Genomic DNA, 144,179 nt, shown 5'->3' with positions numbered 1-144,179 from the left:
AGTATTAACTATTGACATGAGTGTTGAGAATATTGTGAGATGAGAATAGGCATATGCAAATGAATTCCAGAAAAATGGCAAAAAAGAAAAGGAAATAACAAACTTGAAGTACAAATCATTAAGTTTTAAACCCAGTAGAACTTTCAAACATAATAAAATTTCTTGAAATACACTGAACTGGAATGTTCTGTAAAAGGAATTTTCTTTTTTTAACTTTTCACCTTCAAAAGTTCACATGCATTTAGCGGTGGTTTAATGAATGTATTTATGTACTATTACTCATAAAAGTTTTTGCTGTTATTTTACATGTTCTCTAAGAGATTTCAAACCAAAGTGACAAGTGACATGCTTGCATGTTGTAGCAGTATGACAGACCGTACAAGATTGTGTTCAATTGGTGACATCCTCAAGTGACACGCGTTGCATGTCACTTGTCATCTCAGTGTGAAATTTCCCTAAAAGCTGGTGCATTCACTACATTTTCATTCCTTGTAATGCAATTTTATTGAAAATAGAACTCTTCATATCAAACACAGTGTATTTCTCACATTCTGTTAGTATAACATCATGTACATTTTCTGAAATATTTCATGCTGGAAATATCTTGCCATCAATTAATACAGGACAGGAAAATAATTAAAGTAACTACATTTAGATGGCTTATCCCAAATTATGATAAGCTTTACAATTACCACACACACATGAGTGTACTGAAGTTGCCTTCCAATTTCTTGCACCACCCCTCCCCCCAAACATATTTACATTAATATTCTGTAAATATCCTCCCATTTTAAAAAAAAACAAAAACATGATGCACATTAATGTCCAAAAGTCAGTCTTGGAAGTAGTACAACATATATGAGGCAACTGGATCAGACAATACTATAGATTTCAAAAGGCAAGATTAGTTGAAGAGTCTATTATTGCCTGTTTTCCCAGGCACTATGTTTGACGAGGCATTAGATGCATTAACAAGGGAAATTTTTGTAGGTATATATCAACATTCACAATTTACTGGAAAATAATTTACTATGGATGCCCACAATTCCTTAACCAATTATATGGTGACAACCCTGATTTTCTAAATGTATCATATTCCTTCAAATGCACAATGATAGATCAATTTAATGAAATTTATTATGAGATAGAGAGAGGTCAAACAGTAATTTGTTGAAAATTTGGGATATTTAATATTCCCTTGAACAAAGTTACAATTTGCTGATTTTAGAAATTTTTCGTAAAACTTTGTATTCACCATAAATAGTGATTAAATTATCACAATTTTGAAGTTGAAAATGCCAATCATATTTCAAGACGTTTAAAATACTTCAATCTCAGTATTTCAATTAGTAAATTCTGGAGCAACCATTACAGATTCCTACAGATGCAGTAATGATACCTCTGCACTTTCCAATTGAGAGTTGTGCACTATGCAATAGCCCTTCTTTGTTCAACAAAATCAAAATTAATCAATTCGTTACTTTTTGGACCAGTACAGGTTTTCAGAATTTGCATACCCCATAGTGTCTTCCAGTATCAGTACTAACATTCAAATGAATGTTTCTTTCTGATAATACCAGTTTTGACCCTGGCAAATTCCCACATTAATAAATATAAACTGTGTAGATATAAATATGAATATTTCCTGCTTATTCAATCATGAGCAAATATTTTTCAGCTCTTAAACTTGTAAAAGTTATGGCAATTGCCTAAGATCGCACCTAATTACCAGGTGCCTTCCAAACACCCAATAATAACTTACGTATACTAGGGGCAAAATTTCTGAAACCTCAAAAAATATGTGAACTACAAGCTTCCCCGTGACATAAATTAGTGACACTACTGCCAGGGTTTCAAATGTGGTGGTGGATCAACAGCTTAGTTTCCTATGTAGCATCAAAGTTATTTGTTATTTTTCAGTCAGGAACAAATTTCCATTGTTATGGAACCATTTAAAAATGCTCCCTATAATTTATGTATCTTTTAGCAAATAATCGATGCAAATCAAAGCAATAAATGCCAAACAATTGGAATTTTCTCATGACTGCACATTAGCCTGGTCCAAAAATTCCCAAAATGTGAGAATTTAGCAAGTCACCCCCCAGTTGGGTGCCAATGGACCTAAAAACACCCAACTCAAAATTTGGGATACAAGCAACATCTTCCGGCCATGCCCCACGTGTTTTTATTTATCCCATAAAGATAACATGCCTAGAATGTAGACATCATCGCCAAACCTGCTCTATGACCCTCAAAGGGTGTGACTGCTTTGTCGCTCTGATACTAAACTTTATGTGGGATGTTTTTAGGACAATTGGCACCCAACTTGCTTTCATATTATATATATATATAATATATTATAAAAAAAAGGATTTTTTGCAAATTTTGGACCAGACTATTGTACATATTGTGAAGTTATAAATTAATTTAATTATCACGGAAATGAACCCAGAGTAGGAAATATTAAATCAACAGTAGTCATATGGTTTAACATGGTTTATAAATAGAGTACCAAAGGGACTGCAGAGGACCTAAATAATTACTGCTGTAAGCAGTATGCAAATTCCCGTACCCATGGTTCACAGACAAGTTATAAAACCACATGTAAACTTTACACACTTTTAGGTATAAAATGTGATTGGCATTTTCGATGTTACAAATTATTCAAATGAGAAAAAAATGTTTTAAACATTTGCATCTACATTGATTCATACTTGAATGCACCTTAAAGATTATATATGTAACAGTCTTGATTTTGCTTATTTTCTTTACATGAAGTACACAACACAAAAGTTCAGTTTTCTATGCAAAATTATGTAATAAAATCCCCTTATTCATATGAAATATCAGTTACTACCCACAGAATAAAACTTTGCAAAATGAACAATTTCACCTTCAAGATCCAGACATTATGCTCTGTAGAGGTCCAACATACATTAATGTAAATAATATATTTGCAATACTAATGATTTCTTGAGTCATAAAAATGAAACATTAATAATCTATACAAGATTTTCTAACAGTAACCAAACTACAACTAAATATGTTGTTCTATCTTACACAGCAAGTGAAAACTACAAACATTTCTTTTTCTTTTTTACCCATTCAATATGAACAAATGATCTCCAGCAATTTATAAGTTTTGCCATCAAATCGTTCTCATTTGATTTTCCTCATGTCCTTGAAAAAATCACTTGTGCAAAAACAAAAAAGAAAAAATCAAGTTTAAATGTACTCCAAATTTTACTGGCCTTCACTTACAATTCAACATGAGCAAATTTCCAGTTCAGTAAATACTAAGGGGGAAAACTGCATTTTTTAATGCTTAATGAGATACAGCATTTCATCACTATACATGATCACTATCATACGCACTTCGTATGCATACACACAAAAACACACATTCACATAATAAATACATTGCGGTTATTGACATTGTGCCTGTTAGTCAAATCTCAACCTTCCCCAAGCATCCTCACCCTTATAATGCTGTAATGAAATAATTTTCCCCCTTGCTTTAAAGAAGTCTTGATATTAATTATACATCTGAAAGCAAATCAACTATGCATCACATTGTGCACAATAAAAATTCTCAAGATGCACAACACTAAAACACAAATAAAAATTCAGCATTATATACTCCTGAATAGTATTAGCAACACCTGCAAACAAATGAATGCAAACAACCTTATAGCACTGCGCACATGCACTCTACATCATTCAACCAGCCATGCTATCTCCTCCATTTATACACCACGACTAGTATAATTGTCCTAAAGCCCACACAACCAAAGAACCAACTTCGAATTCTATTTTTGACTTTTGCTTCCAGATGCAGAAAAGGTTTCATGAATCCTTGAACCAATCAGGTTTGACCAGTTGCCATGGGGACGAGAAATTCATGTGGTATACTGCATTGCCATACTTATGCCTCAGGGCAACAGTTCGGGTCCAAGGTACCGTTAGGTCTAATGGCCCTAGGAGCAACAATTAGGGTCCAAGGTACCATTAGGTCTAATGGCCCTTGGAGCAAGAGTTTGGGTTCACAGTAAGGTCTAATGGCTCTCGAAGCAACAGTTCGAGTCCAAGGTACAGTTAGGTCTAATGGCCCTCAGAGCAACAATTAGGGTCCAAGGTACTGTTAGGTCTAATAGCCACCGCTGGTTACTTTGGTTTGGTTTGATATCATTTGAGATAAGTCCACTTTATGCACAGAAGGCTAATTGGGACTGGACCTACAGATTAAAGTGGAATCCGAACCACTATATGTCTCCACCAGGTATCGAACCTGGAACGCCTTGATTACAAGGTGACAACATTACCACTACACCATCGGGGAGGCCCCACTGATCGTTAGGAAATGAATGGGTCTTCCATTCTCTGCCTCCCCCTCCTGAACTGTGACATAAGGGCACATGTTGAGAGTAGAAGGTGTCATTGACGACTGGACTAAAATCAGACATGTGGCAGACAGCTTATTGCACCTGGGAGATGCCCACATCCGGACACAAAATGTCTGGGTTTGATCTTTGGTCGTGCGGGCTTTAGTTATGGTTAATGATCACCAAGACATCATATTCATCTAAATTTCTCAGACAAATTAACTACAATTTTCTCACCAGCTGATGTAAATTCCACCTGAATGTCAATCTAAATTAACATGAAATAAAATTCTGCTTATGCAATTTGCTGAGAAAACGGAACTTTGTTCATACTCAAAGTCTAAAGTTTGAAGATGTTATTGTCCAGTCATAAAATTATACCATATGAAAGTTACAATATAAAATGTGTTTTGTTTATTTTTTTACTTTATTGCCTTGAAATTTATATTATTTTAATAAATATTAAACAAGCAATGCATTATTTTCTTCTGCTCCACTAAGTATCTGAAATAATATGATGGAATAAAGTACCCATTTATCATCAAACTAGTTATTTTGAAGATTTATTAAATTTGGTGGCCACTGCCACCATCCTCTCGGTAACTTGTACTGTTGCTTGGAGGCTTATGGTGTATTGTTTTGACACATACAGATGGGTACACTGTTGTAACCTGCTCTGCTGCTCCTGGGCACCAACTGTTGTGTACCTGTCTGCTGTTTATGTTTATTCATGTGCAAAGTGCATAATGCATCTTGGATTTTTGTGTATCAGTGTGTGAGCTATGTGCCTGATGCATAATTTTCTGATACTGTGGTTATTGTATTTGATATGTTTGGCAAGTATTTTTTTTTCGTCTGTCAGGTACTGCTGAATTATTTTGTTAGAGACACCTGATGTGGCTTGCGTTCACACAATGCATTGCACACACATGGGTTATGAAAGAGAGGGGGGAGGGGGTATCATTTGTGTTTGCCAAGTGTGTGTGCTGTGAGCTGTGTGCATGTCGAAAGGCTGAAGGACTTTGGTTAGGTGGGTGGATGCCATGTGATGATAGGGGAAGGAAAACCATTTATTTTTTGTTGCTGCATGCTGGTTGCAGTTGGCTCGGATGTCTGACTTGCATTTTGTGTTTGATGCAACATATGAATAGTTTGTGCTCAAAGCAAGAAGTGAATGCTCTTCAGAGAAAGTTTAGCCACAAATTTGCATTTTGATTGGGATAATCTGAGCTGACTAGACTACCTTAAACATCAACATTCTAAAACTTTACCATGGGACAGATCTGTTGCCGATTTATGAGCCTATTTAGTTAATTCTTGCACCCTGAAATGCAATTAATCTGATAAAAGGTACACAATTTTTTCATGCCCTGAGAGGCATTTGTTTTGGCAAGTCATACATTAACACATTAGTAATTTTCCATCATGTCCACTTTATGCACAGATAGTTGAATAGGGACTGAACTTACAGTTTTAAGTGGGATCCGAACCACTATGTGGCTCCACAGGGTATCAAATCCAAGACTCCTTGATTACAAGGCATATGGTTATCTCAAGAAATTAATTACCTGAAAATCAAGTAATAGCACAAGAAGTTCCCTACAGGATGGTGACAGGGGCCGCCAAATTAATAGAACTTAAAGTGAGTACTTTATTCCAGCATGTTAATTTGCTACTGTTTTCTTCATTCTCTGAAACATGAGTGACCCTGAAATTCATAAGTTACAGCTACAGATTTTCCTTGAGGCATTTCAGAATAAATGTGGAGTTTGTTCAAAACATCTAAATTTTAATGTGAGTTTTCCACTTTTGAATATTCTACACAATCACTGGTGGTAAATGCTGACTTATGTATGAGGTCTCAATCCACATTAGTAAATTGAGGACTTTTTGTGAATGTAGTTTTGTTCATTGCATTCCCAACATTCAAGCTCAAAAAATCACATCACTAAAAAAATATAGTCCTTCTGTACATTCAGAATGCTTCGATTTACTCTTAATGGGTTCAAATCATGTGCATATCCACAAAGGTATAACAACCCTATGATGGCCCAAAAAATGGTATTTATTAGCTTTCATTCCATTTTAATGCAAACATTTTTTTTAAACATCTTACAAATTTTCCCTAAAATAAGTCATTAAAATGAGACTACAATTAAAATATTCACTATTTTTACTATTTACAAGCTATCTTGTAACTACCAGGCACAAGAATTGTAAAAATCTACATCATGGAAACATAATTTAAACGATTCGATAAGTGACTTCTGATAAGCTTTTTTTTCCTTTTTCTTTTTTTTTCATTTACAACACAGTAGAGTTGATATGAAGTACAAAATATATACTCAGAGGTAATTTAAAAAAAATAAAATTAATTATCATTGTTAAAGCATATAAATGTTCCCCAATGAATCACATGAAATAGACAGAAATGTTATAATAGATATCACTTTTGGAACTAACTTAATTGACCTAATAAAAATTAATTTGTTTCGTGCTTCTAATTATATAAATAAGTTCCACTAGATATACTACAAATTTGCAACACAGATATTTGACAGCAAAATATTTATTGCTACAGAAATAATGTAATAGTTCCCCTAAATGCATATGATATATTAAGTAGAGGTGCTTTGAAATCTTAAAGCTGTTATCTTGCATAAGTTGTGAATGATTTGAGATAAGTCTATTGAACAAAGTACATTTGTGAAAAGATAAACCATGTTTTGCATAAAGTGAGCTGATTATCCAAAATAAAAATATGTAAAAATCTGAATAAATACTTAATCTGTCAAAATCTTTCACACATCAAGAACATTAGTTAATATGATGATACAAAATCTACTGGCATCATAATTTTGTTATGATGCCGGTTACTCTAATACTGACAATATTGGCAGTATCTTTTGTCACTTAATATTTTGTATTGTCTGGTGTACGAATATTATTTCCAAAATCTTCAAGTAGAGAAGTTTCTTATGAAATGACAATTTCTATAAATCAATAAAATAGTTTCATCCTTTGCTGTCAAAAAATAATGTTTCTTTTTTAATATGCAACTGCAATATTGCAGAAGGAACACCATTTTTTTCTCTATAGTTTTCTGAAAAATTGAAAATTCAAATCTGTGTGTGTAAAAAAACATTTATGCCTTTAATTTCAACTAAGAATGACTGTTATGAATGAAATGATCCTTAATATTTTTATGGCCTCCCCGATGACTTAGTGGTAACATTGTCACATTGTAATCTAGGGGTCCCGGGTTCAATACATGGTGGAAGCCTGTTGCACAATGGTTCAAATCCCACTTTATACTGCAGATCCAGTCCCAATTAGCACTTATTAGCCCAGCCCAAAGCCTGCAGTTTAGATCACATGGTCATGTTGTGGGACTTGAAAATAATAATTTCAATAATTAGAGACCAGATGTTAGGCAAAATGCCTATACTTATTGTTACAGATATCATAAAAATGACTTAATATAAACTCATGTCAGGGTATCAGGGTTTCGTACATGAAAGTTTATTTTGCTTTTTTTCATGTATAATGCCCATAAATGCCTGATTTTCAAACTTAACTTTGCATTGCATGAAAAAAAATGAAATTCACAGTAGCCAATATAATCTGAATGTGTTCTTTCACTCTGTATCACAAAAATCTTCATATTTCCTTTATGAATCCATCCAACTCAAAACTTCTTTCTGAAAGGACGTGTTTTTCCAAATTTGTGGCTTCTATTGTACACGATCAGGTGCCAACTCAAGTTAAAGCAAATGGCATCTTCAATAACCCCATCCCTTCCTTAAGCTGTAAATCACTTCCCATCATTCAACTTTTAACATGTGTGGATGTAGTATTGTAGTTAGTCTTGAAGGGACATCATTGGCCACTTGTTAGTTCTTTCTTCCTTCACTGCAGACTGATGTTCTCTGCAAGTGGTGCAAATGGCATGTTTCACCATGCCAAAAGAACCAGCAGGATTAAAAACCAAACTGAGTAATTTTGTGAAAGAATTCAGTGATGCATTTTTGACTGATGGATCAATCTTGTTCTGCAAAGTGTGTGAAACGTCAGTGAAGTGCACAAAAAAGTATAATATGTTGCAGCATGTACAAACCTAAATCTGCTCTTAGATCATGATTCAAAGATGTATTTCACTTGGTAGCAAGTTTTTAGTGTGCATTTTCTAGATTTTTAGTGCCTTTTTTGCCTGCCTATTTTGAATGTTTTTAGTGCCTATCATCTGGTCTCTAATAATAATAATAATAATAATAGGTACCTGTTGTATTTTATGTATTGTTAATGATACAATAAATATTGTGGCAAAATTCCAAACTTATTAGGAACATGCATTTGTTTCTAAATGGAGATTTCAAGCAACAATGGTTCATTATCCAGTTTAAGATTTATATGAAAATTGTTTAAAAGATATACTCAAATGGACAAGGGATGCATGTTGTTAATATTGGCACTTAGTGTCACTATCTTTTGAGCAAAGATTGTTCTTAATTTCTGAATCAGGATTTTACCAATATCTTGTAGTATTAAGAAGATTCTGTAACATACCACTTTATCTATACAATTTATTTCTAAATGTAGTCACATATCTAACATTTGATTCAACAATGCAGAAAGATTGTAAATTAATTTCCATATCTATAACTTGGTTCGATACCCACTGGTTTGGATACAACTTTAAACTGTAGGTCCAGTCCCAATTAGACTATCTGTGCATAAAGTGGACTTGAAGACAAAATCTCAGTAATAATAAAAAAAATATTTAAAAAACACAAATGTAGGTAGTTTTGGATGATGATCAACATTATGCATAGATGCTAAGTTTAGGTTTGTTCAATGAAAGTTACGTAGTTAATATCCTCAACAAACAAGGAAAGGCTGTCCCTTGGGCCCATTCTTCATAATCATCTACAACTGCACAATATCATCACCTTGCAGAATATGCCTGAGGGCCGGCACAATGTCATTAGTCCACTTTGCGACCTTTCTTTGTTAAGAAATGAATACTTTGATAAGGCAACAATTTTGACTACAAATCTGTCAGGGAGGCCAGAATCTGGATGTAATGAATTCAATTAAAATAAAATTACATAAACTTACTAATAAGAGTGGAACCATGAATTAATATTTCTCGATTTTACACTGTTCCCATGTTTTACACTTTACCACCATGTTTCCAACAAAACAACATGTTATTGAATTTTCTGGATTTTAAATTCCCATGTAGCTTATTAGCTACAATCTCCTTAAATATGCAAAATCAAGGTTCCCCTATAGCATATTTAAATGCAGAATTATGGCTGTTGAGTGGTAAATAAGCAAAAGTAATAAACATACATATCAACAATTATACAAAATCAAGAAATTACAGGCAACTTAACAAAATAAACACTAAATAAACTATGTTACTATTTTAACCAATACCGATCAAGTATCAATATAAAACTGACTGATACTGATATTCTACCAATCGAATATAAAAAGTTTATTCACATCCTTAATTATGCATGTAATCAGGTGACTACATTGCATTTTGCCTTGGAAAGAGGAACTGGTTTTGTAAAGTTCTAAATATGCAGAGGTTGATAATACCTGTACACACATAAAAAAAACAATAACAAAATGGAAGAATTACGCACTTAATTACAGGCTATTTATATATAGGTCAGTAAAATTATCAGTAATGTTACTGATATACCTAAATCAGCCAATAACATATCAATTAATCTGTTCTTCCCTCCATCCCTAATTTACATATAAAACACACAATTTTAACCAAGTCACAAAATATATGTTTATCGTTTATGCACGGTAAATTAGAACTTTCATCAGACACTATATCCAAGAGGGAAAGACATACAGAAAAATAAAATTGCCATGTAGAAGGTGGACGGGTAGATACAAACATGAACATTTCACTCCAGCACATTATTACTGTTGTTACACTGTTTTCTATAAATAATAAAATAAAAGTATGAATCATGCTAAGTACAGACTTAAGAAAAATACCACCTCATATAATAATTAAAAAGTTTCAAAAAAATCAATTCAAGATAAAATTTGTTGTGTTCTGCCATTAGCATTTCATTCATCTGCCATACAGTGTTCCACATATACACACATACAAGATAAAAATGTTTATTGGTAACTAGAATACTTGGCACACACATGCAGACAGTGAACACATTGTCAACAACCAACCTGTTTCATCAAACATGTTACATTTAGTCAGTTCATAACTGTACATGACTAAAAAATTCAATTTTCACAAAAAAAATGAACAGTGGACCCTAACAGTACATACAAATTCAATTACATTTTTCTCTTTAAAAAATGGTGTCAATTTGAACCAATAAAGTCAATCTATTTGTTCACTCCCTTTTTTTCATTTATTTACAGATTCATGAGCACTGGATCGTTTTACGAAGAATCCTCTGTGCTGCTTTAATCAAAGGTGTCAGTGTCTCTAAATTCATACATTTATCTAAGAAAGGATGGCACAAAAGTTCATCTGCTGAAGCTCTCTTGTCAACGTCCACCTGAAGGCATTTATCCAGAAAATCCTAAAAATCAAATCAAAAAAATGAATTCTAATGAAAAAGAAAAAATTAAAAACATTAACCTGACATGCACTGAGGAGTAGTGAGCCTAGCAGTGATAGATCAACCCATCTCACAGTTCTAATTATTTTCAAATTGCAATATTTATTGTCTTCTCGAAGCCACAGTTCATATGCAACACTTCTTGTTTGCGTGGTTCTCATCCCTCAAAAGGGTATCCATCACGGAAAACCAAGTCCTGAAATCTTTGCATTGATTTTAGAGCGAGTTATTGCATATTTTTACTGCCTCCACAGTGGTGTGTTGTCAGGGGGGAACGTGGCCCTTTCCAAATGACCTATGACAAATGCCTCAGCAGACAGGCTGGAAGGAGCAATTCTAGCAGCCTTTTAGACTGCCTGACCAGTTTCAGGTAAAGGATGTAGCAAAACGGGAAGAGGAAGATGTCTGTCTCTACTCCCCCAGCCCCTCGCCTCCAACCTGCCAGTCACTGCAATGATTGGAAGCTCATGGTTTCAGGTACCGCAGTTTCAGGTACCGAAGTCTATCACCTATAGAGACTGATGGAGGATTGGTTCCCCAATTCTCTTTTATTTTGACGAAGAAACTCAGGGGGAGAAATCCAATATTTACACGACAAATTTTACACATTATATTTACGTATAATAGCATGTGGTTTCAAGTTTTATTATTTATGAAATGAGAAAGTAAGTATTTTTTGTGTAGATAAATTACTGGAAACAGTTCATTTTTCTGCAGCAAGGAAGATAATTATAATAATGTGTAAAAAAAAAACTCTCTTGATTTTAGTAGTTTCATCTCTAGATACACTAATCTCTTGCCTGTAAGTACAAGAGCTGATCAATAAATTTTGATAAGCCTTACCATCTGAAACATGTATATATGTGGTGCTGGGAGCAGCATCTGAAGTGGAAAATGTTAGCTGGGGGATGTTTATTGAGCCTTCAGGTTGGCTGGGGGTTGCTCCTGTAGCTTAACTGAGGGGCAGGGGGGGATGCTTTGAGAAAATTTTTCTAGCTGGGGAATACCATCCCCCCTCACTTCATGCACTGGGTGCAGGATGGTGTATTGTACTTTTTCTGTAGTGAAATAAAGAAATAATATTCCAGTGAAAAAACTGTACAAGGGCCAAATCACACAAAACTTCTTATCAATTTTTTCGCAGTGCTAATTTACATTTTCGTTTCACATCACTTGTCTGGTTTATGAACTTTAATTGCAATGTGACAATAAAAATGAGTAACGAACTCATGGTACTGATGAGAGACAGTTATAAACATTCATATTGTACTTGGAATTTGAACTCAACACCTTTCTTCCATGTGCTAATTGTTTTCAAAGAGGGCTTTCTTAAAATTCCTTGCTTATGCAGTTAGTTTGTATCCCTATTGTGAAATTCAGTGGTGGAAACCTGTCAAAGAGTTAAAATTACTGACTCAACTAAAAAAATCCTGACTAAATTACTGGCCAATTTCATTACAGCCTAACAATAAATCACCATTTTAAATGAAAAATTTGGAATTTTATTAAAACATATTGTACACATGGAGCCACCTGCAGTGGTCAGTCAGTATGACGTATGCCTTCCATACAAGACCCAGGTTAGGTTCCTGAGATTGGTTTCAAGTGGGAATTCATCAAGCAATGTCCCTGATTGGAGCAGCTCTGGGGTTCACCAAGCCTCCAATAAATTGTTACCTGGGGCATAAAGGCAGCTGGAGCAATGTGCTGATTGCATCACATGGCTGTGATTGTGAATGTGTGGAGCCCTACCTGCACATCCCTCCCCATGTTCCTTCAAAGAATGTTGTAATGTACAGGGGATCGTTGTACCTTTTTATATTATATATAAATATATTATACAAGAGGCATTTCATGTCAAAGTGCCCTTATTCTCAATTTTTAAAATTAAATGCTGTAACTTTATCCTATCTTGCGAGTGAACAATCTAGACTTGTCACTTGGATACAAATTCAAGTATTATACATAATTAAGTTAGAAGGTATTTTACATATTGTTTGTTTATTTTAACTTTTTGATTTACTAATGTTTTCTATTGTGTCCCACCTGTGACACCAAAAAACAATTAATTTCTCCTTTAACTGTTACATTTCCCCCTCACCTCCACTAGAATATTCAAAGGTCAATTACCTTCTCTCTTTGTCTTAAAGGGGTGTAAGGGGTAATCCTTCCACATAGGACACCCAATTGTCAACCTCACTTCCACTTAGTACACTCTGGACTGCATTTTGCAGACGAACGAGGCTCTGGCGACTGGCATTATGGCCAGTATAATTCTGTGTGTGTTGTCCTGTTTTTTGTCCTTGTGTGTGCTGAGTGCCCTTTTACAGCCTCAGCTTTCAACGGAAGTCAGAATATTTTAAGATTTTAGTTATGCAATGTTAGAGTTGTTATTTGTAATGATAAGGGGCTGGATCCCATATAATGTGATGGGTGCAAAATAGCATAAGTGCTGACGCACCCAAACATTTTAAAATCAAATCAAATCTTTGTCTCAAAGAAATTTATTTTCCATCATTTGACAATATACAGAAATTAAAATAAATTTCATATTAAGTAAAGAGGCAGTGTTTCATCTGTCCTACCAGTGACACAAAATTGTTTTTTCTGTCCCACAAACTTATTCACTTGTAGCTATAAATCTGGGAAAGTATTTTAAGGGTAGTTATGTTTAATCAAAAGTGTTAAATATCATATGTCGTTGCACAGAAACTGTAAGAAAAATGTTGCTTAACTATTAGTAGAATAGTTACTTTAATATCGTGTGTCCGACCAGTGACAATGGAATGTCACATAAATATACGTATATATTATATAATAATATAAATAAAATTAAATTAAAGAGAAGCTGGTTTGAGATAACAATGTAAGTAATAGGAAATCAGCTACAAAATAAAATAATCACAGTTACCTGTAAATTTGGAGACAATTTAGCCCAATGAGGTATTTCTGGTCTACCCTTGGCAGCTATCAAATATAAGGCACGCAAAGGTGTTTCTTTCAAATATGGAGGCTCACCTTCTATCATTTCTATAGCCATGATTCCTAGAGACCATATATCAACTTTCTTACCATACTGCTTTCTAGTTACAACCTACAAGATTTAAGCAAATATGTTACAACATATAATGGATAGCCTAAACTACAAATTGTAAGAGAGACCAAAACAATGGAATTTTCAGTTACATTCATGTATTCTTTATATGTGGTGAACAGTAATGAACAACAGAATACTTCATATAGATAACTATGGAATGTAAACTTTGTAAACAAGAAAAAGTTGGTATCTAAGAAGTTTTACACAAAACACAGATTTTGCACATCATACTAACAAACTACCCATGCAATTTCACCTTCCTATTTTCCTTTCAACATCATGCACTTTTTGCTAATGATTCTTCCAGTTGTATGCGGTTTCTACACATAACAGTGCCAAAGCTTTCAATGTTATTGTAAATCGTTGTTTAAAAAATGGACCTGAGATCTTAGTAAACAAATAGAAGCATGCAATAATGCCATTCTTCAAATTGCATGTTAATGATCATATGATGGTTTTGCAAATCTCAATCATGGTAAAAACTTTTTCAGAAATTTGACAGCATTAAATGAAATGTTAAGCTATGTTCACAGAATTGGCTTTGATTTCTATCTACTTCAAGAAGCGGGTAAGTTCCATTTCGTTTGTGTGGTGGTAGCAAATCTAGTGCAACAATGAAGGTGCAGAATCAAAATAGGTGGTGTATACTTTGAGGTGGACAATTGCACATATTAAAATTAAATGTAGCAGAAAGTTTGTGGTGGTGGTGTTATAAGTCCAAGCAGAAAATTTGTGTGTGTATATTTGAGCTATACAGAAATCAAGTAGAAGAGTACACTAATTAAGGTGTACAGCCGTGGAAGAAAATACTTTCCCCCATAAGACTATTGGTATTAAGGCTCTAAGGGGGAAGTGCTTTTTTCATTACTGTACATCTAAGCACACCATAATTAAATAGGATAGTAAGTCTAAATGTTAATTTGAAACAGGGATTATCAGTTTTTACTTAGGTCTTCTCATCTAGTAGCAGAAAAGCGAAGTAAAACAAACCAAATAAATAAATATCATATTACAAGATCACTTAAGTGCAATAATACATATCAATGTTGTACTATTTATATCAATTAGGGACTGCTGTAATATTGTAATATTGCTACTTATAACCTTTATTCTGTAGCAAAATTGCAAATTCAGCATTTTTAAGTCAAATTCCACTAAATTAAGAAATAACAGACCTCCTGGAGATGATGAGGTAATCACAGAAATGGTAAAATACTCAGTATGTGAAGTAAAAGAAGAAGAAGAAGTTCGGAGATAATTGGTTCAACATGGAACAATTAAGCAGGTGGGGGAGTGCTTATCCAACTTACACTAACTGGGGGATAGCATCTCCCCACATTGAGCTCTGAATTTAAGTCAAAATATGGGAAGAAAAAATGCTGAAAAGCTGGAAAATTGTAATATAGTGTCCAATATACAAAAATTGTGACAAACTGGAATGTTCTTTCTATATAAAGGAATAACACTATTAAATTTTGTTCACTATTGTCCACAGTGGTAAATTAAATATATATTTTTTTTTATTTCAATATCTGTAGACCACATAATGAGAATGAATGGAGATAAGATGAGAGATGCAGAAACAAAACAATGAAGCAATGTCCAGGAATTGAACAGTAATAAAGCCAAGACCATAGCTTGCCTTTACTGGGAATCAAATCTAGGACTCCTGTTTAATATCATACTATGGTAATCACTCTGCCATGAAGGTTGGTAAAATGTATTATATCATCAAGTGAAGATCATTCATACAATTACATACCTCTGGAGCCATCCAGTATGGTGTTCCAACCATTGTCTGTCGTTTCTCATCTCCAATTATGTTTGCACAGAAACCAAAATCTGTAACTTTCACAGTACCATCCATTCCAAGGAGGACATTGTCAGATTTTATATCACGGTGTATAATACCCTGAAATATAAGTAAATGTGTGAAGAGGGTAATATGCAGAATGAAATTAGCAAGTCATGTTCTTTCAAAACTATTACACACCATCATTATAATCAACAATATCAAACATCAAGGGGTCCCAGGTTCGATACCAAGTGGAGGCACAAGTGGTTCAGATCCCACTTTAAACTGTAGGTCTAGTCCCAATTAGCCTTCCTGTGCATGAAGTGGACTTAAAACCAAAACTCAAACAATATCAAACTTTGATTTGACTTCCATATGTTGGGCAATTTAGCATTAAATAATCTTTGAAACTTTGAGAATGAAATACCAGCATTTGTAAGTCATGGATATGATTAATTTTGAAGATAATATTTGCCAAAACTTATGTTGTAGAAGTTCTTGTGCTCATAAATTGCAGCTGTTTGAAGCCAACATATGCATACACAAAAGGTTCAACAACCACATAAAGGAAGGTAAGTGCGGAAATACCACGGCAATCAACTATAACTTGCCTAACCTACTTTAAATGCAAATCCTTGTATTCAAATTCCTTCTAGATTAAGAATTTTAGTTGATCCATACTGACAAGAATATATGTTATGGTGCACTGCTGTTCACATAAAGTGGCACAATTTATAGGGTTGAACAGTTGAAATATGTGCCATGCCACTATGTATGAAACTAAACCATTGAATATGATATTCCCTAAGACAATATAAGAAGCAATGAATTAAATTTTAACAAAAATTAAGCTTCAACCAGAGTTTGAACATTCTGGGCTAATGTCAAATGCATCTATTGTACATCCCAATTCCTAGTAAGAATTATTGTATTGTTTTGTAACATTTAACACTAGTTATGCAAAACTTTATGAATAACATGGACATCTTCCAATCGCCGTTGTAAAAACTTGTGCGTACCTACCTTACCATGAAGAAAACTGACAGCCTTTAGGACTTCTCTACAAACTGCTGCTATTTGTCCTTCTTTCATTACAGTTTCTGTCACAACATCTGTCAATGGACCACCATCCAACAATTCCATTACCACCTGTGAAAGGAGAATATATATATATATACTATACAATTCTAAAAAGTAACTACAATTAAAAGCATTTTTCCATACTTTAGTGAATGAGCTATGGTGGTCTAGTCAGTAGGGCATATTACTGCCACGCCAGAGACCCAGCTTCAAATCACAGGGTGGGTGATTTAAGGTTGGAATTTTTCCAGCCTTGTCCCTGCATAAAGTGGCTCTGGGGCTCGGCTCACCCAGCCTCAAATCGATGGGTACCTGTGGGGTAAAGGTAGCCAGAGCATGGTGATGATCACATCACCTCCAAAATGGCCAAGATCAAGAATGTGTGGGGTGCTACCGCCACGTGGCCTACATGTGTTTTCATGGCACGGTGCAATAAGCACGGGGAACTTTACCTTTTACCTTATTTTAGTGCAGATATGTTCTTGTTTCTTACCTCAATTTAAGAAATTGTTTCCAAAGTGTTATATATATCTCCAATTTCAAAATTTTTTGAAGTGACTATGTCATCACACTACTATGACACTTCTTTAAGTTTTCATCATTTTGTTTATTTTGAAAATGGTGTAAATCTCAATGGAAATGGGTTGAGAAAATGGACTTTATTACCAAAGTGATGCATCTCCATGTTGTATTTTATTTTGAAACTGTTATATTTTCATGGCACTGACAATGAAGTCCTTTTCTTACTTGATTGCTAGACTTACTCATCCATTCAGCAGTGATTGCTATTTGTCTGTTGATCACACACTGAAGAGTTGAAAATCATATGTTGATTGATTGATTTGGTGTGTTTTAAGTCCACTTTATGCACAGTAAGGCTAATCAGGACTGGACCTACAGTTTAAAGTGGGATCCGAACCACTATGTGCCTCCACCGGGTATCGAACCCGGGACCCCTTGATTACAAGGCAACGACGCTACCACTGCCCCATCAGGGATGCCCGAAAAGCATATGTGAAAGACTGAACTGCTTATTCTTTGGGTTCAAATTACACTTGTTTGTACATTAACACATTCTCCCACATCTGTCTTCAGTGGGATACAGAATGTCTTATGGAAAATACTGTATTCGACTTTAGTCATATAAGGATGTATGCAGGCTAAGTCAGATAAAATATAGCACTATGCCATTGTGGTGATGTAGTTACTCTTCCAAAACCCCTCTTGAGACCTCAATATCATTAACCATGACATCCATCTGTTACCCGAGCCTTCTGCCACCCAAACAAGCTCCAACCAAGCATCCACCATTTTGGTTTGAGGCAAAGGGAAGGAAACAACTCTTCCAAAATTTTTACCTATCAAAAGTGAGACCACACCACAAGAAGATTGGTCCTGGATTCATTCTGGAAAAAGTGATGCAAGATATCATACTCTCAAAAGCTACTAATGTGTGTACACAAGCTTTTGTAGTTTTGAAATATATCATTCTCTTAAAAGCTATTAGGATGCTACTTGAATGTGTGTACAGAATTTTTATCTTCCCATATGTTGTAGTTTATATAATATTCTTTTGTGTTAAATCCTGCAAAAAAAAAAGTTGTGCAACCCTTTAACTACAATAGGCAGCATTTAACTTCTCTACTGCAAGTGAATGTGTTAATTATCATAACATCATTTGTAGCATTTAGTACAACTTGACACTTTTTGCCATGTACAGGGTGACAATTAATGAACTATATGAAATAAAATGGAAATTAGTGACAAACCACGTAGTACACAAACTGTATTGCACATGTAAACAGCACTACAGACATTCGGATTTAGGTTCGATATGTCTGCCATCTCTGGCGATGATGTGGGGCAGACGAACAGCAAAATTCTGCATAACCCGCTGAAGTGTCGAAACATTGATGACCTCCTGAATGGCAGTTTTCAGCTCAGCAATGGTTTTGGGGTTATTTCTGTACACCTTGTCCTTAACATAGCCCCCTTCCAGTAGCCTCTGGGTACCCCAGAGCCAGAATGTGGTCACTTGCAAATGGCCAACATCAACATGTTGCGTGCACATACGCATACGAATTCCCATCATGCCCTGTGGCCAGCCACGCAGTTTGGACGTCATCACGTGAACCGTTCAGAAATTATGACGGTTTTATTTCATATAGTTCATTAATTGTCACCCTGTATTATAAGTTTGACGATCCATTGTCTTTATTAAAACAGAGCCCTATTGATGAAAAGATTCTCTCAAGCTATCAACCAGGTGAGTTGTAGAAAGGATCCCAACCTTTCAAGAGCTAACATCTCTATTATCTTCAGAGTAAATGTTGGTATAAACCCTGAAGATGAGAGTAATCATTCATCACCAGGAAAGTTTCAAGACTTACTTCAGAGCCCTTTTTGCTCCAAAGTGGATTAATTCCACTATTATGATTGCAATTTCTATGATTCTATTGCTCCAATTTTAGTTATGAAATTTATATTTTGAGTAAGAAGTGTAAATTTTGAATCAAATTTGAAATTATATTTACCATCATAACAAGGAAATGCAGTTTTAAATACCACTTTTGAACCTAAAATGTGCCAAGTTTTGTACTGAAATTCTTATCTCTATTTCACTATAAATGTCTCTCTCTACTTATAATCAGGGGTCCCGGGTTCGAATCCCGGGATAGGTGTTTGTGAGTGTCCATTCATCAATTTCATCATACCATTACTCATCCCCATCTTCGTAATTAGCCAAAAGTGGCACAAAAGCGAAGTAAAATAAACAAAATCAATCAATCTACTTATAATCATGTGATGCAGAGATAGCATAAGTCCCAACTGGCCCAGGAGTCTTAGAAGAATATGTCCTCCCCATCATCAAGAAGTTAAGAAGCTGCCCAATATTCCTTTACAATGTTGGATCAACACCATGAATTTGGGTACCCAAATGGAGACAAAACTCCAAATATCTCACACAAACCATACGAGAAATATCAATTAATGGCGTAACTTCTCCAAACATGTACTACCTCAGAATTATGTAACAATTATCTTATCCATACATACCCAGAGATGATCGTGAACTAAATATGCATCCAGGAAGTTGACAAGATTGTCATGATTGAAATCCTTCATTACTTTAATTTCATTTAGGATCAACTCCTTCCTAGGCTGTTTAGAGAGATCTATATCCTTGATTGCAACCTTCTTGTGTGATTCACCATCTGTTGCTATGAATACTGTTCCAGATGCCCTGAAATGTAGGAGGTGTTTAGCTAAAAATAAGATATAGTACGTGAAATTGCACATAGTACACAATCTCTAATATTAAATCTGCAAAACAAGACCACCACATAATGATTGACCTGTGCCTTCATACCTGACTGTTCATGTTGTTTGGATGTGTGTTTTAAGTTCATTTTATGGACAGTAAGGCTAATCGAGACTGGACCTACAGTTTAAAGTGGAATCCGAACCACTATGTGCATCCACAGAGTATCGAACCCAGGACCCCTTGATCACAAGGCAATCACACTACCATTGCACCATCGGGGAGGCCAAGACTGTTCATGTGACCATGCAAATGTATTATACAGTGAAATCCTGATATTACATTCCCACATAATACATTTTCCCGCTTAATATGTTCATCCAGTCAGGCCCCGGCAAAAGGTCATATTAAATATTAGGATGTTCGGTTCACCTCGATCTTACGTTCGCTCTAACTCCCGTTTTTCACTTTATACGTTTTCCGAGCCATGACAATATCTTGAAAATTTGGCAGAAACCTGTTTTGTTGACCGCGACTTCTCCCTGCTTTTTCTTGCTTTGCAGCTGTTTCATTCACCATGCAACCTTGAACTTCCAGATGTTAGGCTTTCATGCGAGGGGAGGGAGGAGAGGAGCGATTAGGCATGGTCTTTGGAAGGCTGGGGAGGGGGGAGGTGGGGTACAACTTGCATTTTTCGCACCTTCCTTCAAAGACAGAAAGGGACAACTGCACTTCTTGTAGTCCCTGTGAAGAATAAATGGGCCAATCCTTCTGCCTCAGGATCAGACAATAAGCGCACTTTTGCCAAACTGATTCTCCCTAAATGCTGCCTTCCCTAGAGATTGGACACGTGTGTGACTGTGGTGTCTTTGTTTGCCCTTCCCCTTCACCAAAACGAAAGTGGAAAATTGACAACGGGACTCGTTGCCCACTCATTTACGGAATCCTTCCTAGTTGACGGGAAGGAAAAAAGAGGGGAGGGGGCTTGTTTGATATTTGTATTTTTCCCCCTTTCTTCTTGTTTGCAGCATTGGAAATAGAAAATAAGGATTTGCCATACCTGATAACAACTGCACTTTCTCTTCAATGGAAAGTCGTTTTGATTCCTAAGGAAATACGATTGGATCTAGTTTGATTATTTTTAATATGAGGTTTTTCACGAATGCTATATAATTTGGTTATCAGAATGAAGCTGAAAACTCACAAGCTAAAGTGTTTTTTTTTTCTATGAGCGATATTTTACTTACAGACATAAAAATATTCTTGTCAAATCAATTGTGTGGGGGAGGGGCGGGGGGCGAAGTTTGGATAAATGTATTATTCTACGTGAGGCGGAGAATGTTTCTCTATGCATATTACGTGACGGGGCCAGGAAAAATGAGTGAATAAACTAGGGGTGTGGCAATCTTTTCTGAGAGCAGCTAAATTTAGTGCGCATCTAAATGCCATTAAAATGCGGGTGATCTAAGCTACCACATAAAGCGGCTCTGGAGCTCACCCAGCCTAAAATAAATTTGTACCTGGGGGCAACCTTGGTGGGTAAAGGCTGCTCAAGCATGGTGCTGATCACATCACCTCCAAATTGGCATAGATCGAAGAGTGTGTGGGGTAAAGGCAGCCGGAGCATGGTGCTGATCACATGATCTCCCACATCCCCTTTATATGCATCACGGCATGGTGCCAAGTGCATGGGGAACTGTACCTTCCCCTTTTCTCATTTGAAGGGGGGGTTGCTTTCTCATGCTCCCTATGGTATCATCACTAGTCTTTACTGAAAAGTGCCAAGTATTTCTGCCCCGATTTTCTTGCTCATGTGGAAGTGACATCTTAACCAATTAACATAAAGGCAAAAAGTGATCTCCCATTTCCCTTTCTCTGACGTCTAAAATTACACAATTGCTCTTGAACCTGAATACCCACATTCAACGAACATAGTGTACTGCAAGTAAAAAAAAAAAAGGAAAAAAAAAATGCCCATCTTCCCATCACATGATCTCATTAATCTGCCACTGTGCACAACTATGCAGTAATTAAACGATTGAGCCGGTTTCTCATTCTTTAATGCCCTGCGTCGGAAATTTTGCTCCTATCTCTGAATGAGCACACTTCTGATAAGACAGCATTGTCGCTGCTCTACCACCTGTTTTCGTCTCTCCCTTCCCCTCCCTACCATTGCAAACTGGTCAGAGGGGTGTCTATGAGCAGCGGGCAGCTGGCAACCGGTGCCAATGTTTCGTCTCCTGGCTCCAGAGCTGAGACTCATAAAGGAAGAAAAATGGCAATGTTTTGAATCTCGCCTCAGAAGGGTGTTTTGCTTTGACGATTAGGAAACACGAGCAGCAGACACAATGCGAGAGTTCAAAAAAAAAAACTATCATTTTTTTTTCGTCTTGTTCTGCCTTCTGATAAACGCCTTGAAAACACAGAGCAGTGCAGGAAGGAAATGCACATGATGCTAAGAATAATAATCACCATTTGCTTTGGAACCATTCACGTGCTGAAAATAAATCACGCAATATTAAAAAAGTTGTAGAGAAGACAAACAAAAAAAACCAAACAAGTTATTTATGGGGAAACTATTGGTGGAAGGGGTGTTTGCCCTCCACAAGACTTCTAAATCCAATAATAAATTGTTAATTAATATGGATGTAAATAACACTCGGTGGCGTGCCCAAGGTGGGGGAGATGATGGGGGTCATACCCCCCTTTTGGCGAGTATTTCTGAAAAAAAGAAAGGGTTAACGTCATAGGCAGGAAAAGATGGCAAAGTGAGGGCTGACTACTATTAAAAGTATAAGTAACCCCATCCCCCCCTTTCAAAACTCATGCGCGCGTCACTGATAATTTCTTGACTTCTAAAAATGCGTAAGTTTGACAAAGCTTGTTTTGTTCACTTCATGCTGTTGGGCTGATCGGGACTGGATACATATGCAGTTCAAAGTGGAATATGAACCATTCTGCATGTCTTCAGGACACTTTGATTGCAGTATATAAAAATGCTTGACGTCCAGCTATAAATGATCACCAACCCCTCTAATTACCCAGGACTTCAAAAACTAGCAAATAATTACCCGTTTACAGAGTAAATGGATATCCTACACAATCAAACGAACCTAATAGACGGCAGTTAGAAGCAGTCATCCACTGTCCCTACCCTACGAAAGTGGGTCCCGTTAATCAGTCATTGACTTTCACAGTAGGTCTTGCTTTTTTCCTTGGAAATTCATAATCATACTTCTATCCCATTGTTAAACAATTTTTGATATAATATACCCCTAAAAAGTCGATTGCGTAGTCATTTCTTACGGACACTTGAGTTTCACCCCTCCCTTATACTTTCCCACTTTTAACGTTTCCCGCATTTTAGGTTTTTTATTTACGGACCCCTGAAAAATGTAAAATCGGGGTTTCACTGTACTTTGTGGGAATTGTTGGCATGTCCTTCTTTTCAGATCTTTGTACATATAGTGGCACATACAAGGTGGTATCAAAAAGTTTCAAGACTAGTTCTGTAACACGCCTTCAGATGGCAGCGCAAGGCTGCACACACAGGCACAGGGAGCACCAACCTTCACAAGTCAGTGTGCCAAGAGACATCGTCCTGTGTACATCGCGAGCTGTGCAGCTGGTGCTCTTCTGACCACGTGCGTTACCACGTCTGCGATTTCATCACGGACAGCAAGTTAGAACAACGAGCGAACGGGAAATTCTGTGTGAAACTGGGCAAATCCGCCACTGAGACGCTTGACATGATTCGGCAAATGTACGGCGATGCTGCAGTGAGTCATGCAAGGTATTTTGAGTGGCACGTGCACTTCAAGAGTGGAAGAACATCACTGGAAGACGACGAGAGATCAGGGCGACCTTCAACAAGCACAACACCCAAAAATGTCGAAACCATTCGGCAACTTGGGCATGAGGACCATCGGAGAACAATCCACAACATCGCTGTCATTGTCACTGTGTCATACAGAACAGTGCAGGATATCCTCATATGTGATTTGAACATGCGCCGTGTTGCTGCCAAGTTCGTCCCCAGGCTGGAGACCCAGGAGCAGAAGAAACACTGCCTCCAAGTCTACCAAGAACTCCATCAGCATGCCATCTTCCAGTGATGTTCTTCCACTCTTGAAGCGAGCATGTCTGTGACGGATTTGCCCAGTTTCACACAGAATTTCACGTTTTCTCTGTTCTAACTTGCTGTACATGATGAAATCGCAGACGTGGTAACGCATGTGGTCAGAAGAGCACCAGCTGCACAGCTCACAATGTACACAGGACGATATCTCTTGGCACACTGACTTATGAAGGTTGGTGCTCCCTGTGCCTGTGCGTGCAGCCTTGCGCTGCCATCTGTTGGCATGTTACAGAACTAGTCCCATCTGTTGGCATGTTACAGAACTAGTCTCGAAACTTTTTGATACGTCCTCGTATTAATATCTATGAATATTTGTTAGTAAGCATGTGCAAATGTACAGGAATCACTCATGCTTGGGCAGCTGCATAGCTCAAAATAAGTCCGCAATGGAACAGTAGCCAATTCAGACAAATTGCATCAGTAGAAGTGTTCATCTGAACAGGATATGAGACATGAGATATGAGACACATCAGGATGCCAACTTGTAAACTTCTGGTTCTGTTCAATGATATTGGTTCTCCACTGTTTGAACCATCTCATTATGCTCTGTCACTCTGACAGAAGTTAATGGCAACCTTCACAAAACTGTTAGTGCCAACTGCATCTCCTGACTGGAACCTGTTTGGTTGAGCACCTTCCTTTCTGTGATTCATGTCTGAACAGGAAAACATTCCATGGCAGACTGATTACAAGCCTCGTAGCTGACCAAGTGTGGGAGATTCCTGTGCATGCACACTTAGGTTTCGACAGGGTTACATGCTGATATTGGTACACTCCAGTATGTGTCCAGAAATTAACAAGAGAGACTGTGTCAATGGTTTAGGCTCATTTCCATTCATGCCTCTCTGATGGCATAGTGCTAACATTGTTGCCTTGTAATCAAAGTGTCTCAGGTTTGATACCCACTGGAGGCACAAGGTGGTTCAGATCCCACTTCAAAGGCCAATTCCCATTGGCCTATCTATGCATAAAGTGAACCTAAAAAACTAAAACTCCACTTCCATTCTTGACAATGCAAATGAGAAACCTACAAAAATCTCAATTGTTAATACATTATTGTGTGCTGTATTGTACGAGGGCTATTTTTTTTTTCAACCTCCGATAGGGCATAAAATCAACCACAGTGAATAGCAAAATGGGTTTATTGACAAAGGTTACGTGCACGTATAATCTACGTATAATCTACGTAATCACCAAGAAGATTCGGACATTTATTGTACCGATGCACCAGCTTTCCAATACCCTCTGCAAAGAAAAGTGCCACCTATCTGTTGGGCCAGGTCTGCCGAAGCTCTGCATTGGTGTGAAAGCACCATCCTCCCAATCACTTCTTCCTCTTCCGGAAAAGGTGGGAAGTCATGGCGCCAGGTCTGGGATGTAGGGAGTGTGATCAAACACTTCCCAGTGGATTCGTTGAAGGTCTTGGGTTGATGCATCAACATGTGGTTAGGCATTGTCATGAAGCAAGACAATGCCCAAAAACAGCATGCCTCTCCAGCACACAGCTCATTTGACGGTGAATTTCCGCTGTATTGTGCCCCTCTGCCTGTAGAACTATTGTAGCAGACATCTCTATGTGCCCGTCGCTCAGCTTCAACTGAAGAGTTGGCCTTGGCAGTAGTGGTGGTAGTGGCAGGGGGGACGCCAATCACGCTGTGGGATGCCCTGCTCCCTAGCGCTTCACGGACCTCGTGGCGGCACCATGGGAGGTTGAAAAAAAAAATAGCCCTCGTATTATTCTTCCCCAGGTTCTTAACGAGTATGATTTTGAATTATATATCTTAATCTGCCAACCTCAAGTTCCCTAAACTATAATTAAACAATGCACAACCAGTGATATTAACCCTTTCAGGATGAGCGATGGGCATAACCTGTCATACAATTTCTGTCCAATAAGATGAGAGATGGACATAGTCAGTCATTCACTATACAATTCCACTGTGGATGAACAAGGGCTATAATCAGACCACGTCACTTGTGCATGAGTGTTGTAACTACCTCTTTCAAGTTTTAACCACTAGAAGTCACACTTTCTGTTGCTGAATTTTACTTGCACTCATGTCGAATTAAGTTGCACTTAGGGATGGGACAGATTAATCGATACTCTTATCAGTATCAGCTGATACAGGTTTATCAGTACGATTATTGATAATTTTACCAATCTGGTATATCTATAAATATCTTATAATTTAGTGCAATATTGTGCCATTTTGTTATAATTTTTATGGATACAAATATATAATCTCCATTCTGTACTTTTTTTAAAAGTAAATACCTAAATATGTAGCTCCATTTGCATTGCAAAAGTTTGGTTGATCTGGTAACACAGTCATTAAGGAAGTCAATGAACCATTTGGAATTTTATAACAGATCGGTAGAATATCGGTTATCGCTAATGGCCAAAATTTCATATTGGCCCATCCCTTGTTGTGTGTTTGTTTATCCTCTTGAAAGTAGCATTTAATAATTTATATCCACATTGTGGAAATATCTTATGATAATTCTGCTTCAGATTTCAGTTAGATTGATTGATTGATTTGTTGTTTTAAGTCCACTTTATGCACAGTAAGGCTAATCGGGACTGGACCTACAGTTTAAAGTGGGATCCGAACCACCTGTGCCTCCACAGGGTATCGAACCCAGGACCCCTTGATTACAAGGCGACAACGCTACCACTGCACCATCGAGGAGGCCAGATTTCAGTTAGAGATGATATCGATGAATAGAAAGTTTTTGTTATTTTATTAAATTAATTCTATATTACCTATTCAAAATATGTTTTCAGTAACTTTCACGCAATGTTATATTTTTCTTTTTATACTATAAAAAAATTGTTACAGAAAAAATTCATAAATATATATATATATATATATATTAGGGATGGCCAAACGGATCCGGATCCGGATCCAAAAGTTACGGATCTGGATCCGGATCCGAAAATTCCGGATCTGAAAGTTTCGGATCTGGATCCGGATCCGAGAGTTCCAGATCCGCGGATCCGGATCCGGGTCTGAAAGTTTCGGATCTGGATCCGGATTCGAGAGTTCCGGATCCGCGGATCCGGATCCGGGTCTGAAAGTTTCGGATCTGGATCCGGATCCGAGAGTTCCGGATCCGCTGATCCGGATCCGGGTCTGAAAGTTTCGGATCTGGATCCGGATCCGAAAATTTCGGATCCGGGTCTGAAAGTTTCGGAACTGGATCCGGATCCGAAAATCCGAATCCGGATCCGAGAGTTTCGTATCTCAATCCCATTATAATATTACCACACCTTAGTCCTACAAGAATTTTTTTCAAGTGTTGTTCCTAAAATACTTTGCTACGCATCGGCTAACACACTCGTGCACAAATGTCCGAAGTGATTTTGTAAATGCCATTGAAACGAATATGTATTCATTCGAATGTATTGGAAATGAAAACACACATAAACGTGAGACATTCCATTCCAGGATGAAACCTTTAACACATATAACAAGATAGAAATGTTATACAAAAATTATACAATTGTTCTACAGTTACAGTTTTACAAATTAAAATAAAACATTATAATATATGCAGTGTTAAATAATTACAAAGTGTAAGACTAACAAGGGAGGTTATCTAAAGGTCCCACTCCGATTTCCATGAAACTTGGCAGTATAGTGGGGCCCAAAGGAAGAATTATGTGTTTTTTTGTTTCATCTAAAAAACGGTTTTAGGGGGCAAAACCCCCTCAAATGTCAAGATGAGGACAAATTGAAGTGAGGATCTGACCCTGTGTTCCCCTCCGATTTCCATGATACTTGGCAGGTGTGTGTATAAATGGGCCCAAATGAAGAAATACGTGTTTTTTTTTGTTTCAGCTAAAAAACGGTTTGAGGGGGCAAAACCCCCTCAAATGTCAAGATGAGGACAAATTGAAGTGAGGATCTGACGCCTGTGTCTTTCCGATTTCCATGAAACTTGGCAGGTGTATAGTGTGGCCCAATGGAAGAAATACGTGTTTTTTTGTTTCAGATAAAAAACGGTTTTAGGGGGCAAAACCCCCTCAAATGTCAAGATGAGGACAAATTGAAGTGAGGATCTGAACCCTGTGTCCCTCCCATTTCCATAAAACTTGGCAGGTGTATAGTGGGGCCCAATGGAAGAAATAAGTGTTTTTTTTTTGTTTCAGCAAAAAAACGGTTTTAGGGGGCAAAACCCCCTCAAATGTCAAGATGAGGACAAATTGAAGTGAGGATCGGACCCCTGTGTCCCCTTCCGATTTCCATGATACTTGGTAGGTGTGTGTATAAACGGGCCCAAATGAAGAAATACGTGTTTTTTTGTTTCGGCTAAAAAACGATTTTAGGGGGCAGCCCCCCCCCCCCCTCAAATGTCAATATGAGGACAAATTTAAGTGGGCATTTGATTTGTGTGTCCCCCTCCGATTTCCATGAAACTTGGCAGGTGTATAGTGGGGCCCAAAGGAAGAAATACATGTTTTTTTTTTTTTTGTTTCAGCTAAAAAACGGTTTTACAGTGCGAAACCCACTGAATTGTCAAGATGAGGACAAATTGAAGTGGGGATCTGACCCCTGTGTCCCCCTCAGATTTCCATGAAACTTGGCAGGTGTGTGTATAAACGGGCCCAAATGAAGAAATACGTTTTTTTTTGTTTCGGAAAAAAATTTGTTCTAGGGGGCAACCTCCTCTCAAATGTCAAGATGAGGACAAATTGAAGTGGGGATCTGACCCCTGAGTTCCCCTCCGATTTCCATGAAACGTGGCAGGTGTATAGAGGGGCCCGAAGGAAGAATTACGTGTTTTTTTGTTTGAGCTAAAAACTGTTTCAGGGGGCAAAATCCCCTCAAATGTCAAGATGAGGACAAATTGAAGTAAGGATCTGACCCCTGTGTTCCCCTCCGATTTTCATGAAACTTCGCAGGTGTATAGAGGGGCCCAAAGGAAGAAATACGTGTTTTTTTTGTTTCGGCTAAAATACTGTTTTAGGGGGCAAAACCCGCCTCAAATGTCAAGATTAGGACAAATTGCCGTGGGAATCATCTGACCCCTGTGTCCCCCTCCGATTCCCATGAAATTTGACAGGTGTATAGAGAGGCCGTATGCCCCCTGTTTCTTCCTATGCCATATTTACGTGGTTTCGGGGACAGATCCCCACTTCAATTTCTCCTCATCTATACACCTGCCAAGTTTCATGGAAATCGGAGGGGGAGACTTAGACCTCCCTAGTAAGTAAGTGTATTAATTAATTACAAATCGCGCACGCGAGCACACACACTATATATATATATGTGTATGTATATTATATATATATGTATATTAGCAGGTAACAATATGTTATAAGCACATTCTTACTTTCCAAAGAAGCGCATGTGGGATGGCAAAATGGATCCGGATCCGAAAATTCCGGATCCGGATCCAAAAGTACCAGATCCGGATCCGAAAGTACCTGATCCGGGTCTGAAAGTACCGGATCCGAAAGTTTTGGATCCGGATCCGAAAGTTCTGGATCCGGATCCGGATCTGAAAATTCCGGATCCGCAGATCCGGATCCGAAAAATTTTAGGATCCAGATCCTAAGGATCCGGAACCAACCGGATCCGGATTTCGGATCCGCCAGGATCCGGATCTGGCCACCCCTAATATATATCTGTGGAAAGAGGAAGTGTTGTAGAGTTTAGAATAAAATGTTAAATAATAGCACAGTGAACAACATATTTTCTATGATTTTTTTTTTAAAAAAACGCAAAAAACTAAAAACAGTCTCCTGGGGAAAACTTGATATTCTAAGTCCTGTCCAGAAAGGGTTAACAAATTACAGTATAATTCATGCACTTCTTGTAATCATTTGTTGTAGTTCATGTCATCTTACCCTGCACCCAGTTCCTTGCTCCGTTGAAATCTTCTGTATGGGTCGCCTGGGTGACAGATATTCTGTAATTCACGGAACACTTGCTCATCACTTAATTTCTCCCTCACCATATCCTTCTTTCTCAAAATTGGACTTTCCTCAGATTCTGCATTTTGTTTCTCATCATTTTTCTGAACAGCAGCAGCTATTATACACTTTTCTTTGACATCATCACATAAACGCTTTTCCTCAACAGTTTGGTTTCTTGTCTCCTTTAAGAGAAAATGAGATTGTTAGTGATATTCACAGGTACACACAGAAAAAATTAAATCAAACTATAGATTACTAATAGTAAGCACATAGGGTACACCAGTGGCTAACTAATTTTTGTATTAATTGCAATTAGAAATAAGGTTACACACACATTTTTAGACCAATACTATCATTACAATGCTATTTGAAATATATGAGACAATGATATTAACCCCATAAATGGCTGATTTTCAAATTTCAAATCTCTTCCGTAGTGGGTAATTTAAAAAATTACAATTCCTCATCATTCTTCAAAGTGCATCTTCTATAGTCAAACAAGATAGAAGACTCCTTTTGATGTTTTGAGCCATTGTTGTAAAATGCAAGACTTCAACCTTGTTCCATCACTCAATCAAGAAACATGTTCATGTAGCTCATGAATTGGCACATGCCTTGGCTCCAAGCACCGATTATATACTATGTATATTATTTGCAAGTGAAAGATAAACACACTAGCAGAGTGCCAATGTGGAAGCACTGTCTCCATCTCGATGTAATTATGGCAAATTAAATGCTATGGAGCTTCTGAAGAGTGACATCTCTGGGTGTAGACATGATACTTGCCTCAGTTGCACAGAGATGAATCTCTACAAGTAATGTCATTATTCTGTAGCCTAATCCTTTGGCAAGTAAAGAAAGAAGTTTATGCAATGAGCAATTTTCACCATCAATAACTGATCAATCACTGTGCTCACTGAGTCTAAGATACTTCATGCATGTCAGTCACTTTCACTTACTTCCAATAAAAGTACAAAGGATAGTTAAGAAAACAAGTTTTGTCTGAGCAAAAATAGATGACAATCAACATTTCATGAATCAAACACTATTTCCCACAAGTTAAAAACTTGTCAATGTCTGCAAGAAAATAAATGCACTATGCAAATAGGATGTTCAAATGGAGTACTTGAGTACCAAATACTGAACACCTCATTTATTTCTGCTAAGAATGTTAACCAGAGTTCCTAATGTATATGGGTTGGAGATTTAATAGTGGCAACACTGCTGTATACATGCCATGAAACAGAACCGGTGCTTCTCTCTTATACCACATGTTAGTTTAATACCTAACCTACTTCCCAGTAATGGAATCTTCCTTCCAACACTAGGCGCAGCCTGTGGCTGATTTGTTAGCTTTATGGGGTTGGCAGATGCTTTACCATCCTCCATACTTCCCAGACTTGAGCTTCTGTGACTTTGATTTGATCCCCACGATGAAGGGCATTTGCTTCCAAGCTGTTCCAGAGATTATTTAGGTAATAGACCGCTCCATTCAAACCATCAACAGAACAGGCACTGCTACAGGTATACTACAACTTCCACATCGCTGGCAACGGGTTGTACATGATGCTAGCGACTACATCGAAGGGCCGGAAAAGTTTCACAGAGGTATCTATTATGTATCATTTGCAAATAAATACAGTAGTTGCCACTATTAAATCTCCAACCCACGTATTAATCAAAACCAACCTTTTGAGCATTAATATCAGCTCTTTTAGGTGGAAGACTTGGTTTTTGGTTCTCTTGAACCTCATCTTCAGGTTCTGCAGTTGATGATGACTCTTCACTGACATCTGATCTACTATTTTCTGAGCCTCTAGAACCATCCTGGCCTAAAGACAGAAAAATAAAAAAAATAAAAAAATCAGGAAAGAGAATACATATTTGGTAATTTATTTGAATATTCATGCAAATAAATGGGTAAAAATCAAAATGACAACTAAACTGGTTAAGACAGAGTGACCTAACAGTTGTTCCACCTTAACTTTGATTGTTAAGGGCATAGAAGATTTTCCTATATATTTAATTGCATAATAATTAGAATATTAAGGTTCCTAGAATGATTTATGTTCTATTCTATTTTTATAATTAAATATGGCTAGGGATGCTCTAAACTCTTCATGTAATTTATTTGTTATTATGTCATAAAGGAAATAGATTTGTGATTGGCAAGTATAAAAGTAACTAGTATAGAGCAGAGACTTGGACAATGACAGAGAGACAAAAGAAAGATGCAGGCAGTGGAGATGAAGTTTTTAAGAAGTATATTGGGGAAGACTAGAAGGGATAGAATACGGAACGAGGAGATCCCACAGACAGTGGGGGTGGTGAAGCTTCAGGACAGAATAGATCAGGCACAGATGAGATGGTGTGGACACATGAAGAGGATGGGTGCAGAAAGACTGCCAGTAAGATCTTACAATGCACAAGGAGTGAAAGTAAGGCCAAAGGTGAGACCAAGATGTTGGTGGAAAGAGCAGATAGTGGAGAATGTTAGGAGAAGAGGACAAGATTGGAACACCATGGAAAGAGAGGAGGCAGGAAACAGCAAAGGATGATGATGAAAAATAACTAGATATAAACACCCTCTCCAACCAGCACTAAAAGAATTATTCAAATACTAAGTAAAATCAAAGAAGTATTACTTGAACATGGAATAGCACACAATAGGTTAGTAATTACTGTTGCTCCTCAAAATATTTGTCCTCATGTAAGTTCATATCCAACAAATGCTGTTGCTATTATTGTTGTTATAATAATTACAGGACCCCCTTTCAATATGAATTCTTGAAATCTTTACTTTCCCAAACAATGCTACACAATAACATTTAGAAATCATTAGAGCCAAAACCTTCAACCAATACCAATGCTGTTACAATGCTTCCACATTGTAAAAATTTCAATTTAGAGAATTTATTAAAAATGAATTGATGAGAGTTTTTTTGCCACAAACGTAGCACAACTATGACATCACAGGTCAGGAAGTTCACGAACTTTTGTTTGGTATACTTGATAATTTACAAAACCTCACCATGCCATTATGTACAAGAAGTGAGGGAAGTCCTGGATGCCATATTGAGAGAGGTGCTCCTATTGCTTAGCCCCCCTAGATCCCCAGACTTTACTCCGCTTGATTTTTTCTGATTCAACTCGATTTGCTGTTCACATGTATGAAATTTCATCACATAAAAGGAGACTTCATGCTTTCTAAGCAGAATTTATATTAACCAATTCGTGTCATATGACAAGCAGGACTCAATTGAACCTGTTATGACACAAGTCGTATGACGAGCTCAGCTCGCAATGCTACACTGCTTGATAGAAATGCACGTAGCTCAGTGTGTAGCTCATAGATCTCACTTGTATTCATTCTAAAATTCCCTCAGTGTGGCACCTCTCGATGTGTTTGTGTGGAGTAAGAAAAAAAAACATTTCTTTATCGTATGCCACTCTCCTCAGCTGCCATTATAGCATCAAAATTTCACATTTTCCCCAGTTTAGTAACCAATTTAAATTTATAAGTCATTCTCGAGTTTATATGCATATTTAGCCCCTCAAAATGCATATAATCTGTTATTTCAACACTAGGATCAAAACTCGATTTTTCGTGGAATCTGGTGTTCAAAGCTAATATTCCATTGAAACTCATTTTCTACACATCCCAAACCAGAGATAATATTCAGAAGAATATTGGATTATTACACAGTTCTGAGCCAATAAAGCTTATATATTCCCACATTTCAATCCTTTAATCCGAAGTGTAGTTTTTATGGAAAACTTAACATTTTCAACTTTTATGTAGGCAATTTATTTTCATTTATTTTTGCGCTCCAAACTGCGGCACTACAGAATGTAAATACGATTTCATGGTCAACTCCGAAGGAATTTAAACATGACGTCAATGGGTTAATGTTTACCACCACCAGTTTCATTAAACTCTATCATCTTAAGTGTGATGACAAAAAACAACGTACACATACATTTAAGCAATCTGTTGACCCTCCCAAACCAAAGTTACTTTTCAACAATCTTTAAATAAATATAAGTACGTTCCAACTATATTCATTAATTCCTACTTCGGGAAATGAGAGACATGGTAGTAAATAATTACAGAGAAACTTAGTACTCATGGTTAATAGAAGAAAGTAAAAAAAGCTTCACGGAAACTGTGAGCACTAAGTTTCTCTGTGATTATATTCATTAAATTAAGAAGCAAAAATTCACTTCATATTAGCACAAAATTAAATTAACAATATCATTCTTACCAAAGCATTCATCAATTTCTTCCAATTCCTCTTCTATTACTTTCTCCGTAACCAAAGGCTTGAATGTTTCAGGAGGCTTTTTCTTTATTGAATAATTATAAAACTTAATTGCATGGAAGGCAGCACGAGGATTTTCTGTTTGTTCTGCTTTACTGAAAGAAGAAATTTAACTCTGTGATTTTTTTAATTCCACAGAACCATCACATCAAATGTTATACAAAGGCGGAAAATGCATTGAAAAAATTATCAATATTTCAAATATAGCAATGTGATTACACATTTCAAACAGCATGTATTCTAATCATATAGCTACACAGGGCACTACATGATGTCCCTTCAGTTTAAGTTTGTTAATGGTATATTTTATGCAAAAGATGGGACTGGATTTGGTTTTAAGGTGAGATATGAACTTCTGAATTGTATTCCAGTCAACTTTATTCACTTGGTGGGAATTTCTGAGATAACTAGGAAATATTTCTACCAGTCTTCCCATAATTTAAATTATACTGTCTACTCTGCAATATTAATACCTTTTGGAAGAAGTAGGAAACAAAACAAATTCAACTCCCTAATGGAAAGTGGCATACTGAGGCAGATATTTAAGTAAATAATACAGTAAGAGATCCATAAACACATAAAATACACAGGTCCTGGGTTTGAGCCTCAGGAGAGATTATTATTTTTGTTGCTGAGATAGTACTATGAGGTTGAGTCAAATGAAAGTCAGCCAACATCGGCACGCAATCACCACCAACAATAAGCCTGGTGATCCCATGCTCCTAAACATCACATGGTTCTTGCAGATTCAGCTGCTTCTTTAACTCACTAAAAATGTGAAAATCATGCAAGGTCCAGCCTTGTTACTTCCAAAGTCAGTTTAGTCACATTGGGTTGTATAAGTGTCATGCAACAAGACAACACCATTCAGCAGAAAGTCGCAGCACTTACTGGTTGCCCTGAGAACATGTGCACAATTGTGGTCAGCTTGATGGTAAGATGGCTTTGTCTCTGCAACTTTCAGGCCCATCACTGAAGCATGTATTCCATCTTCATTGGCCAATGCTCACCATAATTTTCAGACATGTGGCAATGTACATAGTATTGCGAAATGTGATCAGTCAAAAATTTAACCCCACCACATCATTATGTTACTGGATGATCCCATGTGATGCAGACCCACATAAAAAACACTGCAATTTACATCCCACTATACCTTTCCTCACACGTATGCATTAACCACGGAACTGACATACCGAAGTACAGACACATGGCAAAGTCATGAGGTAGATTGGCTCACTTTCATTTGACTTTCTAATATTAGGAAAACTGGGAAGCCACTTGAGTAATAAGCAGTGTACTCTGATCAAGTTTTGAGTTTGATTTGAGTTTCAAGTCCACTTTATGCACAGAAGGCTAATCAGGACTGGACCTACAGTTTAAAGTAACTTTCAAACTACTACTACTCTGATCAAGTAATAAAGAAAAGAGGTAATAGGAGCTGTAAAGCTCACGTGGGAATTATTGCTCTCAAATGCTTTTACGTAATATGAACTGTGTGTTCATGGAACATTAAAATGCAATAGGAGGTAGCTCAAACTAAAACTGTATTTCACATTTCATGCTATTGATGTTTCAAAGGTTAAAAACATTGTGTACATTAAAAAATTAAGAGCCAACAAGATTTTTTCAATATCTGAACAATGTGTCATCAATGTTTATCAGCAAATTAGTATTCTAAATCCAAAGAACAAAAATAGAATGAATATGCTTATAGTCCTGTGTTTCCACTACACAATGCAATGTAATCTTCTTTAACGTATTCTGTGCTTATTTTTCTTTCAGGTATCGACAACTAATATTACATTGTAATGTTCAACTGCTATTAACACAATGCAACAATACAATGCTTACAACAGAAACATATTTTTACTCAATAAATATTCTCTTATTTACACAAATTTCTACAATGCAAGTCCTATGCTGAAAAATTTACATGTAAACATGTCTCATTTCGATTAACAAATTAATGTCCTGGAAGAAACAAAATTGTTAAAGGTACAAGGTTTTCACCAGTACCACAGTACTAACAAGATATAAGAAAATTAACTATTCCATTAGTTTTTTATATCTTCTGTAGATATTCAGTTACTAGAGCCTTATATGACTTCTGTGGGTGCCTATTTCATGTTTTACCCACAACATTTAGTGGTTATGCTTGAATATAACATACAACCACTTGACTGCACAAATAAATATAAAGTTCATAAGGAATGGCACATGACACTAATCAACAACCATACCATTTTCAGATGCATGCATGACAGAGCCACATATCAAGTAAATATAAATATTTCATTACGTGATCACCAGTACAAAAACCACAAAGCAAAACACTTGCTTTACACACCATTCTATTAAAGCATTCTATTTTGTTATTTTAAGTTAATTTTCTACCAATTTGATTAGAAGAAGGATTAACAGTTGAAATAAACGATGGCACAAACAATGAAATGTCCATGCCTTACCCAGGATTCAAATTTGCTTCATAAAGCTTTAGCCTAACTACTCCTCCAACAGACCTCAACTCATTCAAGTATTATGAGAGGTGTTTCTTCTGGTTGCCACAGGTAAGGAAATATTCTTGTGATTTTGTGATAGAGAACTACTTTTTCCTGATGTAAATGCCATATGTCTATGTTACACAGGATAAAAAAAAGATAAAGCCTACTTGAAAATATGTCTTATGGTAACTTGTGTATCTTTTCATCACTACATTTCTATTACAAGTGACAAGGAGATATGGTCAGCTAAACTGTTCAATTTGAATGCAAATGGTAGAACTTACAAAGGTATGCCCCTACATATGTAATACATAAGAATTAACAACTAACTCCAGATCACTGCAAATTAATTAAACTTATTATAACTTAAAAGAAGGCTAGACAAAACAAAGTTATAGGGATTTAGAAAGAGTGAATAGACAATATGTACAAGGACACTATAGTTTTGAACCCACTAAAATAAAGATAGCACAAGTAGCCACGCAATGTAGAATACTGAGTAAAACCATATACTTACTCTTAAAAAAAGTTGTAATAAAATACTACAGCATGATCACACAGAAGATAAAACTTCTAAGCATTGTTGACTTCATCAGGAAGAGATATGTGATATTTTGATATTTCATGTTTGTTATTTTATGCCACTTTTTGTTAATTGCGATGATGAGGACGAGTGATGGTTAGATGAAATTGATGAAGGGATACTAAAAAGGAATGCCCAGGACAGGATTTGAACCTGGGAACTTTGTGGCAAGGCCGAAAGTCAACCAGAGATGGCATTTCACAACTGTGACAAGATCATACTTTCTCCCTCTCCACATACTTCCTGATGATGCCAATAAAAAATTGAGTCTAACAATTAAGTTTAACAACTTTTGGGGTTGTAAGGGTAGGAATGTGTGTTTACCAGAATGTGGCATCAGATGACTTGTTCTGCAGCATTATTGAGCAAAACAAGTTATCTAAGAACGTGACAAGCTTCCAAATGTACTAAAAAGAGCAACATCAAGCTATACAATCATGCTGTCATAACATGTAATCATTAAAGAAAATCTGGTACACTTAAATTCAAAGGGCCCTACTCACTGAACTGCACTTTTCATTGTAATGCATACAGTACACACACAGACGTGTATATGTATATATATATATATATATATATATATACATATATATATATATATATATATATATTTGAGCTAAAATTCAAATTTAACAAAACGGGGATCACACCATTTTCTACAACTTTACAAACAAACAAAAAAATACAAAACGCAACAAGTAAATTCTGTCATTCTAAAAACTTCAATAAAATGGGCTGTATGAATAGAATTGATTGACTTGGTGTTTAAAGTCCACTTTATGCACAGTAAGGCTAATCGGGACTGGACCTACAGTTTTAAAGTGGAATCCAACCACAATGTGCCTCCACCAGGTATCGAACCCAGGACCCCTTGATTACAAGGCAACGACACTACCACTGCACCATCGGGGAGGCTCTGTTGTATGAATAGATCTGAGCACCTACTAATATCTCAACTTCTTGGACCACATACTGAAGTGAGCACTTGCTCACAAAGTGAGTACCTGCTCCAATGTTGAGCATGTGCTCGTATGTTCTCAAGAATGGATCAGGTGTTATATACAGAATACCAAGTGTGCACATATTTATGTATAGTGGTAGGTCATAAAAATGTTGATATATCTATGAGCAGTTGTTAGATTAGAAAATATTCAAAGGAGAACTCTATTCATATAAAAATGGAGTGCATGCTCACTTCTTGAGCACCTCCTCAGCAACTGTTGGAGCACATGCTCATTTTTATTAATACAACCCAATATAAGCTGACATGCAAAAACTTTATAAGTGTGGTATGCTATCCAAGATGAAACAATACATGCATATTCACAAAAGTGTAGAACTCAATTATGAACTTCTATTGCAAAGTTTCACATAACTGCTATTTCACACAATCAAATTTCTAAGAAACAATATTCATTTAACCATACCTGTGTCAAGTCCCGTTGATGTTAGACCTTTAAAATATAAAAAATACACTTGCCCTGTTTCTTTCTCAACTAATTGTAATTTTACACAAGTAAAAAAAATACAAGAAATACCAGGAAAGATAGTCATGCAATCAACATCTGGTCACATCTGATTTTTCCACAGATTTTATTTATTTAGTTAAGTATTAAAAATTACATTTAAAATAGTTTAGTTTTCTCTCCTCTTTCAATTCTGAACTGGAGGAGGTTTATGAAATTACATGAAAAGTCAGTCGCTAGCGTAAAACACACACAACAAAAATCTTAAAATTAGTAAATGATTACTGATTACATGGATTTAAACTATTAAAACATAATCATACCAAAGAATTTATTTTCCTGCTATATACTTCCATTTTTTCTGTATCTGTAAGTAGAAGGACCTACAGAGGGCAAATGTATTGCAAGAAACTGCACTGTTGTCCACATTGAAAAAAACATACAGGGTGTCTTAAAACATCTTCAACGATGGTTGAGTGTTGGTAGATGTCATAAAAACAAGTAACTTTTTCCTTGTAAACATTACCTCAAAAGTGCTTAGTTTCTGCACTATAAATGCTTAAAATCTAGCCTGTATGTATGCAACCCAACACAGCAAATGATCGCTCTGATTAACTTTCAGGGATGCATGGCAGAGTTGCCACTAGCGTTCCTTGTTAAGAGAGAGAACTTGAAAACAAAACTAGGGAGTAATACCTGAGCAAAATACAAAAGAACAGTGATACTTGAGATGTTATGTTGAATGCTGTGCTGGTAGAGGCTGCTCAGAATGTACAATGACAAGATACAAGACAACACAAATCTCACAGAAGAATATTCTCGAGCCACCTCGGTGACTGAGTACATTTAGAAATCTACACATGATCTTGCTATACCAAAGGTTCCGGCCTGGACAAAGGTGTCACTGTATCATATGTGCAATGTTTTTTAAACACTAGTGTACTGTTTTACTGTTGTTCCTTTCCGGGTTAAAATGACTTCTGCTGTACTGGAAATTTCAATAAATAAATAAATTCCAATCACCCTATACAGCTCAATGCTTGACATAAGTGGTAAGAGTATAAAGATGGCTAAATGTTCTGGGTTGGATTTGACCTAACAGTTTACATTCTGATTTTGTGGTTATGGATTGTGAATGGAGTACATGTACAGTTGAAAGAAATGATTATTTCATAAATTAAGCATTTTATTCAAGAACATGTAGTTTAATTTAACAATAAGTATGGTATATTTTGTTTTAGTTCTCAATAAGAAGTTGATCCCCGTAATCCCTGTATTAGTTTTAATGTGTGAATTAATTAATATTTAAAAGAAGTTTTTCATTTTGTTGCAAGAGCCCTTACCATCATTTTTTTTTTTTTGGTAAGGGGTTCACTCCATATTATGTAACGGACTCAATCAGTAACTGTGCTAACATACCAAGGTATAATTTCCAAACAAATAAATTGTTATAATAGTCTGAGTGTTCAAAATGAGGTGGTGAATGCATTATGTTTGCATTTGCTCGTTCGTCAATTTCATCAACATCTGTCACACATGTCTCTCCCTATTATTGATATTGCATGACACTCGAAACACGATGGAGACATTTTAGAATGAACAGTGTTGAATTTCAGTCTACATTTATTGAGAATTGTTTGTCTTTGTACGTTTGAAAATACTGTGAATACTTCTTACAACATCCCACGTATCATTGTTCTTTTGTATTTTGATTGGGTAAGACTCCCAAGTTGTTGTTTTCAAGTTGTCTCTCTTAACAAGGTATGCTAGTGGCAACCTTACCATGCATCCCTGGAAGTTATGTAGTTTGCTATGTTGGGTTGCATACATACAGGTTAGATTTTAAGTGCTTGTAGCACAGCAACTTTTGAGATAATGTTTGAGAAAAAGTTACTTGTTATTTTAAAAAAAAATGTTACATATGATATCTACCAACACCCAACTGTTGTTGAAGTTGTTTTAGAACACCCTGTATAATAAAAACAAAGAAAAAACAACAAAAGTGTATTAGTGTTAACAAAGAATGCATGTGTGTAGAAAATCTGTTTCCACAGAAAATTCACATGTGCATATAATAGACAGAAATCTCTGAAATCATTCCGAAGTAGTGACTACTTTAGAATCAACATCTACATCCTCTGTGCCTCTTCATGGCATGGTGCAATCCACAGGCGGCAATTTTACTTTTCCTTGCTGTTTGTACGTCATAATGCTAATGTTCTCTTTTTACACAGAGAAACTTGGGGAAGGGGAGGGGTGCTATTTCAACATCCCTCCTTGGTTTTTGTATCTTTCAACTTTATCTAAAGGAAGAAGACAATGTGAAATTTAACAATTAAATGACAAACCACAGTATTTTTTGCCTTGCCTGTATACACCTTCAACTACATTTATGGCACGCAAATTGTCTAAAGTCATTTCCTGAAACTACATCCCAGGTATATTTTTCCCTCTCAATGTGCCATAAAACAGTAGAAGAGAGAATGAAGCTTCTTCCTTCCTTCTAAAAGAAGGCAGGCAAATATTGGTGTTTCATATCAGTTAATTCTGTTTAAAAAAACCTACAATTTCCATTAGCAACTTGTTCAGAAAATTCTAAACTTCAGGGGTTAATATATGTGATTCAACTTCCGTAAGTGAATAATACTTCCAACAGCATGAATATAAAATTCCAACTTCCGTCTGACATTAAACGCACGGCTATGAAATTAGATGGGTGGCAGACGTACATGCTGTTGCCACATCGGAGCACAACCACATGTGTTTGGAGGTTTAAGAGAATGAAAGCTCTCGTTTGTAGAGTTGTAGATATGGGACTCAGTTTCTGGAGCCTGTAACAAACTTTCAATTCACACGATCATCAGCTCTGTATCGGATGGGACTCGAAAGTGTCCTGGAGAGAGGCCAGTCTGATGCTCGAACTAGGCAACACAGACCGGTTGATGTTGCCACACAATGCACGAAAACCAGCTACTTTTGTCCCACTCTCCTTTTGCTTTTCCCATATGTGGCACCAGCACAATTCTGCCCAGCCACCTATTTTCATGGCCATGCGTTTGGGGACCCTCTCCTTTGGTTACTTGTGCTTCATGAAGGGAATTGTATCTCTTTTTTCTGAAAGACAACAGATGCTGGAATTTATATCTCACTGTCACTTTATGGAGTTTTGGAAAACAATAACTAGCTTAGTGTTGAAGTAAGGGCCATACAACATAAACTATTTAAGCAGGTCATATTTCTATTGCCCTCTGTCAATATTGATTGATTGATTCAGTTGGTATTTTAAGTCCACTTTATGCTCAGTAAGGATAATCGGGACTGAACCAACAATTTAAAGTGGGATCCAAACAACTACGTGCCTCCACCAGGTATCGAACCCAAAACCCCTTGATTACAAGGCAACAACGCTACCACTGCGGTATCGGGGAGGCCCAAAACCCTGTGTCAATATCTATTGAAAGAAAATTGCACAAGTAGAGATCAAAATTCATTGTATGGATAGAATATATATCTTTCATAGATTCAAGATTTCTAAAAAATAAAATAATTTGATAAATGGCAGAATATGATAACCAACAAGCATGCCAGTCTGATTCAAAGGCTTTGGGTTCCAGTTCCAGCAATTTTTGTAAGTGTGTGAAGAGGACTTGATTGTGATCATGTTCGTGTGTGTATGGGGGAGAGGAATGTTTAATGAAAACTGAAGTGAATATACCAATCTGTAAATTAAAAAAAAAAAGATAAAGTGCTCACACAAATATACAATTAGTTAATTTAATTCCAACTTACGAGATCTGTGCATCTAGAAATTTTATCCATGGTTCTGGCAGGCCCTCCAATCTTCCAGTCTCTTTATTTTTTGTCACCTTAAATGGATGTGTAACATTTGTTGGAGGACCTATTTCTGTGGGGCCTTCTGGTGTTTGCCGTTTCTTTGAAAATATTCCAAATAAAGCAGACATCTTGGAATTCTATGCAACTGTCATAACCTGTAAATATGGAGAAAACATGAAACACATAAGCAGTTTTATAGCTACAGCTATAAATGAATGTGTATGTGTATCATGACATATTCTTATTAACTTAGACAAGGGTACCTGCAGGATTTTTTCTCAGCACAGTCAGATTTCACATCTTGCCCCTTTTGGTACATGAATTGTAAGGGTCAGATCCTGACTTTGGGAAATGATTTCTCGACTTTCAGACTGTGGCAGGTGAGAAATTCGCAAGGATCTTATTTGAAAGTGGTTAATTCTTGTCATTTTCTACACTATAAGCATCTGAAATTTCTTAAAATGAACAATTTTTATTCCAGAAGTGCAAAAACAGTCACCTTGGGGGGGGATAGTGTCAATTCGAAATTTTCACCACATAGGGAAATTTCAAAAATTTTCCACACAGGAAAATTTTCCCATCATGAAATGGAAATTTTTCTTTTTCAATCCCAAATGTGTGGGCTATAAAAATATATTCAAGTGTACCCAATGACCCATCTGCTATTAGCCCGACCCTGTGGCCGAGTGGTTAGCACATTGCGCTGCGATGCCAAGGGTCCCGGGTTCGATTCCCGGTCGGGCTTGGTTGTTTGTGAATGTCCATTCATCAATTTCATCATTTCATCACTCATCCCCATCTTCGCAAATTAGCCAAGAGGCACAAAACGCGAAGTAAAATAAACGAAATCAATCCATCAATCAATCAAACCATCTGCTATTATTGTGGAATGTTGTGTGGGGTGCTACTGGGTGAGTCTGTTAAAAGAGGCCCCATGGAAAATGTGCTCCTTGCAAGTAGGCAACCCTGGTACACAAAAAAGAAGAGCGGGGTCGGTGCCAAGCAGTTTTGACATCATGACATAGAGGGGGATTGAAAAGAAAATGTCCAGTAGTGACCTTGAGGCAGGCAGCATGCAGGTCAGTTGAGTGCAGTTGAGCAGCGAGGAAAGTTGTGAGTGTGGTTCGGTGGGTCAGCATGGTGTTAACGGTGCAGCAGCGTATCTTTGTTACTGAGACGTATGCACACCTCGGTTCTTGGAAACAGTGTGCAGATTTGTTTACAACTGAGTTCGCTGTGAATGGAGTTCCAGCAAAGGCCCCAACCAAATCAGTAATGCAAAAACTGATGCAAAATGGCGGGAAACCGGATCCATGGTGAATAGGTCAAAAGTGCGTCCAAAGACTGTCCGCACCGAGGCAAAGGTGGGCGACGCAGTGCAGCTAATGATACTCAGTCCACAAAAATCATCTCGGCGTTAGGCACAACAGTTGCAGGTGTCCCAGTCATCCGCTATACGGATCCTGAAGCAGGACTTGAACTTGCACGCATTCAATGTTACCATGATGCATCAGGTGTGGGATGTGGACAAGGCAGCTTGCGTGCAGTTTTGTGAGTGGTTTCTGTCCAATATTGCTCCGGAGGTGCTGCAGGATGGTTACTCATTCATTTCCGATGAAGCATGGTTCAATCTGTCAGGCTACATAAACTACCAGAACGCGCGACACTGGTCAGGTGACAATCCATACGTGTTCATGGAGGTTCCACTGCACGCCCAGAAACTCTGTGTCTGTTGTGCAGCGTTGTCACGCCGCATCATCCCTGTGTTCTTCCATGAGACTGTGAAGTCGGCTCATTACATCAGTAACATATTCCAACGTGTTTGTTGAACAACTGACTGAGGATGAGTGAAGGAACGCTTACTTTCAGCAGGATGAAGCCACGGTGCATACAGCATGTGCAACGATCACGCGCATTGAGTCAGTGTCTCACAGGATGTAATCGCCCGTGCTTTTCAGAACATGTGGTATCGTCTGCACATGTGCCTCGAGGTCAACGGAGGACATTTCCAGCACCTCCTCCATGTAGGTTGTTGTCATATTGCTGTACTATGTTTTCAGAAGAGATGTTTCATTAATTTATGTTTATGTCAAGTTGTCTAAACTGCTTGGCACCGATATCCTGGACTGTTCTCTACCCCGGTCTTCTCTTCGGTGTACCGGGGTTGCCTACATGCAAGGAGCACTTTTTCCACGGGGCCTCTTTTAACAGACTCACCCAGTATATTCACTTGCGTAGGCAGTTCTGCTTTATGCTAAGGTAACACAACACACACACTTTACTTCACAATAACAGATTTCTGTGAGCTAAAAAACTGAAAACATTCATTAACAATATAATCTTCATAAACCATGCAAAATATTTCATTTTCTCAAAGGGGTACAGAGGGTCAAGGGTACCACTAACACTGCAGTGGTCGCATGAAAAAAAACTCACGTCTTTGGTCGTGTGGATCACTATTGCGCTCCACTGAAATATGAGCTCTTAATAACAAGTCAACAATGGATATGTTTCAAATAATGACTGAACCAACAGAGTTCCTGGACTGTTCCAAGTAGATACCCTGGGAGCCAAGGTCAAGTGTGTTGTCAAACAGCAGTAGCACGTAAAAATATGAGAGTGGATCACTATTGTGATCCGCGTGACAACTGAAGTGTTAATATAACATCCCTAAATTCTTTCATAGTTAGGTAGGTGGGACAGATTTAAGCTGGCTATAGACGAAAGTATTTCCTTTAACATTTTTGCTAGCATAAATGCTATGTAAATGCTTCCAAAAATCTCATAGTACTTCAGACGGAAGCATTTCATGTAACTTTTCGGTTAGCTTTTGCGATTACCATGTATAACATATACAGCATGAAAGGCACGTTGAGTTACACCATGTATGCTGGGTGCATGGTGTTTACAATTGAAACAACTAAAACATTCTTCCATACATGTACAGTTAAGAAAAATGCTAAGGAAAATACTTAAATAAACATCTTTAATACTTTCATAGTTTGTTTAGGAAGGTCAGGTTTGGGGCTCTTGGCAGCCCAAGTTTGTTTCGTTTTATTGCGATTTCATCATGCTACAAATGCAATTTTAACATGGTTCGATTTTGATTTACTTCTGTTAACACATACTGCAGAGTTTTAGTGATTACTTAAGATTTTGTTTAATATATGCTTTCGTAGTTAGGTTAAGCAGGCCAGGTTTGGTTCTCTTAGCATTAAAATAAAGTCTCTAAATGCATTATACTTATGCTTCAATTTACTTCTACATTATTTCCCACTAGTCTACGATACTTACGGTCGCTTGTTAACGGAAAATACATTGTCCATGGGAAGTGTGCATGCTTGCATAAGGAAATTTTTAAGTTGTTTTTTAAACATAAATAACTTTTTTTTTTAATTCAAACCATACTCATTACTTTAAGGAAGGTTCGGTAACTGTCTGATCTCGGGACAACGTATTTCTTCATTTTTACAGAAGAAAGTACTTACTGAAATGAGTTTCTCTAGCATTTTGAAAGTTCGTGGAGGTATTTTCTTTCATTGTTGAATATATTGGACTGGGAAATCATGTATTTTTGAAGAAAAATATATCTCCGATGCACAATTGCCGTAGCTTTTATTTGCTTCCTCCATGAGAACCGGATGTTGCGTAAGTTTGATGACATAACCTCCTGTCAGTGTTTCCAACTACGTCGTTGTTTTGCAATAAGACGAAAAAACGAAATATACATTCCTGATATTACTATGACCCCAAATTTTAACTATGTTTGCCTAACCTAACCTTACCGTGAACGGTTTGTGGGGCTATGCGTGAACGGTTTGTGGGGCTATGCATGAATGGTTGGTAAGAATTTACAATATAGTAAACTAAATATGCAGTCGTACTTACGTATATGCACATAATATTTGAAGGTAGCGTGTTTAAATTGCACATTGAGTTGTAGAACTTGTAAAATAACGTTGTTAATTATCGCGATGATTACCCATAAACAAAAATAGCAACCATGTTTGATGTGAAAAAATGACGATCAACGTCCATTCCGCTGTCTAGAGCGTTGCGACGCTGTTCAGAGCGATTCTCTTTGGTTCACAGCATTGGTCGTGAAAGGTTGTGGAAGAATGGTGGAGAGAAATGATGTGTTGTGGATGCGTGGTGAAATTCGTACCGGGTGTGGAAGATCCAGTGGATTTTTTAATTTAATTGATCACGGGATCGTGAGGAAAGGAAAGGAATGTCGAAAATGTGGCAGTGAATGTAAGCTACTCCAGGGTGCGAAATTTCTGGTCGCCAGGTCGCCATTGGCGACCAAAAGTTTTGGGCTGGCGACTAAAATTTCGTTGTTTCAAATGTGTGTCAAACATGCCTGAAGACTTCACCTCTTGAGAGAAATGGCAGAAGTTGTAGAAGAAATTATAAAACTGAGTGATATCCACACTATTAGGTGGTTAGCCAGCAAAGAACGTGCAAAAAGAGCTCTCTTGCAATCATGCAAAGCTGTTGTGACCCATCTTGAACAGGTGGCCCATAGAAAAGACAATGATGGCGCTAAAGCTAAGGATTTGCTGAAAAGTTTGAAGCAATTTAAATTGGTTAAGCTTCTGTACTTCCTTTTGGATTTCTACGGGAAATTGAACCCTTTAAGCGTGGCACTACAAAATAAGAATCTTTTGATTTCATCTCTGAAAATAAGAATTGAACACTGTATTTCAGTTTTGGCTGACCTGGAATCTAATGTTGGACCAAGCGAACAAGATTTCTTGGACCATGTATCCATTTCAGGGAAGATCAGGGATGTGCAAGAGTTTCAGACTGTTAGAGGAAACTTAATTAACAATCCGAAGGTGTACATCACAGAAACATTGCCGTCTATGTCAACAGATGCGATTGCATCTCTGCATGTTTTCGACACCTTGGGTTGCCCTCCCAAAGAAAATATTCTTCAGTTTGGGATAGAAGAAATAAAGAAGCTCTACATATACTTGAACCCGAGCCTTTATAATGAGAAATAATGGATGTTCTGTCAGCAGAGTGGACAGAATACAAACTTTTGTTTCCTTCTCCAGCTTTGAATCAGACGCTGAAGAAGATACACAGTGCAGAGTGTTCAGCAAGATTCCCCAACTTGCTCCAGATTTTAACATTTCGTGCTGTTCTACCAGTGAGCACAGCCTCATGTGAGAGAGGTTTTAGCTGTCACAACAGACTCAACACTACTTACAGGAACTCTCTGAAGACTGAGACACTGGATGATTTGCTCAGAGTTTCCGTAAACGGAACCCCCCCCCCCCATCCTCCCTGTCAGAGTTTGACTCAGCAGCTGCGATTGATAAGTGGTACTTCAGTGCAGAACAAGAGCACTACACAAACATTAATGTTTAATAATTGCTCATATTTTTATTATTTATCAATATAATAGTGGCGACCAAAGATTTTAGTCCGGCGACTGATTTCAAACTTGAAATTTCATGCCCTGAGCTACTCGTTAGAAGGAATGGGCTGTGGGTATATGCCTAATATGACGTGTCGTGGATGCGTGGTGAAACTCAGGTAAGTTTTCCGTATCCTGGAAACTGATTTCTTCAAATTTAAAAGTTTGGGGATCATTTGGGGGCAGGTGACTCCGGCCAATTTCTAATATGCCTTTAACAGGGACTCTCTATGAAAGCCGGGGAGCCAGAGTGGAGCGGAGGCGGGGCCACGTTAGTGGTTGGGGGCGGTAGGTCAATTACCCCAGGGGTGGAGCCCGGAATCGGTGGGAAATTTGGACTCAAAAATTTCAAACGAAAATAATTTTTTAGTTTAAATTTCCCACCGATTCCGGGACGGATAGCCCCAAAATTACTTTGATGAAAAAATACACGTCAATACACCTTAAGGAATGTTCCGCGAAGCATATAGGTTATGTTCAAATGTCAAAAATTGATGAAATGTATATTTCGTTGTGAAACGATAGATCTTGCGATAAATAATAAGCAATTCTACATTGTCGGTTGAGATCATGGACCGCCATATTTTCCGATTTCTAGACGTGACCCCCAAATTTTAATTTCAGATTCATGGTTGTGAGGCCTAAATTAGTGAGTATGCGAAATATTAACAAAATTGGAGAATATCTCTATATTGTAAATTTGCTCCGAATGGTTATTGGGGCATTTTTCTGTTAAGAAGGTTGGAAACACTGTATAAAGCAAATTCCCACCCTTAATGTTTCGCAATGCACAATAGATAAGTACGAATGTAAAAAATAACAAAATAAATGAGTGAGAGGTGTTGTCCCGAGCTCAGACAGGTAATAAAAATCATAAAACAATCGGAACAGTTACCCTCTTGGTATTAAAATAGTGTCCCTAAACGGTACTTGTTTACTATCCTTCGGACACATTTATTTATTTTTACAGAAGAAACTACTTACCGTAATAAGTTCCTGTAGCATTGTCGAACATCGGGAAGGTGTTTTGTGTGATGTGGGAATATTTCATAGCTGAAATTCATGTTGTTCGTTGAAAATTAATTCTCCGACGGAGAATAGCTAGCCCAACGAACCATTGGCACGTGGATAGGTTAGTTGTTAGGTTAGGAAACAGTTAAAATTTAGTGTCGTGTTAGTGTCAGGATCTAGAAATTGGAAATAATTGCGAACCATTGGCGCGTGGTTAGGTTAGTTCTGTTAGGTTAGGAAACATAGTTAAAATTTCATCAAAACAATGTTGATACACCTTCAGGAATGTTCTGCGAAGCAGATATGTAAGTACGAAAGTCAAAAATTGACGAAACGAAAAAATTAGAGGTGTCCGAAGGATAGTAAATTTTTACCCTGCTGAGAAACAGATACATGGAATGGACAACTCCCTCTCAAATTTACAGAATTTCAAATTACACTTTCTTCAGTATGTACAGATTGTTGGGTTTTTCCACATTTTCCTCTCTTACTTGTGAAGTATTACTCTCTCCGAAAGGAATATTTCAAAAGGCAACACTTACAAGCGTGGGTGTTTGCATATCCTAATTTTAAAGGGAGCGAATTTACAATATAGAGAAAGTCTCCAATTTTGTTAATTTTCGGTATACTAACTAATTTTGACCTCCTAATTATGAATCTGTTGAAAAAAAACGGGGGTCACGTCTGAAAATTTGAAAAAAAGCTGATTGAATTTTTTTTATATATAGGTGTATATGCGTAGTTTTATGAACAAAAATGTAATCTCCTGTCATTGTGTCCAACCACGCCGTTGTTTTACAAGAAAATGATTTATGATGTTCAATTCTAGTACGATCCCTATTTTTTTCGATGAATTTAGGGGTGAAATGAGTGCTAATGGAACCTAACCTAACCTCGTGTGAATGGTTCGTGGGGCTACCCATGGATGGGTTTTGGGGCTAACGTCAATGGTTTGTGGGGCTACTCATGGATGGTTTTTGGGGCTAACGTCAATGGTTTGTGGGGCTACCCGTGGATGGTTTTTGGGGCTAACGTCAATGGTTTGTGGGGCTACCCGTGGATGGCTTTTGGCGCTAACGAACAATTTTTGTACAATTTCCAGACGTGACCCCCGGTTTTTTACAACAGATTCATGATTAGGAGGCCAAAATTAGTTAGTATACAGAAAATTAACGAAATTGGAGACTTTCTCTATATTGTAAATTCTTACCCAAACTTATTTTTACAATCATCCCATAAAACTTGTGCAAATAATTAAACATTCGAAACAGTTTCCCTATAAAGTTTCAATATTGATTTTTTTTTCAAATCCTTATTGTTAAGCACTACTTATATTGTAATGACATTAACATGGCAGATAAGTAATTAAAGATTAGAGACAATTTTGCTTGCTGTGTAGTTTTCGGTAATTCTGATAAGGTTAACATATGGGTTAATTTATTATATCAAGTTTCTAAATTCTACGTATCTTAAGTAAGATCTCCAGTTATACCTTAAAACTTCTGAAATAATTTGACACGGATTTCAGATAGAACAACTTAGATAGAAGATAATATTTATATCGTTGTCGTATTTACTAATATAACCAAATGTGTATTATATAATATATAAATACCTAACGCAATTGTAATAATAAGACGTATTCCTTCTGTAATGCATAGATGTTATCTACGTAAGAGTTTTCTTCAATTAGCCCAACACAACCACTCCCACACAGCTGACATACGACGTACTGATGGTGTAGTTGATAGAAGTTTATATTTCATGATAAAATATAAACTACGTATTTTTTACATACATTTATGATGCAAACACTTCAGCCTCATATGTGTACATCATAAACAGGAAAGAGATCAAACAAAATTTCGTATTCGGAAGTTCCTTTCTCCATTAACACCTTTTTAACAACTTCCTCTTGTCATAGAAGGTGAAGAAGAAACGACAATTTATTCATTCGTTTCTGTTAAGGCTGGTGTGAGCATAACTCGACTCTCCTCTTTTTTGGCTAGTGAAATCAAATGGATGGTGTGGGCAGTGGCGTGCCCAAGATTTTCGAAAGGGAGGAGGTTTTGTCAGTGTCGGATTAACCATAAAGCAAACAAAGCAGCCACTTTAGGGCCCCGACCCATTTTTGGTCGCTTGCGTGCACGCACATCAATCTGAGATTAGAAATGGGAAGGCAAACTAAAGGGTGAGAGGGGCCGGAGGGAGCCCCGTTGCTTATCTTGCTTTAGGGCCCCAAAGGTTGTTAATCCGACACTGGGTTTTGTATACTTTTTCTTGGTAATCAGCTCTCATTTTGTCATATTTTCCTACCGGCACGCCACTGTGTGTGGGGACCTTGAACAGTTGTGCGTTCTTTTCTACCTGAAACCATTATCTTCTACAATCCCATAAATCTCCAAATTTAAGTAAGTAGATACATTTAAAAAGAAAGAAAGTTTTACTTCATTTCCACCTCCCTGTTTCGTTTACTTCTTTCTCTCGTGGCGGGGCGATAGAGGGCGTGGGGGGAAGGTTCCACTGCTCTCTGGTTCCGCGGTTGACCTCCCATTTCTTGCCACTATTTGTGGTACTTATGGTCTCTTGTCTACCAAGAAAAGTAAATGTTCTTGCACCCCCCCCCCCAGTTTTGAAACCCAACCGCCGTTTCCTCTAATGTTTTCTGTAGGTGTGCAGGGTGAAAATTTCTTGGTCGGAAAGGAAATTTTTAAATCCCGACTTTCGAAACGGGAAAATATTGCAAGTTTTTCAACCAGTGGCGGCAAGAGGGCAGTTGCCCCCTTTTGCCACTCTTGCCACCGCACTATGCTAAACGTTATCTACCAGGGAAAGTAAACTGTCCTTGCTCCCCCCCCCCGTTTTGACACCTTTACCCACCAGTATTGGAATCCAATCGCTGCCACTGTTCTCAACAGTGTGAAAATCTCGAATTATACGCGCTATTTGCTCCTCAAGTGTTTGTTTTTGCGTTTCTGGAATAAAAACTGATATTTTCAAGGAATTTCAGACTTTGTTCTATTTTTAAGTTTAAAACACAGTGTTTTAAACATTTTTTTAGATTTGTTGCTGTTATACCAATCACGGGGGGGGGGGTCTTGAGCTGAATTTTCCCATTACTTTGGACGACACTACTGTAATTCTATAATTATACGTCTAGCTGCCTGCAATACTACACATCCAAGGTGCGAAATCTCGGTAGATGGGGGGGGGGATTTCTGTTCCCCCAAGGAACATTTTAGGATATAGGTAAAGTAATCAGAAAGACTGGATGTCAACGAACACATGGGATAAAATTAAAGCTAGGAAAATTAAGAAAGAAGAATTAAATACTGCAAGAACAAGAACCCAAAAGAGCTCCCTACAAAAACAGTATAAAGATCTTGACAGAGAAGTAAAGAAGAGTGCTCAAAATGATAAACGCAATTGGATAGAACAAAAAGCAAGAGTAGCAGAGGAAGCAGCAAGTAAGGGTGGTTTAAAACAGCTTTATCAAACAACACGCTTACTATCAAAGCAACAATTTAAGAAAAATATACCAGTCAAGGATAAGAATTAAGAATATTAACGGATAAACAAGAGCAAATGAAGAGATGGAAAGAGCACTTTGAAGAGGTATTAAATAGGAACATCACAGATAATGACAGAACGAGAGAAATAGAAAGTGAAGCTGAATAAACTGAAGAGGGAGCAGAGATGAGAATTTCAGACTTTCCTCCTTCAATTCAGGAAATCAAATTAGCACTTAAACAACAAAAGAATGGGAAGTCAGCTGGAATAGACCAAATCCCACCAGATTTTGAAGGTAAATGTGAACTTGATGGCAGAAATAGTATATGAAGTGTTTACGGCAGTTTGGGAAAAAGAGAAAATGCCAGAAGATTGGAAAAGAAAGAGGTCTTATAATAACATGTTTTTTAAAAAAAAGGCGATATGACAAACTGTAACAACTGGAGAGGAATCACGCTGTTGTTTGTCCCAAGTAAAATACTAACTATGGTTAAACTAAATCGCATTCAAGATAAAATAGAAGCCAATATTAGGAGAGAGCAAGCAGAATTCCATTCTAGTAGATCCTGCACAGACCAAATAAGGTAAGTTACCGCAATAAGGCCCACCTAAAACATTTTGCCTTTGAAACTGTCAATTTAGAAGAATCGACAATTATTGTTACAGGACATGAAACTTTATTATGTTGGTTACAGACTATCAATATATAGCAGTCATACAATTCCTCAAAATACAAAATAAAATGTGATGAAAAAATGTTGCAATGGGCCTTATTTTGTACCCTATTTCACAATAAGGCACGAGTGGCAACACTCAAAGTTCGATGGTAAATTGTTACAAAACTATGCTTCTAAGCCCAAAAAAGCAATAAGATCACATTCATCAGATTATTAACCACTTACGAAATAAAAGTCTAAGCTTACAATTCAGTTTCAGTCCATCTAACAGCGAGGGCAAGTGAAAATGTCCACGTCCTGAGGTAGTATCCAGCACACTCCTCATGACACCATGTCCCGCATACCACACAAGCTCTTGTGCCTTGTTGTGTAACATGGCACGACATGCCGTTTCGTAATATTACAGCTCAGTACAATAAAAGTATAGCGGGAAACACTTCGTTGTTGTAATGGACACGGTTAATGTTACATGCAGACCAAGTATTATCCTACTGTCTACAATACATGAACATATATAAGACGAAATATGTGGTTTGAAAGTTACATCTCACTTTTTTGCAACAGCAACAAAACTTCGGACTGCTCCAGTTCCGCGACGACTCATACTATGTGGGAATTACGGGTAATGTTCTTCCTTGAGTACTTTCAGCTATCATACAATGTTGCCATCTGGCAGTCGCTCTTCATAGTTTCAGAGAAACAGTCAGTGGGCTTTATTGTGGTCCGGGCCTTATTGCGGTAACTTACCTTATGTGCATTAAGGATTATCATCGAGCAACGCATAGAATGGAATACTAGATTATATACCATCTTTGTAGATTTTGAGAAAGCCTTTGATTATATAGCACGGAAAAGAATATGGCAAATATTACAGCAGTTTGGAATACCAAATAAGATAAGAGTAATCCAGGAGTCATATCGACAATACAAGATCCACGTTATTCATGAAGGAGAAGTTACAGAACACTTTGAAATAGAAACTGGAGTGAGGCAGGGATGTATTCTGTCGCCTCTTATCTTTCTTCTGGTAATAGATACAGTAATGAATGAAACCATAAAAGGAAAAAGAAGAGGAATACAATGGGGCCTTATGGATAGATAAGAAGACTTAGATATTGCTGATGATGTGTGTCTGTTGTCAGAATCTTATACAGATGCAAAAACTAAATTGAAAGATCTGGTTGTAGTAGCTTAAAAATTTCGACTGACGTTAAATAAATCAAAGACTAAAACAATGCGATTAAATGCAAGGACTCAAGCAAGCCTTAGAAGATGTAGACAATTTTACCTACTTAGGAAGTGTAGTTGCAACAAACGGAGGGGCAGAAGATGATGTAAAACAACGCATCAAAAAACAAAAACTAATCGGGCCTTTGTGCAACTTTATCTAATATGGAAGAGTAGGATTATAACTACAGGAACAAAGTTAAAGATTTTTAGAAACAACGTGAAATCAGTATTGCTATATGGAATATGGAGCAGAATCCTGGAAAGTCACAAACCAAATCACAAACAGATTACAAGTTTTCATTAACACATGCCTCAGGAAAATATTAAATATACATTGGCCAGAAGTAATCACAAATCAAGAACTTTGGAAACGAGCATCAGAAGACCAGATTAAAAACTAAATTAAAAGATGACAATGGAACTGGATAGGACACACACTAAGGAAAGCAGACAATGCAATCGAGAAACAAACACTTGATTGGAACCCTCAAGCAGGTACGTATCTAGAAATATGTTTCGGGGGGGGTCTGAACCAAGTGTCTCAGGAATAATAATATTAATACTAATAATGTTTATATTAGAATAATTATAAATTAAATTAATACTAATTACAATACATAAATTAATATTATTATTACATTATTTGGTAAAAATACTATAAGAATAGAGATATAAGAGTGCATATTCATTACGTAGCTTACCTGTAGTTAATATTGGAATAATTTACATAAAAACAAGTGCCCTGGCAAATAAAAAATAAAATTAATGTCAGATAGATGAAAAATTGAATATTTATCGAATAACAAAAATGATGTTACATGTTTTGAGAAAAGTAAATTTCTGATTAAAACTTTATGCATATTATTTTGAGTAGTAGTGTACATAAATCTCCTTTTAATGTCATTCAAAGCCGTATGATCCCAATATAATCCTTGCCTTGTAAAACGTTCAGAGGTAATTAATAATCATTGATTATGCAACAAATGCCAATATTTTCATTACATAATTTTAGTACTAGGTGAGTCTTTCAGGGGATCCGGACCCCTTGACCACCCTTAAATACGTCCTTCCTCTCCTTCAAAGCAATATGATCTCAATATAATCCTTGTCTTACAATAAGTTCAGAGGAAATTATACAACAAATGCTAAACGAGCGAGTAGCTATATTTTCATTATTTAATTTTCGTACCAATAAGTTTTTCGGGTAAGGGTGGGGGGGGAGTCCGGACCCCCTAAATACGTCCTTCGTGTCCTTCAAAGCCCTATAATTCCAATATAATCCTCGTCTTCCAATAAGTTCAGAGGAAATTATACAGCAACGGCTAAACAAATATATTTTTCATTATTTAATTTTAGTACTTGATAAATCTTTCGGAGGGGGGGGGGGGGTCCGGACCCCCTGGACCCCCCTAAATACGTCCTTGCCCTCAAGGTGCTAGAAAAAGGAGAAGGCTTATTGCTGTAGGTTATAATATTAAACAGAGTGTCTACCAGTCAAGAAAGACAGGGAAAAGAAGATATAAACTAGTAGGTCAATAAGTCAATATAAAATCAAGAAATTATACTTGTGGTCAAGAACTTTTGCTATCACAATGACTTTTTATTTTACTTCACTTTTCTGTCCCTTTGGCTAATTGCAAAGATGAAGATGAATGGTAGTAAGATAAGATGGATCAAGGGACAATCATAAATATATAGGGACGACCAACACGAGCCCCACATAAGATTATACTGGCTGCGAGTCTAGACGCCAGAGCCTCACTAGTCTGCCAAGAGCAGTCCAGGATGCATTAATTTATAAAGCAAGTATACTTCTGTTGTTAAATACAGCTTCAGTTTTCATCTTAACTAGGCTTTTGGTAGGGTTTTTTTTCATTAAATAAATATTAATTTTCTTAATTGCTAATTTCCAACTTTACCTAAGTAGGGGTCCAATAAATAAAGGTTAAGAAAAACGAGAAAGTAAAGAATTTTGGATTTGTTATTTTGATAGACACCCTGTTAAATCACCTTGACTGATTTCGTTCAAATGCAATACCAGGGACTTGACTGCTGTGAACATTACAGATAAAAACGTCTAATTTAAGGCAGCTGGAGTAACCAAATCATCAATGAGTTGTCCCATATTTGCCCCTCCTGGCCCTCCCCAACCACGCACTATATTTCAAAGTCTTAAGGCTGTACTAAAGGCAATTTTGTGGTAATTTTTAGATAACAGATGGCAGCACCGTTTGCCATGGCAACCGAGGGCCATGTTGCCAGATCTCTGCGTAAATATAACCAAGATAGATACGTACAGGTTGGTCGATTAGGGTATTCGATGTGAGATGACGCCATATTGGATAGAGGTGTTAGTGGATTAAAAAAATAGTAGTAAATCAGGGAAAATGATAATCATGAGATTTTAGTTATATGTTCTTATTACAAAAATAAGCAATATATCATCAGTGGAAGGTAGTACTTAATAGTCGATATATTAATATAAAATCCGTTGTTTTATATTAAGTATTTATTTTAATATTTAGAGCGCAGAGAATAAAATACAACAATAAGTGTAGTTAAATATTAATATAAAATCCGTTGTTTTATATTAAGTATTTATTTTAATATTTAGCAGGCAGAGAAGAAAATACAATAATAAGTGTAGTTAATTCAAACATGAAACGGGCCAAGTGAAGACAGTAATTGAAATAATTGAAAACCTTTTTTGAATTCGTTTGAAGCAAATGCTGCGTTGACTCAGACACGTATAAAGGGGGGGCAGGGGGCTCAAGCGCCCCCTACCCCCCGAAAGTTTTCGGTTTACACTAGATAAAATGAGGCTTTTTGGTTTTGTGTGTGTGTGAAATAAAATAATGTGACGAAAAATTGAATGAGAGAAAAGTAATTATCGAGGCAAGGAAAATTTTTCTATAACTCTGTAATTGATAATAGCACGTATCCAAGGTGGGGATAAGGGGGGTCGACCCCCCCCCTCAGGAAATGTTTCAGTTTACACTAGATAAAGTATGATTTTGGCTTCTTGAAAATGTGACAATAATTTAAGGAGAGTAATAATTATCTAGGCAAGAGGGAGAATGTTCTATAACCCTGTTATTGATAATAGCACGTACGTACCCAAGGTGGAGATCAGGGGGTCGAGCCCCAGCAGGAAATTATCAGTTTACACTGGATAAATTTTTGGCTTCTTGTGTAATGTGACGATAATTTAAGGAGAGTAATTATCGAGGCAAGACGGAGAATGTTCTATAACCCGTTTATTGACAATATTGCACGTAAACTTTTCTTGCGCTTTCGTTGTTGTTGTCGCAGCGAGCGGGATCATTGTGTAAAGATTTGTCATCATTTGGAAGCTGTACAACAAAACCTGCCACGAGTAGGACGATTCTTTGTATTATTTATTCTTTGAAAAGGGGAAATGAAACGTTCTTAAATAAGAGGTGGAGTCGAACTACTGGTAATATTAACGAAACGTTTTATCTGCGGAACATTCTAGAATATAATTAAGACATAAATACCCGGCTTCAATTTCCCGGTTGATCAGTACAACAGAATCTGTTAGTAATTCGAAAATGAAGAGGACTAGTGACACAATTTCCCGTAAACTACCGAAGTCTACTTCTAGTTCCAGTTCGTGTTCAAAGTTGAAGATATTGACGACTGTGGAACTCTACGAGCCTCAGTGTAGTGCTAGTCCGGGGCATGAGTCGAAGAGATCGAAGGTCTCTAAAGTGAATATTTCAGGAGTACCGGATATTGGGGCGGTTTATTAAGACATAAATAAGTTGCGCAGATCAACTCTAATTTTATTTGTGCCCGGTCAAATTTCGTGTATGCAGTCCGAGACTTTCATGGGATAAAAAGGACTTTTATTTAAGCCAACTGGGTTCGACACAAACTCAAACACTTAATTACTACAAAGGGACAGCCGAAAATTTTATGAATGTCGAGAAGAGAAAGCAGGAAGATGTTGCATATGTACATATTTTAGCGGAATTTTCAGACTCTGCCAGGACCCGAACCAGGATCTCTGGCATATCGTGACGTTGCTCTACTGGCATACCCAGGATTTTCGAAAGGGGTGTACTTTTCTCGGTAGTCAGTTCTCATTTTGTCATCTTTCTCTGCCTTTGACGTTCATTTTTTTTTTAGAAATAGTGGGCCAAAGGAGGGTTATGACCCCCCCCCCCAACACTCACTCCCTTGGGCATGCCACTGGAGATAAATGAGTGGGCATTTTATCATATTGGAAGACGAAACATTAGATGTGTTGGGAACGGAAGGGTTTTCACTGTACATTAATTGTTTCTCGATCCAGCTATGTTGAGAAGACTTCCTTTGTTTCGTGCCGATTATGACAAGACTGCGGAAGCTGTGAAGGACAATTTTGAACACTTGCGAGTGCTTAGGCCTGAATATGAACAATTTGGTGGGTTTCAGCTTTTATAAGAGCTGCAAATATGGGAAGACAAGACACATTAGTGGTGTTCAGGCTCGAATCAGGGAGAAATATTTGAGAACTGTGTGCGGCCAGTTCGCAGCCTACAGTTTGAATCTCACATTGTCGAGTGGATTGTCCATCCATTGTGTAACAGCTTCGTGAAAACACTCAAAGACACCAAAGATGGTTTGATGCCTGATGAGAGGAAATGGACAAACACGTTGTGATAAAAATGGCAGCCTTAAACGGTGGCTACTATTTAGGGGAAAGTTGCTCTCCATTTTTTGCCTCCTAATGCTAGGCCTTGTCTACCAAGAGAAAGTAAACTTTCCTTGTCTCCCCTCCGTTTTGCCACCAAAAGGGCACCACTGGCCTTAAACATACACTTGTGAGGTTCTATCTATACTCCTTAAAAATATGTTGTTCAACCCCCCCCCCCCTCCGAAAGGAATTTCTGGATACGTGCCTGCGTTGACTGTACACTTCATTTTGTATGACAGTACTTTCTACCTTTGATTGGATACTTTATACTCTGTCCCGACTATCTCTGCTGCAGCAAGGCTGCACATAGCGGCAGAGAATGAGGGGGGTGTCGAGTGGGCAGAGCGAAGCAGTACACGATGTGTCTAAAGCTGGTAACTACAGCCGCTTTCTCCCATTCCACGCAATCCCGTTCCCTCTTACGTGTTCATTGGTAGAGCCGTCTCTCGTCACTACTTGCGCAGGACATGACATTCAGAACGAGATAATTGATATCTTAGGGAGATCTGTTTTGCGCTCCGTTGTAGCAGATATTAAAAGTCGGGAATATTTTGCTATTATGGTTGACGGAACTTGTGACATAACCATCCGTGAACAATTAACATTCTGCATTCGAACTGTGAATTAAAATGTTGATATTTTTGAGGAATTCATGGGCTTTTACGAGATTCCGAACACTGAGGCCACAACTCTTTTTGATGTTGTAAAAGACATTCTGGTGCATCTGGACTTGTCCATACAGAATCTGAGGGGATAGTGTTACGATGGTGCCTCTTGTATGAGAGGAAGATTGAAAGGGCTGCAAAAGTTAGTTATAGATCTGCAGTCACAGGCTATTTATGTACACTGTGGTGCAGCTCATAGCTTGAACTTGGCAGTTGAGGACAGCTTGCATCACCTTTCATGTATCAGACACAAAATGAATTTAACAAACGACTTGTTAAAGACTGTTAGGGAATCCCCGAAAAGAATGCAAATATTTAGGAATATTATTGATGTGAACGAGAAGACTGGCCATACTGGACTGCGACCACTTTGCCCTCATCGGTGGACATTAAGAGCCTCCTTAAGTATCCAACAGATCTTAAAGAACTATGAAAACCTTCTCAATTTTTTTGAGAAATTTTCTGAAGAAGATTCTATTGACCCAGCATCAAAATGTGCTGGATACCTGGAGACAATGCTTCACTTCAAGACATTTTTCTTCCTCTCCCTCTACTGCCATGTGATGGGTCCAATAGAAGAGATAAACTGTAATATTCAGTCTCCACGGATTGGTGCTACAGAAGTGGAATCAAAACTAAAATACTTGACTGACATCTTTCAAGAAAAGCGAATGGGTTTTGAGCAGTTCTGGCAGAAATGCAGAGGGCAAACCCAGCCTCTTTGATGAGCCAGAATTGCCCCGGCAATGTCACGTTCCTAAGAGACTTGAAAATCCTGATGCTGCCAAACCTCACAAGTTCTACACTCCAAAAGAGTATTATAAATCAATATACACTGATGTGTGTGACAGTAAAATCATGTGTTAAACAAAGATATGAATCTACAGGACTACAAAAAAGTAACAGTCGTAGAGAAAGAATGCACCTCAGCTGTGAACAGTTGCACAACAAACTTTGGGCAAACGAGAGAATTCTTTCACCAAGATTTTGATGCCGATAGGCTCTCCTTACACCTGTCCATGCTTGGTGATATCGCCAAACAGAAGAAAGTGGTTCTAACTACCATGCGTGACATAAGGAAATTTCTTTTGGAAGACAGCACCCTCCAGGAGCTTCTGCCTGAAGTTGCCAAATTCATGATGCTCCTCCGCACTGTACCAGAGACGACAGCCACAGCCGAAAGGTCATTCAGTGCTCTTCGCCAACTAAAGACATATTTGAGTTCTACAATGGGGCAGAAGAGACTAAGCAGCTTAGCGGTACTCCACATACATCAAACTGTGCTTGATAATTTGGATCGGAAACCATTCGTTAATAAGTTCATAAAGAATAACCCAGTGCGTAGAGCAACTTTTGCTTTATTTTGAAATCATGTACATATATCTTTCTTGTGTATGTCACTTTATATCTTAGTGTACATGCTATGCATTTTTTTTATTATTGCAAGATTAAATTTAAAAAGTAAAATATTGTAGCAAGAACAAAAAGTAAAACTATTTTCCTGCGATTTGTGTTATCATTTATGTAAATAATTAAATAAAACTGTTAAATATTGTAAATATTCGTTATTTTTATGGGTACATCAACACTAAGGTTATTTGCACCCGTCACATGTCCTTTCTTTACAGGCCTGTTGGGAGACATTAAAACACACCCATGCTCTCACTGGGACTCGAAACCGAGACCTCCGGATCAAAGCGAGTTGAGTCGACCACCCAACACGGTCAGCTACCGAGGCCGGCATAAAACTGTTAGGTTGGCCTCTTAATGCAAATACATACTTTTCAATAAAAAATGTTAATTGTTATCTAAAAAACAAATGAGCAGACACAAAAACAGAGACACTTTGAAACATTTTCTAAATGTTTTTCATGTTACATTTCATTTGCATGAGGAATATAATAGATGCTTAAAAACTGCTATATGAAGACGTAATTTTTATTTTTAAAAAAAGGGAGGGAGTGAGTCATTCATTCATTTATTTCAGTGATCAGAGCCCCCCACCTCCCAATAATTTTGACAAGTTGACACCCCTGTATGTCAATTTCACAACTTCCCTAACAGATTAAGACGTTTTAAAAATTTGTATATATAGCAATGCTACATACACACATTATGTATAAACATGCATCACATATATGTGTATGTACATATAGTCTATATACACGTATAATGTAATGCATGCTTTTCATCTATCAACTTGGACCCCTCCAAAGATAAACTTCACGTTACGCTTATGGTCCAGGACACTTTCCACAAACTTTTGTACGGGTTTTTAAGCCCCTTTCACAAAAATGAGGCCTAGTGGAACTCTCATAGCTCACCCTCCACCAAACCATGACTGAGGGGGCTGGTGGTATCTCTGAACTTTGAGAACTCTCACAAATTTCTCAAGAGCTTGAAGCATACACCCTTTCATTTTGGCTGTTAAAACTTTCTTCATTGGTGAACACTTTCTCATCAGTGAAGCGAACCTGCAATGCAAATTGGCACCATACTGCTGCAGGAGCTCTCACATTTCAGTTCCCTCTGCTTCTTCAGCTGCGGCATCAGGAAATGTCCAGTGCTCCGCCGGTAAGCTCCAAGTCCAAGGTCTTCATTAAGTACCCTGGACATTGATTGTTGTGAAATGTTCAGCTTCCATGCCATTACCACTTGCTTCCGGATGGGATTTCGGCAGATGGGATCCACCACTGCCATACAGCCGCTGCTGTTCATATGGTGTTAAGTCGACCAAATCTTGGGTGATTTTTCACACTTCCAGTCTCAGTGAATCTCTGGATTGTTTGATACACAAACTTTAGCTGATCTTCAGTGTTTTTAGGATCTGGAACATCAGTGGATGACTTTCCAACCACATGCAGAGCAATTTTGGATACTCTCATTTTCATATTCACCCCAGTCCATGCTAAGCACAAGACAATACACGCTTACTCTTTCACAGTTGAACACACAATGGTTAGGAGTGAGCTTCAGGACGAGCATGGTTCATGAGCCTGACTACCAGATATACAGTCGAAGCCGAAAATTTGTAACAGTATTTATGGCAAGACTAGATATATTACTGTTATGCTATACAGATTATATGTGAGGACAAGGGCACAATCCTAAGGAAATCTCAGACATGCATATTTTATATATCATTGACTTGTACTGCATTCTTTACATTCAAAAAATCTGCAATTAAATCTGTCAACACATGTTAGAGACATGTGCGCTACTAACAAATACCATACCCTGTTTTAAGAAGCCACATTGCAACAATAGTGCTCCAGTTGTAATTTAAATCCTAGAGATTGCCACTAAAATTTCTTAATAGAGAATGGTACTAGTACTTTTCAGTCAATATCTTTGTACATATTGTAATGAACCCTGTATTAAACACCTATGGCACCCATTTTATACACCTTCAAGACCTGTTGTGTCCAATATGGAACATTAGAAAAGTTCGTATAAATTTCAGAATTAGCAAACTGTTCATATGGCATCTTGAGGCCATCAACAAGAATGATGATTAGATGAAGAAACAAACCCATGCCCTCTACAATATTGAAGGTCTAAAATTTATTTTTTAACACACTCATCATTGTTGTTGAAAAGATAACTCAGGAAATCAACCAGGTGAGATCTGGCAAGGTTTCCAAGCTTGATAAAGCTAACGTCACTCTCATCTTTAGGGTAGCTCTCAAAATCTTGGAAATCTTGCCAGATCTCACCTGGTCGATATCCCAAGAGAATCATTTCATCAATCGTTACCAGGAAAGCTTCAAGACTTAAATCATTGTTGTTGTTTAATTATTCAACATAGCACATTCACATATGAACTACTAGCAGAATAGTTGCACAGTTTCCACAATAATTGACAGATGTATTTTTTTTTACCATCCTACTCTTTATCAATCAAGTGTTTTCTTGACAGATGATTGTCAACAGTCTAGGATTTGTTGTAATAGTACATAAATCTGTAAATTTTTATGTAAATCTACTTTTGTACATTTCTGATCTATATATCACTTTTGGCCTCTATTAGGTTAACTGGAACAATGAGGTTGAATAATGATAAGATTAAACTGATAAAAGGACACTCAAAAAGGGGCATCCATGTTCTTGCCAGGAATCTACTTTGGGACTGTGTCTGATGAGATCAACCAAGAGTCCCACAGCCCTCGATGCACTCTACCACCAAGGGCAGTGATCCAACTTTTGGTTGGTTGGTTGGTGTATAAGTATGTGGGGGAAGTTCTTAGGACAAGGTGATATTCAGGTTATTTCAAGATTGTCATAATGCATTCATATTTATGCATGAAACTTTATTATAAATTAAATCTTCATGTACACATATTTTACAATGAATTTTCATAGCTATACAAACATTATGAGCATAACTTTTTTACTGCAATGGGACTTGCACAAATAGCAAATACCATGCATGTATGACAGAATACTGTACATTATTATTTATTGGTTGTGGAGTGGATGAAATATTCATCACAAGAACCAACCATCTACAACCAAGAAATGGTATGATAACATGTATCAGAGCATTATATAAAGGTCACTGTGTATATATATATATATATATATTACTTCTATACAATCACATGTCTCAAAATAAAGATTTCCTCTTATATATGAAATGCAAAATATGTTTTTGCATGTAGTGAACACCATGTCTCCATTCAGTCATCAGTTTGTGATGTATTTTCTTACATTTCACATATAATTTTATATTTCTCAATATATTAAGATGCACACAGTTATACAACTTTAAGAACACAGAAATGAAAATTGTAAGTGTTCTCATGCAAACAAATAGCATACTTATAAGTATGCAATTCAACTGAAATGCACAAATATTAATATCCCCAGTGGTGAAATACTGTTAAATATGAAATAGTCACTAAAATATTGCTTACCAAATTGGAATGCTCCAGTATAACAATAACAGAGAAATTTGTCATGTAGATAGGCACACTATTGGCTAAATCAGTCCTCGGGAAAATCAATAGTACCAATACTGATATAACTGCCTGTTAGTATCATTTATAGGATTCTTTCTAGATGTTGTGTATATCTTTACAAATTTTCACCAATTTGACAAACTGAACTCACATGAAATCACTTATATAGTGACATGCCAAATGTTCATAATGTTATCAAGATGATGCAAGTGCAGTACTTTTATAAGAAAAAAACAGTAAATTATCCTTACATTATATCTAGTATCACATGCTTAGCAATATTTGATATTACGTACCTCATTTTTAAAATTTAGAACAACGAAGTAGCATTAAAGTGGAGGAAAATTTGAATTTATTCCTCAGTTTGATCCAGTTCAGGCATAACAATTTAATATTGAGAAATGGAATAAGTCACCGTTGCAATCTCGATACTCGTAAATTCCTGTGACAAAATTGTTCAACTGGATTTGGACAAATAAAACTGTGCTAAAACATCAACACATGTTTGGCACATTTTGGAATATGTAGGTGTACACAAGCTGTCACATAATCACCAGGCATTCATGTTTGTTTCCTGTAAAGGAATCTAGTAGCTGTTAGAGTATCTCATATTGCAGCATAAATATTAGATTGTCAAATCATTGGGGCACTCTTTAGCACTGTGTTTTGAACTCGGACAATACAACACTATAGAGGTTTTAGATTTCTTACCTCTGATCCACTCCAATTTTCTATTTAAAGCACTAGTGATTTTGGGGAGAAAAGGAGGGGGGGATACAAAAGATTTTCAGGTCCATCTCCTCCTAAAAGCAGAACCTACATCCACAGAAGGCTGTCATCCATGTTAAGTTGGGAAGACAGCCACCACTGACAAGCTCTATGTGTAAAAATGGTGCAACATGCGACTAACACAGAATCTTATATTGCACTAACTGATACCTTGTTTCTGCCCTTGCTAAATCATCTTCAAGGACATCAACTTGTAATCTATAAGGTGACTTTTTGATTGCCTCAAAATAATATTCATTCCACATAGTGGGATTGATGTTGCACAGAAACAGCACCAATGGTAAACCCATGCCTTTACCCACCCCCTTGAAACAAACTGTTTTAAACTTATTATTTTAATCCAAAATTTTGTTAAGTATAGCAATGCATTTTTAAGAATGAACCACAGCTTTTACACAATTACTTGTGCAGAAAAAAAACAAAAAATCAAGTTACTAATTTGCTGTTATCTGACAAACGTTCAAAATACCTACATAATTGAAACCCCTGTAACTAAAGGAGAGAGCAGATTTTCTTTGAGAGAGGGGGAGGAATGGGCATGTTACATAGCACGAAAGATATTTTACCTTCATAGCCCAGTATCTATTAGGATTTTTAACTCTGTGAAGTGTATGCTGCTTTGTCATTTTCTGCAAATCAACTTTCCCGAACACATATGTTAAGCATCTGGTGTTTTACTTCCTGTTTAAATTGTAATTTTGTGTCAATATTTGATTAAAGTAGAGCTCTGATATCTGAGGAAATAGTTCAAAGGGGTACAAAATATTAAAATTCCACAAAGTTTGGCAAAGTTGGATTCAAGTCCATCTTTTATTCAGAGGCTAATCTGACTGATTCTACAATGTAAAGTAGAATGTAAACTACTGAAATACGACCCCACCAGGAAATGAACCTAGAATCCCTCGATTTCACCTTGCTATCAAAAACACCCAGTTAAAATCACTAATGCAATCTACAAATGTATAACCAAATATAAGGATGGATTTTAATTGTTAATAATAATGACTTTTCTTTGTATGTTGTGCAGTTATAGCAAAAATTTGATTTTTGGGTAACATTTGTATTAAGACAAACATACAAATTACACATCAAACATATTCAAACCAGAACAAAAAGCGTACATATTACCAACCATCTTTAAAAACCATCATATTATTCCCAGCAAATAATGGTTTCGAATTCTTACATCCTATCTCCTGTACTTGCAAAATGTTACAACATAAATCTGTTTTCTTAACACAGTGAACAAAGAGTACAAAAGTATTAGTGTTGCAAAAGTCTGTATTTTTTTTCAGTGTGCATTTTAAATGACCCTATCTTTCTGTGATAATGTTTCAGTTCAAGTTAATATGATAGTTGTTTTTTTAAGTCCACTTTATGCACAGAAAGGCTAATTAGGACTGGACATACAGTTTAAAGTGGGATCACAACCACTGTGGCATGTGCCTCTACCAGGTATCGAACCCACACAAAGGTGATGGCGTTACCACTATGCCATCGGCGAGGCTCAGGTCAAGTTATAAAACAGTGTTCATATGAAGACATTCAGGTTCAATGCATTGTTGCCTAGAAGAAAGATGACTGGGGAGGGGGGCATGGAAGAATGCTTGGGTAATATTTCAGTTGTCTTTCAAAAGTTCTCTCAAATATTTATGAATTATTGCATGAACAATATTACTATAACTGAAAATTAATTCAAGATTTCAAAGGTTCAATAAGCATTACAATTATTTTCTAATTTAATTGCACACACACACATAAAAATATTAAAAGATTGCACAATACTTGGTTTCAGATTCTGACAAACAGCACAAACTTGTTAAATCACAATTTAATTTTATTATTTTTCTCTTAGAAAAGAAACACCTCCCTAATTTCTCACATTAAGTATTAATTTGTTAAACAACTGAAATAGCTATGAAGCTCCTAAGACATCACAGAACAGTAAAGTACAATTATATCTAGTGTGTCAATTTTGATTTGGAGCCACAGTAGGAAAGACTCTTCATAAAGTTTGTTTTATACTTAGATAGGCTAATTGGGACTGTACCTGCAGTGTGATGTGCATCCACTGCAAAATGAACCCGGGACCTTTTGATTACAAGGTGACAGTAGCAGATTGCTGCTCTCACCTTTCAGGGTGGAGAACCAAGGATTGATTCTCAGACCCAAAATATATACATTATCAATGCTGTCATGGGAATGTACGTAAGGTTCTCTCGGTTTCAGGTTCTTTTAAGTTAAAGATTTAATTTTCATTGTAGGTTCCGTTCATTCATGTAGTAGAGACATAGCACACAACATTATGTACACAGAGTTTGCTTTCTGGATTAAAATGTTTTAAAAAATTATGAATATATCAGAAAACAGTTGGGTTTCAAGAAAGAAACAACTCTAGATGCTATTCATTGTTCATTTCTCACCAAAACTACACTGCACCTATCCACCAAGCCCAGATCAAGTGTGGTTATTCATCGCAACAAATACTAGCACTGATTACGAATAAATGTCAGACTAAAGGAGGCATATCTTGAATTCTCCATGATGATCAACCCCAATGAAATATTCCCAGATACTAAGTTACTTCTCACCCAATCTCCCATTCGAATATTCAAGGACCTTAAACTTTCATCCCAAGGAAACCTGCAAAGGTTGGAAACCTAATCTACACTCTCAATGGCAACATTTACTGAAGTGACACATCAACAGACTTGAATATCAGAAATCATAACCATTGTTTATTACAGACAACTATTGCAATCAGTGTTCATAACCATAACAGAACTTTCAGGTGACTATATATTTACTATGAAAGTGAAACACACTTCTTGGCCTCATTAAGAGCACACTGTACCAATTCTATACTCATCCTTTATCTGTGTGCGTAAGTGCATTTGTGGGCTTGTGAATATTTGAACCACCCATGACCCTCAAACCCTAGCAAGCCAACACTAATCACCACTAAAGTTGTTATCCATGTTGGCAAAAGCAGCACCTGTTGTCTTCATGAATTCTTATCAAAGGTTTTTATTGTGTTGCAGTACAGCCGAAAATATGTACATAATTCACAGTTTCTATGACTGATTTTTAAAGTATCTCATTCTAATGTACTTTAATATGCTTATTGTTAATTTAGCAAAAAAAAAACAAAAAAAACTTGTGTTTATGGAAAACCATTGTCTGAAATTAATGGATACCTTGGGAGAGAAAAAACTTTGTTCCCTAAGGTGAATTTTAATAAGAGTTTTGATTTCTTTTTAAAATTTGGAATAGGACAAGTATATGTGCACATTGTACAATAGATTTTGTAGTGACAGGTATGTATTTCCATACACTCTTCCCTAAAATAATAGCCACACAACTGCATCAAATTACCACCATATTTCATTGAGTGAATAGAATTTTATTGAAAAATATTATGTACATTTATCATGCACAAAAATCAATAAATAACAACCAAATTAATGAAACACTTAATGAATAAATCGAGAAAAATATGAAAAAAAATACTGATAGTTCATGAAGAAAACACTCCTCCCTCTCAACAAAATTTACAAAACTATTATGCATATTTTGACATGTCATGCCCACATTTGATATAAACCAGTTTACCACACATGCCTTGCAATTCATCACAAACCTAGTGTAAAAATAGTAGATACCCTATGTAATTTGCTATTCATTGGTTCAACCAAAGCAACAGGGGCCTTCAAGATAAGTTTAATGATGGAAATGATTTCAAAGAATAAATCTGAAAGAACTTTAGTGAAGCAACCAAGAAACATGTCAGAATATGTAAACTAAATATGGCAGAATTTATGCCACTAGAAGGGTGGAATTTCTGGGATTATTAATATGTTAACAGATTTATTTCCTGTTATTGAAGAAATGAATCAAATACAAAATCACCCAAGGTGCATATTTTTGACAAAGAGAATTGTTTAATTGCTAGAGCACAATTATTACCTAATATTGATACATTATAGTAAAATTTACTTAATGCATTTTTCTTCCTTTTTCCTGGAAATACAAAATAAAATGATATTCACAACTAGAACTAAATCATATGTTAGTTTAGCATTAAATTTTGCCTATAATTATGCTTATCTGGAATTCCCATTAATAACCCAAAAATTTAAATTACATTTACGTATTTTGTGTTTCTTTGTAGATATAATGTATGAAGAAAAAACTTTATATAACTAATGTTTTCCAACACTAATTCTTGTTGCCTATTAAGTGCCTATTAAAGTGAAATTTTACTTTCCTTAAATATGAAAATAGTACTAGTTAATCCACTTTGTTTTCAAAAGTATGTGAATCTTAAAGACAGTGATTTATTTCATTTTAAAATTAATTTATACAGAGGTTTACTATTATTCAAGTTAGCGTATATCAGATCATTACAATATTACAGTGGCACATTAATTGTAATGGGAAATTGTTCATAATTTTACTATTTTTAGACTAGTTACATGATAATAGCATGGCCAATATCAAAGAACTTTATTGGGTCGGTTGTAATACATTTTCAGTGGTGTATGTCTGTCATGAATAAAATTCATCCATAAATAAACAAATGTATACAAAGAAGATTATGCAACTTTTGGAACAGTGCGTCAAACACACTTGAATATAAGTGAGGTATTATTATGCATGAGCTACTATATCAAACAATTTAACAAAAATACATTGAACACTTTACAGGTGAATATTATGCAAGTGTGCTACCCGGAGAAAACTTCTGAACAGAGATTTTCCTTACCACTGGGGGAAGCTTCAGGAGGTTTAATATCACTTGCATACAGTCTTAGTAATATATCTTAAGTCTTCATTATGTTATATATCACAGCAGGTCTTTGCTTCTCAGTTCAGCTTATCTAGTACATATCCATCATACCATAGATTCAGATTCACAACCATGAATTTTTTAATTGCACAACATTTCTTGTGCTCTTAGCAAACTGTCAACTGTCTTAACAAAACACCTGATATTACATACAATATCATAGTTTTTTTTTCATATACAAGAAACTGAATGCCAAGAAGAGGCTGATTATTAATTTCATTAATAAGAAAACTATCTTCTTGAACAAAGCATAACATTACATGTCACATTCATATTTAAGAAGCACACACAGTACAATTTGTTCACACACCAAGATTGTCATTTCTATCATTGTCAAATTTCCTTGTAACTGTGTCATATATTATGCTAAACAAAACCTGAGAAAACAGCCTTGTTTCCTTCCCTATTTATTCATGTAATATCAGAATTAGAGGAGAAATGTTTCATTAAATAAAACTACTAGAAAAATAAAGCAAATAGTTCAATTTACTAACTTTGAAAACAAAATGGGAATGCTTATTTTCATAAGCAAATAGTTACAAAACATAACATTGTATGTCACGTTCGGATTCAAAAAATGCAGACAAGAGGCCATATTTTTCATTTCTTTCACTGTCAAAATTCATTGCAACCTTCTTTGAGAACACATATAACTATTACTTTTGTCTACATTTTTATGTATTGTTCTAAACAAGTCCTGAAAAGAATAGCCTCCTTTGATTCCCTCTTTATTTCATTTATTCTTTTTTCTATTTATTTATATATTTTTTAATATTTGTGTATAGTACAAAGTAATCCAATTTGCCAATATGACCACTGATTTTTATATGCAAATCATCATGAAGAAAAAAATAAGATTTCATGCCAATTCAAACAAAAAATACAGATAATAATTGAGTCACATAACAGTTTTGTCATTTTTGCACTGTCGAATTTCTAATACCTTCCACGATCAAATTTCACTGCAACCTTATTTTGGTTTGAAAATCTACCTATTTCATCATAATTGAGCTAAACAAAACCTGAAAAAAAAGCAGCTTGTTGCCCATGCATTATCAAAAAAAAAAAATACATGAAATATACTATAAACTGCTAAAAAAATAAAGCAGTCCCATTTAGTAACTTGAAAAACAAAACATGAACACTTATTTTCGTAAGCATATCAATTTAACAAAACATAACATCACATGTTACATTCAAACTCAAAAAATAGACATAGTTGCACATCAGGCATGTCATTTATTTCATTGTCTAATCCCATTGCAACTTTTTCACTTCATTGGAGAAACATGTGTCATAAATTATGCTAAACAAAATTGAGTGCCTGGTTCCCTTTCACACACTTTACTAAATTTGAAAGTTAAATTGCAGCACTTATTTTTGCTAAGAGCACAAGACTCAATGATAAAGATCAATACCTGAAAAAATATAGTGGTTATAGATTCCTTAGTTATGTTGAATGTCTGGGTCAGGAATCTTCTTTATCCTGTTGAACAACCATAGTTCTACCTGCTAAGCTCACTGTCTGTCCCTGGCTCAGTAGTTTTAATGGAATCGATGTACTAGTATTTGATCCTGTTTTGGGCTGCAGCTGTATTTGGCTCAACACCTAATAGAATGAGAAATATGAAAATAGCTGAACATAAAATGTTGCTAGCTAAAGCAACAAAGTTGATCCATATGTCCCTCCATACAGTCACTGAAAGTGTCTGTTCAGAGTGTCCGTAACTGTACAAGTGCATTTACAAGTGTGTGTGTTGCATGTTGGCATTGGATCTCATAAATATAATATTCCTTTTACTAATATTTGACACTGACCGTAAGTAGTAAAATTCTTCAAGTGTATGTGGCAATGTGAACTTTACAAGAATATTAAAAAGAAAAATTATTATAGATTCAAGATCCAAGTATTACTTCGCATGCAAATCCTACCTGAGAGCTCAGAACTGGTATTTGCTGAAATGTCACAGGCCCTGAAGTTGTCAGATAGGTAATCTGTGGTGTTGCCACCTGTACAGTGCTAGGTGCTGTTGCTACCTGTACTGTGCTGGGTGTAGCAATTCTCACATTTGGTATATTTTGAGAAACTGCAAAAAATAAAAAAATAAATTAATACATAAATAATGATAAAACAAAGATTACTCCAATATGAACAACAAGTATATTATTTTCAACATAACATGCCAGACATGACATGTTTCAAATCCTACACAGTGTAACGGCGATGACGTGTTTCAGTTTACGTCATCCCGCTACATTTCCCATCAGGAAATTCCCTCATCCAGTAAAATTTCCCTTGAGGGTATTTTTCCTTAATGCACAAATCTACCGATAGAGGCATCTGTAATCATCTTGCTACTTCCTCCTCCTGGGTCGCGCAGCAGAAGGAACATTCAGAATTCAGTATTTGGTATTCAGGCATTCAACATTCATTCCTCATCAAGTTAACAGCCAGCAGTATCAAACTCGATCCACTTCAATACATTTTCTTTGTAGAGTATTTTCTACCATCGTAACAAACTTGTACATTTTGATTTGGTAAATTAACATTATGTTTACCGTACTTTTGAGTGTTTATACAAGTGGTGTTTTACAAATCTTGAAACACATACATTCCTTAATAACGATCGCCAGCATGGAGTACTACGTTTAATGGATTTTTTGCATGTCGAAAGAAAAATACTGTTTTCCAGTTCACTGATCCACGCAATTCGAAGGTCGATAACAAGAACTCACCTCGAGGCTGAAAGCAGTAGACAGAAGTTGGCCAAGCTGTTTCCCAAGGTGTTTTTGACTGGACCTATTATACTCGTCAGTTGCTACACATAATGTTGTTCATTAGCAGCAACCAAAACTGCAAGTAAGGTATGTACAAACTGTGATTTTGAGAATAATTAGTGCATCGAATTTCGGCCTTGAACAAGCTGTAGTACAAGTGTGTGTGTCAGAAACTATTAATTGCTGACCACTAAAAATGACATGCCTTAAATAACTAGTATCACAACCAAAGTGTTGATAAAGTTCCCTTCTCGCATTTTACTGGATTTGTTAGTAAAATGTCTAGAACGTGAAACTATCATAAGCATACTTTCAGTGATATGATTCTTTTATGAAAGATACAATTGATAATGAGAAACACGATTAAGTCAAACGAGATAAGAGAGACACGTTGCGAGTTCCACCCCCTTTTTCCTTCTTAAGCAATTAATGATTGATTACCAAACACATCTAGTAGTGTTAAGATTACGTCCGGCAGAGAAACTAGTTATTGCATACGTAAATTTTAATGTGTGGTATTGAACCATTTTTAAATCTTCTAATTAACCTGGATTGCATAGTTGAGAGACCTATTACATTGACATGAAGAGGCAGTTTTAGATGTTTGTGTATTTTGTTGTTCTGCCTTACCATATAAATTTTAACTTGTTACAAAAGGACCTAAAATCAGCAGATAATTTTACAATTGAATCCACGTTGAAACATAATAGTAATTTGTACAAATTGTGTTATTCAGTTTAATGTTTTTAAGGTACAATAAATCGTTGGAATCTGACACATGATATTTCTCTGGAGTGAGATTGTAGTGGTTGTAAAAAATAGTCAGTAATGTGTAAGGGGATGGATTTGTGATTGGGCAGCATTGTTCTATTTCAGCCTACTTTGTGTTGTTGTTATCGTGGGAGCTGCAATTTTGTCTTACCAGCAATTAACCCCATAAGAAGCCAAATTTTGTATTCATGGTTCCTCGATAAATTTCCATGGTATTTTTTCCTCTGGGGCATATTTTGGGTAGCATAGCTTCTTGTTTGCATAGATCGAGGAATGACGTTACAACAGTAGAACATACATTTTACATTTTTTTAGGAACATGGGCATGTGGTTGCAACATATGTTGAAAGGAGGAAAAATTCTATATCATGTTGCATCATTGAAACCAGGAAATGGGAGAAAGGGGAAAATATGAAAATTCAGGAACATAGAAATCAGGATTCTACAGTATTAGCTTTGAACCAATTCATCAGTCAACAGTATCAAAAAATATTGGCTACGACTGCATTAGTAAATTCTCCACAACTTTACTGATATTAAATACCTATAACAGCATTTAACTCTCTTGCTGATAAATGGTGGCTACATTAACAACACAAAATTCAAGTATAATTCCCAGTCTCCAGGGGTGGAGGAGGATACTTATTTCAAGGTTAAAATGTTATGGTTATATGTAATGTGTTGACCTCATTTCGGAATAAAAGTTGCAAAAATTCTCAACCATATTTGTTACATATTTTTAAATGTTTTGGATGATCTCTCTCCATACCAAAATGTTTCACATCAGTGGCAAAAATTCATATAGAATTCATTGTGGTACAATTTCCCGCATAATTCCCTACATTTCCATTCAGTAGACAACCTGTGATACACATGAATGTTCCTAAATTTCCCACAATATTGCACCACATTATTTTCCAGCAAGAGGGCATATGGAAACTTTCTACTCCCTCCTCAGGGTGGCCACTCTAGGACCTTGATAAAAATTCACGTATAATTCCATGTTTTCAAGGTGAACTTTCCAAAAATTCAAGGGTACAAGCAGATGTGTTCTCCATTTCACATATTACCACCTCTCACTCCCCCCCCCCACCACAAATATATTAACAATATAAAGGGTCTGTGCAATTCCAGTTTATCCAGAAATTCTAATTCAATTAAACAGAATATTGCAATTTCACATTCTCAAACTCGAATTACATCTACAAACACAAGTCACAAATGTTACGGAATATACTAATCTACGAAAAAATTTAATTTTAAAATAACTTCAAACTCAAATTTACCTAATCAACTTCAGGATATCTTATCTTGCAATAGTCTGTCAGTAGATAGTGCAAAGGACACTAACAAAGTAAAGGAATTGAGAGATTTCAGTTTTATTTTCCACACCGCTTTCCTTTATTTTCCTACCTCAATTAAAATAAAAGCTTAACTGGGAAAAAAACTTGCCTCAGGGCATTAATTAATATATATAAATTGAATGGGATTTGCATTAATGAAAGTTGCAATTTTTCACGTCTACAGAGAAAAATTCACGTAGAATTCACGGATAATTCCCAGAATTCAAGGAACTCCCGATGAGTAGTCACCCTGCTCCTCCTACCCAAAGTAGAATAGGCTGACACATTATATATTTGATGTGACCCTTCTGAACATCTCAGTCGAAATAAGCTCATTCACCATCCAGGAGCCATTCATTGTCCAGGAAAATTGCTATCTACATAAGAAAACAAAGAAACCTTTTAGTGACTGAAAGTCCCCACTTAAACAATCTTCTAGTTTTATTCAAGTTGGTGTAGGTTTATGTGTGTGTGTTTTATGAAATTACAAAAAAGCTACAACATAAAGAATGGTTTGAATTTTAATCACACAACTACAGCTTTTATAAAAAATGAGGATTTGGTAAACATTTTCAAGTTTATGTGATGAATACAGTGTGTTTCCAACAGTTGTGCAACACCAACTTTGATTGCTTATAACATGAAAGCTCTAAGAACAAAGAGAGAGAGAATGAAAGCTCCAAGAGATATTTGCATTGGAGTTTCTGCATTATGAAGCCTGGTTTGATTTGATTTGATTTGATATTGTTTATTTTACTTTGCTTTTCTGCCACTTTTGGCTAATCGCGATGATGTGATGAACGAACACTCACAAAGAACACCCAGGCTGGGATTTGAACCCATGACACCTGGTATCATAGCTAACCATTCCACCACGCAGGTCAACTGCTACTGGATGCTCTGTCGAGTTTCTGGATAGGAGGGATCGACATTGAGAATCAACATTGAGATAGTGCAGTAGGTGGGGGATGTTTATGCAAAGCATCCTAGCTGGTGGATGCTTTACAAAAAATTTAACTGAGGTGAAGCATCCCCCTTGTGTTTCCCCCACTTCAAGCAATGCTGCCCATGTCAGTTATTTACTCTTCTCTCAATGGCAAAATTCACATTTCATGGCACACCAGTACAGAAAAAGGCACAAATATTTTTTTTTTTTTTTTTTTGTTTTGGAATTACATTTTTCAATTGTTCACAGAGCGCACACATGTAAATCTACACCAAACATGCAATAAGCAATACCCAAATACCACCATTAATATTTAACTCAAAATTTCATAATACAGTAATACAAGAATGAAAATCTAAGCATAATTCTTAAGCACAATGCCTTTAATGATTGATTGACTTGCATATTTTACTTCACTTTGGCTAATTGCAAAGTTGAGGAGTGATACGACATGATGAAGGGATGCTCACCCAGGACCCTTGACATCGTAGTGAACTGTGCTAACCACTCTACTATGGAAGTCACAGCAAAAAGGTTATATCTGAGAGTATATGATTTCTCATATTTATTTTTTAAAATTTTCAACAGTAATTAGTGTAACATCTTAATATTTTAATGGACTCAAACTTCTTATAAATACACATCAAATATTACACAACGGTTGCTTTGTAATTGTAATGGAACAATTTGAATTAAATGTTCATTCTATTAGAAAACAAAGTTCTCAAGCCCCACCTTGTTGTTCTCTCTCAGTATTTTCTTCAATATACTAGTTCTAGTGCTAGAAATTCAGTCAAGTACAAAAGGCAGTTTAAGGAAACAGGAAGGTCAGTCTTTTAACAAGGATGTTGACAATGACATTATCATTGAATAATTCCCAATAACATAACATTTCTATTGCCAATACCTAAAATGCCATGATTATTATTGAAAAATCTCCAGGATTGAACTGAAATATCCAAAATACTTCCCTGCTCCACATTACCACATATTTGAATATTACAACTTTATCTGTAGTTGTGCAGAAATATTTTGCTAGCATTATGCATAAGCTTATAAACATTAGGGATGGAGTGATATGAAATTTGTGCTGATACTGAGATAAAATTTCCTGATATTGTACTGAACTGACATAAAAATGCAGATGTTTCATTGTGAACCTGGATGGATCATTTATGCCCATAATTAATGTGTGTAACCAGGTAATCACAATAAGTTTTGCACACAGAAGAACTGTCTATTTGACATTTACTGTCCAAACATAGGGTATATTATTATTACTGTGGGCATATAATTGATAAATAAATAAAATAGGCTAATTTTGCACCAAGTTATAGGTGTCTATAGAAATATTGGATTGACAAAATTATCAGCAATTTTATTGAGAGATCATCAGTATGTCTATACATCATCTGATACTGATATGGTACCAATTAATCTGTCCAATCCCCCATTTCTGTTTAAGCAGATGACAATTCTGTGAGAGATGCTAAATGCTCGAATATAATTACTACACAGAAAAATTGCACCTCATTTAAAAGTGACATAATTACACAGAAAAATTGCACATCATTTAAAAGTGACAATCATACTACTTATAAATTAATGCAACACTATTTTACAATAAAAATATCCGTGGTCTGGCATTTATGTAAATAATAAAGGGTTGGATATCAGTATTGGTTTGATTCATATTACATATATATATGTAAAAGAAAACAAAGAAAGTGGAGTCCTGAGTTTTCCACTTTATGCACAGACAAACTAATGTAGACTGGACCTACAGGTTAAAGTGGGATCCAAACCATAATATGGCTTCACCAAGTATTGAACCAGGGACCCCTGATTACCACTATGCCATTGGGGAGGCCTGAACTTGTATACAGAAAATGGTAAATTAAGTTTTAAATTAATTTTAATGTTATTAATTAATATTTAATTTTAAATATTAAATTCTACTAGATAATAAATCAAGACACTCACTATTTACACTCATGATTCTATTTCCTATATACAGGCTGTCTCACCTAACTCTGCGACCTCAAAAATTTTCAAAATGAAACAAAATGTCAAAAATCGAGTTGTGCAGGCATGTACCCATGTCAGGGTCTCACACAATGGGAGAGTATGCACAATCCAGAATATTAAAAAAATATCACTTTCAACTGAAAGTTACATTTTTTTTAATGGAACATGTATGTGTTTCTAGCAAACTGGAAACTAGAGGTACAATTTGTGAGAACAGAATTGGTTTCACTTTCCAAAACAAAATTACAAGTGGCCTAGAGCTCAAATAAACGTCATGTTTGTAACGTACATATAGCACAGAAAATTCACTCACAAATCATCAGTAACGTCTTATTTGATGAAACTGTGTCACTTCAGCAGATGTTCAAAGTGACCACCGGTTGCATCAATACACTTGTGGAGACAGTGGACAAGTGAGCGTTGCACAGATTGTAGTGTTTCTCAAGATATTGCCACACATGCCGCAGTAATATGCTGATTCATTTTCTCTAGTGTCATTGGGACTTCCTGATAGACTCTATCTTTCACTGCGCCCCTTAGAAAGTAGTCTAATGGCGACAAGTCGGGGGACCAAGCTGGCCATCCCACAGGACCACCCCGTCCTATCCACTGATTTGGAAACTTTGCATCCACAACTTCTCTGGAACCACGTGCGAAGTGTGCGGGGCACCCATCATACTGGGACCACATTGATAGACTGGTTTCCAATGCCACGTCCTCCATGAGAAGGGGTAGAGTGTCTTGAAGAAATAATGTGTATCGCTGTCCGTTTAATGTTCCCTGATAAAAATAGGGACTTACAATGTGGTTGCCAATGATACCGCACCAAACATTGACACTCCACTGTCATTGATGAGCAACCTCGGGAAGCCAGTGAGGATTTTGCATGGATCAGTAGTGCATGTTCCTCAAATTCACATTACCGTGATTTGTAAACGAAGCTTCATCCGTAAACAAAATATTACTTAGGAATGCATTATTATCTTGCAACTGCTGAAGTGCAAAATGAAAGAATACAATGCGGGGTTGAAAGTCATTCCCGTACAGTTCCTGATACGAATGAAACTTATGCCTTTGCAAAATTCTCCACACACTACTGTGGCTTATTCCAGAACAGCGTTCAATCTGTCGTACACTCACCTGCAGATTGTGAGCTACAGCAGCCAGAACAGATATTTCGTTTCAGTTGTTAGTTGCTGTGTTTGTACGTTGACACTTTCTGGGAGCCCAGCTTCCTGTTTCGACGGGACTTGTGCAGATGTTGGCAATGGTACGAGGTGAAGGGCACCGTTGATCTGGGTAGCATTCAGCGTACAATGTCACAGCTGTGGTTGTATTCTGTGACATTCACCGTAAATTAAAATAATGTCTAGTTAGTAGTGGTATTGATGATATTATAAACTCAAGAAAGTATGAACCCCCCTCAAGCAGAATTGTCTACACTTAAACCTAGCTCAACATGCCCATATGAGCTTTTTGCTCAAGTGTAGTACCCCCTCTAATCCAAGATTTTTGTAAAAAAGCCCTCATGGATTCCATGAGAAAGTATGACCCCCCTCAGATTGATGTGCCTATACTTACAAAAGGCACTTCTGTGAGATTGCTGTCCATAATCCTGTCAAAAATATGCTTTTTTTGATATTGTATGATATCTTAAGTATAGTAACTGCTATAGTGCCCTAACATGTATAGATTTCAAAATTCTGTTAATATTGCACTTTTCAGAAAATTCTATTTATAAAAGTTAGGTATTTACAGCTTAAATATTGCATATATCAGGAAAATTATATAGACAAAAAATGTAGAGAATCATGCCTAGAATATGTCTACAAAATTTCAAGTCTCTAGTACTGATAGTTTTTGAAAAAATCTCAAATTCAAAAAATTATCGATTTTTTAACAAAACTTCTAAACAGCTTCTAGATTTCAAATATGCAACCCCTATGCACCTATCTTGAAAAATAGGCAAGTTATTCAAGATCTAGAGAACAACAAGATATTTTGAAAAATTTATAGAGATCAAAAAGTTGCATCTTGAAATGCCCATGAGAAATCACCAAACCCCATGTCTCTAGGATTCATGGTTCCAGAGATAGTCAAAATTATTGTTAATATTGCATTTTTCAGAAAATTCTATTTATAGAACAGACATAAATCAGAGATTTACAGCTTAAATATTACATATATCAGGAAAATTATAGAGATAAAAAATGTAGAGAATTATGCCTAGAATATGCCTACAAAATTTCAAGTCTCCAGTACTGATAGTTTTTGAAAAAATCTCAAATTCAAAAAATTATCGATTTTTTAACAAAACTTCTAAACAGCCTCTAGATTTCAAATATGCAACCCCCATGCCTCTATCTTGAAAAATAGGCAAGTTATTCAAGATCTAGAGAACAACAAGATATTTTGAAAAATTTATAGAGATCAAAAAGTTGCATCTTGAAATGCCCAGGCCAAAGCAACAAACCCCATGTCTCTAGCATTCATGGTTAAAGAGATAATCAAAATCCAAAAAATTATCGATTTTTCAAAATTTGAGTATGTTGCTCTGGGGGCCATGCAGAGTCACCCCCATAAATATAATTGGCCTAGGATCAAAACTAGTGAAAATTGCAAAAATAAAATAATCGATTTTTTCAAAATTTCAGTATGTTGCTCTGGGGGCCATGCAGAGTCACCCCCATAAATATAATTATTCTAGGATCAAAATTAGTGACAGAATAGAGAAACAAAAATTATAATAGGGCTTGGATACAGCTACCAGCTATTATATTTTTATTTTGAACACAGTACTTAAAACTAAGCCAAGATGCACCCCTACCCACCCCCACCCCCACCCCCACACACCCATACCTACCCCCACCCATACCCACATCCATACATATTTACTTCCCAGTCCAGTTCTATTGCATCATGTTGTGCAATATTAATTGATTAAATGCTTATGACATAATGTGATGATGTGGTGTTTCCTGATTGGTTTAAATAAGCAGAATTCCTATTGGCTCTGTAAATCTATATAAGCCAGGGCACAGTGCAGATTCTTCACCATTGCTGGATCGGCAGTGGAACCCACAAGTGGGGGGCAGAACCTGAACAGGCTCCACCAAAGTATAGGAGAATTGAAGCATATAATTTGGCGGAATAACCCAAGTAAGGTCATAGAAACAATATACATTGATACAATAAAAGCCAAATTTTTGGCAAAAAGAGGGGAAAAAAGGGCCTGCGGCACGGCCAGTTCCACTGCCCGGATCAATACTCGGGGCAGTTCCTCAAATTCCCGCACCGAGGAGCTGCGGCACGGCCAGTTCCACTGCCCGGATCAATACTCGGGGCAGTTCCTCAAATTCCCGCACCGAGGAGCTGCGGCATGGCCAGTTCCTCTGCACGGATCAATACTCGGGGCAGTTCCTCAAATTCCCGCACCGAGGAGCTGCGGCACGGCCAGTTCCACTGCACTGATCAATACTCGGGGCAGTTCCTCAAATTCCCGCACCGAGGAGCTGCGGCACGGCCAGTTCCACTGCCCGGATCAATACTCGGGGCAGTTCCTCAAATTCCCGCACCGAGGAGCTGCGGCACGGCCAGTTCCACTGCCCGGATCAATACTCGGGGCAGTTCCTCAAATTCCCGCACCGAGGAGCTGCGGCACGGCCAGTTCCACTGCCCGGATCAATACTCGGGGCAGTTCCTCAAATTCTCGCACCGAGGAGCTGCGGCACGGCCAGTTCCACTGCCCGGATCAATACTCGGGGCAGTTCCTCAGATTCCCGCCCCGAGGAGTTGTGGGATCAATATTCCCCGCCCGGGCAGTTCTATTCCCGCCAAAGTGGTTCCTAAATACAATATCTCAAGAACTAATTGACATAGAGCTATGCAGTTTTTTTGTCTGCACTGAACCCAACTGATATTTTTTATCCAGTATAGAGTTTTGATTTGAACCCCAAGAAATTTTATATAAATACCAAAGCCAAAAATATTAACACACACACACACACATACAAAATATACAAAGCACACAGCTGAACCCAACTGATATTTTTATCCAGCATAGAATTTTGAATTGAAGCCCAGGAAATATATATAATAAACCAATAACAAAAATGCCGAATCAAAAATATTGCAATCAGTGCAATAAAAATATTATCACAAAAATATGCCCCAAATGCCATAGAGAATATAGCATTCAATACTTCACATATAAACATACAGATACTTCTTCTGCACAGTCATCAATATTTCCAAACAAAATTGATTGGAAATATTTGTGTGATTGCCCTGTATAGTTTGGATTGCAAGGCTAAGTTTTGCAATTTTCTAGACCAGGAACTTGACCCTGTGCACCAGAAACAGGCTCTCCACAAATTATGTGAACATCATGGAGCACACAATACATTTTACAATTGAGAATCTCAATTTAAATTCAGGAACAAGAGATTTGGATTTGATGTGTCTGGAAATATTGAATCTTGAATCAACCTGCAAACAATATTACATGTTAGGCTGGGCTATTTCAACAGCAGTAAATATTTACCAAATGTTTCAATGTTAAAAAACAATCAGAATAATATCTTCCAGGAAATATAGATACCTGAACATGCAAACATATTTTGAAAGAAGAAACATTGCAAGATATATAAAATCAGACCACCTGTTGGATTGTTTTAGGGAAAAATTTGAAAATCTATCAGAGTATGATTTTTTTAAAGTGCAAAATGAAACAGAAGCAAGATGGGTACTTGACAGTGATGTTGGGTTTGGATATGTGAGCATAGAATTGGGTTCTGAATATGATGATTTTGAATCCAATACATACTGGCATAGAATTGATGCATACCTGTTGCATTGTTATTGGGGAAAATATGTTGCTTTTTTTACAAAAAGTACTTCAAGTTTAGAAAAATTTAGGTTTTACAAATTTTTCCATGATCATAGAATTTATACAAACAGCAGGTGGCCTGTTGATGACATAACATGGGACACAACAATTTCCATACTTGATGAGGCAGGAAAATTGGATGGTTTATATTTTAATGAGTTGATTATGTACCTGCTTAAAAACAATATCAATTCTGGCTCCTTCAATACAAGATGGATTTAAATAATTAGAGTTTTTACACAAAATATTTTTGTAGATGGAACCTCTACCAGATTATAATCTATTCTATGGAGATTATGTTTATACAGGCCCATATGTTGCAGAGTATCGGTACAGGAACAAGATTGAAGTGTTTGTAACAAAGGAGCCTGAAAAGTACAGACACATAAAATCCATAAAACATCTCATACATCCAAATTGTTGTAGGTTGTCATATCTTATAGAGGTTTGTTCTGAGTACAATTATGAACAGCTCTGCTGCATGTTGTGATGATGAATATCTAGTCCCTAAACCTAACAGAGCTGTGCAGTGATGTTGTTATTGGGAACAGGATTCAAATCCTGCACAGATTTATGGATAGGAGTGAAGAATTAATTTTTGCCATGAAATTATATCTAGATCCCTGTGCAATAATGCTGTTATTGGGAACAGGATTCAAATCCTACACAGATACAGATTCTTGCTGAGCTTAATAGGTGATTGTCTGCTGTTATTAGGTACAAAATTCAATTACACAGACACAGATATAATATCTAGATAAATAATAATGCATACAGAACTGTGGTTTCTATAAATCTATACTCAGCTGTGCGGTGATGCTGTTATTGGGAACAAGATTCAAATCCCACACAGAAACAGATTTTTGCTGGGCTTAGAACTATTATGGATAGGTGATTGCCATGAAATAATATCCCTATACTTGACAGAGCTGTGCAGTGATGCTGTTATTGGGAATAATTTTAACAGAGCTGTGGTTTCCATAAATTTATACTCAATATCCTTATACTTGACAGAGCTGTGTAGTGATGCTGTTATTGGAACAGGATTCAAATATACAGATTTTTGTTAAACTTAGAACTATGCCATGAACAAAACTGTGCGGTGATATAATTATTGGGAACAAGCTTCAAATCCCCGCACAAATACAGATTCTTGCTGAGCTTAGAGTGAAGATACCAGTGATATAATTATTGGGAACAGGATTCAAATTTTGGAACTATTATGGATAGGTCATTACCATGAAGATACTCAATATTTTTGTTATTAGGTATATTATTTCATTCAATTCTTCACCTCCATATCTATAACATCTCTGTGTAATTCCATAACAGTTCCATGATCAGCTCACAAACAAATCTCATCTAACAGTTCCATAACAGTTCCATGCTCAGCTCTGTGTCTGTGTGAGGCAAGCACAGCTCTGTTAGAGATAGGGATTAAAAATTATTTCATTCTTCACAAATAAATCTCATCTAACAGTTCCATGCTCAGCTCTGTCTGTGTGGGGATTTGTGCCTAATAACATCAAAAACAACACAGCTCTGTTAGTTCAATTCTTCACATCCATATCCATAACATCTCTGTGTAATTCCATAACAGTTCCATGCTCAGCTCTGTGTCTATGTAGAGCAGATAGGGATATTATATAAATTTAAAAATTATTTCATTCTTCACAAACAAATCTCTTCTAACAATTCCATAGCAGTTCCATGCTCAGCTTGTATCTGTGTGAGATTTATACAGCAACATTAGAGACAGAGTAGATGGGTATAAATATTATTTTATTCAATTCTTCACCTCCATATCCATAACAGCTCTGTGTTTATAATAGATCTTCACATGTAACAATTCCCATAACAGTTCCTGTGTGGGATTTGTACAGAGCACAGCTCTGAGATAGGGACTAACAGTTAGGGTATAATTAATTCTTCACATCTAACAACTATAACAATTCCTCCTATCTATTGAGTGTCTAGATGTTATTTCATCCCTATGCCATGACAGTTTCAACTCTGTATTTGTGTGGGATTTAAAGCTTGTCCAATTCTTCACATCTCCCAATGTGTGGTATGAAATTGTGTTTTTTGCCAAAAAAAAATCTCAGCATGGCCCTGTGTCTGTGTGAGATTTGAGGCCTGTTCCCGGTATAGGTAGATTTGAAATAGGATCTGTGCCTCCCGGCTTGAGAAGAAAGGGACTATGCATATTGTTTTGAGGTGGGATCTGAATCTCAGCAAAAGCCCTAATCACAGCTCCGCTGTGTCAGGGATCATAATTGATAGGATATAATTGTATTCAGAACAAACCCCCCTATAAGATATGATAATTTTCAAGCTCTGCTGTTACAAACACTTCCCTGTATACATACTGGGCTATCACTATAATAATATTTGCCACATGTTCTGTGATTATAAGTAATCTTGTAATAATTATTCCTGTCGGTGATAAAAACATTGTTCAATTCTAACTAGTTCAATTCTTCACAATTCCATAACAGTTCCATGCTCAGCTAGCAGATAGGGATATTAAGTATAAATTTAAAAATTATTTCATTCTTCACAAACAAATCTCATCTAACAATTCCATAACAGTTCCATACTCAGCTCTGTGTCTGTGTGAGGCAAGCACAGCTCTGAAACATGATAGGAATATTAAGTATAGATCTAAATTTCATTCTTCACAAACAAATCTCATCTAACAATTCCATAACAGTTCCATGTTCAGCTCTGTGTCTGTGTGAGGCAAGCACAGCTCTGTTAAATATAGGAATATTAAGTATAGATTTAAATTTCATTCTTCACAAACAAATCTCATCTAACAATTCCATAACAGTTCCATGCTCAGCTTTGTGTCTGTGTGGGATTTATACAGCAACATAGCTTTGTTAAAACGTTGAAACGTTTATATAGAAACAATAGGCATTGATTGCCACTTTTCAGACAAGTTTTAAATTCCATACAAATACAGAGTTGAAACTGTCATGGCATAGGGATGAAATAACATCTAGACACTCAATAGATGTGAAGAATTAATTATACCCTAACTGTTAGTCACTATCTCAGAGCTGTGCTCTGTACAAATCCCACACAGACACAGGAACTGTTATGAAGAAATAAAATATTAATATCCCTATCTACACAGACACAGAGCTTTGCTAAGCATGAAACTGTTAAGGGATTTTTTAGATGTAAAGAATAAATTTCACAGAGCTGTTATGGATATGAAGGTGAAGAATTGAATGAAATAATATTTATACCCATCTACTCTGTCTCTAACAAAGCTATGTTGCTGTACAAATCCCACACAGACACAAAGCTGAGCATGGAACTGTTATGGAATTGTTAGATGAGATTTGTTTGTGAAGAATGAAATTTAAATCTATACTTAATATTCCTATATTTAACAGAGCTGTGCTTGCCTCACACAGACACAGAGCTGAACATGGAACTGTTATGGAATTGTTAGATGAGATTTGTTTGTGAAGAATGAAATTTAGATCTATACTTAATATTCCTATCATGTTTCAGAGCTGTGCTTGCCTCACACAGACACAGAGCTGAGTATGGAACTGTTATGGAATTGTTAGATGAGATTTGTTTGTGAAGAATGAAATAATTTTTAAATTTATACTTAATATCCCTATCTGCTAGCTGAGCATGGAACTGTTATGGAATTGTGAAGAATTGAACTAGTTAGAATTGAACAATGTTTTTATCACCGACAGGAATAATTATTACAAGATTACTTATAATCACAGAACATGTGGCCAATATTATTATAGTGATAGCCCAGTATGTATACAGGGAAGTGTTTGTAACAGCAGAGCTTGAAAATTATCATATCTTATAGGGGGGTTTGTTCTGAATACAATTATATCCTATCAATTATGATCCCTGACACAGCAGAGCTGTGATTAGGGCTTTTGCTGAGATTCAGATCCCACCTCAAAACAATATGCATAGTCCCTTTCTTCTCAAGCCGGGAGGCACAGATCCTATTTCAAATCTACCTATACCGGGAACAGGCCTCAAATCTCACACAGACACAGGGCCATGCTGAGATTTTTTTTTGGCAAAAAACACAATTTCATACCACACATTGGGAGATGTGAAGAATTGGACAAGCTTTAAATCCCACACAAATACAGAGTTGAAACTGTCATGGCATAGGGATGAAATAACATCTAGACACTCAATAGATAGGAGGAATTGTTATAGTTGTTAGATGTGAAGAATTAATTATACCCTAAATGTTAGTCCCTATCTCAGAGCTGTGCTCTGTACAAATCCCACACAGGAACTGTTATGAAACTACACAGACACAGAGCCTTGCTGAGCATGAAACTGTTATGGGAATTGTTACATGTGAAGATCTATTATAAACACAGAGCTGTTATGGATATGGAGGTGAAGAATTGAATAAAATAATATTTATACCCATCTACTCTGTCTCTAATGTTGCTGTATAAATCTCACACAGATACAAGCTGAGCATGGAACTGCTATGGAATTGTTAGAAGAGATTTGTTTGTGAAGAATGAAATAATTTTTAAATTTATATAATATCCCTATCTGCTCTACATAGACACAGAGCTGAGCATGGAACTGTTATGGAATTACACAGAGATGTTATGGATATGGATGTGAAGAATTGAACTAACAGAGCTGTGTTGTTTTTGATGTTATTAGGCACAAATCCCCACACAGACAGAGCTGAGCATGGAACTGTTAGATGAGATTTATTTGTGAAGAATGAAATAATTTTTAATCCCTATCTCTAACAGAGCTGTGCTTGCCTCACACAGACACAGAGCTGAGCATGGAACTGTTATGGAACTGTTAGATGAGATTTGTTTGTGAGCTGATCATGGAACTGTTATGGAATTACACAGAGATGTTATAGATATGGAGGTGAAGAATTGAATGAAATAATATTTATACCTAATAACAAAAATATTGAGTATCTTCATGGTAATCACCTATCCATAATAGTTCCAAAATTTGAATCCTGTTCCCAATAATTATATCACTGGTATCTTCACTCTAAGCTCAGCAAGAATCTGTATTTGTGCGGGGATTTAAAGCTTGTTCCCAATAATTATATCACCGCACAGTTTTGTTCATGGCATAGTTCTAAGTTTAACAAAAATCTGTATATTTGAATCCTGTTCCAATAACAGCATCACTACACAGCTCTGTCAAGTATAAGGATATTGAGTATAAATTTATGGAAACCACAGCTCTGTTAAAATTATTCCCAATAACAGCATCACTGCACAGCTCTGTCAAGTATAGGGATATTATTTCATGGCAATCACCTATCCATAATAGTTCTAAGCCCAGCAAAAATCTGTTTCTGTGTGGGATTTGAATCTTGTTCCCAATAACAGCATCACCGCACAGCTGAGTATAGATTTATAGAAACCACAGTTCTGTATGCATTATTATTTATCTAGATATTATATCTGTGTCTGTGTAATTGAATTTTGTACCTAATAACAGCAGACAATCACCTATTAAGCTCAGCAAGAATCTGTATCTGTGTAGGATTTGAATCCTGTTCCCAATAACAGCATTATTGCACAGGGATCTAGATATAATTTCATGGCAAAAATTAATTCTTCACTCCTATCCATAAATCTGTGCAGGATTTGAATCCTGTTCCCAATAACAACATCACTGCACAGCTCTGTTAGGTTTAGGGACTAGATATTCATCATCACAACATGCAGCAGAGCTGTTCATAATTGTACTCAGAACAAACCTCTATAAGATATGACAACCTACAACAATTTGGATGTATGAGATGTTTTATGGATTTTATGTGTCTGTACTTTTCAGGCTCCTTTGTTACAAACACTTCAATCTTGTTCCTGTACCGATACTCTGCAACATATGGGCCTGTATAAACATAATCTCCATAGAATAGATTATAATCTGGTAGAGGTTCCATCTACAAAAATATTTTGTGTAAAAACTCTAATTATTTAAATCCATCTTGTATTGAAGGAGCCAGAATTGATATTGTTTTTAAGCAGGTACATAATCAACTCATTAAAATATAAACCATCCAATTTTCCTGCCTCATCAAGTATGGAAATTGTTGTGTCCCATGTTATGTCATCAACAGGCCACCTGCTGTTTGTATAAATTCTATGATCATGGAAAAATTTGTAAAACCTAAATTTTTCTAAACTTGAAGTACTTTTTGTAAAAAAAGCAACATATTTTCCCCAATAACAATGCAACAGGTATGCATCAATTCTATGCCAGTATGTATTGGATTCAAAATCATCATATTCAGAACCCAATTCTATGCTCACATATCCAAACCCAACATCACTGTCAAGTACCCATCTTGCTTCTGTTTCATTTTGCACTTTAAAAAAATCATACTCTGATAGATTTTCAAATTTTTCCCTAAAACAATCCAACAGGTGGTCTGATTTTATATATCTTGCAATGTTTCTTCTTTCAAAATATGTTTGCATGTTCAGGTATCTATATTTCCTGGAAGATATTATTCTGATTGTTTTTTAACATTGAAACATTTGGTAAATATTTACTGCTGTTGAAATAGCCCAGCCTAACATGTAATATTGTTTGCAGGTTGATTCAAGATTCAATATTTCCAGACACATCAAATCCAAATCTCTTGTTCCTGAATTTAAATTGAGATTCTCAATTGTAAAATGTATTGTGTGCTCCATGATGTTCACATAATTTGTGGAGAGCCTGTTTCTGGTGCACAGGGTCAAGTTCCTGGTCTAGAAAATTGCAAAACTTAGCCTTGCAATCCAAACTATACAGGGCAATCACACAAATATTTCCAATCAATTTTGTTTGGAAATATTGATGACTGTGCAGAAGAAGTATCTGTATGTTTATATGTGAAGTATTGAATGCTATATTCTCTATGGCATTTGGGGCATATTTTTGTGATAATATTTTTATTGCACTGATTGCAATATTTTTGATTCGGCATTTTTGTTATTGGTTTATTATATATATTTCCTGGGCTTCAATTCAAAATTCTATGCTGGATAAAAATATCAGTTGGGTTCAGCTGTGTGCTTTGTATATTTTGTATGTGTGTGTGTGTGTTAATATTTTTGGCTTTGGTATTTATATAAAATTTCTTGGGGTTCAAATCAAAACTCTATACTGGATAAAAAATATCAGTTGGGTTCAGTGCAGACAAAAAAACTGCATAGCTCTATGTCAATTAGTTCTTGAGATATTGTATTTAGGAACCACTTTGGCGGGAATAGAACTGCCCGGGCGGGGAATATTGATCCCACAACTCCTCGGGGCGGGAATCTGAGGAACTGCCCCGAGTATTGATCCGGGCAGTGGAACTGGCCGTGCCGCAGCTCCTCGGTGCGAGAATTTGAGGAACTGCCCCGAGTATTGATCCGGGCAGTGGAACTGGCCGTGCCGCAGCTCCTCGGTGCGGGAATTTGAGGAACTGCCCCGAGTATTGATCCGGGCAGTGGAACTGGCCGTGCCGCAGCTCCTCGGTGCGGGAATTTGAGGAACTGCCCCGAGTATTGATCCGGGCAGTGGAACTGGCCGTGCCGCAGCTCCTCGGTGCAGGAATTTGAGGAACTGCCCCGAGTATTGATCCGTGCAGTGGAACTGGCCGTGCCGCAGCTCCTCGGTGCGGGAATTTGAGGAACTGCCCCGAGTATTGATCCGTGCAGAGGAACTGGCCATGCCGCAGCTCCTCGGTGCGGGAATTTGAGGAACTGCCCCGAGTATTGATCCGGGCAGTGGAACTGGCCGTGCCGCAGCTCCTCGGTGCGGGAATTTGAGGAACTGCCCCGAGTATTGATCCGGGCAGTGGAACTGGCCGTGCCGCAGGCCCTTTTTTCCCCTCTTTTCCCTCTTTTTGCCAAAAATTTGGCTTTTATTGTATCAATGTATATTGTTTCTATGACCTTACTTGGGTTATTCCGCCAAATTATATGCTTCAATTCTCCTATACTTTGGTGGAGCCTGTTCAGGTTCTGCCCCCCACTTGTGGGTTCCACTGCCGATCCAGCAATGGTGAAGAATCTGCACTGTGCCCTGGCTTATATAGATTTACAGAGCCAATAGGAATTCTGCTTATTTAAACCAATCAGGAAACACCACATCATCACATTATGTCATAAGCATTTAATCAATTAATATTGCACAACATGATGCAATAGAACTGGACTGGGAAGTAAATATGTATGGATGTGGGTATGGGTGGGGGTAGGTATGGGTGTGTGGGGGTGGGGGTGGGGGTGGGTAGGGGTGCATCTTGGCTTAGTTTTAAGTACTGTGTTCAAAATAAAAATATAATAGCTGGTAGCTGTATCCAAGATGCAACTTTTTGATCTCTATAAATTTTTCAAAATATCTTGTTGTTCTCTAGATCTTGAATAACTTGCCTATTTTTCAAGATAGGTGCATAGGGGTTGCATATTTGAAATCTAGAAGCTGTTTAGAAGTTTTGTTAAAAAATCGATAATTTTTTGAATTTGAGATTTTTTCAAAAACTATCAGTACTAGAGACTTGAAATTTTGTAGACATATTCTAGGCATGATTCTCTACATTTTTTGTCTATATAATTTTCCTGATATATGCAATATTTAAGCTGTAAATACCTAACTTTTATAAATAGAATTTTCTGAAAAGTGCAATATTAACAGAATTTTGAAATCTATACATGTTAGGGCACTATAGCAGTTACTATACTTAAGATATCATACAATATCAAAAAAAGCATATTTTTGACAGGATTATGGACAGCAATCTCACAGAAGTGCCTTTTGTAAGTATAGGCACATCAATCTGAGGGGGGTCATACTTTCTCATGGAATCCATGAGGGCTTTTTTTACAAAAATCTTGGATTAGAGGGGGTACTACACTTGAGCAAAAAGCTCATATGGGCATGTTGAGCTAGGTTTAAGTGTAGACAATTCTGCTTGAGGGGGGTTCATACTTTCTTGAGTTTATAATATCATCAATACCACTACTCTAGTTTATCTTCATTACTGAAGACCGGCATATCTATGTACTAGACGAAATAAGAGAACACAGTGGTAACAACAAAACAGGGTTCCAAATATCAATAAGGCAAGTAACAGCTGAAAATAGAAACCGTGAAATGCGTTCGAGTACATACGATTTCCCTGTTTGACACTTACAGCAGTACAACACACCTGGTCGGGAGACACCACTAACACTAATATGCAAGGTTTTGTTGCTTTGAAATGCAGAGGTGTATCAAAATTGATTTTTTTTCGCAAATTCCAAAAATGACCTTCAAAATTCCATAGCATGTTAGAATTTTTCACAAATCACGAAAATTTGAAACTGTAAAAAAAAATTCATTTTTCAATGACATTGATATGTGACAACGTTTGTAACTTGTGAAAATGTGCTCTGGAGGACGAAATGAATGTGGAAGGAATAAACATAAATACATGGCTGATTACAAAAATTAAACTGACTCATACCACACCCCACCGCTCCCTTTTTCTATACGGGTCACATGATGGTTGCACATGTGGCGCCACTCCGGCCAGAATGCCCACTAGTGAGTGCAAAGCAGGGACTGCTCCCAGGTGCATTGTATTGAGTATGTGACTGTTCGGTTGTTTCTTTGTGGCATTTGCAATGGCTTCACGTGGTTGTGTCAATCATCCAGACATATTTTGCTACATATGTGGCTGTTATACAACAGGAAAACAGAGGCAAAATATTATGCCTTTCGTGAAAAATGCTTATTTTCAATACTTCGGAATGCACCTACGACATCAGGCCAAAGCGTGGGTTCCTCACAAAGTGTGCCGTGCATGTGTGGAGGGGTTGAGAAACTGGAAAAGTGGAAAAAGAGAAAAAGTGAATCACTGCCGTTCGGTGTACCCATGGTGTGGCGTGAGCAAAGAAATCTTAGTGACGACTGCTACTTCTTCACAGTGAAGATGGAGGGCCATACCAGTACGCGTAACATTGTGTATCCCAATATTCCATCTGCCATGAGACCAGTGCCCCATGGTGAATCCATCCCTGTGCCATCACCGAGCAGACAGTGATACAGGTGATGAGATGTACCAACAGGACAGTATGGAGGATGAAACCAGAATGCCATTTACCCAGCATGAACTGAATGATGTGGTTCATGATCTGAATTTACCTAAGATGCAGCAGAGTTGTTAGGATCACGACTTCATGCAAAGAATTTACTGTGTCCTAATATGAGATTCTCCTGGTACAGACAACGAGAAGCAGAATTGGTACAATTTTTTGCAGAGGAAGGCGGTTTGGTATATTGTCTAGACATTCCGGCAGTCATAAAATTCTTCAACATTAATTGCAATTCAGGAGAGTGGAGGTTGTTCATAGATGCCAGCAAATCCAGTTTAGAAGGTGTTTTATTATTACACAATACTAACATCCATCCATCCATTCCAGTAGCACATTCAGTTAAAGAGACGTACGAAAAACCTTAAATTGCTGCTGGAAAAGGTGCAGTACAAGTGTTATGAATGGTCTGTGTGCGGGGATTTCAAGGTGATTGGGACTCCAGCCAAAGGACGGAACATTGGGATCGGAAGCAGTGGCCAGTCAGAAGTACCTTCATACCTGGCGAAAAAATAATTGTTTCAGTTCTACTGGTTGATCCCTCGAAAATACTGTTGCCACCATTACATATAAAACTAGGTTTAATGAAGCAATTCATGACAGCTTTAAGCAGGGACAATAAATACTTTCAGTATCTTGTGTTAAGTTTCCATCAATCACGTATGAAAAAATCAAAGCTGGTATTTTTACAGGCCCACAAATATGAAAATTAATGGCGGACAACATACTCGAGAAAACTATGCGTGAGTGCAAATTGCAAGCATGGACTGCATTCAGATATGTCGTACAAAACTTTTTGGGGAACACGAAGGCTGCAAATTACACCATTTTAGTTGACGAGATGTTGGAATCCTATAAACTGCTTGGTTGCAACATGAGCGTCAAAGTTCACTTTCTTCATGCTCATCTCAATTACTTTCATGACAATCTTGGTGACTTTACGGAAGAACATGGCGAGTGCTTCCATCAGGATATTAAAGTGATGGAAAAGAGATACCAAGGAAAGTGGACTGTACATGTGACGGCCGACTATTGTTGGATCTTGGAAAGAGACTGTATGGAAGAACACCGAAGAAAATCCAAAAAGATTAAGTTTCAAGGTGAACCCAGTGGTGAATGTTAGATATGTTTGCTTTGAAATATGTATTTATATTTATTTCTTACACATTCATTCCATCCCTCCAGAGCACATTTTCACACAGTACAAACGTTGTCATATATCAATGTCACTAAAAAATTATGTTTTTTACATTTTCGATATTTGTGAAAAAAAACCTGACGTGCTATGGAATTTTGAAGGCCATTTTCGGAAACTGCAGAAAAAATCCATTCCGATACACCTATTCATTTCAAAACAACGGAAAATAGTTGAAAAAATGCAGATCAGTGTAATCTCGGACATGACCCGTGATGTGTTGTTTTCCTTAACACAGGAAGTAGTGTCCACACTGCCAACCTTTAAATGTTTCATTATCTCTGCAGATATTTGGTGTAGGAAGTTGAGACCAATTCTGTTATCCATAATTTTACCTCTACTTTTCATTTCGCCAGAAAAATCATGCAAGTTCCATAAAAAAAAACACTTTGTGTTGGATACAATAATTTCTGAATTTTCTGTATTGTGAATATCCCCTCATTTTGTGAGCCCCTGACATGGGTACATTTCCATGCAAGTAGTTTTCCATATTTTGTATCGTGTCGAAAATATTTCAGGTCACAAAGTTAGATTAGGCACCCTGTACAACCTACTTTCAAATACTTTGAACATAATTTCTATAGTGTTATTCCTCGAAGGTCAGTTGTAAATAATTATATTTTCTCATGTTCCATTTAATTAAATGAGATCATAAAGTGTGAGTGTAGGAAAGTGTGTGGGGGATGGAGTTAACCTTAATCCTACAAATAACAAATCTCTAGTACAAAATAACTGCAATTATCTTGTATTAACTCTTTTGGCAAATTCACACAGTGGCAGATTCACTGTTGTTAGCATAACTGTTTCAATGGCTTTTGTTTGTTTTGACCAAAGCATGTCCACAAGTTCAGGGAAAGTGCAAAACAGATCCTTTAACAAAAATATCTTGAAGGGGCATTCATCAGAGGTTAACAGACTTCTCTTTCTTGTGTGTGTTTTTGGTATCACTGGTAACACCAGTGTATGCTTCAAAATTGCAGAACACTGAATGCTACCTGCTTCACAAACTTCATGGAGATTCCATATTTCTCTGGCTTGATTTATACATATGGACCCTAAATCAAATTCTTCCATAAAAAGGGCACATCCGTTCATCAACTGTTAATTCTTCTTTTGGTTCATTAAGGACATGGAATGATTCAAACAATATATCAGCAACAGGATACACAGTGACATGACCAGGGTCACCACTCCCTCAGTAGAGAGCTTTGTTATTCACATGTAAGGATGAAAATAAACCTCTGAACCTATCCTGAGACACCCCAATGTTCTGGACTAATTTGCTTTCAAAATCTTTATCACATTCCAATAGGTTTCAATATTGGGTTTTTCTAACAAGGGACACACGAATAAAAATTGTCAACGTTATTCTCAATTTCAGCAACACTGACTAATTTCCATCTCTTAAATACAAATCTTGGTCACAAATTTCCTATCCTCTTTGCAGTTTCTATCTGCTGTCTAGCATACACATTTGTTTCAGGCTTCACTCTATATAAATCAGGTTTTCTCCTCAGAATCTACAAAAAACAAAAAACTGGTATGGTGTTTAATTTCCATGCAAGTTAGCCTTTATACCAGGTTGGCCTGCAAAATTAGGAACAATTAGATGAATATCATCATTAGCTAACTAATGCTAACTCTACATCTATAAGATGGCTACTTTATTTTCTGCTCCTTTGACTGACCCTCTGGTTGGCACACAACCATCATGTCCGTTTCCACCCCTTGCCCTTAGCCAACCCCTCACTGCGACGATGGTACAGTCTGTCACTAAAATCACTTTCAGACATGTTACTTTCCTTGTCCTCTTCTTCGTGTTCGAACCCAGAATCATTCACATTCTCACACAGACAATGCCGAATACCATCCTGGAAGAGCATCTGCCAGGAACAACCTGGAGCAGGTTTGTTGGCCATTGTGCCAAATGAGCAAATGCACAGCTCAGACATAACAAGGACAAGTGGAGAAAAAACAAAGAAACAGTACTCGTGGGTAAGTTATGAATTGAAATGTCAAATGTCTGCATCAAAACAATCGGCGATCGATAAAGAAAAATGTAATCATTTCCATAAGCAGTCAAAAACTAAGAACGTATATCTACATGATCTGAAATTTGTACACAATAGGGAAAAGCAAGTTGTATGTTCTCTGTGCCAAAAAGGATTGAAATAATACAAAATATTACAATCAATCTTGTGCTTACAAATTCTTACTGGAATTTCATAATTAAGTTAAATTAAGTTATGCTAAGTTAAACCCTACCATTTTGAACTTATTAATTCCCTCACTCATACAAATTGCATGCAAATAAATGTAAAACTATGTTGAATGGTGTTTACAATTGCAGAGAAACCTTCTTGTTTATTGTACAAGAAGGAACACACATTATTTATTAGTGACCTCTGTTTTATTAGTAGTAAGATCCTTTCTAGACCTTCATGTTGGGTGTTGTAAGTTTATGTATGTGCATCTCATATTACAGGTTAATTGAGCCAGAAACTTTTCATACTTATTTAAACTTCAATAGCAATTACCTACATCTAAGTAATCTACTGTTAATAAATTTAAGAAATTACAAGCATTTCCTACAATAAGCTGAAATCTAATTGTATTCAATTAAGAAAGTCATTGTAACAATAGCTAACTGTATTAATTTCAAAACAGTTTTCTTTCTGTTACATAACTTGCAATGATTTCTAAATATTACTAAATACAGTTCATGTAACTAGCAATGATTTCTAAATATTCCTAAATACAGTTCATGTAACTAACAGGTATTCCATAAATATAATGGCTGCTGGAATGTAATAATTTTTATACAACAGATACTGTATATTTTACATTATCTAATGTTACATCTAATGAGTATATTATACTACTACAGAATAATTAGTACACTACCTTCAATTCTGATGAAACTACTGAACGAATCTTTCTCTGGTGCGACTTTCACCTATACTCATAGATAAGTACTACATGTGCCTTACGTACCATCAGCACGGACCTCTTTTGGAAGCACCACTGTTGAACAATTGTCACCAACAAATCTATTTGAGGAATGAATAATCACAATATTTTGATTTTTAACAAAAACTGGTGGTGTTACATCCATATTTTCAGATGTTAGTGCCATGTTAATGGGTGTTACAACCATGTTAGCAGGTAGATGGAGCAGGTTTCCTGGCGTTACATTAAATACAGGTTGTCGTTTTCTGGGTTTAAGATGAGGAATTGGTACTAAAATGGGATAAACAATGGTCAGGAAATATTAAATTACAGAGAACTTGGTACCAAAATGGGATAAACAATGGTTAGAAAATATCAATTTACAGAAATTAAAATTAACACTAAATATTAAATAACAAATTAAAATTAACACTAAATATTAAATAACAGAAATTAAAATTAACACTTAAAATCAAATTTAAAATAAAAATGTCCAATTGATACATAAATAATGACAACTGAAAAATTATGTTAGTAGTGAAGGAAAAGGAACGGGAAGGACAAAAAAAATTGCACACTTAACCTAGATCGAATCTACATATGCATATCATGCACATACAAACTTCCACTTTGCTTAACTTCAGCAGCAGTTATCCAACAATCCATTACAGTATATTGTTTTCAGCTACAGTTATCCAATCAACAACCTTCCAGAAGATGTTATTTTCAGAGAGAATTATATTATGTTGTTGTTTCTTTCTATTTGGAGATTTCATTTGTCTATCTACCCACACACGTGGGGCACGCACACACACACTCCACACCCACACACACACACACACACACACACACACAGATAGAGCAAGAGAGAGTGAGAGAGCAAGAAAGGAAAATCGGAACCCAAGAGCGTAGGTATGTAGAAAAAGATTGCACTCTCACCACTTGTATCCCCTCCCCCCCCCCACACACACATATATTGCTGGGTGAATACTGTCTTGTCTTAAGTCCACTTTTTTGTGGGAGATGACTTGATGATGTTATCCTGTTCCTCACAGGTTAATGCATCACATTCCAGAAGCAACTGGCTGTCAAGTGTTGTGAATTATCAATATTACTAAAATGTTTGCGCAAATCTTGTAGTGTATTCAAACTTTATGTATGTTAAACTTTAATCAGCTCTCCTGCAAAGTCAGGGTAGATGGACATACAACATTGTATTCAGTCGGCATTGTACAGGGTGTTTCTGTGACCTTGATTGAAACTTGCAGGGTGGATGGAGACTGACTCAAGTACCAATGTGAGATAAGGAACCCTGGTCCGGAAATGCATCATTAAAAAGTTGTAGGTCAAAGTTAGTTGGGGCTGCCTATGACAGTGAAATGAGACAACTGAAAGATGCAGCTTGTAGATATGGAGATATCGCCAGAATGACTCCAGGGATATTAGAGGTGATCCGACAGAGCTTTTTGCGTACCTGCATTGACGCTGGGGGCTGCCATTTTGAACAGCTACTCAAACATTTTTGTCCTAGAGTTCTATGATACACTGTAGTAATGTCCGTATCAAATCTACAAGCTGCATCTTTCAGTTGTCTCATTTCACAGTCATACGTAGCCTCAACTAGTTTTGGCTTATAACTTTTTAATGGCTCGTTTCCAGATCAAGGTTCCTTATCTCATATTGGTACTTGAGTCAGTCTCCATCCACCCTGCACGTTTGTGTGTGTGTGTGTGTATATATATATATATATATAAAAATCAAATAAGGTAAAAGGAAACACTCACCGGACAGTAGGAAAATTCAAAATTTTCGCTAATTTATAGCATCATCGGTGTGAGAAGAAACAGAAGACGGAACCGGAAGTTGGGGTCCTGCAGAGTTGCCAGGTCCCCATTGAAGAAGAAGCGGTGCGTAGAACGAAAAAAACACTGTTTCGTCACCAGGCTCGTCGTAAACTGTGAGTGGGGAGGATGAGTTGGGAGGGAGGGCGGGAGGGTGGTGGGTGAGGGTTGGGCATTACTGGGTGGCCTTGTTCAGGCCAGGTGGAGTGGTTGCACTCATGGCCGATATATAGGCCCTTTCCCATCTTTTGCGAACAGAGGTGTTGGCTGGTTGGGGTAGGAGGTGGATGATCGCTACCCGGAAGCAGTCGTTGAAACTGATGTTGTGGTGGTTGGTGTGGACGGCGACAGTGAAGTCCAGGTTGTGGGTGGAGGAGCGGTGGTTATTGATGCGGAGGTTGAGGGCCGTTGATGTTTCCCCCAGGTAAAAATCACCACAGATGTTGCAGGTGAGGATGTAGATAAGGTTTGAGGCATGGCAGGTCCCTTTGGGATGGAGGGTAAATTTGCCAGTGGCCGTGTGCACCTGGAGGGTGTGAGAAGTGATGAGGATGGGACAGGTCTTGCACCTGGGTCGGTTGCATTTATGGGCAGGGGGGTGTTGGATGTGTGGTGAAGGAGTGTTGTGGACCAGGATGTTTTGGAGGTTAGGGGGGCGTTTGAAAACCACCCTGGGTTTGTCGGGAAATATGTTTTTGGTTTCGGGATCACTGTGGAGGATTGGGAGAAGAGAGTGCAGTGTGTGCCTGATTTTGTTGAGGTGGGGATGATATTGGGTGATGAGTGCAGGTGGGTTGGTGGCAGCAGGTTTCTTGGTGGTAGTGGTATGGGAGGCAGCTCGTGATATTTGCTTGGTGACCAGGATGGAGGGATATCCACGGTTAACCAGGGCCTGGTGTAGGCGGAGGTTATAATTCTGGCGGGAGGTGGGTGAAGTGTTAAGGCGCTGTCCCCTGAGGGCCAGAGAGAATGGAATTGCTTTTTTGGTGTGGAACGGGTGGGAGCTGGAGAAGTGTAGGTATTGCATGTGGTTGGTGGGTTTTATGTGGATGGAGGTAGTCAGGTGTCCTCCCTCGATGTGCACGTCCACATCCAGGAAGGTGATCTGGTTGGGGGAGTGTGTCCAGGTGAATTTTAGGGAACGGAAGTGGTTGAGTTGGTCCAGGAAGGCTGACAAGGATGGTTCTCCATGTGTCCAGAGCATGAAGATGTCGTCGATGAAGCGGAGCCAGAGGAGGGGTTGGAGGGGTTGGGTAGCCAAAAACTCTTGCTCAAGTTGGCCCATGAAGAGGTTTGCATAGGATGGGGCCATTCTGGTACCCATGGCTGTACCTCGGATCTGTAGGAAATTTTGGTTTTCAAAGGTGAAGTTGTTACAAGTGAGGACAAGGTGGGCTAGGTGGGTCAGGAAGTTGGTGCTGGGGTTGTGAGGTTTGGGTCTGCTATTGAGATAGAATTCTATTGAGCGGAGGCCATGGGAGTGAGGTATGTTGGTGTAGAGGGAAGTGACATCAATGGTGGCAAGGATGGTATTTGGGGGCAATGGTGGGAGGGTGCTGATTTTCTGGAGGAAGTGGTTGGTGTCACGGAGGTAGGAGGGCAGAGCTTTCACAAGAGGCTGGAGATGGGAGTCAACAAAGGCTGAGATTCGTTCTGTAGGTGAGTTATAGCTGGACACAATGGGTCTGCCAGGGTTGCCAGGTTTGTGGATTTTGGGCAATAGATAGAAGGTGGGGGTGCGGGGATTGTCGGGTATTAACATGGCGGTGGTACGAGCTGTTAGGCCTTCAGGTGGGCCGCGGGTGTGGATGAAGTCCCGGATTTTGGTGAGGTGTTCGGCGGATAGGTCAGCTGTGGTGGGTTTGTAGGTGGAGGGGTCAGCCAGCTGGCGGTTGGCTTCCGCCAGGTAGTCTTGAGAGTTCAAGACCACCGTGGTGGACCCCTTGTCAGCTGGGAGGATTTTGATGTTGTGGTTGTTGCGGAGGTCTCTGAGAGCTTTCTGTTGGGGGGGATTGAGGTTAGGTTGGTTGTGAAAGTTATTTAAGAATGAGCTGTCAGAGGTGGTGGAAATGACGGCAGTGATGTATCTTTCCAAGGGGTGGTTGGTGGGCAGGGGGGGTGGATCTTGGGAGGAGGGGGGGCTAAATTGAAGGAGGCTCGGGTGGGTTTCACTGGTAGTAGTTTGGAGTGAGGGATTTTTGGCCCAGAAATGTTGCCATCGGAGGCTGCGAGCAAATGTGTGTATGTCAAAAAGTAGGCGGAATTGGTTGGGTGGAGTAGTGGGGGAGAAGGTGAGGCCTTTGGATAAAACAGCTATTTCATCAGTGCTCAGTTTATGGCTGGATAAATTGAGTACAGTCTGGTTGTTTTTGAGTGGGTTAGGGTCATTGGTGGTCATGGATCTGGTAGGGGTGGGTTTGTCCGTGGACTGGTTGTTTCCCAAGGTGCGATGTATGGGAGTGCAGTTTTGGTTTTCAGGGGGGGTCTGTGGTGGTGTGGGAGGGGTGGGCAATGGTAGAGGGGGGTCGGGTAATAGCGGGCATGTTGGTGTGGGACTGAAATTGGGCGGCAGTGGAAGGGGAAGGGTGCAGCCAGTCTGAAAAGCTTGACGGCAGAGATTGGAGAGTTTTTGGAGGTGTTTAGTGTTAAGATCACTGGCAATGGAATGGGCGGTGTGCCAGAAGGAGTCTATTTTGTGATGGTGGTTACCTGGGGTCAGCAACAGGATTTTGGTAAGGGATTGAATAGAAATGGAAAGTTCTCGGGCGCGATTTAGCTGGGATCGGTACATGGCGTGGGTCAGTTCAATAGCGAAATTTCTCGCGAGTGGGAAAATCGTGGGTTTTATGCTTGGGGGCATGGCGGAAAATGGCAGTTTGGGTGTGAGGCTTTTGGGTGTTAGGCCTAATATCAAACATGAGTGCAGGAAGCGTGCATGGGACGTAGCTTTGGTGTAGGAAACAATAAAAGATCGCAGGCGGTTCAGTTGGTAGGAGTTATACGTGAAAGGATTCATACCAAAAGTGGATAATAATGGATAAAAGCAAGGAGGGCCAAAAGGGCTAAGTAAAAATCAAATAAGGTAAAAGGAAACACTCACCGGACAGTAGGAAAATTCAAAATTTTCGCTAATTTATAGCATCATCGGTGTGAGAAGAAACAGAAGACGGAACCGGAAGTTGGGGTCCTGCAGAGTTGCCAGGTCCCCATTGAAGAAGAAGCGGTGCGTAGAACGAAAAAAACACTGTTTCGTCACCAGGCTATTCACCTGGACACACTCCCCCAACCAGATTACCTTCCTGGATGTGGACGTGCACATCGAGGGAGGACACCTGACTACCTCCATCCACATAAAACCCACCAACCACATGCAATACCTACACTTCTCCAGCTCCCACCCGTTCCACACCAAAAAAGCAATTCCATTCTCTCTGGCCCTCAGGGGACAGCGCCTTAACACTTCACCCACCTCCCGCCAGAATTATAACCTCCGCCTACACCAGGCCCTGGTTAACCGTGGATATCCCTCCATCCTGGTCACCAAGCAAATATCACGAGCTGCCTCCCATACCACTACCACCAAGAAACCTGCTGCCACCAACCCACCTGCACTCATCACCCAATATCATCCCCACCTCAACAAAATCAGGCACACACTGCACTCTCTTCTCCCAATCCTCCACAGTGATCCCGAAACCAAAAACATATTTCCCGACAAACCCAGGGTGGTTTTCAAACGCCCCCCTAACCTCCAAAACATCCTGGTCCACAACACTCCTTCACCACACATCCAACACCCCCCTGCCCATAAATGCAACCGACCCAGGTGCAAGACCTGTCCCATCCTCATCACTTCTCACACCCTCCAGGTGCACACGGCCACTGGCAAATTTACCCTCCATCCCAAAGGGACCTGCCATGCCTCAAACCTTATCTACATCCTCACCTGCAACATCTGTGGTGATTTTTACCTGGGGGAAACATCAACGGCCCTCAACCTCCGCATCAATAACCACCGCTCCTCCACCCACAACCTGGACTTCACTGTCGCCGTCCACACCAACCACCACAACATCAGTTTCAACGACTGCTTCCGGGTAGCGATCATCCACCTCCTACCCCAACCAGCCAACACCTCTGTTCGCAAAAGATGGGAAAGGGCCTATATATCGGCCATGAGTGCAACCACTCCACCTGGCCTGAACAAGGCCACCCAGTAATGCCCAACCCTCACCCACCACCCTCCCGCCCTCCCTCCCAACTCATCCTCCCCACTCACAGTTTACGACGAGCCTGGTGACGAAACAGTGTTTTTTTCGTTCTACGCACCGCTTCTTCTTCAATGGGGACCTGGCAACTCTGCAGGACCCCAACTTCCGGTTCCGTCTTCTGTTTCTTCTCACACCGATGATGCTATAAATTAGCGAAAATTTTGAATTTTCCTACTGTCCGGTGAGTGTTTCCTTTTACCTTATTTGATTTTTACTTAGCCCTTTTGGCCCTCCTTGCTTTTATCCATTATATATATATATATATATATATTTGCATGAAAAGGAACAAATTATGAACCCAGAAATTTAAATGTGAAAAATTGTGTGAATACATTCACGCACACAGATACACTCACTAATACACCACAGAAAAAATGTGTAACAATACCCCAGCCAACAAATACACACACACACACACACACACACACACACACACACACACACACACACAAGGAAAGGAAAAATAGAAACCCAAGAGCTGTGAAATGTTAGAAAAATCTGTGAATCAATAGTTTATACTGGAAAAATCAATGTACAGGATGACTACTCTAGGAACCAAACCAAATTCACATAAAATTCCAGGTTTTCCAGCAAATTTTTCAGTTCTCAAGCCATATAAAATGGTGCCACACATTTCATGCTTTACATGAGGCTTCAAGTCCAGACTACTTTGCAATTTGTGATGCAAAAGGGGGATCCTAGTGGAAATAAAACATTCAGAACATAGAAAGAAGCAATTCGGCTCTAAACCACTTTAAATTCTACTCTTGGTTGAAGCAAAGTCAAACTCATCAGCCTGCACATTCTACCCACTGTATGATGTGTGTGTTTCTCTTCAGTGCTGAACAGCAGTCCATGTTGCCACCTGTAGTGAATTTCACTGGCATGGAGGAATGTTAATATCCAAGAGTCACAGCAGTGACAAGATAATAAAAGTGATAAAACATTGCAACTTTAAAAACTGTACTTCAAAGTGAAACAAACTTGTCGAACTGTACTATAAAATATCACCTAAATTGGGGATAAAACTCTTTCACAATGAAATTTACAAACTCACAACATATCGACATGTAATAAGGGTGATAACATATGATAACATACTCCTACAGTAAGCATTAACCAGGAAGGCAGTCTGGAGACTGATTATAATGTATTATATAACAAAATTGGACAGCTGTTGATGGTTCAGTTTCATTAAGGTGTTAATGTCAAAGATACAATTTATGTGAATTTGTCAAGAAATTAACCACTGCCAACCAACACCTTCCTAATGATGAAAGTCCCACATTGAATAGCCTTACAAAAGTAGAGTTCAAAACTACAAAGTGCATTCAGACTTTTACAACCTTGCTTGTTCAAGTAGAATTAAACAAAACAAGCTTTTGAAATCGGTTTATCTACATTTCCAAGGTTTGATTTAAATCAATGTTCAAATGTAACATGACTAATAAGTTCCAAACTCAAATGGTTACATTTACGAATGATATTTCTTCATGTATGAGAGCCACTCAATAAAGAATGAGAATGAATTCATCACTTGCTATTAAATAGTGTGAGGATATTATTAGCAACCAATATGGATGTGGTCACACCACCATGAAAAACTTGATCAGTGTGCTGCATGCACTTGTGGAACGGCAATGGTGCACTAGTAAGTAGCAGATGATTTTTGCCTCCTTGCTCAAGATAAAGAGTCTGTACAGGAGGAGCAGTATGTGGCCTTGAAATTCTGTGATCATCTGAGGAAAACCACCATAGAAGTTTAGCAAATGATGCAGACTCTTTGTTTATGGGAAAGATGTTGTGCCACAATCAACCACATTTTGCTTGTTCAAAGAGTTTGTGGATGCTGTGTATCGACAGCAAAGCTGTTATTGAGGTAAACATCCAGACAGATGCTGTTATAGTTTGTGAATTGCTTGATTTGGTTTATTTTCCTTTTGCTTTTCTGCTACCTTTGGCTAATTGCAAAGCTGATGAAGGGACAAACACAAAGAACACCCATGCCCAGGCTGGGATTTGCATCTGGGACCCCTGGCATCATAGCGCACTGTGCTAACCACTACACCATGGAGGCTGGCTTATAGTTTGTGAAGTTTGCCTTGTAAATGTCGACACCTGGCAGACAAGTTACACATTTCTCATGGCAATCCCTTCACCTTTCTTCACGAGCACTTGCACATAACAAATGTCTTTGCAATGTGGGTACCGAGATTGTACACACCTGGGCAGAAGGTGTGCATGAACATGTACAAAGAATTGCAGCATCTGGTTGCGGAGCACGGTGATGCATACCTAATGTCTATCATCACTTGTCATGAAAGTTGGCTACATCACTATGATCTGGAAAGCAAACGGGCTAGCACCATTTGAAAATGTCCCCTTCTCCAATATGAAAAAGGCCCCAGTTTTTCCTTCAGTGTGAAAGTTAACGGTTCATTCTTTGGCTGCAAAGAAACACCATGGTTACTGGCACATCCACCCCAAATGCCCAGATCTGTACCCATCTGTTTGGCATCTCCATCATGACAATGCCAGACCACATATTGCCATGTTGTTTCCCAATATTTTGGCATGAAAAATATTGAATGTGTGGGCACCCTCCATAGAGCCCTGACCATATTCCATTTGGCTTTTTCTGTTCCTTTGCATGAAATTGGAACTAAGATGTAAACGTTCTGACTTGACTGGGGTTGTCATGAAAAAAGCAGAGTTGGTTCTGAAGACAATGTTAAAAGATTGAGACAAATGTATTCAAGTTGACAAGAGACTACTTCGATAGGGACCTGAACCTTTGGTGAGAAATAAATTAATTCTCATTCTTTACTGACTAGCCCTCAAAGCTCTGAATATTGAGTGATTTGAGAATTTACCAGTTGGTAACAATGCCAATGTAACCTGTCCAGCATGTGCATAGCTGGTTGGGGAACTTCCTCACCAGTTAGCTGGGCCATGGAAGAAAAAGAGGTCCTGCTGACACCAGTACACTTTTTCTCGGCTTTGAGAAGTCAAAACCTGGTATGCAGGACCTACTGTGACTGACTGGGCCAGCCAGCAGGAAAACACAGATCAGTCACCAAGATGATAGAATGTCTCTGATCACTACTAGAGTGGTTCGGGAGTAAAACTTGATAACCCACAAAAGTACGGACCCCGAGAAAAATGCAAGTGAAAGTTTGTCCACTGCATTGTGGCTTATGTATTGCCTAGATGTTCCTGCATGTTTTTGCCAATTACCGCCTACTGAATATACTTTGTTCACTAATGTGTGAGCAGGAGGAGGCTGTGCAGCAACTACACCTAATGTTATCTCAAGTTTGAATGAAGTGTGGGTTATCAAGTTTTACTCCCGAGCCACTCAATTATTATTTATCTACTATTTAAATATTATTTTCCTTGTTAATGAATAATATTTACATAAATTATGAAATCAGCTACTTCATGTTATCCTGTGCATATCTGTTTTAATTCATTTAATATAATCACAGATCTTCATAAATACTATTTTGTTCTTTTTAGTCATTCTAGACATTTCATTGAAAGTTAATTCTGAAAACAAAATGGCATAAAATGAAACTTACTCACCCAAATGTACAATACATAACAGAACATAAGGAAATGAAACACACTTATTGCAGAGGTGATGTTCCGTATTTCCACATTGTAAATTTAATTGGTTTTCCGATTAATTTCAAAGAACCACTGCCTTCATTATCAAAGGTTACGGTGTTGGAATGGACAAAGTAGTGTGTCACTTGCAGAGTAAGAAATACGGAACATCACCTGTACAATACTAAAACTGCATTTGCCGCTACCACCATGAAACATACTTGGATAATACTAACCTTTTACATTGGTTGTACCCGCTGTAGTACCAATAATTTGATCTGATTGCAGCCCACTGCCAGTTAATGTTGCAACACTAGTAGAAGCAATTCCTGTAGGCAGTTCAGTCACTAGATTTCCTCCTAGGACCTCCGGCACCATAACACTTCCTGGTTGCAGGCGAGAATTATACACAGTTTTCTTAAGTAACTCCGATTTAGAATCTAAACTGCTAACACCAAGTCCACTTATATTCAATCCTGAAACAGTATCTATTGAAGCATCAGTTTTTGGTACTATCACTTCCACACCTGTCTGTGAGGCCACTGCAAGATTATGCATTTGCTGAGGCAAACCATTTGGAATGGACACGGCTACAAGAGGCACATGATTGGATTGGTTTGATGTATTATTGGTCTTCCTCGAAAGTATACTACTAAAAATTTCAGCAGGGTTTGTAGCATTTTTTCTTTTAACTCGTTTGGCACCACTATTTTTTAGCGACTCATTATGTCTCTTAAGGCTTGCACTAAGAATATTTGGTATGTGAAATTGGCCGTTTTTGAGAGGAACTTGAGTCTCTTTAGTTGCAGCAACACTGTTTGGCTTTACTATTTGTTTTGCTGCAACTACTGGTTTTGGCAACACAGTTTTCAAGTTACTTGGATTGTGTGATATTTGGGAGACGTTAAATTTACCAGATAAGCTTGATAAATTTGATAATTGGGACAGAGTAAGTTTGTTTGAACTAACCGGAACATTTATCTTTCCAGTCATGCTTGGCAGAATTTGTATATGAGACTTGGAAGCACCATACGTTAACCTGGTTAAAGAGTTCTGTATACTTGATTTCCCAGATAAACTTGATAAAGGAGATTTAAAGGTAGAATTGATAATCGATGGTGGAATTGGATTAGAAGCACCACTACTTAACAATATTTGATTATGACTCGTATTTACTGCATCCTGCAATAGTCTTCGTGCCTCATTCAGTTTTCTCGATGGTTTGCAAGTAGCACCTACAGTTGGGTTATTTCCAAAATTTACCTGTGGTAGAAAGAGAAAGATTTTTTTATTAAAAAAAGAAAATAGTTTAATTCTTAACTACTAATAGTACTATACTACAGTTATTTTGTGTCACTTATCAACCTCTCTTGTTAATTACGACAATATAATTACTAGCAAGACTTGCATATATACAGTGTGTCTGAAAAGTTATGCATCCAAGACTTTGAACACACGTAACTTTTGTACAAAAAGCGATAGACACATGAAACTTACATTGGGTATTAACTTTGTCTATGTGGATATTTTTGAAAAATTAAACAAGAAAATCATGCTCTACATTCAAAATTTACTACGGTGCAAAACTTAAGTACTGCCTGGCCTCAGACATGATGAATGTTGCCAGCAAACCTTGTAATTTTGAAAAAACATACTATTTTATGAATATGCCATAATTAACCTGCTAAAATCATCTGTAATGCATAAAATGCATAATAATTTATTGTTCTTTTATCAGTTCGATAAATACCCATACAGACCATCAATACACATAGAAAATTTTTGCAAGCGACTCCACAGCTGTCTTTTATCCATGTTTGTTTTTACTTCTTACAGAAACTTTCTTACACCTTAGTAACTTTTTCCGCATACTGAACATTTATATAGATCATGATTGTTGAATGTTTCAAAAATATTCACATAGAAAAAGTTGATACCCAGTGTAACTCATGTCTCTATTGCCTTTTGTACAAAAGTTACATACGTTTGAAATCTAAGTTGTAAGACTTTTCGGACACCCTGTATTTATTACTGTTCAGTAATCATTGAGCACATTAAGTGGTCAACATTCAATCTTACCACCAATGCTCCCAAGTTTGAGACCCAGCCTAAGCATGGATGTTTTTTGTCCATCAATTCCATCTACATCTAATCATCATTCATCCTCATTAACCACAAATGGAAGAGCCACACTGAATAACAAAAAAAAACAAATACAAGTAATCATGCAAAACAATCAGAAATTTTCTGTACATGTATTGGGTGAAAATTATATTTAAAACTGAATGAAGACCAAAAGCACCTTCAATGCCAAAGTGACAGATAGCATTATCCAGAAAGAATGCAAACCTCCACATTGGTCTCATGCAGTGTGCAACTTTCTAAATGAAACATTTGGTGCAGACTGGTGTGGTTCCCTTGGCCTCCGAATTCCCGACCTCAAACAGCTTCTTTTTGTTTGTTTGTATGAGATTACATTAAGAACATCGTGTATGCTCAATGTCCAACAAATGTTCATGATCTTAAGATAAAATCATGGATCAGACCTGGAACTGATTGATTGTCAGATATTGGCTATGTCATGCAAATAATGGAGGCCATGTTGAAAAGTCTCCTAAAAACATCCTAAAAATTATATTTTTATTTTTACAAAGTTTGAACAAAATGCCTCGTAAATCTTTAAGTTACATATGTTTAGTTTTATGCCATTTCCAATATATCAGCCTGTATTAGAAAGTAAACAACTACAGTGAGAAACGTAAGAATATTTCTCCATTGAAACCATACTTTTAGACATTAGCATTGATAAGATGTACCAATATAAGGAAATGTAGCAATAATGAATCATGCAAATGATTATTGTTCATACTTCTCAACTTTTTAAAAACAATTCATTTCTGGACATACACACGTTCTGCAAATTTCTTCCAAGAATAATCAAAATTATGATACACTCCACTTGATTGTCACGTGACTTAGTTCATCAAGATGGTCAGCTGGAGGTGTTGAGAAAGGCACAGTTACTCAATCAACTAGGGTGTATTACTTACCTTCTCTACATTTGTAGGTATTTGTAGCATTTAAAAGCTCATGAAAAATCAATGGGTAAGAATCAGATTGTCTGAGTATAGACTAATGCAATCAGAAAATTGTAATTCTATAAAACAATCATCTTCTTAATTCCATATCTATCAATGTCTCCATCTGCTTATGGAGATCTACCCTATTTTTCCAATTAGTACTCTGTAAAAGAATGGTTACAGGTCACCATTAATGGGATTTTGAATTTTAAAAAGGCTCATCATTCAAAATTATATTAAAACAAATTTCTGCAGGGAAAACCGGAAAATAATCTCATACTATGGTCTTTGCTTTTGCAGTATCAAACTGTATGAAGGTTGTTTTGCTCTGCACATTTTGAAAAAAAATATATATATATATCCTATGCACACTGCACAGAATGCAAGGTTGAAGGTGATGACTAAATTTCATCCTGAGAATCATAGCAGTAAGTAGACCATGATCAGATCAATTTTGCATGACTGTAGATTTGTTTCCTCGAATAATTCAAATAAGTTCTTGCATATCAAGAAAGGTCTTGTTGGAAGAAATTCTTTTCATTCTTGCAAACTCTGCACCTGTTGTTATAGGTACAAAACACTATCATAAAACTGAACTCCAGGGTGTAACATCCATTAAGAGTTGACGTTTGCAAGGCAGCTGTGGGTGATAACTAGTCAGTGAATAGATTCTCATTGTTGCTTTTTTCCCCAACAACTGGCACTTCTTACTTCAACAGACCAATGAGAAATACTGGAACCTGGATAAAGCATGTCTATCTGAGTAAGATCAAATATAGATGTAAGGAGTGCAACTGTCAAAGAGTCAATTTGGTTCTGCTCCTGGAAAATCTTGGATCACAGATGTTCTTAAACGTATAAATCCTATGATTTCTGAGCAATGCTTCATTACAGCTTTCTCTTCCTTTCTGAATTCATCTACATTAAACAATGACCTGATTTCCATTCCTCATTTTTTCATGTGATCATGCAATTCCTTGTTTCACAACCTTTCGACAATTTAACTTTCAGATGTTAAAACTTTTATCCAACAGCAAGTGTAAATCTGCATGTAATGAATCCTTGTTCTTTGCCATGAATTAATTCTCATTACAGATTGTTCATGTTCAATTCGCCATTCACATTTAAAACTTAAAGATGAAACTTCATTGTCATCTATTCTTGGCATCTGTGCATTTAATATTGACAACTCACTTCAACAAGGGATGTAATTCAAGAAGCTCCACTCTGAATTCAAAAGGTATATATACGAAACAGATACCTTACAATTTACTTCGCCCATCAACTTATTTGTTATTGCACTTTTAACTTAAACAGTGTCGTCAGGTGATGGAAGCCATCAGTAAGAAACTGAAGGTACCAATGATATGCACCAATATGTTAGCCAACCGATCATGTGCTCAAAAGTGAGCAGCAATGACATCTCTTGGTATACTCATAAACTAATGGTACTTTGGCATAACACATTCTTCAATGGGTTATGTTACTTCTCCATGCACAATTTCTGGCCTACACTTATCAAAGTGACTTCCCACAGCTTGACATGTAAGTAAAAAAGGAGAGTATTGAAATGTTAGTAAATATAAAATTGAAAAGGAAATTGGAGACACTAACAACTTAAGAAAAAGTTTAATACTTTTCAGCATTCCCACATATTCAAGATAGATGCTATCCCAGATTGCAGTATCGACAAAACTAGAACACTGATAAGACAAACATGTACAAAGCAGTGGCTAAAGGAACACTACATTTTGTACATTTGTCTCTACACTCCCAATCTGGCTATATGCACTCTGAGGCACCATCTTCAAATTGCCCTGAAGATGTGGTCATGTTGAGAAATAAATAATTTTGCTGCTTGGGGTATTTCAGCTTTCCTTTCAAGATAAGAAAAACACAACACATCACAAAATTAAAGAGATACAAGCTCCCTACTGTTGGATTAGAAACTACTTTGGTGAGTCAACATGTAAGAAGCAGACAAAAACACCCAGGCATGCACAAATTTAACATGTGTACACACACGGCCTGGTCAATGGAAGGTAAAAGTTTTAGGAAGAAGTTACTAGCAATAGGACATTATGCAAACCAGAGATATTTAGAAATGTACATCCATACTAATGAATGTTTGCTGGCAAAACATATTTTGAAATGTACTTTTGTGGTGGAAATGCGAGTACTAAGACGATTTAGGCAGAACTGATTTTCCAGAACATAACTGAATTCCTTTTTATTTTCTATTCCTATTATTTTGAAATATATAAACATTTAACGCCGCCAGTTGTTTCTGATCAATTTGAGGGCAGAGTATGAAGAATTTAGGGTGGAATGCTTTGTGTCCACCATGCACCAACCAGCAGTACTCACCATATATTTCTTCCAATTTTCTCCACCCTTTTTTTAAAGAAGCCTCTAGTTCCATCTGTGTAAAATTCAGCTTCTGCACAGGATTATCGAAGAAGACAACACAACTGATACCAGGTTATTACAGCATATCATGGGCAATTTTAGTTTCATTGCAACCAAATTTCTGAATAAGATTTTCAACAAAGGCTTATACATTATCACATTCTTCCGAAGCACCATTCATAATGATAGGTCACATTTTCAAGACATATGGCGTAGGTTCTTTGTTTCAATTTAACTTCAAGTTGTACTACCTAGTCAAGATGGTTTTGATACCAAAGTTAAAAAATGTATGAAATATTGTTCTAAGCATCCAAATATTGTAGTGATAATTTCATAACTGTAGGCTATACAATGGGTATTAAAATACCACACAAACAACTATGGTTCCCTTATCAATCTCATATGTAAACATTGCATTAGGTATTTGGTATTCAACTGCAAAACGTTTCTTACAAACATAATTAAATTTCGCTAGTTTACATATTTTACCTTTGAATACACTCCTTATCTTTTAGTACAGGTTTGCGAGTAATATTATAGACAATAAAAATTATCTACACTAAAACTGATTTTTATGTCTACTAATAAATAATATTTGGAATGTATATGAGACACACACTCCCATGCAAAGAGAGAGAAAGAGAGAGCCAATAAAGTGTAAGTACAATACTCACAGACGCAGGTTTAGGATGGCCACTGGAAGATACATCTAGAAGACTGTCACGGCAAACTACAGAGTCATTTGTTACAGGAGCAGGCTGTAATAGTTGTTCTGGCGGCCTCGGACAATGACTTGCTCCTGGACCAAGTCTCATGACAGGGGTCAAGGAAGGTCTAGATGGAGGTGCTAAACTACAGTCAAATGGTTCTAAATCAAGGTCAGGTAAACACATAGGATAGGGGGATGCACCTCTAGGAGATCTAGGAATAGTTGCCTTTGTCTTTTGTTTGGGACTTAACTGAGTAGGCGATACCCTGCAGCTGAAACTATTTGTGGTAACCTGTAAAAAAATGTCTAGTTAGCATTATTTGCTTTGCTCAATTTTTGACATTCAAATGACCATTTTCATGTGGAAACAGAGATGTTATTCATGCATATTCCAAGTGATGTTTTTAATTGTCATGAAAAAAATAAATATTTCTCTCACTTCTGTAATAGTAGTGTTTCTGCATGTACTGTAAAAGGGAAAGTTGGTCATGTCATCATGACAACTTATCTCTACAGGCTGTTTCTTATTGGGGCAAATGGAGTGGTCCCACAATATATTGTATCCATCTAGCATAAACAAGTGTCAAGTGAATTACAAGACATTCCCTTGTAATATCTTCCAGTAAACGCAAGAACATATTTTGGCATTTCAGTGTTCTTGCACTTAGTATAGTCTTGAAATTCACATAAGAACGCATCACATTCTAAATTTAGAACAGAAATAAAAGTAGAAAGAGAACTGCACATTATTATATGATACATTGCTCACAGAGCTGAACACTATCATGAAAAAAATCCTGTAAAAAGTTCCCCTGTATTTTTTCCACTTTCAATTTCCTCAGCATGTTATATCAGTTCTATACCTTAAAATGAATTTTTACACTATAAAAATATCACCACAAATAAATGGCATCTGCTCGATGAGAAAAGCATAGGTCAAGGGTTCCCAAACATTTTCGTTTCACAGCACCATTAGTGATCTACAAACTGTACATATATAATTTCAATTGGAATTTAGGAAAGCTTTTACTTCAAAGTACGTGATTAGTTATAGTTCCCAGAAAATGTGAGGTAAAACTTCTAATAGAAAATTTACCAACTGCATTTCTGAAAAGGGAGACACTGTACAATCCTTAAAATTACGAGTCCTTAATTAACATAACACACACACATTTGGACTTTACCATACTACTGTACTACTTCCTTCATCAGGTAAATGAAATAAAAAACTTTAGGTGCCAAATATGGTACCGCGTTGTCAAATCTTAAGTTGAGGATTCAGGTTGAGGATAGAAAAGGTAAAAAACTAATGGCATAAAAAACTCCAATGAAAATCTTCACTGGTTAAAAATTCCATGTTAAAAACAAAAACACACAACTAAAACAAATAAAAATCGACGTCTTATTACAGCCCCCTAGTGACTTCCGTCAGTGTTGGGTAGAACACATGGACTGTGAGCACTCCGATGCTACGTTGAAGGGGAAATTTCCCCTCCAGCATTCCCCTCTACTTTCATTTACGTCACCATTCCAAGGTGAACTCCTCTCTTCTTTGACGGCCCTCACAACCTCGGGAGTGACATGAAAACCTATTTTAGTGTCGGTATTTATCGCTTTATCCCACTTTTTAAGAAAAGCGATCCAACCTTCCTCCAAATTACCATCATCTCTGTAAAGCTTGTTCATTTTTCAGTGCATATAAATGCAGCTTCATAAACATTTAATTTATTCTCCTCTTTCCTAATTACTTCCCTTTTTATAATCCTATGTCCGCTCATTATATGTTCGGATAGGCCTGTTTTGGGTACCCCTTCCTTAATATCTTTATCATGTTCATCACAGTCCATGTGTTCTACCCAACACTGATGGAAGTCACTAGGGCGCTGTAACAGGTCATCGATTTTTATTTGTTTTAGTTGTGTGGTTTTTGTTTTTAACAGAGAATTTTTAACCAGTGAAGATTTTCATCGGAATTTTTTATGCAGCAAGTTTTTTACATTTTCTATCCTCAACCTGAATCCTCAACTTATGATTTGACAATGCGGTACCATGTTTGGCAAGTAGTACAGACTTCCGAAACGTCTTTTTGAACTATTCCTACTCACTCACGTAAGTTATTTATATAGTTTTATCTGTATTGGTAGTGAGTAAAACACACCATTGTAAAATGTCTTTAATTCTAAAAATACAAATAGAAATGCAATAGTTTTTACCTTCCAAGCTGAGAAATTATATTAGCGAATGATGCAAAAAATATGGTTCTACAGATGGAAATTCCTTTAATTCTTGGAATTATGTGGGCAGAGTAAATTTTGGTGGGTTTATTAGTGGAGTCGTAAAGTATATATGTAACAATAATACACAATATTTTCAGCAAGTTCTTGAAATTATGGTGCATATTTTGGCAATTTTAGCACTCTAGTTATTACTGCTGATTTTATACCAAATCTCAAACTTAAGAAATAGATTTTGTCAGAACTTACATTTCTTAACTTAGTCAGTTTTAGAAGCAAGCTGACAAAACACAAATAGCAAGTATTTTTCCTTGCTAACCCTGATTTCCACATAAGTGGGTTAAATATTGTTCCATATTTTTCATTTAAAAAAAATGTACATTCATTCTTGTAATGAATTCTGTCATTTCTTGTGAATACACACATGGACATACATATGTACTACAGGGTGGCCCAAAAGTCCTGCACCATAGGTGTATAACGATAAATGTGAAATGTTTGCGATTTCTTCTTGCAGGTGTACACTGGCCATATCAAGTACTCCTTTACCCTCCCCCTCCCGAACAGAGCCCCAGCTAAACGAAAAACCATGGTTAAGGTCTCCAGACAGCCAACACTGATTGGAGCAACACACACAATTTCTTACCGCACTACTGTAAGATGCACATCCTTGAGGCGAACACTCCTGGAAATCAAGAGCAAATGAAAAAGGAAGCTTTCTTTTCTTCTTTTTTCCTTACATTCGATGACCTGTAATAAGGAGCAAGTCAATACGCTTGCTTTACTTGACAGCAATACTGATGCCCGTGCTGTGATATGAAATTATCAGGTGTGTGAATTCGTGAGCGTGGTGTGTGCGCAAGGGGGTTGGGATAGGGGGCAGAGAGACACGCATGCGTTCATCGAAATGTAAGACACACATGTCAAACTCTTGACCCACACCGCTGACTTACATGGCAGAGTGGTAAGCAAAGCACACTACGTCGCCAAGGAGCCTAATTCGATTGCCAGCTGCCTGGGAATGGGTGTTCTTTAGGAGTGTCCCTTCATCAATTTCACCATATCGTCACTCATCATCATCTTTGTGATTAGCCAATAGTGGCAGAAAAGTGAAGAAAATAAACAAAAGCAATCAATCAATCAGTCGTAATCCCCACCGACACTTTTCTCATACGTAGCACCAAAAAAGTCTCTACATGAATCCCTCCCACTCACTCTTAAATATAACTCAGGTCTTCTAATGGCTGTTAATATATTTTTAAAAACAGAAAAAGAAAGCAGGAATGATTTCCTGATTACATGAGTTTCGTGATGAAAAATTTGTAAAAAGTTTATCAAGCAATTAACATGCAGGCCTCCCCGATGTTGTAGTGGTAATATCGTCCCTTGTAAACGAGGAGTTCGGTTTCGATAACCGGTGGAGGCACATAGTGATTTGGGTCCCACTAGTCTGTCAGCATAAGAAGTAGAATTAAACAACATCCAAACAAACTAATTTAGCTGCTGTAATTATTGAAATTAATATGTGGCTAAATTTGCCAATATTAAGAACATTTTAAAATTTCATATCAATAAAGTAACACTAATAATGGAATATAATGCAACCCAACATAAATAACTAATTTTGATTTTAATTTCTGTATTTAGCATAAAATAAACTAAATCTCATATTTCTGAAAAAAGAGAGCCTAAAATTTCAAACAGTCCTCCGTGGCCGTTCTGTCTAAGGCACTGTGCTTTGGACTCTGACTGCGGGATGGCAGGGGTTTGAGACCACATGGGTTTAGTATATGGGTTCTCAGCCTGTGTCTAGGACCGGTGGCAACCCACCATCATGAGGAAATTGGAGAGCTACAAGTGAGTAGTGTAACCCGGTCTGGGAATCTCTTATAACGGCTGAGGGTTCAACGTGCTGACTCCACGTCACCCCATTACCGGTTGAAGATCTCCACACCTCTATGTAGGATTGTGGGAGGGAGACATGCAGTCGGGAGATAGACCAAGGCCCTTCCAGGGCTGTAGAGCCATGTATTGTTAAAATTTCCATCATTCTTTTAAATTCATTTTCCGTTTGATTTGTTTTGAAGATACATTCATGTCTATCCAAGGTTTTAACCTGGGACCTGTGACCTCGTAACGCATTATCCTTACCACTCCGAAGGACGGCAAAAATATATTCATATTAAGTTCATTAGGCAAAATGACTTCAGTCTGTAGAACATCATGTAACTAGTGAGGAACTCTCAACATGTGCAAACAGATGCCCAAATTACAAGCAAAGAAGTGCACACGTGTAGAGGATACATTTTTCTACCCAAGGCAAAGCACCTCGATCACTTACAAACCTGTAAAATACCCCCCCCCCCCCCCAATTGCAGGATAAAGCCATACGTTTTGGTTTAATTGAATTTTCATCTCTGTCATATGATTTCTGGCCAGATGTGAGCCTAACTACTAATGGTATTTACACCTCCCTGTCACTTACAACCAAACAGACAAAAAACCCTGGTAACATGTTGAATATTTCTTGAAATATACATGTGAGATGTAACTAAAATTTTGGAATATATTAAATATGACTGTCCCCCACAAAATATTAGCCCCCCATCTATAACTCGCCAGATATGCCTCTCTCTCTCTCTTTAATATACTAAGGACCATACCAAATTTAACTTCACAGATTGCAGTTTCACGGATATTGCTAATTATTATTTTACCTAGGTACTGTATATATTTAAAATTTACACTGACACACATCACTACTATTTTCCGTGGACCAGACTTTGAGATGTCTTCTATCTCTCCAGAAACTGGCATTTTTCTTATTTAACATCGCTTCTCTCTGCCACTCTTTCCCAGTCGCAAGGATGAAAATGAACACTCGTTGGGTGTCATTGGTGAAAGGGCACTCCCAACGGACACATCTACGTCCAAGCCAAGACTCAAATCCAGAATCTTCGATGAAGAGATCATGAAGAGACAACTAAGGCAGCAAAGGTTTTTGTTATTTTATACGTCGCTTTTTCATCTCCCATGTTAATCTCGACGATGAGAAAGGATGAATTGATGAAATAACGATAGCACAAAAACATTCATGACTGACCAGGGTTTGAACCTGGGACCTCTGGCTTCACAATGCATTACGTTGTCCACTTGTTTTCAGATGTATTGATTTGGCTCTAATTCCCCTACATTAGTTGCAATAAACATATTTTTTGTAACAAGATCAACACGTCAAATGCTGTTTTCAAACTGACACTAAAAATCATCTAAGAGATTATGTGTGTGAGCGAACACACACAAAAACACCAGATAGACACATTTGTCACTATCATATAGAAATCCTAATTCCCACAGATAGATGTAGATTCATCCTAGTGTTGCATTTGTAAAGCCGCACTTCTTTTCCTAGTATGGTGACATTACAGTGGAATGATCCTGTATTAAACTGTAGATCAGTCGTGGTTAGTAGATCTGCATGAAGTAGTTTTCAGGTAAAATAAATGGTGTTATACTCGATATTGCCGGCACGTATGAATAAAATCAGAACACATTCATGGTTGGGCACACGCAAAATGAAATGTATATATGTGAACATATCTGCAACCGCATCACTAATGTATTTGTATTTTTGGTTATATAGAGTCACTTTTCTACCACTTCTGGCTAACGCGATGATCAGGATGGATAATAATTCGATGAAATTGACAAAGGGAAGTTGACAAAAAACATCCATGAGAAGCCATGAATCGAACCCAGGAACTTTGGTGGCAAGATTTAAAATACACTACGTAATGCCTTCGGCTATCGAAGTGAAGTGTTTGCGTTTTGACAATGGTGGCCAACACATTAAACAAATACAGCCTATGGTGTGGGACTTTTGGGCCACCCTGCAGAATGAATTTTAAAAAAATGTTTCTCCTTTTGCGTCTGCATTTCACATGCTTCTTCAAGAGGGACATAGGTTTGAGAGAGAGTGAGAGGGAGTGAGTGTGCATGTGTGTGTTTTCCTGTACAGGTTTATACCTCATCCAATTATTCTTACATGGTAACCTCCTGAATATGCATCATGAACATGAGCATATGTACATAGAGACAAAAAGATGATCTAAGGTATGTATGACCTTCCTTTAGTTATACAAATATTGAACATGCTTTGTAAAAATAATAGTAATGAATGTAGAATACTTACTTTCAATATATCGGAATTATTATCAACAGTCAACACATTCTTCACTTCACTGTCCAACCCTGAAATAACCTCACAATTCTCAGGTGCATTTCTTCTTCCAGGACCAACTTTTCTTTTCTGACACGAATGGGCTCTGCATGATTCAAACAGCGCACACTGTTTACATGCTTCCGAGTTCAACACAAAATACTGCTTATTTGAATTAATACAATTTTCTTTCCTGTCACTTCTCTTCTTATTTGAGCTCTGTGAATCAGTCAAAATCCCTCCTCCAGACACATCAATTGTGAGTGGCTGCATGACCGGAAGAATCCCCGCGACTGAGTTAGGTGTTGTAACTCTACAAGGTGCAGACACAGTAGGAGTTTGTGCTTTGGTCGTAAAAATCCGTAACGAACAATTCCGTGCACCACCAGATATAGTTGGTGTTATGACGGCCGTTGTCACAACAGCTGCCGTACTGCCTACCAATGGGCTGGACTTTGTAACGAGTGACGGAGCGGGCATGGGTGATAACGCAGAAGGTGTGGGTTGAGGAGGTTGAACCGAGTTCTGTATTACTACAGGAATGCTTCCAGGCAGCTTGTCAGTAGGCGGCATCTTAGTAGCAGTCACACTGCACACAACAGTCTGTGGTGGAACACTGCCAGTTGTCTTTTCAGGTATACACTGTGATGTCAGTTCTGATTTTGTCGAAACTGTTTGTTGGTTCTTCTTCGACTTCACTTTTGTACCAGGTCGTGCAGTTACATTCTTTTCTCCACTGTCAACTATCTTCAATCTATCTGGCTTATGCCGCAATTCTACAATGATGAGAGAAAAAACAAGAGCATATTAAGTTTGGAATATAGTATTTTCATGTAATTTAAATTATAAACAAACATTATTTTAGCAATGCTCCCATGAAAACAATTCAATAGTCAAAGTATGAAGAATGAAGTTTGTGGACACTCACTAAAATGCATGCACACATGCTCACTTCTTCTCCCTCCCCGTCACTCTCTCTCTCTCTCACATACACACACACAAATATGCAAGACAAATCTGTAATGTCATAACAAAGTAATACTTTCAAAACAGATAACATATTGCACAAACATTCATCATCTTTTTATAAACACATATAGGAAGCTGAAATATAATACACCATGCTAATATGATAACGTGGGCAGGCAGAAAAATATCAATAGTATAATTTTGTCTGGAGAGATTATCTTATTTCCTTGTGTATATAATATGTATGCATATCCTGTATATTATGGATGGGACATTTTAGTTAGTATTCTATTGGTATTGGCCAGCATAGGCTTGTAAGTGTACCACTAGAATTGCAAATAATTTCCCTCGTGTGATATTGATATTTCTATACATAGCCTGTAACGGAGGGTACAATTCTTTTCTTTTGCAACTACTACTTCTTTTCTTTTTTCTAAGGCAAAACCTATTACAGTCACCTGTTTATAGATATATTAAAAAGGAAGGTGAATGAACCATTCAGGAACCTCTTGAAACATTTGGCATCCCTATTGGATTGGTACATATTGGTACCAGCAAACTTTATATTGAGGAAAAAAAATCATATTCAAGGTGGAAATTACTACTGTACTTTTTATTTGCAACTGCCTACAATGTTTTCTTTGATTCCTTTTTATCTCTGCCTGCTCTCTACCTTTCCTTGCATTGAGCTGAGTGGGGGACAGATGTAGATTTTCAGTTATGGAATTTTGAGAGAGAGCAAATACATCTAAAGTGAATGAAAAAACCATGTGAAGGAGCAAATTCCGTTTTGAACCCTCAAAAAATGATATAACTGCAATAAACAAATTTAAAGAATTAAAAACTATGTCTTCTGTTTCCAACTGAAAGCAAATTGACTAGTAGTATGTTCAGTGCTAAACATACTTTTCATACTTTGAGCTATCTATTGGTATTGGGGGGGGGGGGGTGCATGTATGTTTATCAGTAAAATTTGCCAACAAATTGGCTGATCCAATATTTCTATAAAGAGCATACAACTTCAAGCAAAATCAGTTCTCTTTTGAATATAAAGGTAAAATTCACATGTCCAAGTTTTATACAGTAAATGTCTAAATAACACATGTATTTTGCAAAACCAAAGGCATATGAATTTTCCCATTATATTCATAAAAAATAAAAACAAAAAATGGCAGAATTTCACGCTGCAAATATTAAAACCTGATAAGACTTATTGCTTCTGTTCCTTGTGAACAAGCATTCTGGATGTGGTTGTGTTTTGAATAGATTGCACTTTTATTAACATTGACCACTTCTAGGGCTGACAATCCAATGTACCGGTATTTATCTTTTCAGCAGATACATGCTTATGGTTTGAATTTTTTATCATAGATAACTGGCTGATACTTTTTCTAAATTCCGATTATACCAACTTTTTGTGAGTTCAAATATCCTTGGAATTAGGCAAAGATATATAAAATTAAATATGTTGCCATGTATTGTGGCAGAGGTGGCTTTTGTGAATAACCTTTAGTGGACGAGTGTGAATATATTTACCAGAATGTGTATTCTGCAAAGGACAAGTACTAAACATGTTTACAGCCTCCACATGGCAGCAATTAACACATCATTTCTTCAAAACTACACATGATATTTCTGTTCTGTCTTTTTTGTTCATTTCTATACATATGAAGGTATGATATATTCGAATCATAAAACAACACATTTATTGATAAGGTTTTCTCAGGATATCAACCAGGTGATATGAGACACACAATTCCTGAAGATAAAGAGTGAAGCTTATCCGGAAATCATTGGGTTGATATCCTGCGAAAACCTCATCATCATTCGTTTCCAGGAAAGATTCAAGAATATATTTATTGTTACTTTTATTAACCGCTTGCCTTATTATCCTGAGTAAACTCGGGTAGCTACTAGGTGCACTTTTTATATTATCGCCGAGTACATTTTGTTCCATTTTTTTTATCCCGTACAAACTCGTGAGAGGTCCTCTGCCGTGAAGTAGTTAAATGTCCACTTGGAAGCAGCACCTTACTCAGCTTGATGCTTGGAATGTGTAGTAGAGTGAGAGATGCTAAGGCAAGAAGATTGGCAGTGAATAAAGTTACTACCGCCCAGATTGCAATACCACCTTATGTGTAGCTCGATGCTACAGAGTTCACCACACTGTGCATATCTAATCATTTCAGATTCAGAACTGCAATTTGTACAATTTTAAAAACATATGTACAACATTTAAAGGCAAGATATTATGTTTACGTTTATTATGACAAAAATGTATATCCTTCATTAGCCCGAGTATATTTGGGATAATAAAATTTGTTCATTATATGTACATCTATATACACGCAAAATGTTTAGAAGTGAGTGAACTTAATTGTTTAAACTTCCATTTCATACATACAATATTTAGAAGAATTACATTATCAACTTTTTGTAAAAATAGTTCTCTTACATTATGTTTATGAAAAATGAACATTTTTCATGCATATGTGTGTAGTTCAAGTTAACTCAAGATAATAAAACATAAGTTTTATACATATAGATATTCTATCTACTTAGCTATATTTCAGGTAAAATATGTATTCTTAGTAACGAGCATACAATATAAAACAAAGAAACGGGATTTACAAAATTCCAAAATTTGGGATCCAATTTTGAAAATTAATTTCTAAGGCAAGCAGTTAATAGTTTGAAAATATCCATTTTCCCCCCACACAACATTACAGGATAGAATTTAAAAATGTGCTTTTTGTTGATATATTTTACTTTTCTATGAAATAATGAGAACACAAGAACTTGTTCACAATGACAATTAGAGGTCCAGTGCAAAATGTCCAATTTTCAAAATTACCCCAAAATTAGGTTTTTCTTAAAATTTTGCATACTTTAAATTGCGGGATGGGCATTGCATGTCCTCAAAGAGTGATCCTTTGTCATGCTTCCCTGCAAATTTGATCCATCCAGCGTGCATAGAAGCAATTTTCTAAATTTTTCCTTATAAGATGGCAACACTGCTTTTCTTGAACATCGGTGTTATGTTTTCCCCTAAGGAGTATCAGCCTATTTTCAATGCAACTTTGCATGTTGTGGGAATGCACCAATGCTACATACTAGGGTTGTCAAATCTGGATAAAATTTTATCCTGTTATCAGATATTTTTTATCCAGATTTCAAATATCTGGATATTTGGATTATCTGAAACATACAGATATCCGAATGTGTGCATTATCCAGTATTATTGTTACTCAGGTTTATGTGCTCTCCGCATATTATTTTATTCATCACATTCATGTTTCTACTGTACGGATTCTCTACAAATCCATCATCAAATCTGTCTGCTTATCTGCTTTACAGATTCTATGCATATTTTAAAATGTTTATCTATTTTGAATTACTAACTTCAGTATAAATGCAAAACGTTTTCTGCCATAACAAAAACACTTAAATGAGACACAGTTTAGTACATAACATTCTCAGTTTTGGGGTCCCAATCCCTATTTGGTAACATTTTCCTTAATTCCAGACACCATTCTTACCAGAAAAACTTACTGAATTTGATAGAGTAAATAGCAATCTGCACACACAAATTATCTGAATACTCAGATATCAGTAATAACCATATTGGTATGATATCCGAATTATCCATTGCATTCAAAATGGATATTGGATAATTTGAAAGACAAATTTTATTGCCATCCCTACTACATAATACATTTTTTGTTCACTTTGATCTATTGTGACGGTCACAGGGGTGTGCTGATTACAATTTCAATATTATTCTTAACCTTCATTATTGGGAGGTACAATGCATACATTTTACATCTGCTAAAAACCCTGTCAATTCTGGGGGGAAAAGAGATATTTCATTTCTCTATGACAATCAGTTCTCTCAAGCTAGGATTTCTTTTTGGTACTTTGTGGCAAGTTTGAAAAACATGTGCCTGGAAAGTGTTCATCCAGATATGCTATACGCATGGGAGAGGCTCTCATTCTCTAAAGGTTAAATGACAAGTCTATTTAAAATTCAATAAAAATGTAAGCAAAACTCAAGTAGATAGGTCCAGCATAGTTGCAAAGGGTATGTTTACACATGAACCATTGTAATATGATATATAATCTATGCGATCAGAAGTATCTGGACACCCACCTGAAAATGAAGTACAAGTTTGGCCCGCCCTCCGTCGGGAACACTGGCAGTCAATATGGTGTTGGCCCATCCTTAGCGTTGATGACAGCCTTCACTCTCACAGGCATACTTTCAATCAGGTGGCGGAAGGTCTCCTGGGGAATGGCAGTCCATTCCTCATTGAGTGCCAAAATGAGAAGATGTATCGATGTGGGCCGGTGTGGTCTAGCATGAAGTTGGCATTCCAAAACATCCCCCCCCCCCCCCCCCGAGATGTTCTGTGGGATTCAAATCATGACTGCGCAGGCCAGTTCATCAGTGGGATGATGATGATGTCAAACCACTTCCCCACAAGCCCTACAGTAGTCAACGTAAGCTTGTGCCGTGACATTGCCACGTAAAACAACAAAAGGCCAAGCCCCTCCAGGAGAAACATAGCCACACTGTAACCCCGCCACCCCAGAATTTCACTGTAGGCACTATACAGGTCCTTCACTAGGCATTTGCCACACCCACACCCTACCATCAGATCACCACATTGTGTACCGTGATTCATCACTCCACAATGGTTTCCCACTATTCGATGGTCCAGTTTCGACACTCCTTGCGGCCTCCCCGATGGCGCAGTGGTAACGTCATTGTCTTGTAATCAAGGGGAACCGGGTTTAATACCCGGTGGAGACACATAGTGGTTCGGATCCCACTTTAAACTGTAGGTTCAGTCCCAATTAGCCTTACTGTGCATAAAGTGGACTTAAAACACCAACTCAATCAATGAATCAATGCTCCTTGCACAATGCGAGGCGGCTTTTGGTATTTGCCTGTGTGATGCTTGGCTTATGGGCAGCTTGTCAGCCATGGAAACCAAGTTGCCGCACCTCGCGCTGAACAGTCATGGTACTTGGAGTAGATCCTGATGCAGTTTGGAATTCCTGTGTAATGGATGATTGATGATTACATTGTACGACCCTCTTCAACACTTGACGGTCTCTGGAGGTCAACATGGGAGGTCGGCCTGCATGCTTTCGGGTTGTACATGTCCCTTCAAGTTTCCACTTCACTCTAACATCAGAAAGAGTGGACCTAGGGATGTTTAGGAGGGTGGAAATCTCACACACAGACTTCTTCCACAAGTGGCACCTGACCACGTTGAAAGTCCAAGACTTCCTCAAACCATCCCATACTGCTGTTTTGCACTGTCTGCAGACTACTGAGATTGCTGACCATGTGTTCCATGTGGTAGATGGCAGTACTGTGTTGCCCTCCATGATAAACACACACTTCGTGGTGTGTCTGGATACTTTTGATCACATAGAATATATATCACATAATTTTAACATTGTGAAAGTACATCAGTTTTGAGTTCACTGATTACTTTGGATAAAATTGCAGATAAATTTATCAAACTTTCATCTAGTAGACGGGTGGATAAAAATCATATTTTTTATTTAAAAAAATATTCTTGATTTTTTAATCTAAATCGGATTTTTTCATTTTTTTCAAAAAACCACTGAAACTTGCTTGCATTTTTTTGGCACCTTACATACAGATATGTTTTTTTTTTTATAGAAAGGCTTCTTCTGGAAATGGCCCTGTAAAATATTTGAATGGTTTGATTAAAGCAAATAAAAATATATGTTAATATACATTTTTCTGTTTCTGATACTGTATACATGAATCTACTATGGAAATGTTTGTTGAGTGTGTTAATGAAACTATAATAATTTCAGTATCAATGAAAATAAAACATTCTGGATGTACTCTATAATTTGTACCTTAAAATATCTTTTAAAATCTTTGTAGCTGAATTTTGGCAATTTTTTTAATGACAGTTTGCAAAATATCAGCTGCCATGTTTATTTACAGTTTAACGATAATGACACTATTTATGGTTTTACATGATTAGTATTTTGTATATTTTTCTGCACAAAATGTTTGCTAATTTTGCATATAAATGTTATTGAATTTTAAAATTAAGATAAATTTAAGTGTGTTTACACATTGCACTTCCTCTCGTACGAGCTTCACCCCATCAGTACATTTGTTTGCCTCCTTTCCCTTCTTAAGAGCCAATAAACACTATTAACACTTAGTGTGCTAATCACGTATATATACGGAGTTCCCAAACTCCTCTAGTGTGCGGATGAAGTATATATACAGAGTTGAATTCAAAATTTATTTCAACGGACATTTGCCGTACATTTACAAAGTTAGCAATCCTGAGTAATGTTTGGACATTGTACTTCCTCACACTGCCTCTAGATGGTGGGCAGATGCTCATAATGGTTCTGTTTGCGTCCTTGTCTGATAGTGATATGCTTGCTTCCCTTTTCTACAGTTAGGGGGGTGGGGGGACAAGGAGGGGCATTTGCCCCCCCAATTTTTGCCACTTTTGCCCCCGCACTATGCTAAATCTTATCTACAAAGGGAAATATACTGTCCTTGCCCTCCCCAAGTTTTGGGACACTGCATGTCATATATCTTGTCAACTTTTTATTTTTAGTACATTTCATATCATTTATGATGAAACGTCCAAGGTAGCCATGTGGTTATAATGTAACATATCATATATCAAAATAAAGATATGGTCAGCATTCTTGGGACGGAAAGCGACTTAGAGGTCAGCACTCTAAGTGTTAAATGATTACGAGATTAATGTACTTTCACCAAAAATGATTCGGATATCTACAAAATCCATGTGTACATTATTCCATAAATTAATTATTTATTTAAATCAATCCACCTTGTCTAGTAGCCAAAAAATCAACTTTACTACTAAGCTAATACATCTGAATATCATTCTACTTACCCATATGATGAGTAAGCCCTTGGGGCTTCACTATTTTACCACACAGTTCACATGTCACTACGTAGAAGTCATCTTGTTCTGGACAAAATCCAAACAAAATCATGTCTGAAATTTAAAAAAAAAACACATGAAGAAACAATATAATTTGTAATGACAAAAACATATTCAAGGATGTAATTTTACCAGAAAATTTACACAATTTGATGCACAATTCTTGGCATGTTTTTCTGTATCAGTTATATGTTTACCATTTCAAAATATAGTTTGCTAACAATCTAATTTTACTTTTACTTTACACATTCTGCAATGAGAGCATATTTCGTCACCTTTCAATTCATGCACATCAATAACAACTCAATTTAGTCATAGCACAAATAATAAATTCCAAACAGGGGAATAGCATTATAAACACACATTCACTGTCCAAAAAGGCATGCAAAAAATTATTTTTATGACAATTTTTATTTCTAGATGTTTGACAGTACAAACTAAATATGTTTCTACCTGTCATTTGGAGTTCGTAGATAATATTTTATTTAAGTGATCACATGCACACAAAAGAAGAGTTGCAAAAAGGTCTGCTTTTTTGACATTTTGGTACTACTTTACTATACCGGAGACACCTATCAATGATTTATTTCACAATTTTTGACATTGCTAATGTACTATTCTGCATTGCGGAACATTTCTTTACGTGAAATAATGAATTTCTAACGAAAAAATTCACGATAGCCCCACGAACCATCACAGGGATGAGGTATGCCTACTAGGTTAGGTTAGGCCTGTTAGGTTAGGTTCCATTAGCACTCCTTTCGTTCAATTTAGCATATACGGACAACATCGGAATTACAAATTCCACGGCATCTTCCACACCCGGCAACAACTTCACGATGCATCCTCGACACGTCATCTTGTAGCAGCAGCAATAGCATGTATTGTGCTCTCGTGCAGAAAGCAAATGGCAGCAGCAGCAATAGCATGTCGGAAATAGATTTTCATAGAAAACCACATGCATTCGCATTAAAATGGATCAAAACTACATTCCCGAACATCAACAACGCTACAGAAAATGATTTGCGTAAGTACTTTCTCCTGTAAATTTGAAGAAATCCGTCTCCGGTATAGTAAAGTGTTACAGACATTTTTGCCAATTGAGACTAACCCATTTCACTCAAACTTTCATTTGAGAGTTAACAGGTTCATAATGCCATATTTTGTAAATAGTTTAATAATTTTAAATGGTGTAGCAGCTGAGAGGCTGATATTGGTCACTGCTTCTAGTTACTAATTTGATTTTGTTGTGTATGTATATAATACATTTTGAGGCCTTGCCTCATATTCACAGAAGAGACGAACATGCGACTAGGCCACAAAATATTCTACTATTTTTGTTTGTGGTAAGTTTGTACTGTCTCCTACCTTACATATTTTTGTTTATCTAACACTATTCTCATAATGAAAGAGTACCAAGTTCGATCCCCAGTTGAGACCCATTGCATAGAGGGTTCGTATTCCATTTTCAAACTGTAGGCCCAGTCCTGATCAGTCAATCTGAGCAAAGAATGGACATGAAATAAACTTGCACATGTTTGTGCCTCTCATTTTTTTATGTCATCCAATTGAAAGGTTGATGTCATAAAATTTAAAACAAATGCTAATAGCAAACTATTACAGGTTTGATCACAATACGCATGCAGAAATGCACATATAGCCCATTTAATAATTAAGATGAGTATAAGGGGGTCAAGATTTAACTTGACATGCAGAGCCCAACGCTACTTATAATTGTGAGTACAGTTCTTTAGATTAGGTCATTGAAGGGGTTTCCCCGATGACAAAGTAATGCTGTCACCTTGTAATTAAGTGCATTAGGTGGACAAAATTCCTCACTACTTGAACCATGGCTATGCCATAGCCACTAAAGCCATTAAGTCGAATTATACATGATACACTTGAAAGCCAGAATAAAAGTATCTTGTTACTAAACAGAAATGTAGAGTTGGAAGTGGTCAGAAAAAAACTTTTTTTTAAAAAAAAAAACCTTTTTCTTCTGCATTTTTTTTTCTTTAAAAAAAGTGTCTGAAATCAATTAAAATTCAGGAGTTGGCAGTATTTTTCTTGTTCCAGGTTTTTAGTTTATCTCCCTACTGTAAAATACACATTCATTTCTAAATATACACTACAATTTACAATATGAAATTCATAGCTTGACGTAAACAGTGTTTTAAAAAAAGCTGGCATTTTTTGAATGGGTGTTATCTTTATATTCTGGTACGCTTATTTGCAGGGCCCGGGACTTTATGTCCTAGAAAAGTGTAAAATATGTATGTAAATATGTCAGAAAAAAATAAAAATATGTCTTAAAAATTGAAAAATATGTCAGAAAAATGAAAAAAAACCTAGTGAATCCCAAATATATGCAAAGCAGAACTTCCTTTTCTTCATTTACAATTCAATTCTGGGTTTTCCACGCAATATCAACAAAGTTCGGATGGTGTATTAAATGAAATTAGAATCTCTTTCATGTAGAATACGAGGAGGAACATTGGAAAAATCGCGGCACTTATTGCGCAATTATCCTCAGTTGTATTTACTATTCTGCCACATTTTACCTATTTGTTGGAAGTGTAATTTTTAAATTTATATACAAGAAAAGGCAGAGTTTTCAGAAAAAATTACTGTATTCAATCTGCATACAAAATTTTTGTTAAAACATGCCTCACACACAAAGGAAATATTTAAAAAAATTATCATACGTAGGCATATAAACGAAGAAAGTTCATAAATTTTTAATTTTACTAACCTCAAGCATTGCAGTGAAAAACTAAAATTCTCTTCAGGTTCTCTACCGTAAAACTTCGCCTGTTACCTACCAGCAGCGCTTTGTAGCATGAGAATGTACATTCCACGGAACACGATGTAACTGGAGCAAAGCTAAAAAATGCTACATCTGCAGGTGTCAAATCTTCCTCAACACTTTCCAGAGTTGATCTTTCGTCACTGCTCACGACACCGGCGATGGTGGTGAAAGTGATGAATCCAGGATTGTTGATCAAGATGGTTCTGTATTTCTCTCTAACCAAATCTACTGTTTGCCCCCTCACTATTGACAATTTTGTTTTTATGTCTTCTATAATTTGAAGTGAGTCATGCACACTTACACCATTTCTCTCCAATTGCTCAATGCACGACACGAGGAACGCGAAATTCGCAGAAATGTAAGCAATATCGTCTTTCAGTTCTGTATTTTGAAGTAATTGCTGAACAACACTAACAGATGCGGCACCTTCACTTTCAAAACCAGTAACTACTTCGGAAAGAATGTTAAGATTGGTGCAGTAATATTGAACTGCTGAGAGGCATGTTCCCCACAGCGTCACCACTGGCTGTGGTGGCGAAGGAATATCTGGTGCAGCTTCCTTAAGCGCTTGGCCTCATGATGGGCACTTCAAGAAGATTTTTTTCATGTTTGACACAAATCGATCTACCTTGGGATACCTTGATCGAATTTCTTCGAATAGTCTATGAAGTCCATGTGCCAGGTAAGTTATGTGGATCATTTTTGGATATAGAACCCGTAAGGCTTTGCCTGCCTTCAACATATACCTAGCTGCATCGGTTACATGTAACAGAATCCTATCACGTGGAATACCTTCAGGAAATAGTATCTGCATTGAGTTTTCAATGAAACTAGTGATTGTTGAATGGTTTACCTTCTCCAGCTGATCAACATGCACAAGGAATATTTCTATTGTCTGTTCCGTTTCTAAAACACCCACCACAAGATTTGCCATGTAACACCCGCAACAGTCTGTCGTTTCGTCCACCGATAGCCACAAGTTTTTGTTTTTCACTTTGTCCCGGATGACACGTATAGTGTCACTGTATATATTTTCCACGTAGGCCTTCCTTAGCGTGGATTTGTGAGGAATTTCCCTGTCGCAGTACTTCTGAAGAAACTTACGAAGTGTTGGTTCTTCCAACTTCCACAGAGGAATACCAGAACTTTGCACAGTTCCTGGGTGAAAGAAGACTGCCGACTGGCCTGGACTGACACCGCATGTGGAAGCAATGCCTGAGCTACGTTCATTTTCTTCCTTTGCAAGTTTCTTATGTGCTTCGCCATGTCTAGATGCTGCAACACTGAAGACCTCTTTGAATGTCCAACAGAAATATCATAGTCACTACCAAATTCTTTAACGTAACCTCTCAATTTGACCAAATCTGATTCCTTTACAGGAGGCATCTTTCTGATACTATTGCGCCTCTCAATCGACCACTGATTTGAGATTGCCTCGTCAAACCATATTCACTTGGCATGAAAGAGAAGCTGCTGCATTAACCAACACTCGTTCGAAGCATTGTTCTTACTTCTTATCGACAAATACAAACTCTTACTTCTTATCGACAAATACAAACGTCCAGGTTCTTTTCTTGACGTCGGCCTCTTTTTCACATTATTGGTAAAATCAAAGTCTGCCGACTTGAGTGCTTAACTGTCAGTTTTTTTAATTGTTGTAAAATGGAAAAAAAAAAGGTCACACAAGTTCAAATTCGTTTAGTTTCTTGCTGGCAATTCTCGTGAATGCGTACAACAATGAAGGGCAAAGTTCGTTCACATCATGCAAGCTCAGAAAATAACGCAGATGCATGGATGCCCAGAGGGGAGCAAAGGGTCGCTTTCCCTCCTCCAGGAAAAAATCCTGCAGGCGTGCCTGCACAGAGGTGTATTGGATGTTTTCAGTTTCAATTCTCAAAATAAGTGGATAATAAAGACATGTTAAATAATTATTTGTATGTAGGAAAATTAGGAAATTATAGATAGCTAAATATGTTATTTTGCCTTAAAAGGGAATAAATATGTTGTAAAAACAAAAAAATTGTAAAATATGTCGAATTATGTCCTATCAAATTTGCTAATTTCAGTTTATTATCACCAGATACGTCGAGATCTCACTCCGAAATTTGATTCCATGATATATGAAACATATGTTATAACATAAAGTCCCAGGCCCTACTTATTAGATATATCTATGTAGTATAAACATATTCACATAACTAGAGTAGTTTTGTATGTGTTTTTAATAGAACATAATAGTATATCATATGATTTTCAATGTTTGAATTTGTTATATGAACATGTACATGAAGCAAAAGATAAAATACTGCTCTACCTTTTGAAAATCTAGTATCAAATCCCTTTACATTAAATTGCGTGTTCAGTAAAAAATATTTGTATTCTGGCTTTCCAGTACATTATGTATAATTTGGTTCAATGAACGCTAAACCTGGTCACAGAGCAACTAGTTAATGTATTTTGGCTGCTTGGTTCAGTGGTTCTCAACCTTTGTGAGACCACAGTCCAGTAAATTTATTTCTTACAAGTCGATGCCTTGAACACAAAAATTTCACTCATAAATACCTTTCTAATCTCTAAAGTTTATATGGAAATTAATAGGCACCCTTAATAAATATTAATATATCAACTATGGTATAATCACAGTTCAATTATTTATAGACTTGCTGTCAAATATAAAACTATATTTAAATTAGTCATCAACCCCTGGGTGCAATCAACCTTTTCTCAGGCCGGCTGTTGAAAAACACTGTCACTAAAACTGAAGCAAATAAGACTGGCTGCAAATGGGGAAAAAATCTATTTAAGAAATTAGGACTGGCCCTACAGTTTGAAATGAGATCTGAAGCAATCCCCCACTGAGGATTGAACCTCAGACCCCTTCTTATTACAAGGCATCAACATTACATTATTCCAGAGGCCGATTCATGATTATGAAAGGAACCTTCTATAAAAAGCAGGTCTTCTTCCAACAACAGTACTTGCAATTTGTTCTCTGTGATTTACAGGGTAAATTAAATCTTAATGTCGGATGAAGTAGCAAACAAGTAGCAAACAATCTTGTTAAGTATAGAGAACATTCAGACTGAAGCAACACATGACAGTGGGGGGGATGTCACATTGAATTGACAAGTGACAAGTAACATGGGTGGGCCCCTTCAGTCTGTAAGCAAGCATCCACCATGCATGCACAAACAAGACTGAGGTGAGATGATGCACGCCATTGAAGCAGCTTTCAGACTGAAGTCACAGATGACAAGTGACACAGTCTCCTTCAGCATAAAGTAAAACATTCACCCTGCATGCCAGAATAAGACCGAAGCAGCATGATGCACACCATTGAGAAAACAGTATAATCTGAGCAACATGCAAGTGACATGTTTAGCTCGTTGTCACACTTCAGTTCCAAAGGTTGAATGGATTACTGAGGGTCTGCTTCCAAGTGACTCATGTCACTTGTTGCTTCAGTCTGAAAGTTCACTGAGAAAACTGTACAGGTCAAGTAACAATCGACACTTGCAGCTTATGTTGCTCTCCTTCGAAATGTTGCATCTACATTTAAGGGTTGGTTTTCAAGAGCCACGTGTCACTTCCATCTCAAAGCTCTGTCAAACAGGATATATGCACAAATTCACATAATATGTAGACTTTTGCATATGTGTTGTGAACAGGAAAGATGTCCCGAAACATCGAATATTTTGATATTAACATTTGTTTCATATTTTATGACATCAACATTTAAATTGAGACACAAACGTAAAAGCTTATTTTAAGTCCATTTCATGGTCAGATGTGCTCATCAGGACTACAAGTTTAGTTTTAATCCTAGCTTACCCATGCCGTGCGAGAAACTTGCATACCGGGGTGCGGCTCACAGGCCCTCACTCTTTTCTTTTTATCATTAAAATTCAAGAAACAGTTTTATTATTGAAATCACTGCTTCCTTTTCTGATTATATATGTGCAGTTATTTATTAATTATAATAATTACTAAAATAATCATCACACACTAAAACTCACAAAATCCAAATATTTTTTTATTAATGCTTTTTTGTTTGTAGAGGTGCAGTTGTTAATGAAATATAATCATTACAATAATTACCATCATTATCAACCAATTGTACACAGTCACCGGCATGAGTGTTTCGAATGAGATGCATTCAAAGATGGTGCCTAATATGGATACCAAGTGCATTTTGCCTCCTAATTACATTAAATTTTTGTTTTTAAGAACAAAAGTAATACAGAAATATTGGGATCAATGTAATTTATTTTCAAACAGTTGAAAAATCTAAAAAATAGAGGTGGTGGGCCTAAAATTAAAACTATTTTAATCCAAAAGAGCTAAATTTCAGTGAAAACATAAGCCCTGTGTAGCTACATTTGAAATCATTCTTTACAAATATGTCAAGTTAAGGAGAAATATAACAGAAAGCTACAAGGACATAATTGTTGTCTTCATTGATTTCCTTCATCTTACTTCGCTTCTTCTGACACTTTTGGCTAATTTGCGAAGATGGGGATGACATGTTGAAATTGATGAATGGACACTCACAAACATCCTCCAGGCCGGGATTCAAACCCGGGACCCCTGGCGTCAAAGCGCGATGTGCTAACCACTCTGCCATGGGGGCCGGCAATTGTTATCTTGACGATAGAGATTTAAACCTTTAGTAAAAATTGCTTATTGAATTACAAAATCTAATATTGCCATTGTATGCAATTTGGATAGTCACAACTTTGTTTCAAGAGAGGCTTGTGAATGCTGAGGTAATACGTAAAGCCTCTGTGTGTGTGAGGTAGACATGTGAAGTTGAAAACCTGCTCATATAAAAACATTCTTTTTTACGAATATTGATCTCCATATACAGATAAGGAAGTTATTTTAAATCACAACCATTCAGAACTTATTTCTTTTTAAATACAAACATAATAAATTGAAGAAATATACTTTTCTAATGGTGTTCATTTCAGTCATAGACATAGGAAAACAAAAACTTGTTACAACAAGTAGCTCAGGTTGTTTAGTGAAAAAAAAAATTATTAAAGGCTTTCATTTTTGTATTACAAATTGTTATGGTTGCTACAAAAAGTATAATTGAATATTATTGAACTGACATCTCAAGTCAGCTTGAACAAAGTGGTAACTGATCACTCATTTCGGTAATACCATTGCATGTAAAGCATGTTAACTACAACATTCCTTGAACAACCCTCAAACAAATTGCATGTAGCACCATTTAAAAAAATAATTTGGATGAAATATCCTGTTTGTATGATAGTAAACATACAAGTGAATCACATTTGCTGTAAATATTTTAGAAATAGGCTATGGTACTTTTATTTGTAACTCACATTTTTTTTAATCATCAACTTTCAATATCTCGAAACCTGCATTTTGTCACTTAGCACGTTTTACACATGAGCCGTTCAATTATGCTCAGATACTGACCATATAACTAACAGTTTTTCATATACAATGAAAATACATGCAAAGTAAAAAAAAAAGTGCTCCCCTGTGCTTTGCACCACCCCATGAAGGCGTATGGGGGGGGTTAGGACCCCACACTTTCTTGATCTCTGCCAAACTGGGGGTGATGTGATCAACACCATGCCCCTGGCCACCTTTACCCCCCAGAGTTTCCTCCAGGTACCCACTTTATACGACACTGGGTGGGCACCGGAGCCGCTTGAACAGGTTGAAAAAGTCCCGGTTCTCCCCGCAAGGGATCGAACCCAGGTCTCTCGCATGGTAGTCAGATGCCCTAACGACTGAGTTACAGAGGCAACAATGAAAATACATGCACAATTCACATTTAATTTCTACAGATGGTTTTCCACCTAACTCTCAATCAGCCACTTGCAATTTTAAGCATTACATTGTGTGTGCATTGCACCATGCCATGGTTGGGTGGTGGGGTAAAAATTAGCATTGGTTTATATTGCTAATGCAGAAAATAATAATTGCCTGAGTCAATTGAGAGGGATGTCTGTCCATAGATACAAGTGTGTTTAAATCCGCATTCAGGTGACTAACTCTACACTATACATATACAAAATAAGTTATATTAATCCCTACTGGCAGTAAAGACAATGCCAACTGAACACTGTAAAGCATATCTATGCCACAACTAAAGAAACTAATCTTGTGTTATTTCTTGATAATTCTTTGGCTGGCTATAAAAATACTTGTAGCTACGCTAAATGAAATTAACACTGTCTACCAGAAAATCAACATTTCTGTATTTGTCAATACTTTCCCCTAACTGCAAAATAATATGTAAAAAGACTCCTCCTTTTGTTTAAGCCATCACAAATTTATATTCTGTTTACATGTGTATGTCTGAACTACAAAAGATCTCATCAGTTATATATTTGTTTTATATAAATTAAAAATAATAAATTGGCACATAGGGTTAATTTGTAAAATGTTAGATAAATATTTCACATGAGTGATACAAGTAAAATATCATGACAGGTGGTTCTATAAACTATTCAAAATAAATATATGTACATTTCATGTAAAAAAAATAAGTTATCAATATTGATGCAAATTTATATTAAATGCTGACGTGTCTAAAAAATATTGTAGAAATAAAACCTTCCCAGAGGAAATGTATATGTAATTCAAAGATCTTTCTATCTAAAAAAAAAATTCGAAAAGGAAGTAGTATGTAACATTACAGAAATTGCACATAATCCTATTGTGGCATAGGTGCAGGCACATATTTCTCAAGTTTTTCATGTTTGTATAATGAACACATCCTGCACATGTGTGTATGTGCATTCACTAGTTAATAGAAAATGATTTTAAAAAATAAAAATATTACAAGCATTTCATGCTCATATTTGAAGCACTATGCACTACTACTGCTATCTAGAAACTATCAAAATAAACCATAATTGAAGGGCTCGGGTGTAAAAGATTTTCTTCGTATGTGTGAATTCACCCCCTCCCCCAAGAATGGATATGAAGTATATTTTCTTCCTACATGTGAATTTATTTACACCTTCCACCTCCAAAAAAAATTCCACCATGCCAAAAGATATTCTATTATTCTATTCATTGTCCTACTGCAAATTTGTACATGCTCTGCACCAAATAATCCTTCCTTCCTATGTTAGCATATTACTTTATTTTGAACTTTTCTAAAAAAAAAAAAAAAGTTTCTTGGTTTATATGTGTGATTAATTGTTCTCTTCAAAGAGTCGATAATTTTCACCAATTGCTATATCTTCTTTTATTACATTAGTTTTATTTACTTTATTGGTCAGGATCACTACTTTAACTTGAACAGTATATAGAACATTTGTAATAATGTGGAGGATGGGGTTGCCAGATGTCCTGTTATTACAGATTCTCCTGTATTCCACAATCTGCTTTTATATTCTGTAAAAGTTTGAACAGGATGCACTTTTGTCCTGTATTTGGCTACTAACAGTTTAAAAATAAGTTTTACATTGACAGAAAGAAATTACAAATGTAAAATTGACCACAATGAGAATTTTGTCTATCTCGAATGAATCACATTTGCTCTCTGTTAAAGTAATAATGTTAATTAGCAATCTACAACAATAAAATAAAACATTCTATGAAATGTGTTTTCATTATTTGCTTAGTTGGATTGCTCTACTAGAAATATTTTCATTTTTGTTGCCGTTACTTCCAGCTGTTTGAACATGGAACAAGTTGAAAGAAAAGAACAAGAATGTGAATTACAAATTGTTCAATCAATGGATATTTTAACAAAAATTCTGGACTAATTCAGAACTGATCCTTCAGAAAAATGAATTCAAACACCAATGCAGTGATCTGATAACTACATGCCAATTTATGTTTAGCACTCCAGACCATAATTTGCACATATTTTCAACAATGAATGTGTAATTGAGAGAAGAAATAAGCAGATTTGATGTGACAACAGTAGAATACATTTTACAGTTTTTGGTGAATTTAATACACCATGCAATGCTTTTTACAATTACATGTTTTAAGAAACGTAAAATCTCAAGATTACTGTATAACTTTCAACAATCACAGTTCGCAAAACTGTCAAATACTGGATTCAATCACAATCATATATCCATTTTTCACTCATGAAAAATATCTTGTGTTACTGTCAGTGTATAGAAACTAGTTTTTACATTCATGCTCAGTGTGTGTACTAGCAAAGAAGAAATATTGCAACCCTGGTCAAAGGATACTAATGAGCACATAACATTCCCATTCCACAGAGACAAATCTGGTGCAGAATACTAGCACAGAAGTGTGTAGTCATTTTAAATCCTACTATTCTCATTATATAACACATGCACTAACATGTGGAAAAATTTCATTTTATACCCAGGCAGACTAATCAGATTGGCAGCACAGTTAAAAGTGTGACTGACATTACTGAAATGTTTACCTTCTGCAATGCAAACCCAGAGCTATGATGCAGAATTAACCACCATAACCTACTTCCAGGACAGATCACTGATCACCAACCCATACACATATTTTATCATGTCTGATCCCACACACATGTTTTATGAAGTCTGATCAACCAAACATAACAGAATGATGGGCAAGGGTTAATTGTATATATGTACTGTAATATTTGACATTCTGTGCAATGCAGGATTATGTAAAGCACGAACATTTCATCTCATTGTTTCATATGTAATGAATATAATTAAAAGATGGATTTGAGTCTACCTGTGGGAAATCAGGTGTAAGTGTGATAAGATGCTTTTATGGGATGATGTTCTGTCACTGTATGCTAAGAATATTCCCACAGAACAACACTATTGATGCCAAAAATATTACTTTTCCATTCAAAAATAAACCTGTGTGGCAGTCAAATGTACGATCTCAAACATTAACTTTCCAATTAGGATAAACGAAGTATGTCAAACTCAAAATTTCATTAGCACAATCGGCGACACCATGAAAGTAAAATTCGTCTTACCGAAGTAAGGGATATTTTTTTATGTGGCGCAATTTCGTTGCTAGCTAACACATATCAGGATTTCATATAAGTTCATTTTTTAAATATTGTGTACTAATTTTCATATTCAAAATTTTCAAGTGCAAAAGCCGTCATAAATATAATTTCTTTCAAGACAAATTCAAGCAGGGTTTGTATGTCACTACGACATTTTCACAACGAAGGGAACAATGCAAGGAGTTTAATTGTATTCAACAATACAAATAGCTCTCATTAAGTTAAATAGAAAGTATACGTGGGGGGGCAAAATCGTCTCATTGTAGACATTTCAATAGATCGGGTCTACCATTTGCTTCAATTGAACAAATGACGATCGCAAAGCAATCTGGCACACAATAGTTAACATCCTTGTCAATTAACAAAATTTACCTTGTTTTGGGAGCTTCATAACATCTGCCTGGGGCTTCCGATCTCTAACTAGGTTATCTTCATCTTCACCTGCAGAAAGAAAAATTGTTTCAATCTACTGTCAAATCCACACGCTACATCTACCTGTTATACGAGATACAGTACAGGGTTCATGACCTCTTATATGTACTGAAATCATTTTACGTCCCACCATACTTTAATTTCTAAATAAAATGTAACCAAAGATCCATATGAAGTTACTTACTACATGAGCTTTCACTTCCGAATTGATCTGTCCAACTACTCCACGGTTTTCCGCGAAGGCTTGTCATAATGTCACTTGATATCGCCATCTTTCTTTTTGTAGCTGCTGGATCTCTGTCAGAGATTCTCATGTGCAAGATAAACGTGGTGGCGTGCATGTAGTGCGATAGGCGCCATTTTCAATCCAATGTACTATAGTTTTTGCTAACTCCATTACCTTATCAGCCTCCAGGCCCGTACCCAAGGTGGGGGACGAGGGGGCAATGGCTCCCCTCGAACCATGAAATATTTTGATGTGAACCTATGAAAACCTACAAAAATTACATAGACAATTTTTCACATTTTGCAAGAATTTCGATTTTCTTCTTGCATAAATGAATGGATTGTTTCTGGAGAGAGGCAGACTGCAGAAGTCTGCAGTCTACCATATTTAGTAATTTTGGTTTAATACATGTCCTGTCTTTCAATGGCGCAGGAACGTTTTTCGGTAACACTTCGCTCTAGTGAAAACGGATTTCTTCATTTTTACAGAAGAAACTACTTACGGAAATCAATTTCTATTCGCGATTAAAATTATCCGATATGCCATCTGGTGAGATTTTCAGGAACCATTCCACGTAGGACACTTCGCTGCGCTTCGCCGTGTTGAAGCCGTTCAAAGCATGGGGAACATGCGAAAAAGTAGCGCCTACTGTTCAGTTTTTTGCTGTAAATCGTTTTGTGGTTCAGGACAAGTGAAAAGCTTACATATGTTTTCTACCCCGTGGAATCAACAAAATGAAATGTTTAAATAAATCGGGGAAAACAGAAATGATTGACAAGACTGGCATAACTGAAATGCGGAAAGGAAATTACGAAGAATGCACGAGTCTGTTCACTTTATTTTCCGAAATAATCTTTAGGAAAGATGATTTTATTGCCATGAAAGTAAATTTTAAATTGTTCTTTATGAATATAACATTTTTTTCGAAAACAATGTATTATGCATGAAATTTGGAACTGATGCAAGTCGATTAAGTGCGAAGATGAAAATAGTATGAGAATTAATTAATGTCCGAAATCATAAAGGTAAGTCAGAAAAACATAATTGACATGCTAATGTTGCTGTTTCATTCAGTCAGTTAATTTTCAGTGAAGACTGAAGATAGCCTCAATGAACTTGTTGTTATTGTTATTATTATTATCCGGCGTTATTATTAAACCAGCCTGCCTCTTTGGGGAAAAAACTGCAACGACATGTTTACATTTATTTCCTGCCCAAGCTTTGCAATACAGGTGAATTGCTTTATTTTCAAATCATTTCTGAGAGCCCGAGTAAGTCAGTTACAACCGAGGTGCAGTGCAGATGAAACAGCACTGCTTTGAAGAACCAGTGCGTATACATTAGTTTCGTCTGCATTTTCCGTGTTATTTTTATTATCATAATTAAATGCTTTGCTCTCAGCACAGCTTCACCTTCGTTATAGTTCCTGGAATTCACATAGCATTCGCAATATTTAAATATAACGCGTAATTTAAACGTTTCTTCCATACCAGCAATGACAACACGCTGCTATTACGTACTACTACTGAATGTAAACAAAGATCTATCCTACGTAGAGTGGCCATATTGGAAGCGACACTAGCGCTCAGGTGGTAATTTTAATCGCGAATAGCATTATCGAAGTTCGTCAATGTATTTTCTTTTATCGTGTAATCTTCTTTAGCGCGAATTCATGGTTTTTTTTCTAGAAAAATGAATTTTTAACTATGATTGCCTAACCTAACGGAACCTAACCTAACCTTACCGTGAATGGTTTTTGGGGCTATGCGTGAATGGTTTTTGGAGCTATGCGTGAATGGTGTTTGGGGCTAGACGTGAATGGTGTTTGAGGCTATGCGTGAATGGATTGTGGGGCTATCCGTGAATGGTTTGTGGGGCTATCCGCTATTATTTTCGTGAGAAAAGCATAATTCCACCCTAAAGAATGTTCCGCAATGCAGAATACGTAAGTAGGAATGTTAAAAAAGACGAAATAAATGAGTTATAGGTGTTTTCACGAGATCGAAGTAGTACCCGTTTTTCATTTGCGGGGGTAAAAATTCACTTCGCACCCCCAAACCATATATATAGGGTTTCCGGGAATTTTCATATAACACATCGCTTCTTACACATCACCCCCACTCACGACCGGATGAAGAAAGTGTGGGGTGTTAACCCCACACCTCCTATACGCCTTCATGGCGTGGTGCTATGCACAGGGGAGCACTTTACTTTATTTTTTTTACTTTATATATATAAGCAGCATAACTGACAAATAAAGCATGTGACAGTGTTAATAATAAGAAATTTGCCAGAGAACAAAGCGGGATAGTTTTCGATTACATAGAAAATAATAATAATAATAATAATAATAATAATAATAATAATAAATAATGCACCCCTTCAGAGAAGTAACCATGTATTTTTCTCGGGGGGAGCAAGTACTTGGATACACGTACTAATAATAATAGTAATTATAATAATAACACCATTAGTATTATACGTACACAGCTTTTATATATATATATATATATATATATATATATATATATATATATTATTTAAATACATTACATCAGCGGTTCTTGAACTTTCCTAGACCGCGGACCCCCTTCAGAGATCTCTCGCCTTCGCGGACCCCCTAGAATTAACTCAAAGTTTAAGGCCCTGAATTTGCATCATACATATTTATTTCTAGTCTTTCATCACTGATTTTCACCATTTAAGGAAGGGAAAATTAAATGAACGCACACATTTTATTTTTATTTGCATGTTATTGTAATGTTAATTACATTCAAATAATCAAAAGTATATAAAATTCAATTTTTCTATTAACAATGAATACTAACAAGAGATGACACAACACTACTTGTTAAGGTTATTTCTTGCGAGAGGGATGACACTGCATTTCACTGACAAGTCGTGATATATCGGTCTTAATGGTAGAAACCTGAATCCTAAGTTCTGATTCTACATTTTCCAAACAGTTTCTTGTACTTGTTTTTAAGATAGATTAGAGCAGAGAATGATTTTTCACATAAGTAGGTTGTTGCGAAAGCCATTAATACTTTCATGGCCTTCTTTGATAGTCCAGGAAAATCATCCTGTAAGTAAGCCCAAAAGTTTGCAAGTGTCTTTTCTTTGAACTGCATTTTCAGAGCACCGTCTGTTGTTACCTACATGAGTTGGTCTTCTTCTGCTTCTGTAAGCCCTTCTACTTCATGCACGCTAACTGAAAATGGACCCCTGATCAGGCGCGGTTATCTGTATAGCGCAAATGTGCAGTGAACCCCCAGTAATATACAAAATAAACAATAACTGAGATGTTCATAAGCGTAGAGTGCCAAATTCCCTTAGTGAGAAGGAGAAACCGCGGGCCAGAGCCAGTGGCGGATTAAGCTTCCTCGCCGCCCCTAGGCACAAACTTAATGTGCGCCCTTCTCAAAAGAAAAGTAGTAACTTATTTGCAGTATTTTTTACAGGCTAATATAAAAATTAGTGAGCATACTGAAATAAAAAACAAATGATAAAAATCAATAACAAACAATTCATTTTCTATATGTTCTATACCTA

The 144,179-nt window shown here is 37.0% G+C and overlaps 2 protein-coding genes across 4 annotated transcripts; both read right to left on the bottom strand.

Annotated features, from left to right (window-relative positions):
• Positions 1–9,710: 9,710 nt before the first annotated feature.
• On the bottom strand, positions 9,711–51,352 carry Pak3 (p21 (RAC1) activated kinase 3). Of its 2 annotated transcripts, none has more exons than XM_083117226.1 (10): positions 51,061–51,352; positions 42,962–43,161; positions 34,563–34,714; positions 31,987–32,129; positions 30,229–30,479; positions 20,032–20,218; positions 16,918–17,043; positions 15,862–16,011; positions 13,914–14,096; positions 9,711–10,963 (listed from the first exon to the last, which is right to left on the bottom strand). In XM_083117226.1, the coding sequence occupies exons 2-10, from the start codon at positions 43,132–43,134 to the stop codon at positions 10,802–10,804; spliced, it is 1,527 nt and encodes a 508-aa protein (XP_082973352.1). In that variant the 5' UTR covers positions 43,135–43,161; positions 51,061–51,352; the 3' UTR covers positions 9,711–10,801. The 2 variants fall into 2 exon arrangements, with proteins under 2 accessions (XP_082973352.1, XP_082973353.1); XM_083117227.1 differs by having other exon boundaries at positions 51,244–51,352.
• Positions 51,353–70,946: 19,594 nt separating this feature from the next.
• Positions 70,947–140,678, bottom strand: LOC145983982 (uncharacterized). 2 transcript variants are annotated; one of them, XM_083117224.1, is made up of 8 exons: positions 140,586–140,678; positions 140,342–140,410; positions 128,127–128,231; positions 120,193–120,995; positions 113,732–114,058; positions 107,805–108,831; positions 72,761–72,915; positions 70,947–72,437 (listed from the first exon to the last, which is right to left on the bottom strand). In XM_083117224.1, the coding sequence occupies exons 1-8, from the start codon at positions 140,671–140,673 to the stop codon at positions 72,297–72,299; spliced, it is 2,715 nt and encodes a 904-aa protein (XP_082973350.1). In that variant the 5' UTR covers positions 140,674–140,678; the 3' UTR covers positions 70,947–72,296. The 2 variants fall into 2 exon arrangements, with proteins under 2 accessions (XP_082973350.1, XP_082973351.1); XM_083117225.1 differs by lacking the exon at positions 70,947–72,437 and adding an exon at positions 97,803–97,948 and having other exon boundaries at positions 72,878–72,915.
• Between the last annotated feature and the right edge of the window lie 3,501 nt (positions 140,679–144,179).

The sequence above is a fragment of the Lepisma saccharinum genome, chromosome 2 (genome assembly GCF_977018435.1).
Source record: "Lepisma saccharinum chromosome 2, izLepSacc3.1, whole genome shotgun sequence".
In the NCBI taxonomy this organism is placed as follows: Eukaryota; Metazoa; Arthropoda; class Insecta; order Zygentoma; family Lepismatidae; genus Lepisma; species Lepisma saccharinum.
This window is presented reverse-complemented; position numbering and strand designations above follow the sequence as displayed.

Coding starts and splice junctions, on each gene's coding strand:
- Pak3 (XM_083117226.1), bottom strand. CDS start 43,134: ATGTCTGCTTTATTTGGAATATTTTCAAAGAAACGGCAAACACCAGAA. Junction 32,130..34,562: donor AGAAATTGATGAATGCTTTG/GTAAGAATGATA, acceptor TTCTGTCTTTAG/GCCAGGATGGTTCTAGAGGC. Junction 14,097..15,861: donor CATACTGGATGGCTCCAGAG/GTATGTAATTGT, acceptor TAAATCTTGTAG/GTTGTAACTAGAAAGCAGTA.
- LOC145983982 (XM_083117224.1), bottom strand. CDS start 140,673: ATGGCGATATCAAGTGACATTATGACAAGCCTTCGCGGAAAACCGTGG. Junction 114,059..120,192: donor ATAATTCCGATATATTGAAA/GTAAGTATTCTA, acceptor ATTTTTTTACAG/GTTACCACAAATAGTTTCAG. Junction 72,916..107,804: donor GGGTACAACCAATGTAAAAG/GTTAGTATTATC, acceptor TATTTTTTGCAG/TTTCTCAAAATATACCAAAT.